The sequence below is a fragment of the Mizuhopecten yessoensis genome, unplaced genomic scaffold, assembly GCF_002113885.1.
Source record: "Mizuhopecten yessoensis strain PY_sf001 unplaced genomic scaffold, ASM211388v2 scaffold716329, whole genome shotgun sequence".
Taxonomy (NCBI): Eukaryota; Metazoa; Mollusca; class Bivalvia; order Pectinida; family Pectinidae; genus Mizuhopecten; species Mizuhopecten yessoensis.
Window position 1 is genome coordinate 782044 of NW_018480062.1, and position 109034 is coordinate 891077.

General features: G+C 35.7%; 5 protein-coding genes across 8 annotated transcripts; 4 read left to right on the forward strand and 1 right to left on the reverse strand.

The window, feature by feature from the left end:
- Nucleotides 1-8581: 8581 nt before the first annotated feature.
- Nucleotides 8582-40505, reverse strand: LOC110443164 (peptidyl-glycine alpha-amidating monooxygenase-like). The gene is made up of 22 exons (XM_021487203.1): nt 40354-40505; nt 37517-37571; nt 34915-35008; nt 34083-34165; nt 33090-33167; nt 32122-32173; nt 31350-31417; nt 30777-30860; nt 30193-30272; nt 29603-29653; nt 29039-29091; nt 28341-28600; nt 26581-26749; nt 25896-26006; nt 25468-25540; nt 23566-23705; nt 23013-23095; nt 22576-22773; nt 21243-21358; nt 19780-19930; nt 18881-19075; nt 8582-14780 (listed from the first exon to the last, which is right to left on the reverse strand). Exons 1-22 carry the CDS (start codon nt 40480-40482, stop codon nt 14608-14610), a joined length of 2496 nt encoding a protein of 831 aa, XP_021342878.1. The 5' UTR covers nt 40483-40505; the 3' UTR covers nt 8582-14607.
- Nucleotides 35567-62492, forward strand: LOC110443165 (N(4)-(Beta-N-acetylglucosaminyl)-L-asparaginase-like). 4 transcript variants are annotated; one of them, XM_021487208.1, is made up of 9 exons: nt 35567-36937; nt 46891-47024; nt 55338-55482; nt 58618-58759; nt 59065-59137; nt 59433-59513; nt 60083-60174; nt 61631-61732; nt 62226-62492. In XM_021487208.1, exons 2-9 carry the CDS (start codon nt 46910-46912, stop codon nt 62370-62372), a joined length of 897 nt encoding a protein of 298 aa, XP_021342883.1. In that variant the 5' UTR covers nt 35567-36937; nt 46891-46909; the 3' UTR covers nt 62373-62492. The 4 variants fall into 4 exon arrangements, with proteins under 4 accessions (XP_021342883.1, XP_021342882.1, XP_021342880.1 ...); XM_021487207.1 differs by lacking the exon at nt 35567-36937 and adding an exon at nt 40633-40719; XM_021487205.1 differs by lacking the exon at nt 35567-36937 and adding an exon at nt 45508-45569.
- A 3395-nt stretch (nt 62493-65887) lies between these two features.
- Nucleotides 65888-70138, forward strand: LOC110443168. The gene is made up of 2 exons (XM_021487211.1): nt 65888-66023; nt 67358-70138. The coding sequence occupies exon 2, from the start codon at nt 67391-67393 to the stop codon at nt 69731-69733; it is 2343 nt and encodes a 780-aa protein (XP_021342886.1). The 5' UTR covers nt 65888-66023; nt 67358-67390; the 3' UTR covers nt 69734-70138.
- A 13135-nt stretch (nt 70139-83273) lies between these two features.
- On the forward strand, nt 83274-84697 carry LOC110443158 (zinc transporter ZIP1-like). Its single transcript, XM_021487195.1, has one exon. The coding sequence runs from the start codon at nt 83365-83367 to the stop codon at nt 84463-84465; it is 1101 nt and encodes a 366-aa protein (XP_021342870.1). The 5' UTR covers nt 83274-83364; the 3' UTR covers nt 84466-84697.
- A 13588-nt stretch (nt 84698-98285) lies between these two features.
- On the forward strand, nt 98286-99364 carry LOC110443171 (zinc transporter ZIP1-like). Its single transcript, XM_021487215.1, has 2 exons — nt 98286-98448; nt 98593-99364. Exons 1-2 carry the CDS (start codon nt 98286-98288, stop codon nt 99288-99290), a joined length of 861 nt encoding a protein of 286 aa, XP_021342890.1. The 3' UTR covers nt 99291-99364.
- The last annotated feature ends 9670 nt before the right edge of the window (nt 99365-109034 follow it).

Consider the following 109034-nt stretch of genomic DNA (forward strand, 5'->3'; position numbering starts at 1 on the left):
GTTTTTTCTATCATAGAAACCAAAGATAAAAGATTCTTTATTAAAAGCAAATGGAATTAATAACACATCTAGCAATGATTCAAAATCTGTTAAAAACACTTGTACTTCTTTACATTCCCATAATGCATGAACTATAGTTTCTGTGTCAGTTTTACAATGAAAACAATATGGACTATTAACAAGACCTATTTTATAAAGATATGAATTAGTAGTTAAAATCTGTTGATTGATTCTAAATTGAAGCCACTGTAGTTTTGTGTTTTTACTAATTTTGAAGGGAATGGTATAGATTTTCTTCCATATCTCTGTGTTAAATTCAAATATTTCCTCCCACTTCTTTCTACCGGTAGATATTGTATTATTTTGGCATAGAACATGGTAAAAGTCTTTAGTTCCTTTTTTGTGTTTAAGAAAAATTTCCAAATTAATTGGGATATATGGATAATCTACATTCAAATTAGAAACATCCTCATGTGAAATGGATTTCTTTATGGAATTAATGACACCTTGATAAGTGAGAAAATTTGTATGAATATCAAATTTCTCTGAAAACTCTTGATGGCTGTAAAACAATTTATTTCTTCTTTCTTTAATTAAGTCATAAACTATTGTTACCCCTTTCCTATACCATTCCCTATAAAATATACTCTTGTTTTGTATTTTTATTGATTTATTATACCAAATGGGTGATTTGAGAATATTTACCTTTTTGTTTCCAAAATTTACAACTTTTTCAGCTAGCTTGCACCAACTTAATAGCACATCTTTCCAAAATAAATTTTTACAAAATTATTATTAATTAAAATTGCAATCCCTCTTGAATTTGATCTAAATGAGCTGAAATGACAGGAATATCCCCATTCTGACCTTATGATATATTTTGCATTTCAACAGTAAAATGTGTGTCCTGAATACAGTATATGTTATAATTCTTATTTCTTAAATATGAAAATACATCTTTACGTTTTCCCTTATCACACAGGCCCTGGCAGTTTGCTGTTAGTATCTTAATTTCTTCCATGATATGTAATTAAAAAAAATCAAATTTGTATATGTCACCTTGTCAGTCCTATGACACCATAGAGACACAAAGAAGAAGAAAGTGAAAGGAAAGAACAGATTGAGTGATAGGAAGAAGATAATATAAACATACATTAATATAAAGTGGTGTTAACTTGTCTCCTCACAAAAGTCGACATACGACGATCGATACAATGGTACACACACTTCATATATAGCTCATATAGCGATGACGCCGATTGAAAGCTGTGGGCTTCTTATGGCGCGTTTGAATATATGTTAAAATACTTGTTAAAAAACTAAGCGAGTTAAATCTATTCCTTTGAAAACAAAACGTCTTATCCCCTACATTGTGAATGATAATTCCGGGAAAGTCGGAAGATTAGGAAGTGTCCGTTTCCTTGGAATGAACTAATGTAATTTCATAACGTGAACAAGCTAATTAATACTGTGCATTATTCGCGCGGAAGATTATATGCACACTTTTATTTTGTAACACGCAATGTAAAAATTTAGAAAACGTAACATATATACACAGCTGACAGAGTACAACAAGCAGCCGATCATTTTTTTGACAAGCTATTTGACATCCCCTGTAACCATGGCCACGAGTGTTCGACATTGACCACATGACCCTGTCAATTTTGGGTTGTATTAAACATGTATGGCAGCAAGTGGTTTGTCTATGAAACAACCTAACACATGTAAATTCAGTGGCGGATCCAGAGACCTATCTAAGGGGGGTTCCAAATTTCCTGGGGGGGTTTCCTGAAGCCCAATAAACCCCTCTGGATCCGCCACTGAAATTGAAGTGAGCAAAGCCTGTCAGGACGCCATCGATATTGATAAACTGTTGTAGGAATCAGTGTGAGAGGTTGTCACATGTTTCAGCTTCCATTTTTTTTCCCCCGGCTCATAACTACATACAAAACGGAGAGTACAGAATATCCGGATCTGAGTTAATTATAATTTTGAGATGGACTGGACAATATATCCGGAATTTTACATTATTGTAAGAATGTAATTTTATTTAAATGTAATTGATTCAGATTAAGCTATTAATGCATTTTCCATGTCAGATAACAAGAATACAACACTGTATAGTGCATATATATATTCAGGGTTTTCTTCTGAGGAGAAAGAATACTCTATGATGTAGTTGTTTCTTTACATAATTCAGCGCCCCCTTCCCCTGTCCCAACGTCACCTCTCCTCCGCCGCTACCTCCATGTCTGTTGGAACTTGATGTACGTATACATACGATGTTCAAGTACAATGTACAATGCATATTTTGGCAGTTATAATACCGGCCAAGGCTGTCTGGTCTGGAAACAAAAAAAGACGATCGTCAAACGCTGATGGGAGACAATGTAAATCTAGGTCAGGCTGTTTTCCTAAGTGGAGAGATGGGCAAGATAAAATGCGCTGCATATATATATAAGCACCGATCCAAACAAAGAACTATATTGATCTGAGCCATTTATATTAACACCTTTTCTTCAAGCACATGATAGCTAAAACGATCAGGGAACAATGTTGACTTAAAGAAGATGTTTGATTAACATAAAAAATACAGCTATCTCTGGCCTGTTCCTCTAGCCTACACGAGCACACCTGCACATGTTCTTAGTTCTGTGCCAAGAAGTTAAGGACAGGGGAAGGAACAGATGGTTGAATATGACAGAGTGTATTATTCCCTTAATCTTTCTTTTGGGGATATTACATAACAGTGCATATGGGTCAAAGTAAAACTAAAGCCTCCCACAAGAAAGCTGCCAAAGGCAATATGTAAAGTATTATACATCATAATAACAACATATTTCATAACAAGACACTCAAAGGGACTTCAGACATTCAACTGAATTATGTTGCCTTTCTCTTGAAAGATTGCGACTCTCTTCGTCAACAAATTGTACAGAACCCCATTATGATAGTGTATTTAAAAATGGATCCTTGTTATACCGGTCAAGATCGAGTTCGTTTGCAAACTTTGAAGCACTCACTTCCAGTTAGCTTCTGGCCAATACTGCAGACTCGGTAGAAGTTGTTCATAAGAGAGTGTACATACAAATTAAACCTGTGAGGCACTTAATGCCAGCAAGTTACTGGTTTGATGTCATGACCTAGGCCTTTCAGTAGTTTAGAAGAAATAGTTCGAGTGTTTTGATGAAAAATGTACCCCGACCTGACCTTGGATATAGGCCAAGGCAATTTAATATAGCAAAGTTTGTAGCCTCCATGTCAGTAGGGGACAAGAGAAGTATTTTCGCTCTACGCCTTCTGGATTTTCAGTAAAAGTCGTTCGAGTGAGTTAAGAAATTTGACCCATGTGACCTTAAATATAGGTCAAAGTCACTTTGTCTTTGTTTTCGTTATTCAGAAGTTGTTTGATTGTCCTGACAACTTTGATCCATAGCCTTGAATACAAATCAAGATTGTTTCTTTTCGCAACCATTGGAGCACTCCAGGTAGAGAGTTACGGGCAAAATGTCATGACCTTCTCAAGTTTTTACAGTTATAAAAGAAGTCCCTTGGGTGTTTTGACTAGTCCGAATTATTCTGACGTTTTATCAACTTTTTTCATATCGGTTTGTCGTGGTAACCGACGACAGACCGATATGAAAAAAGTTGATAAAACGTCAGAATAATTCGGACTTATATGACCCCTGTGACTTTGATTACACACGTACAGTTTTAGAACTTGTCAAATATCATGACTCTAGACCCACTTTAAAAGAAGAAGTCTGTTTAAGTGTTTTAACGAATTTGGCCCCTGTGATATATTTTGGTGTATGATTCAAGGTATTTTTTCCCCCTACAAACTTTGTATTGGCCAAACCATGGATCTCTCCGTGATACTGACAAGTTTGGGTCCGCTTGACCTTGAAAATATAACACTTCATGTCTGTCAGTTACAAATATTACGACTCTAGGCCTTCTGCATGAACAAATGTGATCGTTGAGTATTTAAAAGGTGCACATATTGTACACGTGTTGTAGTGTCCTCAAAGTCCCCATTTATACACAGATTTGGTCTCCCTTCGAAAAGTAAGTAGACCATGCACTAATGGTGTTATAAAACAAGTACCAAAACAATCTGTCTGCTGGTTTGTTAGCAGAAGACTTGTTATATGCCAAAACATTTACTCCCTTTTGCCCCTTATCGACTCTTGAAAAGACCAGTCCCTTTCCCCTCTGATTCCCTATCATCTAGGAGGGAATGCTCCTGCAAATCTGTTCGATGTTATTATGAAGAAGTCGTTCATGGCAACGGATCAAAATAGCTTGCTTGGCCGCCGTTCGAGGCAGGTGAGATTATATCTAGGGGAAAACATTATTTGGAGGCTTTACAGTGTTAGTAGAAATACAATACACAAACGACATTATTGTGTAGGTATTCTCTGATCATTATTAGTACGACTTGTGCCAAATCACCTCAGACAAAACAACGACAATGGGTACACCATCATTTGGCCGTTCTCCAACAGACCGCGCCAGACATACCGCCATTAACCTTGTACCTTATCGACCGTTTAATGGTTGCTTAATCTATTTTGGTCCGCAGGACAATCTTCTCATATTTTATTTTTTGTGTGTGGATTTTTGTATGAGTGAAAATACAGGCCTATACGATTTACACTTCACAAGAAATTAGTTAACACAACACTTACATCTTCATTCCTCTTACATTTCAACAGTTTCCGGTTGGAAATGCGCATTTATGAATAGACAACTTACATAAGTATATCATCTATACAGCTACAGGGTTGAAGGAGAGGTCAATGAGAGAGATTTGGCAGCTTCTGATCTGTGCCAGAATGTGCAAAGTGGGTTAAACAGACTATTAGTTTTCTCTAGTTTTGTTTTGGTACGCAACCACCAAACAGACTTAAAGTTAAGATATCGAAACAACGCTTTCGTTTGATAAATCTAGTAGAAATTGAAAAGTTTTTGAAATTAGTGCACGGAGTCTTTTCATTTGATATCATCCCCGAAATCAGATCTTTTCAACGCGCAATTGCACAAAACAACAACAACCCGAAGAGAAAACCAAATTGTGTACAAAACTGTAATGCAAGCTCGAAATCGATAATATTAGGGCAAATCATGTACAAAGGGAATCTTTACATGGATACCCTTGAAAGAGTACAATAAACATAAGACCAGGTGATCCGGAAGGGTTAACGTGTTAACGGCATATTTTTACGAGTTGGTAAGAACGGAATGCGGGGTTGCTTTTCAGTAGTTTCCAATAAGCCCCGTGAAATATATGTCAAATGTTTTTTTCCCGTCTTATCTGCTTATTCTGAAGTACTATGTGCTTATACTAAGTAAGTGAATGAATGGTTTCAGCAATTATATGCGGGGGTGGCGAGGTTCTGGCACGCGCTCTCTTTACTTTGATAACCGAGTCTGACAACCAATAAAGTCCTGCATTCTCTTGCGCTGATTGATCTATACAGTATGTGTACTTACTTCATACTGTTTACTGTTACACAAACGACAGTATTGTGTAGGTATTCTCTGATCATTATTAGTACGACTTGTGCCAAATCACCTCAAACAGTATAACTGGAATCGCATGGACTGAGGCGGTATTACAGGGTCGTCTGTGACATCGACAATACCTCTGTAGCTATCTCGGCTTGCTATTATTAGTCTAGCATGTTAAATGGAAATAGCACACACTCATCATGACAGCAAAACCTCAGTCATCGGTGATTTATTGATAAAAAAAACATCATACTGAAAACAACGGTAGTCCTGATCACCGTATACTTGTAGTATTTAAAGTTGAGATCATATGTCATGACATTAAGCTATGGTCAATGTAATTAGTGGTGTTATCAGCCATTGCAATCAGTGGTGACATCAGACATTGTAATCAGTGGTGACATCAGCCATTGTAATCAGTGGTGACATCAGACATTATTATCAGTGGTGACATCAGACATTGTAATCAGTGGTGACATCAGACATTGTAATCAGTGGTGACATCAGCCATCGTAATTTGTCAAACATAGTATGAAATGTGTACATTTGACCAAGGTCAAGGTAGACTTTGTAATTAAGGGTTGACATTTGACCAAGGTCAAGGTAGACATTGTAATTAAGGATTGACATTTGATCAGGGTGAGGGTAGACATTGTAATAAGAGTTGACATTTAACCAATGGAAGGGAGACTTTGTAATGAGAATGGACATTTGACCAAGGTCAAAGTAGATATTGTTATTAGGGGTTAACATTTGACCAAGATAAAGGTAGACATTGCAATGAGGGTTGACATTTGACCAAGTCCAAGGTGGACATTGTAATTAGGGTTGATATTTGACCGAGGCCAATGTAGACATTGTAATAAGGGTTGACATTTAATCGAGGCGAAGGTAGACATTGTAACAAAGGGTTGGCATTTGACCAAGGACAAGGTAGACATTGTAGTGGGTTGACACTTGACCAAGGTCAAGGTAGACTTTGTAATAAAGGGTTGACAGTTGATCAAGGTGAAGGTAGACATTGTAATTAGGGTTGACATTTGACCAAGGTCAATGTAGACATTGTAACAAATGGTTGACATTTGACCAAGGTCAAGGTAGACACTGTTATAAGGGTTGAAATTTTACCAAGGTCAATGTAGACATTGTAATTAAGGAATGACATTTGATCAAGGTCAAGGTAGCCATTGTAATTAGGGTTGACATTTGACCAAGGTCAAAGTAGATATTGCTAATAAGGGTTGACATTTGACCAAGGTAAAAGTAGATATTGTTATTAAGGGTTGACATTAGACCAAGATCAAGGTAGACATTGTAATGAGGATTGACATTTGACCAAGGTAAGTAGACATTTTAATGAGGGTGGACATTTGACCAAGGTAAGTAGACATTGTACTGAGGGTAGACATTTGACCAAGGTAAGTAGACATTGTAATGAGGATAGTCATTTGACCAAGTTCAAGGTAGACATTGTAATGAGGGTTGACATTTGACCAAGTCCAAGGTGGACATTGTAATTAGGGTTGACATTTGACCAAGGTCAAGGTAGACATTGAAATGAGTGTTGACATTTGACCAAGGTCAAGGTAGACATTGTAACAAAGGGTTGACAATTGACCAAGGTAAGTAGACATTGTAATGAGGGTGGACATTTTACCAAGGTAAGTTGACATTGTCCTGAGGGTTGACATTTGACCAAGGTAAGTAGATATTGTAATGAGGTTTGACATTTGACCAAGGTCAAGAACATTGTAATGAGGGTTGACATTTGATTATGGTTAAGGTAGACATTGTAATGAGGATTGTCATTTGACAAAGGTCGAGTAGACTTTGTAATTAAGGGTTGACATTTGACCAAGGTAAGTAGACATTGTAATGAGGGTTGACATTTGACCAAGGTCGAGGTAGATTTTGTAATTAAGGGTTGGCATTTGACCAAGTTCAAGGTAGACATTGTATAATGAGTGTTGATATTTGACCACGGTAAGTACATTGTAATGAGGGTTGACATTTGAGCAAGGTCAAGGTAGACTTTGTAATTAAGGGTTGACATTTGATCAAGGTCAAGGGAGACTTTGTAATTAAGGGTTGACAATTGACCAAGGTCAAGGTAGACTTTGTAATAAGGGTTGATATTTGATCAAGGTCAAGGGAGACTTTGTAATTAAGGGTTGACATTACAGCAAGGTCAAGGTAGACTTTGTAATTAAGGGTTGACAATTGACCAAGGTCAAGGTAGCCATTGTATTTAGGGTTGACATTTGACCAAGGCCAATGTAGACATTGTAATTAGTGTTGACATTTGATCAAGGTCAAGGTAGACATGGTAACAAAGGGTTGACATTTGACCAATGACAAAGTAGACATTGTAATGAGGGTTGACATTTGACCAAGGTCAAGGTAGACATTGTAATTAGGGTTGACATTTGACAAAGGTCAATGTAGACATTGTAACAAATGGTTGACATTTGAGCAAGGTCAAGGTAGACATTGTAATTAAGGATTTACATTTGATCAAGGTGAAGGTAGACATTGTAATTAAAGGTTGACATTTGACCAAGGTCAAGGTAGACACTGTAATGAGGGTTGACATTTGACCAAGGTCAAGGTAGACATTGTAAGTAAGGATTTACATTTGATCAAGGTGAAGGTAGACATTGTAATTAAAGGTTGACATTTGACCAAGGTCAATGTAGACATTGTAATGAGGATTGTCATTTGACCAAGATCAATGTTGACATTGTAATGAGGGTTGACAATTGACCTTGGTCAAGGTAGACATTGCAATGAGTGTTGATATTATCTAAAGGTCAAGGTAAACATAATTAGAGATGCAATTAGATCAAGGTCAGATTAGACATTGTAATTAGGAGTGACATTAAACCCAAGTCAAGGTAGAAATTGGATAAGGGTGACATTATCTCAATACCAAGGTAGACACTGTTATAAGGGGTGACATTTTACCAAGGTCAAGGATGACTTAATAAACAGTCGATAGACCACACCCATATACATAAGCAGGAACATTTTCTAGTGTCAATGTAAGAAATAAGACTTCCAACAAATATTTCACATTTACATTTTTTTATTTATCAATAAAATAACACATGTGATCCAGCACATCATGTCACATGACTTAATAGAGCATTGTAAATCATGTCACATGACTTATGACTTTGTGTTCCAAGTAACAGAGACCTGGGAAGAATAATACTGACAGGGACTCACTGTTATGATGCTACAAGGCTCAGATAGATCATTTGAACGTAGTATTAGGATCTTTTATTTAATTGTCATTATTATTTAATTAGACAGATTTTTATGCCATTTTATATTCTAAATTTTCATTTTTAATTCCAAAACCTCTGATTTCCTCATATAATAGCTGTATTTTATGAATGGTCTCAAGTTTTCCCCTAACAATACTTCTGTATTTACATGTACCAGGAAAAATCCATTTATTGGTATGTGTCATAAAACAGATTGCTTTTTTGCTAAAAATAAAATAAAATCACAAGCTCAATTTTTTGGGCCAAAACTGTAATTTTGTGATCTCTAAGACAACCCTTAACAAATAGGGCCCTTTTCAGTTTGCAATTTGATGAAAATACATACATTAATTTATCACCTATGGTATTTTCAACCTCTGTATATTAATTAGATTGGCAAGTTTGTTACTTAATTGTAGACCAGATAAACAGTTCTGTACTGTAACATTATACCTAACAACTCTTACTGAAAAATCATAACATGTTGAGGTTTATTATTTTGAGACTGATCAGACTAATTTCTCACTTAATTTGATCTATCATGGATTACTGTGGACTGAATTTCATATAATTTAAGATTTTTTCTGAGCCCCATATTGTTCAGTGTTAACATCAGTGATGTTCAGACTTGTAACAACTATAACTGTACGTTACACTGACATAACAGCTTCAGAAAAGATACGACAGAAACCTGTTTTGACACAGAAAATTGAAAGATTTAAGATTTTGATATCTACATGAAGATATAACAGAAACTAGTTTTAACATGGTAAATTGAAAGATTTTGATATCTGTGAGAGAAAAAAAATAGTCATGGACATTTTATCTAGGTTACAGTATAGGTACAACCTTCAATGCATAATTGACGGCATTAACCCATTCACCCCTAAAGTCACATTTGAACCTTACCAAATAAAAGACTTGGTAAGTCCAGTTTAAATGTGTAGGGGTGAATGAGTTAAACCGTTTACATAAATGAACAGCATTATAATTATAAAATTCTTGTTCCTGCAGCAAGTTCAGTAAGCAAAATGTTTTAGAATGTCACAGACTATTTATTGTTCATAACAAAAAAAGAATTTCAGATACTAGTGACATCAACTTATTGTGACACTGACTGTAAATCCAATTAAACATATACTGGATAAGAAAACTTCCCATCTCAATAATGACAAAAAGGATGTAACATTTTGGACTAAGTTTACATTGAAAACATTCTACCACATTTTCCGTCCTGAACGTAGCCCAGTTTATGATTATACGGATCATTGTGACTAGTTGTGTTATGTTGGACTAGTGCAAGGCTATGACATGGTGATAATGAGGTATATTGTGATGTGACATATGACGACAATACAACTAGCTACATCACGGACTACCACCACACGGGGCTGTAAATATGCAGTGTACAATTTTTCATTTCCCAGGCTTTTAAAACTTTATAAAGATAAATGACTGATTTAAACAATATCCGCCAGCAAATAGATGTGGATTTCTACAGCAAATTGTGTGGTACATTTACTAGAATGTGGGAGAAAACAATAACTTCTGAAATTACTGTGTTAGAACATTAAGTATAGATAACCGTGTGTACCTAATTTTGTTCAAGTCCTTCTTTTCTCTGCTTGGAAAATATAAAGTGACACAGGTTTACAGTAATTTTTTCCCTTTAAGAACTTGTTACAACAATAAATCATGTAGCTTGATGGTTACCTGTAAATCTCTTTAGGCGGACAGGGAAAACGTGACTTGTACCGAAACCCTAGGCATACTCTCCAGACCCGCCTTTTTTGAAAGACAATTTAGTTTCGAGATATGATTGACTGCAAGAAATTCAAATTTTTTAAATCAGGACTATTATCAGGATTTTCGGGTTTTTGATTAATCTATCATGTACAGATTTAAATCTGAACAATTATATAGTACTTAAATAAAATAGCAGATATTTCCTGTAAAATTGATGTCATATTATTGTTTATAAAGTTTTTAAATTTCTGGCTGGTTTACCTGGAAGATAATGAAATGCAGCTTCAGTGTTTGCATTTTAATCAAACAAGGCGATTTCCAATCTCCTTCCTCAAAATACAATGTTTTATGCTCTTAAAGGGAGGCCACCCTGATAATTAGTGGCATAGTCAGAGAATGTGAACTGAGAGACACTTCGCACCGTCTCATCAATAACACAATATCAAAGGTATAAACACTATAATTTCATGCTTTTAAGAAAAATATCTTCATCAAAACCACTGAAACAGTTTACAATTAAATAGACAGAGTACTATACATGCTTTAATTTATGATATTCATTAATTTAATGGTATTTAGGATAACTTCTAGGAGAGTCTATCTTACACAGCAGGTAGATAACTTAATGATAATATTGTCCTGGTAAACATTGGACATACTGTAAACATATCTATTTGAGGGTTGACTTATTTTAGCAGTTATTGAGCTGCTTTGTAATTTAATTCAAACACAGAAGTTTAAATTAAGAAATTATAACATTTATGCAGTTACATTCAAAGATAATGTATAAGTGATAATGTATACAGGGCTACACAATACACAGCTGGCAAGGAAAACACCCATGGACACCTGACTTGGTGTCTTTTTAATTTATTTGAGACAGAATATTGTAGGCAAGCAGCTGACAGAATCACAAAAGTTGTAAATTTCACAATTTCCAAAATCAGACTTAAGAGTTTTTGATCAAATATGACACGGAATAGTGAAATATTCATGTATTTTAGAAGAAAAATGCTCAACAACATCACCTCTTGACTTGAAAAAGTTATGATCACGTTAAGAACATCTAAGTGTTCAGAAATTTAGCAATATTGTGGCCAAAAGTTTTTAAAATAGTATTAAAGTTTTAAGTATAACATGATATTGTAAAATAAAATATGTTGTATACAATATTGGATAGTAACATTTTATATGCCCAAAAAATACAATGACCAGCTAATTAATAATAAGGTTGGTATAGGGTTGTGACTTTGGATCGTAAAATGTTTCCTATACAGTAATAGGTGTAAAAAGTGACCTGCGATAGTGATATATTGTGACCTTATTGACCAGATATTTTTACTGTATGTATAGTTAACAAAGACATCCTGATATTAAACAATCAACAGACAATAGAGTTATGGAATGGAAAAATATTATGCAATAGAATTTAAAATGCAAAATGAAAGGTCAACAAAATTATGGAAAATAACATATATCATGAATTTGTTATTTACAAGTATTCTGTTTCTTGAACAGAAAGAAAAGTGGACAAAAATATGCCTGGTAGTCATTAAACATGTGCTAAAGTTAATATTAATCTAAGTAGTGATACTTCGAATAAATAAAGGAAAACTAAATCTGATATTCAATGATGTCAGAAGATATTTGTTCATTCATGCAGAAAAAGATCTCCTTCAGGATATGATGTTTTTGTTAAGATATAAATTTGAGCACTTTTAATTGACAAAATGAACAATTTTTCGTCAATAAATAAAATCTGAATGAATTCTGTAAAAAAAAAAATCCGATACAAATGCATCAAAAAAGACGAAGTTATTGGAACTAATAAAGTGTCAAATATAGGACTTATTTTGTGCTGTGTATAGTGAAAAATTTACAGATCAGACATTTCGTTTTTCCGTAACATATAAACTCTATATAACAGAAATATAGTTTTTGTGTACAGTGGAACATCAATAGACTGAATACAAGTAATTTGGTTTGTGTAGCATAGAACCTCTACAGACCAAATGTTATGTTTTGTAAAAGTGATCAACAACATCTAATTAAGACTTCTTGACAATGTAAACTTACCAATAAGCAAAATTTTGCAGAAATCAGAGAGTTTTGAGCAAAACCCACTCTAGTATACTGACCAGAACAGTAAACTAGTAGAATCAAACAAGCGACTAGCTCTTAAACTGTTCAACATGAATACAGGTAACAGTAAAGGATACAAATGAGGTATACAATACAAATACACGTTCTATATTGAACACGGAATGAAATTTTACAAGATGAAAGACAATGTACTACATTAAATTATATATAAGACCATCCGGTTTCTGTCAAACACAGGGGACACTCAGATCATTCCAGTGGACAATCACAATCTCTCTTCTACCCATGAGAGTAAAATCTCCTGGTATCGGATGGTCCCTTGGCGTGACAGAAGGGGAGGGTACTATACTACAAAGGGACTACGAGGCACAAACTGATTATGCTGCGTATAACGTCCCCATTTACTCACACTTCCTCACGAAAAAATAGATCACAAATCTTAATGTTATTAGCATATCATCACATCAATGTATATATATACACATGTAGATATTCACTCACCATATCAGTATATCATTCAACAAGTTACAATGGTAATGTGACAGGGTCATTTAATCACTATGGTCATGTGACAGGGTCATTAGTTTACCATGGTAACATGACAGGGTCATTAAGTTACCCATGGTAATGTGACAGGGTCATTAGGCTACCATGGTAACATGACAGGGTCATTAGGGTAACCATGGTAACATGACAGGCCCAGTATGTCAACATGTTAAGGTGACAGACATTATGACAGGGTTAGTAGGTCACCATGGTAATGACACAGGGTCAGTAGGTCACCATGGCAATGTCACAAGGTCAGTTGGTCACCATACTATGGGTCAATTCATCAGCAGAATTAACAAACATTTATTTACTTTCAGGATCATCAAATGATACAATTAACAATGAATGAACAGTTAGTCTGTTAACCCTGTGTTATTACATATATATAAACCATGTGTGACAAAGAGATTATAAAATATAGAAGTTATCTTAAATATAAACAATTTTTTAATACCTGTACTAATGTACTAGTAACTCAAATACATTACGCTCGAGCTTCCTCTGAAATATGTCTAAAATCTAAGTCTGATCTTAGGACTTTTCATGTAATAACTCTCTCCAGATAAATAAAACAATAATAACAGTCATAACAGCTAACAATAATTTTTCTTATGTTATAAACAAGTCATCAAGATACATGTACATGTATCAACACTTGTCTCTCTGATATTGTACACAACATTACTAACTAATTCTTAAATACAACAGTTTGTATTTTCTTTCTGAGGCATACAACTATTCTAATCATAGATAAATAAACATTTCACTAAAATTGATATCAGCAATAACAATATATTAAATAAATAATCTTGTATGTTACTCTATGTTAAGAACGCCACTAAATTAATGTCAAATAAGGATATATATCACCCTTCAAACCTTCATGGATTTCAAGACCAAATTATGCCAATGCTCCAACAGATTTATGGTAATGATACAAAAGATTTTGTTTACCTCTTACATGAGTAATGCTTCATGAATTGTTATTTGTGTCAACTGAATAGCACGTCCCAATTTTGTAAACCTAGAACCTTTTTCGAATTCAACCTAATCAAACATCAAATTTCATTCAACGAATAAGTAAACATTTTGGAGCATTATTAATTTTTTTCGGAAACGGTACAGCTTTTTCAAAATTTCCTAGCTGAGTACAATTTCAGAATCAACACTTTTCAAGATTTATCAAGTTATCAGTCAATTTTATAAACCGAGGCATCAATAGGGTTACATACATATACAAAATGACACACAGAATTGTTTGTTATTTAAAATTCACCCAATTAACAGTCTAATCAGTGACGCATATATGGTCAATCATACACACATTATAAAAGTCTTTGCGAAATGACCATCAGAGTTACCTCCCCTGATGGTAAGGTATACTGTGGAGATTGATTTGTGTGTTGCTATGACAACCAACTTGTTATCACGCTTTCTGGGTAATGCTGTACTCCTCTTGATCGGAGTCACTTAGGTCAATCTCATTGTCACTTTCGTCCGTATTCAATCGGTTGAATCCTCGGTGTGGGCTGAGGAGGTCACCAAGGTTAAACTTTTTGCTGGGGTATGATCGATGTCGTCCGCAACAATCGTATTTGCCTGCAAAAGAAAATGAAAATTATGAGAATTTCCGGAATTGATAACAGATGTTCAAACAAGAATTTTACAAAAATGCATTTTGTATCTATGATTGCAGCTTCTTGTATCATGCAACGTGAATATAAAACTTATATTATAGAGAAATAATGTGTCTTATTAAACTGAACATGGCGCTTCTGAAGTAAAATCTCAAAAAACCTTCACTCTAAAGATAACATTTAAGGTGCACTTACTAATGACCTGTAAATTGAAGCATACACAGTTAAATTTTTACTACACAAAACATAATTGGTAACAAATCCTTATACGCCCAGTGTTAGTTTTGTCATTTAGATTGTAAGGTAACCACATGTTGTAAGTCAAACTTCAATGTTTCAAACTGTGCTGGGCCATCAGAAAAAGAACAATTGAGACTGCAACTCATGAATATTGAACTTTGAACATCTTTGAGATCTTGTATATACTGCAAGGGACTAATTAATTGTAAAATGAAGGAACATAAAGCAAGAAATTTAATTTTGAATGAAGACATATTGGATTTAATATAAAAGTATGTTTACATGTATTTATATGCTGAAGTTTGCATGTTTAGATATTTAAATCACCATGGGACATTTCAATATTCATGTACAGGTAATTGTTTTAATTCAATTCATTACTTGTAATTTTCAATGATTTCCTAACAGTCAGAAAATTGACTCATAAGTAGTGTTATACTGTATAAGGAAACAAATCTGGTCTTAAGTTCGACACATAGAGAAATTGGAATCTTCCAAGTTTGAGTTATGGAGGTTTGACTGTACAAAATAATATTCACCATCACGATAAAATTGACTTCATTTACCAGGAGTCAAGGAAGAATGTTAAACAACAGGAAACACTGTTGGTATCCCGCATTTCTGACCATGTAACTCACCAGTACCAAACATTCTAACAACCAAGACGACACCAGGAACACAAACTAAGATGGTTGCCAAAGCAACACAATTTTACCATACTTACAATTAATCAAACTTATACCAGTAACTTATCCATCAATCTTACCTTTGGTCATTATCAACAATCATATCGGCCAACTCTTAATTACTTTATGTTATAGCGTATCCAGAGGGTTTTTTTGGGCTTCAAGAAACCCCCCCACTCTGAGAATTTTCTTGTAAAATCCTGTATTTTCACCTTTTTCCTCAATTTTCTCCACATGGAACCCCCACCTGGAAGTTATGACCCCCCCCCCCTCCCGATTAGTCTCTAGATACACCAAGCTGGGCTTTTCAATTAAGTGTTAGTGATATATACAGCATGCACATATTAGAATTTTCAATTTCCCATTCACACTACAATAAAAAAAATCTCATAAAATTTGTCAGTACTAAATCAAACTTATCAACTTAGCCAATCAATGATCATATTACAATGACCAATCAAGTATTACTGCACTGAATGTAATGTTTTAATAGACAGTTTGATTCAATTTCGTACATCCTACTGCTGTTTACTTACTTGACAGTTATTTTTTAATGTGCGTTCATATTAAGCATTTAATTCAAGTACCACAAGAACACATTTTTAACATAATAGAAGGCATACAGCAGGGTGAAATCCAACAGGAAATTTATGTCTTCGAAAATAAAATGTTTCGATATATAGGTAACCTACAATATTAATCCAATCACAGGAAAACTGTAACATTCTTACTATTTGTTCAGTAATCCTCTAAAACTTGGCCATCCCCCTTTTTTTTTTTTTTTTTAAGTGGGTTTTGTTGAATGAAAGCTCGACATTTTACATTTATACGCAGAGGAAAACTTTTATTTCACAATATCTAACTGAAATAATCTCTGTTCCAAAGGAGTCCTGACAAGTTAATGATAATTTTGACTAGTACATGTACATTTGATCAATGAAACTAGAGGCTTTATCTGACCTAACGATTGTGAACCAGTTCAAGGGAGATAATTCTAGCACAAAACACAAAATGTTTAAGCTGGTATATACCCTTAAGTACAAATTCACACAATAAGTAAGGAGAAAAATATGTTAGTACATTTATTAATCCCTCTCCACATCCACATTCAACAACCACAATTTTTGAGAATCAATTTTCCACAACACCCCATCATGAGAACACGCTGTGTGTAGTATACCTCTATACAGTCGGCTGGATTCACATTGTGTCTCCGTGTCTTCTGGCCTGTTTTACAGTGGCAGGGGGAAGCACAAATATATTAGTCACAATACAACAAACAAAACACATTAGCTCACCACACAGCAACACTGCGTCCAGTTACATATAGCCGTAAGCAGGCTGGTGTTGACAAATGTACCCACTCAGTTTCCACAGTGCAATCCAGTTATATATAAAGTGACATACTGTAAGTCTTCATATTACATTACTTTTCCATTGGGTCTACCAGTATGTCAGTTTAAAAAAATGTTTTTATCCATTTAATTTGGTATAAAATAATGGGAAATTAATGGTAATCTCACTGATATTTTTAATGGGTCAATTAATGGCATTTTCATGGTCAATGCATGCAGTAGTGAGTAACAAGCCATTTTTTTTCAAAATTTTTCATTTAGTTGAAACTATGAAGGATCTTTGTGATAACCAAGTAGGTTCAAATGTATACAGGTACAATATATAGGTTGCAGACAGTATTATAGCGATAATATATCGAAGTAACTGTGTTCTCTTCACCAAGCAGTACAGTACAAACATTTTATAGATATGGAATATATATATAGGGTTACACAAAAGATTACATTTAAATATCAATAAGTATAAGAAATTATGAAGATATACTATATTTAGAGGTTAGACAGAGGATAAGCTCAAGTATAGCAATAAATACTATGATGGCTAAAGTTGAGATAAAAGAGGACACTACAAAGACAGAGGATGTCTAGGTAAGGTAGAGTACAGATCAACCCTGTCTGATTGTTGTAAAGTACACAGCTTCTTAACAAAAACATTTTGGATCAAACAAAGCTAGTCATACTTTATAAGACACTTAACTCTGACATGTACTTCTCTTGGGTAACACAATCATTTATCAGTTCATAATCTTTGAAAGATTTTTTTCTATCTAGGAACTTCAAGTAGCTTTTCAAAGAAAACCATCAACATGACTTATATATTAAACCAAGACTAGTTTTACAGGTTGTTTCATTGCTTCAAATAAGGTAAATTAACTGCATCCTGACAGTACAGCTCCTGTTAGATTGTCACTGTTTGCCAAAATGAGTTTTAATATTTGTTCAGAAGCTGTGAACGAAAAGATGCGAGAAAGCACATGCCTGTTAAAACAACACAATGTAGGAACATAACAAGAACAAATTATCAAAAAACAACATAAAATTAACATAAACAGGTAATAGCCTACTAGGGAAAGCAAGGTGAAGCACAGATAATACAGAAAACAGGTGTATTGTTACAGTCGAGAAACAAGGGGGGACAAAACTCATTAAAATCAAATATTAAACTCTCGTACTAAAATTATTCTGTTCTGATTTGACAACAGCCTAAATTCGGTAATAATGAATGTATCTAATTTTGTTATTGTCCCTGAGATTAAATACTAATGTACGAGAGCTCCTGATGTCCGTGACATTAAATACTAATGTACGAGAGCTCCTGATGTCCGTGACATTAAATACTAATGTACGAGAGCTCCTGATGTCCGTGACATTAAATACTAATGTACGAGAGCTCCTGATGTCCGTGACATTAAATCCTAATGAACGAGAGCTTCTGATGTCCGTGACATTAAATACTAATGTACGAGAGCTTCTGATGTCCGTGAAATTAAATACTAATGTACGTACGAGAGCTCCAGATGTCCGTGACATTAAATACTGATGTAAGAGAGCTCCTGATGTCCGTGACATTAAATACTAATGAATGAGAGCTCCTGATGTCCATGACATTAAATACTAATGTACGTACGAGAGCTCCAGATGTCCGTGACATTAAATACTGATGTAAGAGAGCTCCTGATGTCCGTGACATTAAATACTAATGTACGAGAGCTCCTGATGTGATTATAATGAGAAATTTTGATGCAACAATTAACAGACGAACGGTTATAAAACTTATTTACCATTTTTGTAGACCCTGACGACAATAACGACGATGACAATGATGACAACAGGGATGACGAGAAGGACACCTATGATAACTGCTGGTAAAACAGTGTCATCCTCATTAAGCGTTCCCTTGGCTACGATCGGCTCTGACGAGTCGGTTGTGGCATCGGATACTCCGCTCGGTGAAGTTGTGCCTGTGATTCCTGAAGCTGCAACAGGATTTAAGTGCATGAAGACAAAATTGATAGATTAGGCTGATAAACATAGATAACATTGTTTTGATGTATGCTTGTATATTAACCCTTTCACCACTGTAGACCATAATGGAATAATCCTGATCAATGCATGGGAGAGTCTACTAAAGTTGCATAGGGGTGAAAGGGTTAAAGCTGTTCAAACCAAAACATGGTCTTTATAGCAAAATTCTTAAAACTCGAAAACATAATGAATGCTCACCTTTTTTCTGAAGTCCATAAATGGATTACAATGAATCAGTTGACAAAATAGCAAATGCACATCTATAAATAGCAATAGTGACCTTGGCAGTAACCTTAAAACCTTGAAATAGACACTCATACAAAATATTTCATTCTTGAACTTTGTATAAACTTAAAGAAAAATCTGTTAAGAAATAATGTTGTTGGAGTCACGACAATATATGAAACGTAATGGGTGGACATTGTAGTAACTCTAAATGACTCCGCCATTTTTATTGGCGTGGAGAGCATACAAACAAGTCAAAATATACATAGCAAATATTACTATGTATATGACAGTAAACAACATTTGGGCGCTTCAAATGAACATTATTATTAATTGATACTACAAGTAAGGGTAATCCACTTTACAGATCTCATTTCTGATGCAACATATGTCACGCCTACAGATATTTAAAACTGGACAGGTGACCTACCTGTGGTAGATTTTGGCCCATTGCCATTAGTGACGATAGATCCACTCTCCCCCATCATGTCAAACCGCCAAACCTTGTTAGGGTTTAGCTCGCCTACGTACACTCGCAGATTGTGGGGGTCCACTGCCACGTCATGGGGATTCTTCAGGCCCTGCAACCAACAATGCAGATGGAAAACCTATACAGAATGTTCATAAATCTCTCTTGTCTTTTACAGAATTCCTTAAGATTGCTATCTTACTGTGGCATACTGTCTTGCCAAGAGAGTAATCTTCCCTAGAGAAATCTGTGAGATATCTTTATTAACTGGTAATTTTGGCTTTGTTTTACACACTTGAAATGTACATAAGATTTATTAAACAATAATATAAGATACTTCTATTGCAAATAAACAAAAGGGGAGATAACAAATCAAAGGTATAATGTATAACCTAGCATATAGCTTTAATACAATCAACAGACATAATGTGTAAGGAAACATATATGTATAACCTTAGTTCTAACTCAAATTACATACATGTAGGTATGATATGTAAGGTAGCATATACCCTTAACTCTAACAAAAATTACAGGAATAAAGATTAAGGTAATCTTAATTCTAATACAAATTACATACATTGGTATAATACGTAAGGCAGCCTATACCCTTAACTATAACAAAAATTACAGGGAATAAGTTTAATGTAGCATATTAACTTAACAGCTAAATCAAAAGCATAATGTGCATTAAGTTAGCATGTAACATTTCAATTTTTATTTCCATATCACAGAATTTGCATATATAGAAGTCTTACATTCTCACCTGTTTTCTTGGTACTGTTGAACGTGTTATTGATTTTGACGCATCAAACAAAAGATAAAAGGTGCTCTATATATGCCTATATAGATACATTGATAACCTGCCTGTCTAGTCTGTGATGTTATCTTGGACTACATAAACACGGTGCTGTGTAGCCAGACAGTAAATATTGCCCTTTTTCTGTTTAAAAATACACAGGTAGCTTTATTTTTATGGCTTATGACTCATCTTTATGTCTGAAATTATTACTCTTGACTGATAACAGTAGGTAGGTTTTGGTGATGATTGAGGTAATGTTTGTGCTGTACAGATCTTTAGATATAAAATACATATATACAGCCCTACATTTACATTTACACTGCAAGTTCCCCTATAAACATTACCAGGAGGAATTGTGTTCATAGAGCTATGAACGCAATTTCATAAACGGCAATTTGAAGCTTCTCCAGGAATCCTATTTTTAATGACGACAGACACTAGTACTTCAGTATCAAAAATATAAGGGAATTTTTATATTCAGGTCAATAATAACTCAATATCTAGAATGTAAATATAAGGACTTAGCAGCATTTTTTAAATGTTCATGCGGGTATAAACGTTCATATCTGCATGAAATTGATTTGTTTTTGTTGTCAGACACCGTACACAACAAACTACTACATACATCTTGTGTATTCCAGGTTTCAGACAGTGTGCCAGTATTAATGTCTATGATGAAACCTCGGACAGTTGTCTGGCTGTTATCCAGAGGTGGACCGTTGACCGCAAACAGCAAACCATCTGCAAATATATATCAAGCCTAATTACAAACATTGTCCCTGTGAAGTATACCATGGGTCAGTAGTGAATCTAGTGATGTTTTGATTTGGTTTTATTTTTGAATCTGACTTTAATTTTATTTTTTCCTCATGATGATAACTATGATGTATGAAAATACTAAACATGGAGTACACCCATGTTCTGCATGTTTTGTGTGACTTTGTTTGGCTGGGTGTGACTGTGGTGTGACTTTGTTTGGCTGGGTGTGACTGTGGTGTGACTGTTTGGCTGGGTGTGACTGTGGTGTGACTTAGTTTGGCTGGGTGTGACTGGTGTGATTTTGTTTGGCTGGGTGTGACTGGGGGGGGACTTTGTTTGGCTGGGTGTGACTGTTGTGTGACTGTTTGGCTGGGTGTGACTGTGGGGTGACTTAGTTTGGCTGGGTGTGACTGGTGTGTTTTTGTTTTGCTGGGTGTGACTGTGGTGTGACTTAGTTTGGCTGGGTGTGACTGGGGTGATTTTGTTTGGCTGGGTGTGACTGTGGGGTGACTTAGTTTGGCTGGGTGTGACTGGGGTGATTTTGTTTGGCTGGGTGTGACTGTAGTGTGTTGGTTTGGCTGGGTATGACTTTGTTTGGCTGGGTGCGACGTTGTTTGGCTGGGTGTGACTGTGGTCTGACTTTGTTTGTCTGGGTGTGACTGTAGTGTGACTTTGTTTGGCTGGGTGTGACTGTGGTGTGACTTTGTTTGGCAGGGTGTGACTGTGGTGTGACTTTGTGTGGTGATTTTGTGTGTTTTATGTGTGTCTTTAACTCAGGTAGCGTGTCAAGTGTTCTACACAAGATCTGTCAAGTAAATCTGAAACCAATTGATTAGCTTGAAATAGAAAAATCTTTATAAAATTTCCACAAAACATGGAAATTATAAAAAAAAAAAAAAAGTGATTACATTAAATTATTGTTCCATCAATCAAGTCTGGGTATACCATGGTAACACAACACATATTTTGGGATTCATTGCATAAAAATTTTCTTTGCAACAGAATGGCTAACCTGTTTTATGCTGTATAACGTCAATGTACCTGACTGCTCTATCACTGTTATATCAGTGTGGTATGTAAAACAATACCAAATTCAAAGGGAAACTAAGAAAATGTTTTAAATTGAATCAATACTTCACAATTGATAATATAGATTACAAAACAGGATTTGGAAACTGCGTAGTCTGTATACTACCTACCATGGAGTGGACAGTACTCAATAGCAAACAGTCTCGGCCCAAACTCTGCAGGGTGGATTTGTTTCTGAAAATTTCCATTGAAATCGAAGCACTGAATTCTGCCGTTTTCTCGGTCAGCCACGCACAACAGGCCTTTGTCCTCTGCAACTGTTAGACTGTGGGGGATGTCAAAACTGCCCTCAGGAGGAAAACCATCAGCTGTCGATAGATTAAAATCATCCATGTACAATTTAACTTGTAGTAATTTTATTGACCTGTCAATGTTTATTATATCCGAATGAATAATTATCCTTTCCAAATTTAGCAAACTATCAAGGGAGATAATTCGTGATACCCCTGAACATATATAACGTCCACTGAAATGGATTATTTATACATGTCTGTACATATGATACATATAGATATGGCAGGTGGCTACATGTGTAGCTTTGACTTACCTTGTATTGTCATCAAACCATTGCCAAATGATTTTATGAATGTTCCATCCTTTGAAAACTTCATTATTCTGGAGTTACAATATCTGGAAAGATAAAATATTTCATTATTATTACATTTATCATCAAGTAACATTTCCTTCGTTGCACTACATAATTTTGAAGGAAATTTATTCTGAAGGCATTTAACTCATTCACCCCTGAAATTTTATAATGAACTTTTCCAACCTCTGAATTGGAAGAGTTCAAAGGTGTCTTCAGTGGTGAATGAGTTAACATTCAAAGGATAGGAGAGATATTATCAATGCAAATAGTAGGAAAAGGGAGCATCCTTACTCAAACACACCTTACCACATGATCCGAATAAGTACCATTGGTACTAATTGGGATCATGTGGTTAGGTGTGTTTGAGTCCACAATAAGTGCCATTCGACCACCTTTCTGTATATTGGTGCTATAGCTCTAGATAAGCAGATAAATTTAGACTACATATTTATATACATCAGGAGCAAATGTATCTAATTGTCTTGTTAAAAAATATAGTCGAGAAATTTACCCATCTGCGACAAAAAATTCTCCTGTGGATAAAACAGCAACGTCTGTTGGTTTACAGAAATGACTGTTGTCACTTCCTGGCTGGAACTTCACCCCTAAGGTCAAGTTTGGCTGGTCACTTCCTGCCGGGAACATCATTACCTAAACACATAAGTTTAATCCATTAGTATCTTACAATCGTCATTCCAATAAATAGATATCAATTTACCTTTTTCATGAGTCCTTGAGGTGGGTAGACTTTATACTAGAATAGCCCTATCATATAATAAAGATATAAAGATAACAATTATTGCCAGAGTCTGCTTCTAGCAGAGTTTGACCTTATGAGATGTGTCGTGAGGTTATGTCATACATATATGATAGGAAGTTAAGCTTTTCATCAGCTTGCAATTTTTATTATAATGAGGCCTGATCTCTACTCCAAACCACTTATCAACTGGTTCTTAATAGTAGGAATGTTTCAAAACATATTAAATATGAAGTCCTTTCATTAAGGGTTGAAGTTAAATCAAAACAGTCAAGACAGAGTGATTTCCCTTGAACCCTATTCAATTTAAAACATTAAAGCTGACAGTGCAAGTTAAAAAGCTTCAATTGAGGTTAAATGGTGTGTTTTTTCAAAACATTTATTTTCTGGTTTGGAGATCTGCCCCATATCTTCCAACTATCGTTTCTAAGGGAGTGTCGACATTTTTTCCTCGCTTGGTAACGAGTATGGGTCTAACTGGGTATAAAAAGTGCATTACCTGTCAAACTGGTTAGCATTCTACAACTGATTGTTTTGCGATTCAATGCACCGCACACCCTGATCAGCAACCGATATCAAAAATCAAACACACTCACCTGGATACTTTGAAACACTGCCAATTCAAGCTGGTTGTTACTCATGGCACATTCTTGAAAATTGTGTATCCAAAATATAAAGTATCTTACTGAACACACTTCTATAAATCCCATATATAACATCAGTGTTTCTCGTGCATAGAACTGCACCAACACACAAAAACTTTATCATGAACTCTTAGTCTTCATCATGTAGACGCTTTACTAGCAGGTGTAGTCAACAACAATTGTAGTCAACAATATGATATTTGATAATTGAACCTTTCTCATTGAAATGATTGGAATTAGTATTGTTTTCACACAGGAGGTTATCACTATTTGAATATCTAAAAGGCAGGCATTAGCGTTTGTCGTACGTTTGTTTCTTTCAGGGCTGTTGTTATTTTTTTGGGGGGGGGGGGCAGGGATTGTGCATTAGATATTTTAATTGGTTGTATTTTACTACTATTTCCACTTTTCTTAGGTAAATAATATCATTGATGTGTACCATTCCAATTTTGTTCCACTGATCTGATACAAGTTGGTAAAAAATTGTGCGTGAAAGTGTTCTATATATATAGGAAGGTAGTGTCACCTTGTGCACACATTGAACAAATGATAACCGGTTTGACAGATAATGCGCTTTTTATACCCAGCGTGGCCCATACTCGTTACTGTACCAAGCAAGGACAAACTAAAATGTCGGCACTTCCTTAGAAACGGTAAAAGGAAGAGATGCAGAAGATCTCTAAAACAGAAAAACATCAACTTTTTTTTTTTAAATCTCAATTAAAAGCTTTTTAACTTGCACTGTCAGCTTTAAAGCAGGATAATTTTTATTTGTTGCACTCGAAAAAGTTTGATGACTTGGAAAAGAATTATTTATTCTTGACTTGGAAAAGAATTATTTATTCTTATCAGATTGGGAACAAATTATTGGTAAAATCAGATTTTATGGCAATTGTTGACGAAAACCTTCAACTTTTAAAACATTAAAATTTTAACACAAACCAGGTTTTTATGACCAGTTGAAGGTTATACATGATTATTTGTGGCAATGCAGGGTTAAAGAGATACGTACCTGATGCAGACCTACGTCGGTGACCCAGATATTGTAGTTTTGGTCTACTGTTATACCGTGGGGCATGTAAAATCTGTAACACAGACAACCCCCACTTTACTTCTCCGTAGACTATTTTTACCTGAGGTGTTCTTTTAACTTGTACTCTGGCTATCACTCTGAATTAATGCTCAAAAACATTTTCTCTGTACCACTGTACAAAATCACCACAAGCCATTTAAAAATAAGCTAATTATCTTTCTCATGATACTACTTTAAGAGTTAAAACCGAAATGTATTTTTTATTACCATAAACATGATCGTTTTATAGAAGAAATTCTTTTAATGCGAATGTTTTACATATATTAAGATTATAACAATCGATCAGTTACAACATTAGGTTTCTCTGACACATGAAAAACAAAATATAATTGAAATCAATGTCTTACATGTTTTTGCCAAACTTGCGGAGGATATGGCTATCTTTGTCATAGGTGATGATAGTCTCCTGTTCAATAGGACTGGTTTGTTGTTGGAAAACATTCTGGAAGTTAAATGAGCTGAAAAATACAAATATAAAAAATAAAAATAAAATAAAACCTTACTTCAACCCCTGATGCTAATTACTGTAGATGACAGTGGTGGTGTACATTTTTTTTATTTTCCAAGTGCCTGCAAGCATATTTTGCAAAATCTTACTAGCCTGAACTATATTCTATCATATAAAATAAAATCTGATATCCCCAGGTATCAGGTAAATGAAATTTTACACCCCTCTGTCTAATATTTTTTATTCACCGATATATTATACCTGTATAGTCCTCGAATAATAAAGTATCAATCTTTTTTGTACCAGAACTTTAGGAACAGGGTTATGTTCAGTTCCAGTACGAGGTAAAATTTGTTCTTTTTCAGAATCAACGTTGCCTGAAATGTGTATGGAGTTTCTTATTAGATGACAAAATTTGAAATTAAAAAGTATCAAAATTATCAATTACTGAACGTTTAGAAGAAAAGAAGGATTTTTTTTTTACATATATTTAGTAATGCAACAATTGATGAAGTATGGTCATCTATGTACAACATGCAGCTTACGGCAATCAGGTCAAAAAGTACACAAAACTTTGTATATACCTGCCATCCCAGACTCGGTTGCCACGGTGAAACACGTAGACTCCTCCTTTGTTGTCGGTGGCAACCCCTCCCACCTGTCCAATTGGATAATCAAGGCCACTCACAGAAGAACTACTCATGGCTTTGTCGGACATGAAATCTGACTGGAAGTTTACGTAGTGTTGAAGACCTGTAAAAACCGTTATATTTTATTACATAAGGAGATCCTTTAGTTATACAATCACAGAAACTCAATTACACATTTTTCTATAATCTAAATGATAACGAAGAAAAAAATATTCATAATCATATCAAATACAATTTTCAATGATTTATGAGTCAGCCAAGAAGTAAGTACCAACTGACCAGTGACACTTGAGTTTGTTGTGATTTAAACTTCCATTCTTTTGATTGATCTATTTGTTAATGTAGAAACAGATGTCACGTAAATACGATTTAGTTAAATACTAGAGTCTATATATCTCCTGTCTGTATTAAACTCATGCATTCCTATTTGGTTTGATAATTACTTCACTCCAGCACCATCAAACTGGTAATTAGTTGTAACAACTCTAAATCATAGATTAAAATTTACCACAATCAATATAAATCCATCTGAATTATAATATGCAAATCTTTACAATCTAATTAAAATTAGATCTTTACATTGTGTAAGAAATCAAGGGTTGTCTTGGTTTTCATTAGCTTGTTAGAAATATGATTATTTATAGAGGTTGAATGTGACATGGCCCTTAATTATATGTTATCAGATTTTTGATGGGATATATCTATAAATAGAAGTAATGTGAAGATCTAAATTTCATTGGATTGCAAATTATTTTTATTAGATTACAAATATATACAGGGTTACAGTAGTATTTTACAATGACATTTACGACTGACAAAGAAAAATGTTGATGAAACTGAACGTGATAGGATGAAGATGATTCACATGACAACAACAGGAACTATAAATAGATACACTCACAATACTAAAGTCTGACAAAAACAAACAACAACTGGATAACAGCCCTCAAAAACAACAAAAAACACATCCAAAATTAATAATAAGCAATATCTGGAAGCTGTGTCTAAAACTTCTTTCTTAGCAACTTCATTTAAAATTCTTTAACTAACAACTGCAAGGTCATTCAAATTCATGAATTTAACTGCATCCAGCTATGAAGCAAATAAATCAATGGTAACAGCGCTCACGTTTTAAATCAGGCATATTTTAAAAGGCAACAAGAGTTTCATGACAATCAGCAGAAAGTCAGGGTAAATTTAACACAACAAAGGGATTATGGGTAACAGCCATGCTGTGTACTTACTACCCCCGACCTTGACCTTCTTCACTGGGGCGGGCATGGTTCTTGTACCATGAGCTAGTCCAAACTCAGATTCCCCAAACTTTTTACGAGGATCATGAAAATTACGACCCTGGGTTTCTGGTTGAATTCCATTAAACCTATTGTCAGCTACGGTGTCTCGACTTGTTTCACCATAATGTCGGCTCAGACTGTCAAACACCTTATTCCTATTCCGATTTTTCATTTGAATGTCAGGCGATGCCATATCATCTGCAGTGCCCATGTATGGAAGTCTATTCATCGCTTCACCATAGTAATCAAAACTTTGATGTGGCCGTTTTCTGCCACGTTGCGATTCTACATCAGAGTAATAGTCGTCCAGTTGATAATCAGGAACATATTCCCTGGGGTAGACATTTTGTTTAAAGCGGGATGGTAAATATTCACTGTACAGAATGTTGTTCAAATTACCTGGCTTACTGCCGTCTGTTGGTTTGTCGATTGTGTTGGGCGCGACGTCCGAGTCTTCGTGACCTTGCATGTGACTTCTGTGACCATGTGCCGCAGCCTCTAGAGTGGCGTTGTATGGGAGCTGTACATCTGAGCCTGGAGGAAGGTTCGTGATCAGACTTGGCACATTGTTGCCAACGCACTGTGGGAAGGGGATCTGTGTGCTGACCTCCTTGTAGTACATGATATAAAAGTTACACATCTCATCCCCTGCTGTGGGCCTGAAAATTATACACACATCATCATGTAAAAATTATACATTTTGTCAGATACACACAGATCAGGTCATTGTACTACCAAGACGACAATTGTTCATTATTTTGGTACCGCCATTGACAATTGAGATAAGTATTATATGCATTTGAAGAAAAGCTGAGAACATTTGAACCTTTAGTTATATAACTTTCTTAAGAATTCCTTTAAACATTTCTCTCAAATAATCGCCAAACACCTTTATAACAAATAAATTTATATATATTTAGATAAGTATTATATGCATTTGAAGAAAAGCTGAGAACATTTGAACATTTAGTTATATAACTTTCTTAAGAATTCCTTTACACATTTCTCTCAAATAATCGCCAAACACCTTTATAACGCCATTTTTTTTCTGGACAGATTGGTGAATTTAAATCCAATCCCTGTACAATCATATTTACCCTATAACTGTAGTTTTCATCCTCCCTGTAGAATTGTATGTGCATCGTCCCACCTGTAAACATAAATGAACACCATATCAAACGGGCACCTCATGCTACGCCTATGCGAAGTACAAGGAAAAAACAAAGCACGATACAGCTGTAACCCAAGTACATTCGGTTTAATCTTAACATCATGACATGATGACACCAATCTTTCTGTTCAGGTCTGATCAACCTTCAGATAATGCATGATCAGTTTAATTATGTAACAGAAGACAGAGAAATGCAACGGCCAGACTTGGATTCGAACCAGGGGACCCTTCGAAGTCGAGAAGGATGCTCTACCAACGGAGCTACCTGGTCGCCGACGTTCGACTCAGCCCAGTTCCCGCCGACGATCGACTCAGCCCAGTTCCCGCCGACGATCGACTCAGCCCAGTTCCCGCCGACGATCGACTCAGCCCAGTTCCACTTCACAAGCTTGATGTCTGGCTTATATCGGTTTACATAGTATGAAGGGTTCTGGGTAAGGAAGGAGTTCTGTAATCCATATGTAAGGTATGATAAGTGTTAAGGTCTTACCAGTTTATCTCCTGGCTTGATAACAACTTTGTTGGACACTGGATAAAATGACTGTAATAAAAAAAAAAAAAAATGTTTACAAAATCATTGGAAAACAATGAGAAGTACAAAAAAGTAGTTGTAATACTGCAAGAAACTTTGATGATTTGAATTTATTAGTTACTTGGCTAAAATGTTCTGTGCTGCACCACTAGGCAGTAAATATAGAATATAGTTGTACATGCAAGGGGCATAAAACCTAGTATCTAATTATTAAATCTCATAACTCAGAAATAGACATATTATCTGATTCTTTACGTATAGTGAAGATCAAATTTTTAATTGCACTGAAAACTCAGCAGATGGCCATTACAACCTTAATCTCAGGTTTGATTATTATTTGTATTGCAAAAATGTATCTCAACAATCATTAGATCGGATGTGCAATACCAATAATTGGAAAACTGGGATTGGAAGATATCAAGAAAGGAATGTGCTATATTCTAAATAACATTCTATCAAATTAACCTACAATTTGTTATTATTTCTGACATTCTGATTTACAATGGTTGCCATTGTGACGAGTTACCTCCCCTTAACACAACACCTACCTGCGGCCATTGTGGATTGCCCTTGCCAATCATTTTGTACTGGCCTGCCTTGTTGACATGGTAACCAGTGATGACTCTTCCTAAAAGACAACAGCAAGTTAGGTTATAGTGATATTTAACCACTGTTAATGGCTAATTATTGATGGAATTTCAAAAATTTGTCTGCATGACAAAATCTACAAATGAGAATCATCTAAAAACTAAGATACCAAACATAAATGCTATTGTTTATAAATCCACAAAGCTTTAAAATAAGAAGGATGATCGTCATTTCAGTCGTGTTGTTCACAATATAGCAACACAGAAATCTAACAAATTAGAAAAAAGGTATCAAGTTAACAGATTAAACTCCAGCATTACTTTATTAATACACATATACAGTACATTTGTATACTAGGACACATATGCTTAAGTTTATTGTCCATCTTTATGCTCTTCCTAATGAGGCCAAATTTGTCATGACACCAAACACTATATAGTTAATATGTGTGAAAAGCAAAATTAACACTGGGTGAATACAGATTTTCACAGTGAAAGTGAATATTAAACTTGGTTCAACTTTCCTGCTATACAGTATAACTTACCCAAACTGTGAGCATGTGCTCTGAATCCAAACGGATATATATTCCCCGAGGCTGTAAATCCACAAGAGATATCGGCACTGACTTCTGAAAATAAGAGAATTCAGAAAATTAATGTACCATGGTTGATATAGGCTTACTTCCTCATAAGAAATATTTCAATATTCTTCAAAATTAAATTTAGTGTGGCTTTTATTAATCACAGTACATTGCTTTCCTCTAAAAAGTGAAATACATATATGCATGTCATAAAAGATACTTTTTTTTCTGTAAAAATAAAAAGGTTTTCAGTTAAAGGGTATGTATAGGTATGTCAGTAAAAATAAGATTTCTGCAAACAAATGTATATTACTGTTTTGTTATATCATATTATAACACAGCATTGTCAATGAACAGACTTTCTGATTTCTTTTTAAAGTCGAACACTAAACCTTGGTGTGAATATAAGCTTAACTCATTCACCCCTGAAGACACATTTGAACACTTCAAACTCAAAGGTTGGAATAGCACATTATGAAATTTCAGGGGTGAAGGAGTCTCTTAATTGGTTGTTACAAATTTAAGTCAGATACATACTTTTTGTGTTAGGCGGAATGGTGAGAGAGTAAGCAAGCAGAAGAAATATTCCAGCTTCATATCTTTGTCTACAAAACAACAAATCCAACAGAAGATGTTATAGAATTATAATATAAGGATAATAGACACTGAAAGTAAACAATGCAAGATTTCAGACATTTTGTTATAAAAACCCACTGAAATTGTCTAAAAGGGGAGAAACAGCAGTTATATCTTATTTGAAAGTGTAGTCAAGACATTCACAGCTTTTGTACATGTGTTTACAGAGCTTGTCTTAACATTTAATTAAGATTTAACGACCACAGATAATTTGCTATTGATAATGTTGGAAGGTTAGAAAAGGGTTTTAGCTGACTGTGTTAGAGTTTTAGTACATATGTAGTAAGACATATTTGGAAATAATCCTAGGGGCCAATATATCAAGATACATACAATGTTCAGAATGTGTATGAAAGTTATATACACAAGATACAACTTGTTTCCACGAAACGCAATGTAAAATAAAGAAAATGTTCTCATGCATTAAGAAAACCTATGGACAAAAGTCTATGTTCAACACAAGGGAAGTAACTCCACTGACCTTGTACCATCAATATTAAAATACAGACCTGCAAGGTAGCCTATTTGTTATCCCTTTTTTATAAAAGAATTTACCAAACACTATAATTTATTCATTTCATACAACATTAACATTATTGGGTAAACTTTCAAATTTCAGCATATTTTCACAGTATTTTCAAAGAGGATTAAAATTTCCCTAAATGATACAGACCGTTGTTGAGTCAGATGAAGTCGGATTCCTGACTGGTCAGTTGGTCGAAATGCTGTAACAGATATAGAAATATATATAATTTGAATAAAAATTTAAATGACTTTGATATTTGTGAAAAGAGATAAACATTAATTTGTGTTCAGAGACTGGACTGTTTTAAGAGATCTCATGAAGCCATACCATTGTCAGTATGATGAGGTCGTAATCAGACTGTCAGACTACAATCGATTTTACATATTGGCAGAGTGGAATTACACTAATACCGTTATAACATAATACCAGTGTAATTACATACACTACACTGATTAAGTTGGTTGGTTGCTTGTATAGGGTTTAACATCCTATCAACAGCTAAGGTCATTAAAGGATGTTATATACATGATGAATGAACATAATACCAAGAACTACAAGATCATGTACTAAATAGCAGGTGAGAATACAGGTCCATAGACACCATTCAATGACCAACAAAGGATGAATTTTCACTTGATGAAAAAGACAGCTTAAAATACATAGGTATATACAGCTAAATTTGCAGTTGTTATGGGGTTTGCACATTGCTTTTTTTAAAAAGAAAATTAAGGAGGCTCATAGTCCTTAAAGGCTACCAGGGTATAACTGCATCAGCCAAACGGAGCAAAACTTGCTAACTGTAACTTTATATTCCTGCTATTTTCTGGCCAAATATCACGACCCAAGTCTTTGAGGTTCTATCTTGTGAAGACTTTGTTTAAAAATTATAGCATATCTAATCCTTGTGGTCAAGGTCATTTTTCTAACAACTTTGATAGCTACAGGCCAGATGTCGTCAGGAACCTTGGCCTTATTGTCAATGAAATGAAGTCTTTAAAGATTTAGACATATTTGACCCTGTGATTCTGAATGAAATACGAGTGAAAATTGGTGTTATCATAGCAAGAAGCTTCGCAAACTCCATGAGGATGTGCTAATGAAGCCAGTATACTTACACGGCAGTGCTTTGGCGTAGTGTATCTGTACTACGATATGCTTGACTTTCGAAGCTCCTCCCACCTTGAATCCGACATCTGTAGAATACAACAAAACAGAATACACCTAAATATCAAAGTGAAAAATTCACATTTCTATCCTCGATCTGAAAAAAACATTTAACATGCACCTCAGGTCATTGAGCTGGTATAACTTGTATTATTTTCAGTTTACAACTAGTTACAAAATGTACATGAATTTATGCTTTTAACCCAAATAACTGTTAAAATAAAACACAACTACCAATTGAAATTCAAATGAATTTATACACATTGTAGTTTTAGGATCCCTGTCCCACTGCACTGCCATTTTTCCTATACACAGTAACCTCCCCTTAATATCTGTTTGGAAGTACACTTCTGTTGACCAGATAGCCGAATTGGTTTCAGTCAAACTATAGCAAACTGAAGTCCAGGGTTCAAATCCCAGTCTAGCCCCACTTAATTTTTTTATACTCAGAACAGTGTTGTTTATTATATTTTGTTTGTTGAAACCAGTCTAGCCCCACTTTTTTTTTTTTTTTTTTTTTTTTATACCAGAACAGTGTTGTTTATCATATTTTGTTTGTTGAAACCAGTCTAGCCCCACTTTTTTTATACTCAGAACAGTGTTGTTTATTATATTTCGTTTGTTCATATTCATTTATTTTCAAAAAAGTTCCCTGAAGGTATGGTTTTCTTTTCAGAAATGTTTTATCAAGGCTATTAGGCATTCTAGAAAAAACGGTTTCTGAAACATAGTAACAGTTATAAAAATATGCATAGTCATACACATGTAGCTTATGGAATTCTGAAATTTTGAAACAGTAGTAAAGCATCAAGAAAATTAAATTCTAAAATTTCTTTTATTTTTTTTTATCTCTCATAGATTAAGAATATAAACAAAATCAGCTATACATATATATCTGGACACATGTTTTGACATTTGACTGACAGCTCTAGTGAAGTACTGACCTGGGGGAAGAACCAGCTCTGGGGCGTTCCTGGCCCAGGCAAAGAGAATCTGCTCCTCGCCGCGACAGATCATACGACAGCTCCTGTGGGCACAGCACAGGTATTAGGTTATACAAGTGTCAGATTAATTAGGAACATGAATGCTGTGATTATTGACCCTAACTGTTACTAATCCATCTGTCATTTAGTGAGGCATTGTCCGTGACAGCTTATCATTGTAGCCAATAAAACTGAACACCTTCTGGTGGTCAAGACTCACCACACACACAACTGACCAAAGTTTTCCTGAATTATAACCTGTTCCACCATGTTGTCCAATTTTCACCAGAACTTATAGAGTAATAAACCATTTCAATAACCTAAATTTTGACCCTTTTTTGATCCCTATAAACCAAATTTGGTTGAAAAACTGAATATCCTTTTGGGTCACACAGAACATCAACAATGAAATAAGAACATTCTTTAAGTCACAAAAAAGTGTACATCCCTAATGTCACAAACAAATGTGTTTGTACCAAGCTAATAGCTCTTTTACTAAGTCATATGCTATCTTAAAGGACAAACTAGAATGTCGGTTCTTCCTTAGAAATGATAGCCAGAAGATCAGATAGTCACTGAAGAAGATCTCAAAACCAGAAAAAAAAATTATTTTTAAAAATCTCAATTGATAGCTTTTTTACTTGCACTGTACATGTCAGCTTTAAACGTGAATTTAGTATAAAATGTGATGATACACATAAAAATACCCTAGATGTACCTGAAATTAACACATGTTACAATGTGAATACATTAATATTACACATAGCCAACCAAGACCTGAATCTGTACTTACCATGCTCCCTCCTCCTGTGTGTTGAAAGGCTCTGAACACCCAAACAACAGTATATGGTGAGCTGTGTTGGCATTAGCAAGGGGCTCAAACTGGACTGTAGGGATAATAATAAAAAAAAACTACTTGAATATCTTATTCCAATCTCATTGTAATTGAAGAATTTGAACGCAAAACTTGCTGGGTGCTCAAAGTCTGCAATTGATCTTATCAGGAGATTGAAAAGAGTTTGGACCACATTCTTCCTCAAACAGGATATAGTTTCTGCTTTTCAAATTCCTTGATATATATCTTATTATTTACATGTTGCAGGAACTAAAATTCTGATAAAGAGAACTCTACAATGGTCTGAAATGGAAGTGTTTGTGATCTCATTAACAATTTAGACTGAGAATTACCTAATGTCACACATGTAGGCGCAGGTGGAGGCCTTTATAATTAGTATTATTAGTCAATAACAATATTGGAGAAGAGGTTAGGCCAAACAAAATCTGATATCTGTTTGGGGTTTTATTAATTCTGAAAGAAACAAGGACCACTTTCGTTTATTGCGATCCAAACGGTTGAACCAGTTGGCCTAGAGGTGATTGTTAATGAAATAAGGTCGGACCCAGTAAACTGATGCTATTTTCAGGTGAGCTTTAATAAAGCCTTTCAAGGTCTGCAAAAACATTTTGCAAGGATTTCTACCCGAAAATGTTGCATTTAAAAAAGAGACAAACACAAAAATGAACAGGACGAAGAAGGTTTCAATCCATAGTACCCTCCCTTTAGATAATACTTTAGTATAGAAAATGAACAAAGTGTCATAACTCTGTAATTAGAAGGGAATGAGACCTGATTTCAGTTCCATGGCTGTCGGCCATTTCGACAGGCACTCATGTTAAAAAAATTGGCAATTGAAGGTGACAGTATATGAAATATGGCACAGAAAAATAAAAGTGCTGCACTGACTGACATTCTGACCGACGGACTGACCAATGGAGTAAAAATTAAACATGTAGTTTCTCTTGTTAGTACCAGTCGGTGATGAATAAAAGTATATAAGCTAGGTAGGCCGTCAAATGGTTTTCTTTTAATTTTTTTTTTTAACTCTGAGCAAATATCCTGACCTCTGTAGTACCTGTACTTGTCTTAGAATGGGCATAACATTGTAGGGTTGGCATTCAATATTAGGACAGACATTCATATTTATAGAGTAACCCAAATCAGACATTATAACACTTTGTTTTACTTATCAATTGACCATTCTCTGATCAAAATCATTTATTACATTGTTTCACTTATAAAATGACCACTCTCTGATCAAAATCATTTATTACATTGTTTTACTTATCAATTGACCATTCTCTGATCAAAGTCATTTGTTACACAGTAAACTGAGGTGAGAACAGTGACATGGCATGCTGGTCATATATGTCCAGCTTTTTATTTGTACAAAGTGGGTACAAAACTTGTTAATGATAGATAACTGTCTTGTAAAACATGGCCACACTAATCATGCTTATTTCAAATTCTTGATCGTAACATAGACAAATAGCCAGGTGTCCCTATACAAGAACTCCTCTAAGGAACATATACGTTCTTATATATATGTCCTCTGATGCAGAATGGGAACACTATTTATATAATTGTGTGTCATATGGTCTAAATCGTTGTATAAATTACAATATAGCACTCCTGTAATCCTGGCAATGTAGACAGACTAGTTGTCAAATGTTGAGAGGTAACTGTTCATTTTCGAAAAAAACCACCCTTCTTCATGCTCATTGTATAGATTTAGATATACACAAAGATCTATATAACTACAGGTGCAGGTGTGAGCTATTTTTGAGATGTTATAGACTTCCTGTTACACTGTTAATTCACTGTGGGTGTTTTAGTGTCCAAACATGTAAACATTGCAACACAGACGTCATCTAGCCACACGTTTGTCAGACATACATGTATATATACATATATCTATACATTCCTGAATGCCCGATGATCATGGCTCGTAATACCAAAGTTTGGGATGAGGTTGAAGGTAAAGTCAACAGGAAGTTTTCTAAATCACATGCTCTAGGCTATGTAAGTGTGGCGTCTGAAACCCTGAGGTTATGCTGAAGCCATACTACCTCAGGGTTTATGCTCAAGCCAAATTCAGGAATATGATTATATACACATGAACAGCACACAACACGACGAATTCTTGCATGCTATAATTAAGTATAAGGAAACTGTATTGTGTGCGGTGAAATATACCTACATTTGATTATACTTACAATGTTATTATACACCAGAAATCATATGTTATGATTATACACAAATGTTTAGAATGTAGCATCTTGCATAAATAAATCCTGGGAAGACCATTCAGCTGTCACCTCTCAAAATCCATTAGTTCAGTCTACCTTCGATTTATTTAAAAAAAAAATACTCTCAAAAAAGAAAACAGTAGAATATTAATTGATTCCTTGAACTGTACTCTTTTAACAATGATAGCTCTTCTGGATATTTAGCTACAAGAAATTTGTTTGTGTTCCAATAGATGTCAGAACTGTAGGTAGTAGGTCAATTTTCGTTTTTATTTAGGATATTTTGGACTGAGCTGATTGAATCTTACCAATATAGGACTCGTTGACTGGCATTCTGTAACTGGTACAAATATACTGGTCATCCTGAAATATAAAGAAATTAGAAATATAACATTATATATCAATACATGTGTACTTTGGTGATAAAGTAAGAAATTTTATATCTTTTTAGTGAGCATGAGAAAGCTTTAAGTTAAGTACTCTATTAAATGTTTGGAGTTAATTAAGATTTTTCTCCCTTCTCATTCTAGGCATTTAACAAATGTTAGAACATGGAACTGTATTGTTTGATCATCACACAGTGATTTGCACCATTAAAATAAAAATAATTTTTTTGCCTTGACTGATTCCAATATTATGTTTTAAAAGTGCAATTTTCAACTTGATTTGTTAAATATCACTTATTACATACTGTTAATTGCATAATATGTATATTTCAAGTTATGTCTGAAAAATGTCTACAGAAGCACAAACAAATTAAACATGTTTATGAAGGAAATGCAGTGGTGCCTCACATAAAACAATGGAGGAATTTCATTTCAAGTTAACACGAATGGCTATTTTATCTGGACTATATCCAGACTGAGATTCGCATGGCTGCCAACCAGAGTGATATTATATGCTACTGGTGACCCCTTTTCTTGTGTTAAGACGGAGTATCAATACTTACAGGATTATAGCTCTATATAACAATGTCCATTGAATATGTATATGATAGCTACATACAGGTATCACAAAAATACATGTGTATACTATGGTAGTACATATAATAACAAAAGAGAATACAATTTATTTTAAGAAACTCGGCTCAGAAAATTTCTCACAGATTAAACCACAATTTCTTTGGGCAAGTTGCACATACTGTTAGATCTGACAGTCGTTTGTTAGAACCATTTCTCAAACAATTTCATATTTGCCAACTCTCTGTATTTTGAAGGGAGACTTCCAAATTTGAACCCTAAAATTGAGCATTTTCAACCCGTGAATTTGCTTAAATATTCCTACTTTCTAAGATCTGATGATTTCTGACAGAACAGCTCAAAAGATGTAATTTAAAAGCGGTTTTTTTCCCCTAGGGTGTACTTTATTTATGTTTTAATTCGGAGTATACGAAACGTCCCCCATGGAAAATTAAAAAAAAGTTGTCAAGTATATGATATGATATTTATAAAGTGAGGAAAATAATTGTCAATCATGGAAATTAAGTAAACAATTAAGGAAAAGATTTTTGAGACTACCCTTGAGGAGGGATTTTTTTGCATTTAAAGGAAATATTGTCAATACCATTGCCAATTTCACAAACAATATCAAGACAATTTTAATACCATACATAAATAGCTCCGTGACAAATTCTTTTGATTTGATCCCGTAACAATAATTTCTTTGTTTCAAATCACGTCAGTTTTAAAAGTAGGTAAGGTAAAAAGTCATGCTAGTAGTCAGTCATCTATGCTTACATGTGTATAAGTTTTAACAGGGATATTGGTTTATAGCCATTGACATATATGTAATTTTGAAAACAAGGGGCAAAAACTTGACACAGATTTTTTATTTTTACATATCATTACAGTGTACATAGACTTAAACTACTCTCTCAGACAAGCTGAACATTAATTATAGGGGGCAGTACAGGTACAGTGATGTCTGATAGGTAATTATATATCTTATATAATATGCAGACCTTCTCACTGTTACCGGTATAATGAACAACTGTCTGTATGGAAGGACAGTAATTAGTGTACATACATGTACATTATTAATCACACATCACACTCCGACTTATATATTTCACAACTATAACATCAGATCCAGTACAAAACACTACACTACACTTGGCTGGTCGGCTTGTATTTCAGGGATTTCCATTATACTTGTTGACACTAGTACTGTACACGTATTTGTATCAGTTGTGTATATATACCGGTAGAAATTTATTTTTCAAATATAATTTCTTAATTAGATTCAATCTAGTGATTTCTTAGATGAATGAAAAATACATTATCAAAATTTGGAGGACCTACCCTATATGGACTCAAGGCAGGATTTGTAAATTTATAACTTAACAATGGAAGAAATTGGTATGCTATAAACTTTTACTAGTCCTTCTACCCAAGGTAAATTTGTTTGAAGGTTTCGATTTACATTTTAAATAGTTCAGTTTCTGATTTAACTACCAGGATTGAAAGCCAGTGAGTATGCCCTGAAGTCAAAATCAGTCATCTATATAATATAAAGTGTTAATTACATATCATGTAAAAGTCCTCACGGCAAAAGACTTGCATACAACAGTAAATTTACATACATAAATACTAAGTTATTATATATGCAAAACATCTGGTCTAACGTGATCTGTCAAATAATTCTACCTTTTAGTTTCTGACATTGATTTTTTTCCTACTTAATGTACCTATATATACAAGCTGTTACATTGTTAATTTACTGTCATTGTGTATCATAAATAGAACAAGGTCATGTACCTCACCATGCCAAAAATATGTCCCTACTCAAATCCAACATCTGCACATATACATACAATGCATTTGTAATATGTTTTGATTCCCCAAAAGGGGTAATGACTCCTGACTTTGACCAGACATATTTAGATCTTGTTTGTTTTTGTCCCTCCGAATTTCAGGAACAATGTTATGACTTCTGAAATTGCTTAATGTCAAGGGTCAATTGAAAGCCTGCAAATGTAGAGCGAGATAATTATAAGACTGTATCAATGCAAGCTTCAAGGTATGTTGATAACCTACAGGTAATCTAAAGGTGTACAAATGCAAGTATGCTTAGTATGATAAAAAGCTACTTTAATGAATGGATCAAGAACTTGTTTTATCTGGTTCCACATACATCAGCCACTTACCTTATTGACGGAGACATTTTTCATCCGTAAGTCCATCATTGAGTCTACTTTGGAGGGAGCTATGCTCTGAGCTGTAGCGAAAGTCACCAGAGAAAGTACTACCAACATCACACTAGGTAGAGCTGACATGGCGAGGTCCTTTGGTTTATGTATTTTATAAAATTCCACTTCCAAAATATAAACGTGGATTATGAATAAGTTTGAGCACGTTTACGTGTATTACATAACCTACGCTGCTACATTTAGCTTTTCCCTACAGTCATGTGGTGAAGTGGTGCTGTCACACATACACAGGCTAGGGGACACCTACAAATTCTTGTGTCTCCGGGAGCCGTGCCTGAAACGATACAAAATATGGAAATACAGGTAAAGGAATCACACACATTTATATATATATAGTACATATAATTGGGAACAGGTAAAAACTGGGTGTTTATAAATGGCTTGGGTGTTTATAAATGGCTTGGGTGTTTATAAATGGCTAACAGCCTGCACAAGTTAAGTAACCAATCCAGGTAGAAAGAGTATTGTTAAACAAATCAAATTGTGGTCAATTATAACAAATAATATAATCATTTTCACAACCATTTTTTTTTCTTAATACATAACTAGGTGGCTATTAAGATATACAAAAATGTAGAAATACACAATTGAAATTACCATTTCCTATTTCCATGAGCACCACTTAGACAGAAACAGTTATTATTGGTACAAATTTGAAGTGACATTGATTTATGAAGACATCTGGTAATACACATCCGACATACAATTTAATTTCAAGATCCCAAATTACGGAAACAATAATTTGAATTTTCAACCACTGGCTTTTTATGCAACCAGGGCCTAATGTTAGCCATATGGCAAAGTCCAACTAGAGTCATATATCTCAAGTAAATTAAAAGGAGATAAGTCAAGATAGAAAAAACTATAGTGAACTTCTCTAGCATTTCGTCAGCAGTTTGGACAGGGATCCTTATCTATATTAATATTAGAAAGATGCAATGCCTAATAAATTATCACTCCTTACATTTATGTTATCTGTTCCTAAAATTAGAAATATTTTCCAGCTCCTCATATACATGTAAATAACACTGCAGTATTCCTTAAATTTATGAATTTGTTATTATTTTTACTTGCTGTTGTTAGAAATGTTTTGCTATGACCAGTCCATACAGATTTTTCAGTTCAGTCTGAAAATGAAAACAGTACAGACAAACCCCATTGACATAAAAATCAGTGTTCCTATACAATCAATATCTAAGCATTTTCACTTCTTTTCTAAATTGTTTCAAAGCACCTCAATTATCATCACGTAAAAAAACATGAACAATTTAGCTGGTCGTTGTCGGTGATGCTGATCATTACAAGTACAGAACTTTATTAATAAGGACAGATTGCTATACAATTTAAGCTTATATTATTGTACATCTATCCTTATCAATTATATACATAATATATAGCCTGGGATGTATATGTTAGATGGTAGGTGATAATCAAAATCAATTCATGCCAAGCTATACTTTTTTCCTGCAAAAACAAATGAGTATACGTAGGCTGGTGTAAAGCAGATCTAACATCTTCGTGACTCATGCTCAGCTAGGGTAATAAGCGTATATACTGTAATCCCTAATGACCAACTTCTATATATGGTCATTGTCCCCAGCTTAACATGTTCTGTATGGTGTCAAGCTCATATCATATCTTGGGATCAATACCAGTCAAGGTCAAATGATCTCCAAGGATCCATACCAGTCAAGGTCACATGATCTCCAATGATCCATACATGTCCAGGTCATATTATCTCCAAGGATCCATACATGTCAAGGTCACACTATCTCGAGGGATCCATATATGTCAAGGTTACATTATCTCCAAGAATCCATGCATGTCAAGGTCACATGATCACTAAGGATCCATACATGTCAAGGTCACATGATTTCTAGGAGTTGAGTAACGTTACTGAGGTCAAAATAACTGAAATATATTTCTTGTTCCCCATTTGAAAGCATAACATAATTTATACGTATATATAATGTAGTATGACACATCTGTTCACCTTTTTATTTGCACAATTATGATCTGTTTACTATATATATCTACACATAAATCAAATATATATACATGTGTTGATACAAAAAAAGATTGTCATTTTAGTATGTATGCTTTCCTGGAGCTTTATAGCCATATAAAGGTTTTTCACATTAAAATGATCACCAGACCCTTTCAGATGTATATCACATGAATTTACCATGTATTTATAGTATACCGGGGGTATACTGTATATATAATAAACTGGTGTAAAATAAAGTCAGATAAATATTGTACTGTTTTAGACTCATATTAACTTATTGATTTCTATTTTTTTTACAGTGGCATTACTAATCTGATATAAATACCTGTTAAACCATGCAAGTGCTTGTTGCCTGATGACATACAAGATAATGGGATCAAAGGCAAACATATATACAATTATGTATGTCGATAATAAATGTATATTATCAGCTTTTACTATATATGATGTTTGAATATGAAACTCATACATATATTTTGTATAATATAGAAAAGGCTTGTTTTTTTGTCCATCGTTAGACACTTTTTTCTATACTTACCTAACGTTTAATGGGTTTTTTTAATTATTTTTGAATAATGTCACACAGCTGAATAAATATTTAACATTTCATGACATTACTTAACACCTATGGATTGTATCCATCAATTTCATGTTTAAAGATAGACTCCCACTGATTTTGAAATAAATTTCAGTATTTGAAAGCATGTTTTATATAGTTTAAGTAGTACCACAGAACACATAAATAGTGAAGTCATGCACTTTCACCTTAGCTGTCAGGCAATTCAATTTATAAATATTATATATATATCAACAATAATATACATTTATAATAAGATGACACACATGAAATCCTGTTTGTCTGTCCCTGATGTTTTTGTGTATGATGTTGGTGACTATATGTCATATTTGTCTCAAAAAGAGCAGGATGCTCTGAAATTTGACAAGTATGTGTCTGCCCCTACACCTTCTGATTAATGTCTTGTACAATTTTTATAACCATGTAAAAATATAGTTACATGACGCATACAAGGTACATGTTTCAGCATCTACAGTGTACATCTACCAGATTAGTCGTTACTTATGTGCAATTTCAAATATATGAATATTTTTGCAATCATATGCAGATTTCTATATTTTTTATACATGTTCATGTATATCTTTAATTTATAAAAAATATGCATACTGTAGGAAGAAATTTGTATTTTTTTGATAAGCTGGTGAATGTTGTTATAGGTCTCTAATGCTTGGTCGAGGAGTTTCACCCGACATGTAACAGCTGCAGTGAATTACTCAATTTTCATTAAAACCTATTCTACATGGTTATATAAATATATTCTGTTGGTTTTAAACTCTTATTATAGAATTATGTATATCATATAATTGTTCTCAGTAGCTGAATTAGTATTAACCTCTTGCTCATTATTCAGTAATATTTTACTGTACTGGAAAGATAAAACGTTCATGTGTATTTTCCCAAAGTATCAGAGAAGAAAGAATAGAAACCTGCATGTGATCAAGTTTTCAAAACTTTTCAAAAAATTAAAATGATCCTAATATAAATGTTGACTCTAAAATTCTGAATCGAAAAAAAACACCAAAAAAAACCATTGTAAATAAATAAAAAGACTACGCAATATACAAATATAAAGATAGTACTAATATTAATACCCGGCCCCCTCTGCCCTGACTGGGTATTAAATATATCTCATGCCTTGTCATGGAGCAAGCCCTGTGAGAATCGACACACCCGCCACGCGATTTTAGAATTAATTGACAGCCCATTGGTTTGCATTTATAAACAAGAATGTAGTATGAACTATTCTGTTGATATCCTGTATAACTTGAAGTTAACTCTGCCTTATATGTCGTTAAATTATCAAGTTAACGTAGCAAGCGCAATCAATATCTGAATGTCGAAAAGTTTGTCTCTCTCAAATATACAATGTAGGTCGCACAGCTATATATATATGGGTGTCATGATCATGACCCAATATGGAAATTGCAGTAAACATGGCGACATCAGTAGTAATACTATATTTGGCCATGAAGGCCATATATATAAAAAGGATAATTGAGATAACATCATGTGTGATCTGTCATGGCAATCGTTTCTTTTTTTCCCCCAAGAAGGACTTGGCTAATGAAAGAGTTTTTTTCATTGGTAAGGTTTTGTTTTTTTCAACAATTATGCAATATTTTGATAACATTATACTCAAATGCGGCATGAATTATATGTAATCTTACAGATAAGCACTTTTGATTTTGCTCTATTAGTTGGCACAGGACCGCTTCATAAATCTGACAACACAATATATATAAAAACAATATCTCGCCTTCAGAAAGCTACGTTATCGCAGCTAGTGTGTGTACTAACTTGTTCAATGTTACATTTGCATTTGTATATAAAAGAGAGCAACTCATACTCACATAGCTTGAATTGCACCTTGTCTGTAATTCAGCCTCATTATATTATATATATCAACCCTGTTACTATCAGACTATTACAGCTTTAGTATAAAATTACATGGCATACCATGATGCCTTATGCAACTCAAATTGTAGATGACTGTATAACAAAAATATGAATCAATTGACACCATCATAGTGACTATAAGAGGAGGTTGTAAAAAATGGGGATCACCTATTGTTATCAATTGCAATAATACCCATGACAAATACAGTACAACTCCTAACAATAATGCAATTGAAATTTTTCAATAAATATATATTGAAATCAAAATCCTGTAGTAATCAATCTGGTGTAATCAGTCATTAATTGGGGCAATGATAATAATGTTAAAGTGTGTCTTGTTGACCTGTTGCTCATCATTGGCCTTGTTGAGATCAATTTGTTTTTATAAAAGCAACTTATGATGCCAACACTAAGCACTTGCATTGGTTAATGTAATCTTTATAGTAATTACAGATACATATATTCCATTCCCTACAACTTAGATGGCACCTCGACCATATCTGTGGCGCGATCCAGATGAACTAAGATACATGTTTATGTTACCACGCGCCTGAATTACGTGACAATGAGAATGTAGACCAATCTTATAATCAGATTTTATCTAAAAGTTAAACCAACCAGCTGGCCCTTCGCACACGTTTTCTTAAAGGATTGACGACCATAAAGTGTAATGTAAGTGTTACTGCTGTATTTACCCAGAACAAGGAAAGCAGCGATCCATTTCTTTCTAACCACGGTACAGTCTGTACATAGATTACATTTCTTCCATGGTCTTAATCTTGTCGTCAATTGTCAATAATCAACTTCGTTTCCGGTTACTGTCGATTTCTGATAAGGGAGATAACTCTAACCCGGAAGTGAGAAACGAGGTTGCATTAAAATGTTTACGGCGTGTTAAAAAGTGAGTGAGCTAGATCAACGTTTCTTGGTAGATTCATGCCATGGCATTTATATAAAGATAACAAGCAATATGGTTTCATAATATAGCCACAATAACAGTAACTATACAGTTTGTTCCTTACTTAGCGTGGTATGGAACTGCATTAGTTAGTTTCACTCGGTGACACATTATTGAGTCCTCTGGTTAGTGTATATTGAACGAATATGTTACCAGCGATTTTGATTTGCTGTAATCATAAATGAAGATGACATCCATGGCAAAGTTACAGAAAACTTGAATAGCTAGCTACTATAGTCTATACTAAAGACAGAAACATCTGAAGACAATGCGTTAGAAAGAATAAACCAATGAATATTTATATTTCATCTTCCCTCGTGTCTTGCAACGGATGTATATAAGGTCTGTTTCTGTAGTATCTGTATAAATCCTCCAGGAGGCAAATAGCTGTAGAACTTGATCCAATATATGAAAGAAGCAGATATTTCTAAATGTCTGTACTTTTGACTATTTTGTACTTAGGGAGGAGAATTTTTTTTTGAAAAAAAGTATTTCAGTTGCTCGATCGTTAAAATGCACAACGGGTTTTTGTTTGTATGTAATGCGCATCAGTAAATACATGTCAGTACGTGTTATCTGAAGTTCGTCATATGAACTTTGAAGTACTTAACTGGTGCGTTACAAAATGGCAATACTTGAGTTTCTTACATAGGTAATAATCACATAATAAAATATTTATCCTACATGTACCACCTTTTTAAATGGGAAACATAATAATTGAGCTGTTTTTCAACCCGAAAATACATCACGATGCATACATTCAAGTGTTCTGTCTTTAAATTTTCCCTTTATTGGATAATATTTTAGTTTTGTTATAGATGTCTAAACGTTCCGAAATTAAAAATTTCCGTTTGACTCATAAAGTCTTCATCGAGATATTGCCGAATGGTACTGATGTTATGAAAATTATCAAAAGTGAACCTTGATGTTAATTGTATGAATTATTCTTAAAATCTTGAGTACACTCTGCACGTTTATAGCGTAAGGAAACTTCAGTTATCGCCATTTCTAGCCGAGAAATGATTTGTTTTTTAGTCGTTGACGTAGCCTAGTGATGCCTTATCTAGTCGTCGGGACCTGGACCTTTTCCAAGGCTGCTGTTGCTACAGCCGCACACTGTTTACAACAGAACCTGTCTTGTACGGATGCTATTGAGAAGGGGATCAACCGTTCGTATACGTATTTCTTAGATTGAACATATCTTTCTTTTTTTAAATCATATGAAATACTCCGATGTAAGTGATTCTATTGTTGTTTTGTTTGTAAACGCAGTATTATTTACTTGCCTTACCTATCAACAGTAAGTTAATTACCACGATAATGAGACATAGATTGTAAGAATTGGTGAAAATTTGGTTATTTAAAAAAACGGTCGTGTAACGTTTGGTAGACTATACGTACATGGCAACAGAAATATTCTATAAACTCACATAGAACCTTGCATTAAGGGAGACTTACCTTTACAAGGAAAATGAACTTATTCCCAATAAAGCACTCGTAGATTTTAGAATTGCGCGACACAATATAATTTTCTAAAATTGTTTTCCTCACGGTGTATATTTCTGTACGTTTTCCAAAGTTTCCGTAATGAATAAATCACAAAACTTCCAGTTCAAAAGTTCTCCGGACAATGGGTCATTCGTTCTTCCTTGTGCACGTAAGATATGGTATGGTCCCCGTGGCTAAACTGTCGGTACACAGTGTGGGGAAACCGGATAAATAAATCGAACGCGTCACTAATCGATGACTGATCGGTTCTGTTGTAACAGCTCCGGGCTGACAACTGTAAACCTGACCTATGTACGTGTATATGTACGCCGGAACCGTCACAGGTTCGCCGGGTCTGTCACTGTCCACCCTTCCCGGTCCGAGTGTCCGCGTGTACCCCATCCATCAAACTGACCAGTGGGGTAAATCTTAGTGAGGAGACCTAATAGACCACGACTCTAAACATGATAGAGAGAGTAGTATCGACATCCGACGGGGCTGTTTGATTGCTGATACATCTCTAGATCTCCACGTCAATATTTGTCGCACCTGTTGAAGAACGTCATGAAAATGTTACACAGATGTAGTGGCGGGTACATATATATATATGGGGCGCTGTTAACTGTTTATTCCATATTTTCTAATATAAAAAACGTATAAAACAAAATCGATTTTCTGAGATCACAAAGGTGGTAGGGTCAATTTCTATGGAGATTTAACATTAGCGTCGGCCCCCGCTTGGAATTTCAAAATAAGTTAACTCCAAAAAGGTTTGGGTATATGAAGCTCATATCAGGAACAGTTAGTTTCAGAATTCATTTTATGATAAATGGGACTTCATTGACTTATGTGTTTAAGGTGCGGTAATACAATTCCTCCTAGAGCATTTAAATGACACAATTACTATAAAATTATATCAACATCGTGTGCAACATATTCCAACTATTATTTTGATACCGAATATTACACTTTTTCAAGAAAGAATTGTTCTTTTTATTGAAGATTTAAGCAGAAAAGTAAGTGAAATTTCATTTGTAATGAAAAACAATCCTTTTCTTACACGTTAATTTACATAGTTCTAAAACGAGTCTATGTTTCATACTTGCTTAAAATTTGGCTACTAATGATATCTATCAGGAATTTCAAAAAAAAATGACAACCGGTAAATTTGTCATTAAGAACTTTTGTTTCAAAAAAAGAAAAACATTGCTTTTTTTTTCCACTTTTCCTTTAACTTTTGTTTCTTTCACGACCAAAGGTCCTTGGATCTTGATATTTGTCAAGTAGGTTGTTCATGCGAATGGATTTAAGATTTGTAAACCTTGATGACCTTTGACCTTCGTTCAGGGTCACAAAAATCAATATATTTTTTTGTATGGGGAGTCATACAAGGATACCTTGCTTTATTTGTTTAGAGTTCACGATATAAAATAATGTAATATTCCTTCATATTTTGTTTAATGAATAGGCAATAGACAAAACAAAATAATAACTAGAACTGTAAGACAAAGGCTAACTAATACCCCCTCTCCTATATAAACCAGAACTGTAAGCTAATTGGCTAACTAAGGCAAAGCATTACAAAGCAATTCATACTGTAATCTCCCACCAGTAATTATTTAGAATACATTTTACTGATATACTTCCTCCATGTCAAAACATACTTGTATACCAAATCTTGCTAGCCCAGATGAACCAGTTTTGCTGAAATCGTCCTAGTAGTTAAGGAAGAGTTGTCAAGACAAATATTTTTAACAAAGGGACATAACTCCTTAAAAAGGGTCTAAATGAAAAACATACCATCCTTATGACGGCATCAGTGGGTTATTACCACATCTGTAAACTTTCATTGAAATCGGCCAAGTACATGTAGTTTATGGGGCAGACAAAGTTTTTTTCACGAAAAGCCATAACTCCTTTTTAAAGAATCAGAATGAAAACATACTACTTGGATGCACAATTTCAGGGGTCGGTTACCATATCAATAAACGTTCGCTGAAATTGACCCCTTAGTTTTGGAGGACATGTCCAGACAAGGATTTTCAACAAAGGGCCATAACTTTGTAAAAACAAATGGCAGAATGAAACAATAATAACTGCATGCACAATTTCAGGTGGTAGCTAGTGTTACTACCATATCTGGAAGCTTTCGTTGAAATTGGTCCATTTCTTCAGAAGGAGTGGTCCGGACAAACTCAGGGCAAGCTGATTCCAGTATACCCCCCAAACGAAGTGGGTTTTTTCGGGGGGCGGGTATAATAAAGTGTATACTAGTTTTACTATTAAGATTATTTTATTGTTTTTTATTAAATTGCATATCTTTGTCTATAACACAATCTCAGCCTTAAGTATTTCTCCAGAGGAAAGATTACTTTGGCAGAATACATATAAAAAGATAATATGTGTCGGTATTTACCACAATAAACATTGATAATCAAATCTATATGATTGTGTGAAATTGGGCATTAATTAGGCATGCTAAAAATTAAAGTACTATATATATTCATACGGTTCTAATATATCATAATATTGATTCTGTAGACAGAATATTAATATGGAAAGTTTTTAAAGAAGTTTAAAATATAGACTACCATTGTAACTATATATAGGCAAGTTGACAATGTTGGTTATATTATACATCTTGTGAACATTTTGCATGTTTTTCTATTTAAAAGTATCACTACGCTTACTTTATGAACACCAATATGACATATTTAGTATCAAAATAACAGTAATTTTATACACTATATATAATAAATAATGATAATAATAATTGGAGGTTCTTATATACCGCTTTATCACAACCTAGTTCGTAGGTCGTCTCAAAGCGGTTCACAACTTATTAGCCGTGGTTATATGGCCTTTGCAACCAGCCAACATCTTTCTCAACTCCCTGGAGGGCATACAGCCGGTGCTGCCATTTCGGCGCTCACATGTAACATTCGACAATTCTAGCACTACCCAACCACGTACTCATTTACAGCTGAGTAGACTGGAACAAGCGGAGTAAAGTATATTGCTCAAAGATACAACACAGTGCCGTGCCGTGGCTCGAACCCGCAACCCTTTGGTCCACATTCGCCTGTGACATTTATCTGTCATTTTGTTAGGATACCCCCGTCACTCAACCTGGTGTTATGCAAGGTGGTCCACTACGGTTATCAGTAGTAATTATGGATAATCATTTATGCAGCCGTTGATCATTTTTATGTATTTACATATCGCAAAATAATAAAAGAAATCGAAGTGGGGGCCAAATGTTGACCCCACCTTTCGATTTTATGGTATCAAAAAAATCACTTATTTTCTGATATCAAAAAATGGGTTGTCAATGTTTGATAATCATATAAAAAATAAATCTGATATTAGAACATCTTTAGGAATATACAGTAAAACAGCACCCAAAGGTTCAGGGTTGTTAGGATGCTAAGTCTTCTTGGAGTTCAGGAACGCGAATCAAACCAAACCCAATATTCCCTAGCTATGTTATTCCCCGAGTAACAGCCCCCTTCACCCCACCTCCATCCATACACACATTCCCCAAGCTGAAGTGAAACGAGCAAAGGAAGTTCAGTTATCTTGAACATTCGATAAGCGATGGAGTGGATACCAATATTTGAGATGTTATTGCTACACCTATAAGGATTACTTAGAGGGCCTCCTGCAGTGTTGTACTAGATGGCATGGATGACCCATTCCAGAGTAATCAATTACATTAGCTATGGCTGACCACGTGAACGTACATATGTACTTACTTTTGTCACATTGGTCAAAGTGGTCAGTATAGGGAGTGGAAGGTGACCTCACCTCCAAGTTATTTATTTTTGCCACATATGACCAGGTCAATCAACCATGCGATCGTTATGCACATGATTGGCACTCTGAATTGCATGTCGGTATGTACATGTTCCCATGGTAAACAAACACCTGTACTAGTTCTCCCCACGTAAACACCTGTACGAGTTCTCCCCACGTAAACACCTGTACGAGTTCTCCCCACGTAAACACCTGTACTAGCTCTCCCTACGTAAACACCTGGCGTATAGGTCTCGCCACGTAAACACGGTCGATGTTAACTTCTTACCCTGAGGTTAACTAGTATAATTATGCTTGAGTGGTTTTACGTCCTGTTTACTAAACACCTGTACTAGTTCTTCCCACCTAAACACCTGTACTAGTTCTCCCCACTTAAACACCTGTAGTATAGTTCTTACCACGTAAACACCTGTACTAGCCCTCCTAACGTTAACCCCTGTAGTATAGTTCTTCCCACGTAAACACCTGGACTAGTTCTCCCCACGTAAACACCTATATTAGTTCTCCCCTCGTAAACTCCTGTAGTATAGTTCTCTCCATGTAAACACCTGTACTAGCCCTCCTAACGTAAACAACCGTAGTATAGTTCTCCCCACGTAAACACCTGGACTAGTTCTCCCCACGTAAACACCTGGAGTATAGTTCTCCCCACGTAAACACCTTTACTAGCCCTCCTAACGTAAACACCTTTAGTATAGTTCTCGCCACGTAAACACGTTCGATGTTAACTTCTTACCCTGAGGTTAACTAGTATAATTATGCTTGAGTGGTTTTACGTCCTGTTTACTAAACACCTGTACTAGTTCTTCCCACCTAAACACCTGTACTAGTTCTCCCCACGTAAGCACCTGTAGTATAGTTCTCCCCAATAGGGAGTGGAAGGTGACCTCACCTCCAAGTTATTTATTTTGGCCACATATGACCAGGTCAATCAACCATGCGATCGTTATGCACCTGATTGGCACTCTGAATTGCATGTCGGTATGTACATGTTCCCATGGTAAACAACCACCTGTACTAGTTCTCCCCACGTAAACACGTCCGATGTTAACTTCTTACCCTGAGGTTAACTAGTATAATTATGCTTGAGTGGTTTTACGTCCTGTTTACTAAACACCTGTACTAGTTCTTCCCACGTAAACACCTGTACTAGTTCTTCCCACGTAAACACCTGTACTAGCATATGACCAGGTCAATCAACCATGCGATCGTTATGCACCTGATTGGCACTCTGAATTGCATGTCGGTATGTACATGTTCCCATGGTAAACAAACACCTGTACTAGCCCTCCTAACGTTAACCCCTGTAGTATAGTTCTTCCCACGTAAACACATGTACTAGCCCTCCTAACGAAAACACCTGTAGTATAGTTCTCCCCCCGTAAACACCTGTAGTATAGTTCTCTCCATGTAAACACCTGTACTAGCCCTCCTAACGTTAACACCTGTAGTATAGTTCTCCCCAATAGGGAGTGGAAGGTGACCTCACCTCCAAGTTATTTATTTTGGCCACATAGGACCAGGTCAATCAACCATGCGATCGTTATGCACATGATTGGCCCTCTGAATTGCATGTCGGTATGTACATGTTCCCATGGTAAACAAACACCTGTACTAGTTCTCCCCACATAAACACCTGTACTAGTTCTCCCCACTTAAACACCTGTAGTATAGTTCTTACCACGTAAACACCTGTACTAGCCCTCCACACGTAAACACCTGTAGTATAGTTCTGCCCACTCGGGAGTGGAAGGTGACCTCACCTCCAAGTTATTTATTTTGGCCACATATGACCAGGTCAATCAACCATGCGATCGTTATGCACCTGATTGGCACTCTGAATTGCATGTCGGTATGTACATGTTCCCATGGTAAACAACCACCTGTACTAGTTCTCCCCACGTAACCACCTGTAGTATAGTTCTCCCCACGTAAACACCTTTACTAGCCCTCCTAACGTAAACACCTGTAGGATAGTTCTCGCCACGTAAACACCTGTACTAGCCCTCCCAACGTAAACACCTGTAGTATAGTTCGTCCCACGTAAACACCTGTACTAGTTCTTCCCACGTAAACACCTGTACTAGCCCTCCACACGTAAACACCTGTAGTATAGTTCTCGCCACGTAAACATGTAGTATAGTTCTCCCCACGTAAACACATGTAGTATAGTTCTCCCCACGTAAACACATGTACTAGCTCTCCCCACGTAAACACCTGTACTAGTTCTCCCCACTTAAACACCTGTAGTATAGTTCTTACCACGTAAACACCTGTACTAGCCCTCCTAACGTTAACACCTGTAGTATAGTTCTCCCCACGTAAACACCTGTAGTATAGTTCTCCTCATGTCAACACCTGTACTAGCCCTCCTAACGTAAACACCTGTAGTATAGTTCTCGCCACGTAAACACCTGTACTAGCTCTCCACACGTAAACACCTGTAGTATAGTTCTCGCCACGTAAACACCTGTACTAGCTCTCCACACGTAAACCCCTGTAGTATAGTTCTCGCCACGTAAACACCTGTACTAGCTCTCCCTACGTAAACACCTGTAGTATAGTTCTCGCCACGTAAACACGTTCGATGTTAACTTCTTACCCTGAGGTTAACTAGTATAATTATGCTTGAGTGGTTTTACGTCCTGTTTACTACAGAGAAATTCGGTTATCCCGCAGGCTAAGACTAGATTTGTGTAGTGTTCTATACTTCGCAGCATAAACATGATAAACCTAATTGAGCCTACATAAACAGCTGTTGGATAATAAAATATAGTGTCATCTATGTCGGCTGGTTAAGGTCACTTTTGCCTTTTGTCTTTGTCTATTTTCTTAAACAGTACTTTGTCGCCTAAACAAAGCGAAAAAGCACCGTTCTGTTTTTCTTAAAAAGTGTTTTGTCGCCATAACAAAGCAAAATGACGCCGTTTTATTTTATTAAATAGTACTTTGTCACAGTAACAAAGCGAAAACGAACATATCAAGCGCCATTTTGGAAAATAGAAACGGCGACAAAGCAAAAAGGCGAAACAATAAATGTTGCCCTACTCGCCCACCATGCATAGCTATCTCACTACCGGTTCCCACCATTGACACGGTAAAATATGACATCTCACCTAGTGCGTTATCACATTATTATCTCGTTATTTAATGTCAAGACGCGGATTCATGATTGATTGAAGTGTTTTGATGGCAATACCCTGTAGCCGAGGGCATGCAATCGCCCGTTTCGTCAAAGAGCGCAATATTTGTCGCCTGTTATGACAATACAACAACGTTTGTTGCTAAAAAGCAAAACATGCTGTTGTTGACCTGTAATCGGAAGGCTTGCACGTTCATTAAGGAGTCCTGAAGAACAGACGAAAGGCAATCCACCCATCCCACTGGGGCTTACCTATGAGCCATGACGACACGTGATAATTAAAACGGCACGACAATTATTGAAAATAACGTATATAAATCACCCAATTGGGATAGTTGGGATATCTCTTTTCCGATCTATCTATATTTGTATTTCTATTCTTGATATTTATACTTCGTAACGCCCTCCTTGGCATTATTTCACTTCCGGCTCTTCATCTTCATACAGCTGATGTCCTCCATTAAATGCTGATGATTATGATAATGGTTGTTTTGAGTGAGGACTGTGTAACATGTCAGTGACTGAGCCGATGTAATGTTATTGTTGTTGACGTAATGTGTTACTCTAAGTTTGGTCTTATACTGGACTTTTATGTGTGCTAGTTTGCTCACGTACATGGGTAAGGCACTACAATTGGTTCCATCCCAAGTCCTGGAACCTACCAAAGCCCTACAAGTGGCCGTTGTTATTCCCTGCTTAATACGCAGCATTTGGGATAAGTGCAACGTATGTTTTCCTGTTGTCAGTACAATGTCATACAAAGTGGAATGCCGTGCTAAATGCCTGCGGATGGTATTTCAATGAGGTAGCACTCTAAAGTCGGCATCAGATCTGCGCCATCGTAAGGAGGCAAATTAACTAACGCATCGCCTCCAGCACTTACAAGCAAGCACGCATACAATTTACACGAGGAGGTCAAAAGTACGCTTAAACATATAAACCAAAAACCGAATCAAACACTTAATTTTTCGATTGTTACGCATTGTCATCAACATTTCATAACACTTTTGGTCACAACATTTTCGAACAATTGCAGAAATTGAAGAGGACGAGAGTTATGGCCCCTGTGTTGTGGGAGTGGGCGGATACAGGAATGCGGCTGGTTTTCTGGAACTGGATGCTGCTTTGATGGAGGGGCGGGGACTGCGCATGCGTTTTGGGGCTGTGACCGCGTTACAAGGGTAACTATTTTTTTCTGTGTCTATTCAAGCATTATGTGGTTGTATTGACAGATATAACACTGTACATGTGTTGATACAGATGGCAACATTGTAATCTAGCGATTTTAACTGATTGGCTTACATTTTTGAAGTTTATGAGCATATAATATATTGTTGTACTTTCCGAATATGTAAAACATTTTTGAAATTTATGAGCATGTAATAAAACATTGATGAAATTTACGAATATGTGAAACATTGTTAAAATTTACGGATAGTCGAAACATTGTTGAAATATACCATTTGTTGCAAAATTTGTGAGTGCATAATACATTGTTGAAATTAATGGTATATTATACATTCTTGAAATATTTGAGAATAAAAGTTAAACATCAATGAAGGTTGACGGTATACAATGCCATGTTGACTCGTGTGTCGTTATACTGCATTGCTACCATTTGTCGATACTAACATTGTACTCCGAAGATGGGACCGGTATAACAAACCAATTTGTATCTGGAGTTTAACGAATCAGTTTGTTTGCCTGTTTGCCGAGACTAAGATAACCCGATCTTGCACAGTTACATTTTTTTTTTATCTCGCACTTTTTAGTTAGAAAAAAACTATTCAATTTTGCTAAAAACTACAAGTATCCCGCCTTGGGCCTCAAATGACAATGACCTCTTCACTACTTAAGCTACATTTGAACGCTTCCGGATAAAAATGTAGTCTGTCCTTATATAGATGACAACGTATTTCAAAGTGTAGATTATATTTTATCTACAGCATCAAATATCAAACAACACCAAAACTATACATATAACGACTAAACAGAACATTTATAATGCAAATTGTCAATTTCAAGCAGTTAACGCGCGGATGAATACATTGCAGTGTAAAAACTCCGCAAAATGTCTCGTAAAGGTACAAGACAGATCGGACGAGATAGAAAAATCTAGCATGGGATATGACGTGGGATATCTCTGTCTGAGGTGCGAGCAAATTTGTATCTGGGGTATAACGAATCAGTTTGTTTGTCTGGAGGTGTTATGACGAGCCTACCAAATCATTTTGTTTGTCTGGAGGTGTTATGACGAATATAACGAATCAGTGTGTTTGTCTGGAGGTGTTATGACGAATATAACGAATCAGTTTGTTTGTCTGGAGGTGTTATGACGAGCCTAACAAATCAGTTTGTTTGTCTGGAGGTGTTATGACGAATATAACGAATCAGTGTGTTTGTCTGGAGGTGTTATGACCAATATAACGAATCAGTTTGTTTGTCCGGAGGAGTTATGACAAATATAACGAATCAGTTTGTTTGTCCGGAGTTGTTATGACGAGCCTAACAAATCATTTTGTTTGTCTGGAAGTGTTATGACGAATATAACGAATCATTGTGTTTGTCTGGAGGTGTTATGACGAAGATAACGAATCAGTTTGTTTGTCTGGAGGTGTTATGACGAGCCTAACGAATCAGTTTGTTTGTCTGGAGGAGTTATGACAAATATAACGAATCAGTTTGTTTGTCCGGAGTTGTTATGACTAGAAAAACGAACCAGTTTGTGTTATAATGAGTTCCAGAGTTGTTATGACGAAAAAACACACCAGTTTGTGTCAGTTTGTATATCTGGAATTGTTATCACGTGCACACAGTACATACGTAACACTCCAGGTTGCGTTAGACTCCCTATCTAGAGCTGTTATCAAAAGTATAACAGACGAGTTTTTGTCAGACAGCGGAGTTGTAAATTTGTTTGTATTATGGCCGTAAAAATGGAACTTAAACATACAATATTACACAAGTAACAACACACATCTACAGGTATCTGTAAAAATACATCCTCGATATCCAGGGGTTACGCTCACGTTCGCTCTCTACACCCCTGGAATATGTCATAGCACACAATTGAAGGCACGAAGATAGCTGTTTAATTGGTCTCAGGTAAAAACAACTGACCAATCGCTAGACTGTGAAAGTGAGCGTAACCCTTGGATATCGAGGATGGTAAAAGTACAACTGACTGGTATGTCAGAAAACGATTAAACAATCTCCTAAGACATTAACAACAAGCTAAGCAATGGATACGACTAATATAGTCTTGTGTTCTCGTCACCGATTTTGTCCCCTCTGTCGTCGTCCCAAAGGAATGGTACCGCTCTGTCTCGAAATACAACGACTGCTTACATATATATGCGACATAGACAATATGTCATGCCATTAGTCTTTTTTTCTAAGGACACGTTCAATGTATTATTTACGTTCACCCTACCGTACATATATGAGATACTACTATATACCACATAATATCATGTCATCGACTTTTATTTACAATAATAACATGAATCTTGGGTAATTTAAAAACACCAAATATGTAATGATTATTTCTGCTGTTTATCCTCAATTGTTTGTTACTCCCTCATTTCGGGCGTCCATGTCTGTTGTGTATGGACTATGCTTTACGGCAAGTTCATTTAACATTTCATGTCCCAAAAAGGGTCACACAAATATTAGCAATATCTTAAAATGAAATACGGATATCTTTACATATGTAATTAAATAGAACTAATAAAACTGGAGATATCTTTAAAGAAACAGATATATCTCTAAACGGATATTTCTCTTACTGAATGTAAAGGAAATATTTCATACAAATAATATGTACAATAAGTAGTTTATTAGATATCTTCTGAATTATATGCATGATACATCGAATATACTTTTAGGTATTAAGTGGTTGCATTACCCCCTAACGAAGTGGAGGACATGCTGTTTTTGCTACGGTTTTTATTCTTCTTTAATCTTTTTCTGCTTCTTATTATTTTTCTTCCGCTAAACGGACATTTTTAAAGAAACTACTCACGGGCAGTTGCCTCTTAAACTTCACACGGGCATTGGTTGTTTTATTTGCCGATAGGTTATCAAACTTGGTCGCGTTGGCCTCTTATCGATAAGCACATTTATAGGTGTTCGCCAAGGTGATGCCCCTGGTCCCACTCTTTAACTGATTTTGCTCAAACTTCGCATACAAATGCATTATGGCATTGCAAATTCTTTCCAATGCATGCTTTGCGACTACAGGGGCAGTTTGGGGGACTTTTGTAACAGTCCTCATTTTTATGACATTGTTTTACCAAAAGACAATCTTTCTGTAGGGTTCCACGTGCTGTCTCAGTGGCGAGAGCTGTAATGGAAAACTGTTCTCACAACATGCTTACCGGAAGTGGTGCCACTGCGTTTGCGAAGGAACAAGGCTTCACCATAGACGAAAAGCTACTGACTGCCAAGACGAACTACGTATGTTTCAAGAGATATTACACAAGCTATTAACGGCTGAAATCAAATTCATTTGCAATTACATATGCATTTCGTGCAATATTTACCGACATGAAGCAAATATGAAAAACATGCACTTTCCTAGTATCAGAAAAAAATATGGCAACGCATGTGTGTTTTGGCATCAGTTTCACGGTTTCACCGAAGAACTTTTCCTGTTTCACGTACCAAAACTACACTTACTGCTTCACGTACCAATCTCAATATACTGGGTTATATACAGACTAAACTTTTAAAGTTAAAAAGTTTACGTAATTCGGTTTCAGGTGGAACCGCTTACTCCTGGTCACGACACACTTGGTGTAATAGCATTAGACGACCAGGGTAACATCTGTACAGGCAAGTAGAGTTTACTAATTCCTTTTAGAATTTTTATTTATTTAAAGGTGGACATACTGTTCAATGCTAGATAACATTTCAAAAAGATGTGAAATAGGTTATTATTTATATACAAATGATGGTGCTGTGTTAACAACGTGAGCTTATATATATTTTCAACCTCAGATCAAGACACTGAATGTGCATTAAATGGTCCCTAGCAACACTGTTGTATAATCTGAAGAAATACATAATGTTTTATTCCATGTGTCAGTGTGCATGTTAGGTAATGGTACGGCATTCTGCTACATTCCAGGGGTTTCAACAAGTGGAAGCGGAAACAAACATTCCGGAAGAGTGGGAGACAGTGCACTTCCTGGAAACGGACTATATACAGGTAAAGTAATATATATATACCATTCTGGGAATAGGCTTGAAACAGGTACAGTGTGATATTGTATTCTGCGATAATCTTTACTTTATGGAAAAGGACTATAACAGTTAGTTTACTGTGGTATAGAGAGATAATTCTTCTCTAATATACAGCTGTAGTTACACACAATGTTAGGGGTACAATATTTTCACAATTAGTTTTAGAAATAATTTATTTCGAATATCCTTTCGCCCAATATTCTTCTGACGTATAAACAGTACCACAATTCTATTTTAATTTGAAAAATACACCATACAGGACCACATATGGGAACACCTGTAGAGCTTATTTCATAGGATGACAGACATATCATTTACAATGAAAAATATTTTGTAGCACAAATGTTTTGATGCATCTAATGAATTTAAAAATAATTGTAAAAAAAAAAGAAAACATTTGGGAAAAGAATACCGCGCAATTTACTTTTTGTGTCACGGTAAATATTTTTTTCACCATTCATTTGATAAATACATATTAAAATATGTGTATTTTAATTGACAAAGTAAAATATTGCTTGTGATCCTCTTTGACAGACCCTGAGGTCGGGGCGGCTTGCTGTAGTGGTGACGGGGACCAGATCATGTTGTTCTGTCCCGGTTTCAGGGTTGTTCACCTTATGAAAGAGGTCGGTATATAGAATGTGAACATTTCATAAATCATTCATTAGAGGGAAAGTGCTATTTAAAATAAAAATGATCAAGTGCTAATTGTAATGGCGCCGTTACACCAATCCCCCAAATTGTCCAGTATTCACAAATGATGCATTGGAAAGAATTTGAAATGCCATAATACTCTGACATACTAAGATGGAACCTCAGACAAAGAGAGAGACCGTTGGCATCTCCTTGGCGTATATCTGTATTTGTTTTCAATCAGTCATAGGCCACTGCGGGAATGTTTTTCAAAACGCGTTACTACATATGTCCAACAGTCTTCCAGTGGTTTTCGTGAAAAAGTTGGGAAACAGTTTGGCGGAAAAAAAGAAGAGAATACTGATAGCAAAAGAAAGAAAAAAACCCGTTTCACTTTGGAAACTTAATTACTGACATTTTGGTTTATATTCAAGTAAATCTGCAATTGAAAATCAAACTTATTTCGACCAAAACATTTCACAGAACGGGATATATCGTTCATTGTCGTTATAAAAAGTTCAAAATAAGCCCGGGTTCTCAACTGTTTAGGCTGACAGCATCTTTGTTTTGTTGAAACCACAATGTCATGGATAGTTTAAAAGTAAAATAAAGTTACTCTATTTCAATATTAAGTCTTGAAACAATATATCTTTCGAGCTGAATTTCTATATTTTAAAAATAAAATAAAACGAATACTTTCAACACAAGATGGCTTATTAAATCCATGCTAATTGTTCATTGATATTTCAATTTTATGATTCCTATGCAACTCTTTGATAAGCCGAAGATTGGAATTTGATTGGTATTGCTGTACTTTGTTTCGTGCATTTTTTTATAGAGCGCCTGGACTATTAACGCTGTTCAAGCAGTGGAGATTTTTTTACACGTGTACACTAAATATTTTAAAGTTTCTCTCTGTATTTGATTATAACACCAGTACTGCAAACTGAGCCAGCATAACGTCTACATGAAATACCACAACATGACGTCAAAATATGACGGATCAGGAAATGGGCCAAGTGTTTGAACTCTTCGTTTTTCGAAATCATCCCTTCCTGTATTGCATGAAAAATTCACAAAGACGGAGTTGTTTGTTATTTCTTTTTAAAGGAAACTGCACCATGCTGAACCGACTAAGATACATTGAAAGTATTTAACTCTAAAAATCAGTTATTGAAATGAGATTTTTTTCTAATTTTTCCCCGTTTCATATTCTAGAAAGATTTCTCAAAACGGATGAAATGCATCAGCGCTCAGCCCATTAAACCATACGCATTTGGTTAAATACCCATTATTTCATATAGTATACTTGATCCAGCGTTTCGCTCGTTTTAAACGAGAACGTCACTCAGTCTCCAAAACGAATGACTGTTGTTATACATTACCTGAAATGTTCTGCCTTCAATACAGACACGTATATGATTCATCTCGTTCCCTTTCTGTTTCAAGGGAAAACAACCACAAACCGCATGTGAGGAAGTGATAAGTGACATCCGCCGGAAGTGTGATGGGCAGCTATTTGAAGTGGCCATAGTGGCGATTAATATGAAGGCAAGTCAACGAAACATTGATATTACGTCTTATTTTTCTGATACATTTGGTTGATTAGTATACAATGCACGTACATGAAATTACAGTAACGACGATAACATTAGTTTTAAGAAACTACAGCATGATAAAATACATTTATGTATAACGCGATTGTGAACAATCCTTTTTACCTTTTACAAAACATTTCATTTATATATTGATCTATGGGACTAATACCCTGTCCTTTTCACTACATGTAGTTGCTTAAAATAATTATTAATTTCTATACTAAAGCTGTGATTCGACTAATGTTTGTCACAATGACGCTTTGCCAATGATTATGTAACTTGATTTCAACAAGATTAAATCTTAAAATGACAAGAGGATGATCAAAACTTAATGTAATTGCCATTTGTGACTCTTTCAACTCCCCTGATTTTGAGAAGATCCGATATTTCATGTGACTCTTTCCGCAATTTTATTATTCATCCTTTTCCTCTGTTTCACTGTACAGCACGAGTATGGGGCGGCGTCGACACTGCAGACGTGGAGGGATCCACTAACTGGTCAGGACATCAAAGGATTTCCTTATGTGGTCTGCACTGACGGCATGTCGGAACCGGAAATAAGAATTTCTAAGACTAACTTAAAAGCTTCATGAAGACTCTTGTTACAAGAAATTGGATGAATGGATTTAACCAGATTGTTTTATATGGTTCTCGCATAAACATATCACAATTTCATTTTTTTTTGTTGCAATGAAATTATAAAATGGTTTTCTGTCTGTTGCATTTTTTATTGTTTTCCATTGTTCATTTTTACAATTTCATATCCTGACTGAAGTCTGAAAAATGAAGTTAATGAGAATATAATGGGAAAATAGAACAGAACAAAAAAATAACATAAAGACCGGTATACTTTTTTGGTGATGGTGGCTAGTATTTTGTTTATATGGCGAGATATTGGTTACGACTAAATCATACGAGTTGTTTCCCTTAGAATAACTAGCTGGTATCTTTCTCCACTGTATACATTGTGAAGACGAGAAGCCTTGTCCTAAGTTTCAGTGTACGTCGTTATCCTGTAGACACTCTTCAAATAAAAAGACTCACTGTTAAAAAAAACCCAGCATCTACTAAAACTTCAGCATAAAATTGATCTGATCAAAGTGAACCGATCGGTGCTACACTAGCAAAGATTGTTAACTGTGTGTATATTTACATGGTAAACTTCCGCTTGTATTTATATGTACTTTATCATTATGGAAGACAGTCATCAGTTTTAAAAATCTCAATAAACACAACCTGGAAGCATGAGACAAATTGTACGTCACTTCCGGTACCGCCGCTCCAGTACCATGCATCATAAATCACTTGTTTAAACTTAAGATATAATTTGACCTTTGGCATTAATTGCTAACATTGGCTATATCAATGCATACAAGCTGCCTCTGCCTTTTTATCACTAGCAGATTCACAACCATCTCCGAAGGAAACGCCTCAACTGAGTTCATGTAAACGAGTCTCATTCCAGATGTGGTTGAATACTAAAATGATATCATGTCCCATGAACTGTGCCGCTATTTCTGCCTTTTGACGCATTCTGCTCATAACAGGAGGACGTCCTGTCCTTTGTCATAATGCTATTCATTCCTCTGCCACATCACTTGTGATGTTATTTCAGCCTCTTGACATACTCCGTCGAACAGCAAGGCGTCCGGTTCTTTGTCATAATGTTATTCATTCCTATGCCACATCAATTGTGATGTTATTTCAGCCTCTTGACATACTCCGTCGAACAGCAAGGCGTCCGATTCTTTGTCATGATGCTATCTTTGACGTCAGTCAGCACTAGGTGTCGGGCATGTCTCTTCCAAAGTATTTTCTAAGATGACCGACCTTCTTTTGCACCACACGCCAGTTTTTAGTTGTCATTTTACTCACAATGTCACCGAATCTAGACGGTGCTGCCTTCACAGCTTATCTGCTGTCCACTCCCTCACTATTAAGATTTTCCCTTGTCCCTCTTTTCTTGTCATACTTGATGTCCCACTACATGATACCGAACTTGACTTTTGTGTCACTGTACATTCCTAGACATGTACTGGTTTCCAGTGGAAGGTTTACATGTAGTTTGATGATTGTGTTCTAAAACCCGGCACTGCTAATTGAACTCGGGACACCCAATCGTAGAGTTGACTGCTGATAATCCTCTCACAATACCTCAACGGCCATCAAAGGGACCTCCTGCAATTCTAAATAAACAACATCTCGTATATCACATCATATCAGAGAATTCTCTGAGAAATGCATTCACAAAAAAAAATAAAAAAAATATACCAAAGTTTAGGAAACATCTTAGTTTATAATGTATAAAACATCCTTCTAAAATGAATAGTGTGTTGCTAATATAGTTGATAAAATGTCATATGCAATAGAGATATCTTCTGAGATTAATATTCTGTGAAAAAGTTGAGTGTAACAATATACATGTCATGTGTATGTACATATCATTTGTTAGAGTAGGTGCAAGGGTAGATCTACTACGTTAGGTAAACATTGTACGGGTGTGGATACGAATGCTTCAATCCTGATATCACTTCAATAATAACAGTAATGAAAATGAAATGTGTTATGCACAATAAAAGAAAACAAAACAAAAAAGGAACATTTCGTACGAGTAGAGGCCATAAAAACACGGGTATTCCGTCTTTGCGTATTGCAAAGTTATCTGCTCTTGGGAGCAGGTATTGATTGTTACGTCATTTGTTTGTGAGAGTAAAGTCATCAATCTTTGAGAAAACGACGTAATTTTATCACACAAACCAATGACGTAACAATCAATACCTGCTCATAAGAGAAGATAACTCTGCAATACGCAAGGACGGAATAACAACTTAATCGACATGTCGATATGACTTCGTATTCCTTTGATGTCCACCACCTTCGTTCGTCCGCTACTCTGTCTGATTCTTCATCACGCGGTGCTGTTATTGCCATTCGCCTAGCTCTTCATACCATTGTTCTGCTTATTGAGCTCTCCGGCATTATAATAAAACACGTGCATTCCAAGCTCGTCAGAGATGTCGCAATGTGTTTCAGCAGCCGATTTCGGAATGAAAACAAATATAAACGTCACACGACAACGGTCTATCAATCACAGTGAACGAGACCAAACTAATTGCCGGATATCGTTGCATGGAATGATATGGACATGATCATGTCAATTCAATCCGATCTAACAATTAGAAATATCATATTTCCAGTTCTGCACAATTACAATTAGTGACAAACCTATGGCCGGACATACCTTGACTGGTAGAAACACACATTCGACATGAAGGAGGAAATACATTTCGGCGCCACGTGTGTATAAATCTGAAAATTCTGTCGGATGTAATAAATAAATAAATAATCAATTCACTAATTCAAAAACTATTTATTCAAATATTGTTTTTCTGTTTCCTAGATATATTTTAAAGAAATAGCTTTAGAAGGTATTTCATTTATAGGATGAAAGCAAACTTTCATTGAAAGGATTGGACCATATCCAAAACCGTCAATGTTGGAATGTAAACAACGTTTGGTTCATCATCAATTGCATTCATACAGACGTAAGTGTCATTCACAGTTGTAAAGGAAACACGTTGTACTTCATTAAATATCATTTTATCCCGGCAAAGATACTTTTCTAAATTTTTGATATCTAAAAGAAAGACCGCCTTTTTGTAAGGAAATAGTTTAGTTTCAGCTTAGTTGAAAAAGAATTTTATTCGTTATCAAGCATATTAATTACAACATACGTATGATTGTAGAATGATAGGAAACAAGTTTAGAGCTGATATTTATTCCTCTCCCAAAAACATTGGCCAGTGATCTTTCATTATAACACACTAACACCCTTCAAATACTTTAAGGAAAGAATAAAGAAAACAAGAAAGAATAAAGAAACCAAGAAAGAATAAAGAAACCATGAAAAAATAAAGAAACCAAGAAAATATACCAAAAGAACATTAACAAGACGAGACACTTTCCGTGTAACCTGTCCTATAGTTTTATAGTTAATTATGGCAATGTAATTAGACTTAAGATGTGCATGAGGAGGATCGTCTTTATTAGAATCAGTAGGAGTTACCGCCCCACTGTTTGACTTTATGAACATGTAGTAGAGGTCGCTTTTGCTATCAGTTTCCAAAAAGGTTTGCCAAGCCCACATCCAACATGTCGAATGTGGAACAGATGTGCCGACTGGCGAACTCGGTTCCTTAGATATCGAACACACGTGTCTCGGATTCCATGTACAGCTCGTAAACGTGAGTTGTCTACACACATAAGCTACTGTATGATTCCACATATCTGTAGACACAAACAATTCGGGAATCATTCAAGTGAGACCACGGCCGGGTAGGCTATATATAGAATATATCATTTCTGCGCTATAAAGCCTACATATATGATATGCACAATACTTATCACTACTGGTATAGTAATATATATATATATGTTATTGTAATACAAAAACATGCAATACAAAACGCCTGTGTACCTATCTAATTATGATGCACCAGACGGTATGTGTCGCTACGCATACAATCGATATAATGGTGTATGGTGTTACATAGCTAGTTTTAAAGTGCACTAGATTTTTTTTTACCACAATGTCAACACAGGGAGAAATTTATAACTAAAGGTTCAAAAACACAAACAGACAACAGCAAGAAATAGGAAGCTTTAAATATAAAAGAGACGGCAGAATGACATGTTATTTATAGCTCTAATGTTTTTGGGGTTTAAAACGGGTTTACAAATCTTTGAGCTTACCTAGCTGTATGTCGAGTGTGCAATATCAGAGAAAAACTTCTTCGATATTTTATTAAGTGAATATTAAAGATTGAGGAAGGTTAGATTTCCTACTTTTCCTGTAAAGTTGATATACTTCACTTATTTAATTTAGTGAAATAGAGATATTTCAACAAGACAATTATGACATCATATATATATCCCCCCAAATACGTTATTGCATTTAAAACGTAAATGTAGAATCTATAATCTTTCCAATGATAAACCATTTGCGTTGGAAATGAATCAAATAACTCTCCGTAATTGTTAATGTTGAAATGTAATAAGTTTTAAAAAGTAATATAATTGTGACGTCACAGAGACAATAACTATGCACTACTTATTTTAAAGAACAAGTGTTATACTTTCTATATATTGCAATTGGGTGAGTAATGAATAAACACACACCAGATATTGCAATTAAATGTGCCCCTACCCTTTAGAATATTTTCACCGCTTTTGTCTTACCTTCAGTGTGCGATGTTCCACAAAGTGCCCCGCTGCCTACTTTCTAACAACTGGCTATTCACTCACTCTATGACAGGCAGGCTTTTGGGAAGTTATGGTATACCTCCCCGGTAGACTACTCTCTAGCTCAATAGCTACATTATGATATTCTTTGTAATTGTGAACACCACACGAAGACCGTCCTAATTGTTTACAAATAGCAATAACGATAACATATACGGTTATTCACGATTTTGTAAATAAGCCATTCAGTTTCACTTTTAATAATGTGGAGTAACAATACTAAAACTATGGTAGATTTTTGTTGTACTTTTTTGTTAGACCTTTTATCTATTTTCAGAGAACGCATTCTACAAAAATAACGACCAGAATCATGCTTTTCCAAAACGTCAATGACAACGAGAAAGGGAGTATCAACTACTTTGAAGCGTTGTTGGATATCGGCAAGAAAAATGCGACAATTTCGAAGGAAAACTTTGTTCTAAATTTGATACTGCCGATATTGCCGGTAGCAGAATCTGTTAAAGAATCAGAAGAAATGTTGAAAGAAGAACAGTCATTTTTGTTTTATGGCAGAAAAATCAGTTGTGACATGCAGCTGCTAGTTGGAAGTAGCACCGATGGTCTGGCACTCCCGGAAATCACACACATCCACAGATCCAGATCATACAATGAAGTTCAAGACGAGGACATCCTTTATATGTTTCCTTTCCTCAAGATCGATCCTTATCATCGTCGCGCCTTTGCTAGACCTGTACCCATAAGTGGTCGCCATGGTTACGTCAGGTTGAAATTCAACTCAGACTGGTTGAATCAAAGAAAACTTTATTACGATCATTACTATATGATCAACCGCTCAAAAAGTAGTTTTGAAAACGGAACAGAGTTCGTAGATAGCGAAGGATTTGTCCTGCGAAGAAATCTTACAAGAAAATTGAGAAAAGAAATGAGATTAGAAATCCACGATAAAAACAACGAAGCAGAATTTATCCGAATCAATGAAGGGAGAAATGTCTCTGTGGAATATTCACACCACGGCCCAGCACTGACCGCCAATGTTTGTGAGGAAACTTACAATTTCCATCGTTCAAAGGACTATGTGATGGCGCTCCCTCATCCAAGCTGGCCTGTAGAGGCAGCGGAATGGCAATACAGAACTCGCACATGGCCTCCTGTTGCAGTGATTAATGCAGCCATGAAAGGTGGCTGTCATGTCGTCCCCAAATGTCACAAGAACAGTAAGGATCCACGTGAGTTTATTCTGTCCTTCGGTTTAGCATCAAGAACCGTTGCACATGCCTTGAGCATTTCACAATTCCGCTGCTACAAATTGTTCAAGTACTTATTTCGCTTTCACATCGATAAAGTCAAACGTGGTTTGTCAACGTTTCACTGCAAGCAGACTATGTTCTGGTTATGCGAAAAGTGTAACCAAGACGAATGGACGGAATATAATCCTTTTGAATGTGTACAAGAGCTTCTCCGCCAATTGGAAGCCTTCCTTAGATCTCACAATCTGCCAGATTACTTTATCCGCGAAAACAATACGATAGCTCATATCAGTGCTGCGTCCGTGATCGCCACGACGCGTGAAGTTACGAAGGTTCGCGAGAAATGTTTGACGATCATCTTGGGGTTGACCGAGACGAAACGGTTCCGTTGGCTGTCTAGAGATATATCCCTAGCGTCATTGCTGTCACCATGCCTATCTGCAGACAGGCTAACAAAGCAAACCATAGCTGTGACCCTTTTGGAGTATGTGTCCGAACTGCTTGACAAAAGTGAAATATCCATGGTTTTTTACCTACTGGGGATTGACATGCATCATGAAATGAGGATGGAACAATTCATTGAACTCGTAATTAAGCGACTGGAACAGGTTCTTATGCTTGGGCTCGACATGAATATCACATGCTGCGTATATGGCTTGTTAGCGTCACTGTACCATCAACAAGCCATTTCAGTTCAACACAAACCTGGAGTCGGTTACACTCTGATCGACAAAAGTCAACATTTATTTGATAAGATTCTTTCACACGTCGATAGACATATCTGGATTTATGGAGAGTATTACAATCTTTTGTCGACGACAAAACAACATCAATTGATTCTTGAACATTTTGCCGCTCAACTTCTTTCGCATACGTCGTCGAGAAAAGTGATGTTGTACCAGGGAGGTATTTACTCCTCCATATATTTCCACAATCGTCTCACCATGGACTTGTGTGTCCAGCAGGCCATCGTTGACTGTCGTGTACCGAGCACAGCTTTCTTGTTTTTCAAAATCATACACACATTGATCGTCCTAAACACGAATCAACCCGGTAGCCATCCGTCCTATCATGATACGGCAATGAAAGCCTTGAAGCGGTTTGATGTTTGGACCAAATCAAAAGCTCTACGGTTCCCTGAGCTATGTGATGAACACGTGCAAGTATTGCTGGCCTACAGTTACGATTGTGTCGGAAGTCCCGTTGGCGCGGACAGGTATTTCGAGAAGGCCGCCAGTTTTGGACTGGATTACAAAGACGAAGATGAATCTGACGACCTCTTGATCAGCACTCCCGTTATCATACGTCTACGCCGGATCGCTAAAGAACAGCGGACGATAGACAACAAACCTTATAGCAGGCCCGTCAAACAAAGAAAAGGTCGAAGTGCAAATACTTCATTGCGATTTGGGGAAGTACAGATCAACCCTTTCGTGCATGGCTAGGCTACCTGCGCATCAAAGAAGAGGCAATTATATAAACTGACCACAGTTCAATACTTATATTTACGTTTCCTCTGACTCTTATGTTCTTTTTTAACTTACTATTCATATTTAAAATTTAAAATTCCCGCCTTATCGAAAGTCCACACAAATTCGTTCAATGGTTGAAACAGCGTGTTGCCGCGTGCTGATTGGCAAACAAAGTAGTATTTGAAATTTTAACAAACAAAATTGCGTATGATATGTCGATAGGGTGATTTAAGTTTATCAATAGAACTCTGTGCTGAAAGATAGATTTGAAATTGTTTCAATTTTCCTCGGAACACATTTCGCGCTTGGATAAATACAGTGAACACCGTAAATCCGACCTTGCCCTCCACGAGGGAGTTATTTTTGGAAGTTAGATGAGCAAAGAGAAAAGTTCGAATTTGTGAAGAATCCAGACGTGAATTTATTTGCTGTTTCTATGGGAATCTGACAACAGTCGGTAGATTCTATAACATCCTCGTTATTTGACATGTCGTCAGAAACTGAGGAAACCGTGGCTGTGATACCCGTGAAACTGATTGCGTTTGAAGCGAGTAATCTTGCGACGGAGCACAGGGGTTCGTTACAAATGTCTGAAATGTTTATGTGTGCTGTGACTCATATCAGTAGGTCTGTTACATATGTGTCAGTTGGTCTATAGAAAATGTGTATTTCAGGCATTTGTAACGAACCCCTGTTGATCAGTGCAGTGTAACAGACGATATTTCTGATAAATTGCATGAGAGTTTTTTTTTTTTTTTTTTTATATTTTCTTTTTTCTTTTGCACATAAATTTACAATTACATTGTCAAGTCTCACAATGCCCAGCGATATTTCAACAGACGTCGTGTTTATTTACATAGGATATTGTAGTTCCGGTCAGTGTTGTATTAATACGCTAAGAATTGTGTCTCGTGCTGCATGGTAATTAAAGTCGCATCAACGACACCGCTTTCAAAGAGGCTATATAGTGACAATGTCATGCAAATGATAATATAACACTGTTAATACCTGTTTAAAGTTAGTGTACAAAGACGCTTTCATTGAGCTTGATGTTCTTAGAGAGAAATGTTTTTAATGTCAGTTTTTTTTTCTGGTTATTTATTTGGACCCACTGCCGATATTTAGGGACAGGCTACTTATATTTAGGTAACACCACGAAATAAAATCGATGGATTTGTTGACACCATTACTTCTGGTTATTTATTTGGACCCACTGTCGATATTTAGGGACAGGCTACTTATATTTAGGTAACACCACGAAATAAAATCGATGGATTTGTTGACACCATTACACTACGTGGGCTTTCTGTTGTGTCCTTTCTCTAACGTTTTGTTTCTTTGGCGTCCTTCAACCATTGCAGCCCGATAGTCTGTAGTTTCGCCAAAAAGGAGAGAAATAATCAAAATAATGTTCCTATAAGTAAAAAGTCAGATTCAGAATTCAATAAACCAAATGAAATAAACTCGATTGGACTTAGATCTAGGGTTCATGCAGCTAGTAATGGTTGGAAGAAATTTACTCTGCGGAACTATTCTGAAAAGAAAATAACTCATTTATTTATTTTCATTTCTGTTTTGTTGTTGTAAGCGATTAACTACATAAAGCATCATAATGTGTTGATCAGATAACTAAACAGTTGTTTCATGCCCTCTCAATCTGTTGGATTAGCCCAATGCAAGGTTTCCCGTTGCCGACAGTTTACTTTCAATATGCTGAACGGACCTCGTGAAATCGGCCACTTGTGCTTGTAATTCAAAATCGTGCTTTGTGGGTGTTACAAGGACAATGATTGGCTTATCTTATGAATTGCAAAAGGCAGCGTTTACATTACGGAAAACTACCCTAACGTATTCTCTAAACTGTAATAAGGACTCGCACAACTAAATCAACAAGTGTTTCATATGTTTGTAGTTCCTATCTAAAATCAGTTCCGGCTAATTACAGGGCCAATGAGGAAGTTTTATAAGGAACTGATGACAGATTTTTAGATAAATGAAATGTTCAGGTATTAAACTTTTTAAAAATGTATACTTTTGATATATTTACATGTCTTTGTGTTGATTTGCACAGGGGCAAAATGTCTGGGGGCGTTTTTGTTTTGGTCACCAGTTTTGCTTGTAAACTTCCGGTTGACAACTTCTTGGCGCTGTGACACTCCCATATGCCACTAAACGTACTAAAAAGTCATTTTGTAGCCTTTGCAAGGTATGTATTTATGAATCGAGACCGTTGTCACTGGTGTTGAACTTCAAATATTAGAGTTATTAGCTAAAATGTTTGGTAATTACATACAGTAAATGATTTAGTTTTGCGAATCCTTTAAAGATATCCATTTTAAAATCAGTTTTCGCTATTGTTCATGTTTGTGAAATATTTGCAGCTGCTGATCAATCTTAAAAAGAACATAAATGGTTAATTTTGGGTGTTGGATTGAGAAACAATGTCATTTCAACTTAAGACGCACTTGATGACACCTTAATATCTTAATTCACATCCTGATAGTCTGTTATCAAAAGAACCCGGACGTTTTATTATAACCTATCTGTATTGTCCCAGATCAATGTCATTCTATCGAATTCAACTGGAGTACATGCTATATTAGATTACGTAGTTAGGACCTGACGAAAAACACGCAAATTCTGTCGGTAATTTTCTATAGGCAATTTTTCAGACAAATTACGAGAGTCTTTTCGGTTAAATTTACTAAAACCATAAAACTGGCGTGCAGATGGGTACTTCATAAGATACGAATCATAGAACATGGAAAATTCCAATTAACCTGAACTATAGTGTACAGTAATGTGTGTTGGTTTGGTACGCAAAGTACTTTTTATCAGGCGTTTACAGAGGCTAATCTCAGCATGGTAACCATTTCAAAACGCACAGCTTACAACTCTCTGGTGTGCGAATTAAAATAAACCTTAGTGTTCTCATTTTTGAAAAAAACACCCATTTAGTGTCCTCTTTTTTATCTGTCTGCTTTTTCGTGATATTGTATAATCAGTCAAGGTGACATTTTATTAATGTTTAATACTAGTACAAAAGCTGCTTTAGTAGTAACTACCATGTAGTAAAGTGGGTTTTTGTTCAAATATTATTTTTTACTTACAGTGTATGTGTTCGACAAATTTAGCATGTCATTGCATATTTTGCTGTTTTAAAGTATAGAGCACATGTAAGGCTAGAGTGTTGATGATACAGCTAAACTGTCTGGACATCATGTTATCTATTGCACTTAAGTACTTTATTAAAATGTTTTGAAAACTTTTGTTTTTGTGACAGGAAAACTACACAATTAATCTAGCAATAAGGTTTTTGTTTTGCGATTTAGATAAGACATCGCATTGTCTCATGAAAAGTATGATAACATGTTTATGTAAAATGCAAATATAAACGATATCTATTACACCCTTTCAAAAATCGTCTAAAGTATAATTCAGTCTCACTTGGTACGTATCCATTTTGTCATATCTGTACTATGACAGACTTAATCTATGTTTTGGTAAGTTCGTTATCAGTACAGTAAACCTACCGGATTGTAATCAATAGCGTAAACAAACGCCGACATCTAGGTCCGTATTTCCGAGCACCTGACCTGTTTATCAGGGTTGTACCTTTTGACCTCAAATGTGTAAATAAGCGCCATATTCGTTTCGCTCAACCCTTTCAAGTCCCGTCCTTGATCAAATCGGATTCGGCAACTGTAGTTAGTACGGTTTGTTAACGTATAAGAATAATCCGCCAAGCACCGTCAGACACCGATGCTCAGCTATACTTGGTAATACTGATAAGAGTCAATAAACTAAGTCCTATTTAAGATTGTCAAGTGCAGTTTGTATATTTCAGTGATGCAATGTTTAAAATTGTGAAAAAAATCTGCAGAGATCGTATGCAGTTTTCTTTTATTTCATAACAGTGTCGAAAAATCGTATTACTGCCATAAATGTAGCTAAAAGATTGGGCACAAGTTACTCCAACATTATTAAGCCCTCTTCAAAAATTGTAACAAACAAATAAAATGACAAACAAAGAAGATGCACAAAACGTATTCAAGTTTGCTTTAAGGTTGTTCTTCGTTTTGTTTTGGATAGGTTAACGTTTACAAGGTTTACTACTTAGAAGCTATCGCTGGTTTTATATGAAATATCCATCCGCTTGACAAGTTAGGGGCATTCTCACCTCTGCCTTAAGTGGACGTCCTCCGACAAGATATAAGGCCTCTACATCCATTCTTTAATACTAAAATCTATGTGTAACGAAATGTCCATCAACTCGACAATAAACGTTCTTTTCTATATCATGATTGCCTTACTTTTCCTGTGCTGGCATATATATTGGTTTGAAGACTGTTGTATTCGCAAATCTAATTGCCATGTGCATGCTATATCCATATATCTATCGGCTTTAGAACTGCGTGTATTTGTCGTTTTATTTGCATGAGGACTGTTGTGATTACCTATATATTGGTATGGGAATTGCTGTATTGGCCTATCCATTGGTGTATGGAGGACTGCTGTATTGGCCTATTCATTGGTCCCCGGAGAACTGCCGTATTGGCCTATTCATTTGCCCCTTGAGGACTTATGTAACGGCCTATTCATTGGTCTATGGAGGACTGACTGTTGTATTTGCTTATTCATTTGCCCCTGGAATACTGCTATGTTGGCCCCTTCATTGGTCCACGGGGGACTACTGTATAGGCCTATTCTTGGTCCAAGGCGGACTGCAGTATTGTCGTATTCATTGGTCATACACAGACTGCTGTATTGACCTATTTATTAATCTCAATCGGCCTGCTGTATTGACTTTATCATTGGTCTTAGTCGGCCTGCTGTATTGACCTTATCATTGGTCTTAGTCGGCCTGCTGTACTGACTTCATCATTGGTCTCAGTCGGCCTGCTGTATTGACCTTATCATTGTTCTAAGTCGGCCTGCTGTATTGACTTAACATTGGTATCAGCCGGCCTGCTGTATTGACCTTATCATTGGTCTTATTTGGCCTGCTGTATTAACCTTATCATTGGTCTCAGTCGGCCTGCTGTAATGACCTTATCATTGGTCTTAGTCGGCCTGCTGTATTGACCTTATCATTGGTGATAGTCGGCCTGCTGTATTGACATATTTATTAGTCTCAATCAGACTACTGTAACAGCCCGTCATTGGTCCCAGGAGGACCGCGGTATTGGCCTTTTCATTTACCCTTGTGTGACTACTGTAATGATCTGCTCATTGGTCCCAGGAGGACCGCTATATTGGCCCTTTTATTTACCCCTGTGTGACTCCTGTAATGATCTGTTCTTTGGTCCCAGGAGGACCGCTGTATTGGCCTTTTCATTTACCCCTGTGTGACAACTGTAATGATCTGTTCATTGGCACCAGGAGGACCAATGTATTGGCCTTTTCATTTACCCCTGTGGGACTACTGTAATGATCTGTTCATTGGTCTCACGAGGACTACTGTATTGACCCAGATAATGATTCAAAAGGACTGCTGCACTGACCTATGCATTTGTGTGAAAGGACTGTTTTATTGACCAATGTATTGGACCCAAGAGAGCTGCTGTATTGGAACTTAGCACTCGTTACAATGTTTATAACAATATGCAATTGAATGGGGTTAAGCCAAACATAACGTAGTTAATGCGATAAGTAATGACGAGACGCTCATTCGGAGTATTGCTACATACCTGGATAAATTGTAATTGTCAGCTAAAGTTGGGTAAAGCAATGTTGTTTCAAAGATAAATTTTTCGCGCAAAACTTGAGATTCATTTGAGATATGAATTATCGTTGCCGATCATAGGTCAAACGTTTATCAAGTGTAGATTACAGTTGTGTAAACGATTAGTAAAAAACATCATGTATGTATTCAATTGTTTGTCATGGCCTACATTAAACTGTATCTCAAGATCAATATCATTGTGTCGTTCTGATACGGAGAGGGCTCATTGATGATCTCTTTTTTTTGGTAAGAAGTAGACTGTACCTGTTTACAGACAGACACTTTATGGCAGACCCACTGAATCACAGACTGCTATGTATCATTAATATTGGGGGCGTTGTTGAGGAGAGATTGTTAGAATAACCAATACATTGAAAACTTAATATATATCGGCAGTCTGATCTGGTAGATTCCTAGTTCTTTTAAACCGAGCCAGACTAGCACGTCAACGCACGCGGTTGTTTCGGCCTACACCTATGTCGAAATGCAGATTTTTAAAACTTCTTTTATAATATAATTTAACATAGATAAGGGTAATGTGAGATGTGTTTAAAAATTAAAAAAAATAATGAATGATTAATACTTGATAATATATATATAAACTAACTTGTTTTAAACAAATATGAAACAAGGTTTTACAACTTTTACACTATTGTTGGCCCGTATTTTAGCGCGCGGGGAGTCTTATTGTGTGAGGAAAACGGAGTACCCGGAGAAAACCGACGTGATCGAGCAGGGGAGCCCATACCTTATTACGACCGATCGGAGAGAATCGAACCCCGGCCGCCTTGGTGAGAGGCAAGTGCGCTATCCACTGCGCCACCCGATCACTCGTTTATACATAAGTATTTGTTATCTCTACGGCTACATCTGACATAACCACTTACATGTATATACTATTTTATAGACATATAAATATCTCATTATATAAGGCAATATCGTTGTGAGCAGTCCTGATTGTCAACTTTCTACTTTGCTAACAGAAATAGAGATTTTGGCTTTTCAATATTTTTCAGTTATAGCAGGACAAGTTTTGTCTTGCCTTGTTTTGACTGATAAATCACCACGTTCAAAAATACCAAACTGAATTTCGATTTGTTGAAAACCAAGAGAATCTATGCGGGTTTGATTACTGAACATATTTAATATTTAATCTTTCCCTATCGAAGCAAAACTAATATTTGACGATTTCAGTTAGATTACTCAGACTTTTGGAGACAACGTTCCATAGTTATAATGTCAATCCACGAAATAGAGTGAACAAAGGTGTATGTCAGCTCTCTCTTAAATATGCTGCATGCTCTTTTTCATCGATTGCCTAATTATTGGCCCTTTTTGTTACAGCTTCATTCACCAGGAAGAAGAAATCAATCTTTTGAATGAGGAAGCAATCGACAAATATCGGCTGAATCCGATACCTTTCTTTACGGAATATGCCGAATTGTGAGGAGTGATTAGAAAGTAGGTAATTCTGAATCTGACTAAATATACTATAAGGTAGCCAGTCTTCTTGTATACAGAACCAGTAACTATAAGTAGACCTGAAATATAGAACAGTAGCATTCCTGGCAAATTGGAAAATTTAACCGTGTCAACTATACGTCTAAACCAATTAACTGTTTTAACTAAGAAGGTAAGAAATGCAGCACCCAAATACTTTTTATACAAGGTTTAAAATAGTTGTTATGCGTCATATTTGGTAGTAGTTTTATTGTAGTAGTAAGATACCAAGTCCTCCAATAGGGCTCTTAAAGTACCGGTCCTCTTCTGATGGACGGATGAACCGAAAGGATAAAAGAAATGAAGAACTGGACTGAACTGAGCTTCTAAGTCTCTTAACTACTCCTTCGGTTGTATTTATATATCTTTTTTTCTTCTTCTAAGTCATTTTATTTGTATTTTGAGAATACATTCAGTAATATCTACAGCCCTCCGTCATACGGTTAAACTGCTATTTACGTCACTATCTGTTTGGTGTTTCGTTATTCGCCCTACAGTATCTATTACATAGTTACAAAGGTGCTATCACATGTGTGTGTATTGTGCTCATCTTTTGAACAGATACACAATATTTATAAATGGGTAAGTACTGGGTCTTCAAAACGGCTATATAACTTCTGAATATTTACGCGAGGTATTTATTGTAATTTTAAACATCGTCATTTGTTAAAATTGCACTTCACGAAGGGACGAAGCTGTAAAATACACAATATCCTAAGCGAAATTTATGTTGCTGCACGCATAAAAACGTTAAATGACGTTGATACATATCATATATCAGCTTAAGTCCAAGGGGTTCCCAGGGAGGCCGGACTAGGGGACTGCTACTCATCTGCCAAAACAATTGGGCATACTGAGACTCGAGGAGGTCTGGAGTCTCCTCCTCTGTGCCCCAGCCCTTTATTCTCAAAAATAATTTGTTTTGTAACATCCTATTCGAATAAATGAATAAATGAATAAAAACTAAATAAATAGAAAACGTCTTTACGATAACAGCTTCGTCACCTCGTCATGTGCAGTACTTTAATGCTATGTTTAAATAACAGAACGGGGGCTACATGTACGTATATAAATGGTATCTAGAAATTTTCCTTAAAATAACAAACCAATCATTAATTACAAGTTGCAGCTATTTTCATAAGAATAATAATTATATCAGAATTATATTAGCCCTGGTCATGACATTATGGCATGAATAGTCGTTTCTCTTCCTTTCATTAATTCTGTCGATCATCCCCTCCCGCTGTCATTTAACTATCATTAGCTGAATTATATACAGATATATGTATGTTTTCTTCGGCTCACAAACACTTTTTAAAAATTGTTACAGGCGTCGGTATTTTCCATACCACAATGTCAAATGTTGTTAAAATATGGGACCGATTTCAAAAGCAATAACGTCTGGACCTGTGTTCATGAAACCGTTCTCACGCTCAAGCATGGATTCTGTGCTCAAACCAGCATTCTAGTTACTCACTTCAATCATGTTAAGCGATCGAAACCTCAATTGTAAACACTGAAAACAGTAATGGGCTAAGTCCCTATAGCTTTTTTCAAAACCATTGACATAATAAGATTTCATTTTCATTTCATAACCGAAACATGAAATTAGGCCTCAGCACAAAATCTATGCTTGAGGACGAGTACGGTTTCATGAATACAGGCCCTGTTTTAGGCCAACCGTGTCATAATGAATTCATTTTATTTTGAGGAAACTGGAATAGTCGGCTAAAAATGATATCATTATTTTAATTTGGAGGAAGTTGACTTCCCGATAATATAGTCGGCTTAAAATCTAGTCATGGTATTTGAAGGAAGGTGTGTGGGATATTTTGGCTTCAATGAACGCGCCTATATGACTTAAACCTCTGTATAATTGACTACATAATGTAATCGTACAGGCAATCATTCATCTGAACGTGTGAAGCAGACGTCCCACCACATACCATCATGTCCAAGTACTGATTCACGAATAACGAAAGTAGGCCATGTGAATCATGCGTGTATTCGACAGCTAAATGTTATCATGTCGACCTCAGTGAACCCGGATAAATATCAATACAAAAGCACGACGTGACGTGAAGTAGAAAAGAAAACAAATTACATTGTCAACACACCAGAATAAAAGCCGGGACATAAAGTCGGTACATACAAGTAAAATTGTGACTGGGAACGTTTCAGAAGTACCCAAAAATACCCCTGCCGTAGCAAGTGATTAATTGGGAAGAATGCGCATTGCCATAATACCCTTGTTTACTACGCTTGGCATCACCTCGGCGTACACTCATAAATGTCAATCGAGTATAGGCCAAGGCGGCCATGTTGGATAACCGATTAGAAAGTTCGTCGGACGAGCCTAAATATGCCACATTGTCAATTCACACGGACATAGCAGGAATTCAAAATAACATGAAAAGATAGCAACAATAACTTAGAGGAAGGGGCTTAATTATAAAAAAAACAATTATAAACTGAAGCAGTCGAGAAAATACTGTATGCCTGAACGCGGACATAACGATACACATTTGTAGCAACTAATTGTGTAAGAGTATTACAAAGGTGGGATTAATTTATGGCCCCCCACTTTGATTTTACATAAAAATGATCAATAACTGCATAAATGATTATTCATATTTACTACTGATAACCGTAGTGGACCTCCTTGCATAACACCAGGCTGAGTGACGGGGATATCCAAACAAAATGACAGATACATGTCACAGGTGAATGTTATTTTGAAAATGAAATATGAAAGTGTAAAATGTAAAAAAATACTGTTATTAATGTCATATTGGTATACACATAATAAACGTAGTGATACTTTTTATCAGAAAAACATGCAAAAATTTCACAAAATTAAAAATATAACCGTCATTGTCAATTTGGCTATATATAGTTACAATACAAGTGTGTATTTTATACTTCTTTATAAACGTACCATACATATATTCTGTCTACAGAATCATTTTCATGAAATATTAAAGCCGGTAAAGTACTTTTTAGCACGCCAAACGTGTTCAGTGCCTTATTGCACATTCTAATGGAGATTTGATTAATGTTTGTTATGGTAACTACCGATACATGTTCTGTTTTTGTTTCATAGCAAACACTTTATTCTATTGCGCATTTCTTAAAGTTATGTGCAGCAGTTATAACTCATGGATATGTATTCTGCCAAAGTATTCTTTCCTCTGCAGAACTACTTAAGGTTGAGATTGTATTATAGACAAAGATAATTGTCTGTCCATAGAAAAGGTTTGTCAGGACAGCTCCTTCTGAAGCAATAGACCAATTTCAACGAGAGTTTCTAGATATGATTACTAACACCCGAAGTTTTGCATCAAGGTATTATTTTTTGTTCATTCCGAAACTTCTTTTTACCGCAGTTATGGCGCTTTGTTGAAAAATAATGGTCCAGGCAACTCCTCCAAAACTATGGGGACAATTTCAACGGAAGTTTATAGATATGGTAACTGCCCCCTGACAGTGTGCATCCCAGTAGTATGTTGTCATTCAGACCCTTTAAAAAGGAGTTATGGCGATGCGTTGCCTTAGGTTAGCCTTTAGCTTGCAGTTCTGGTTTATAAAGGAGCGGGGGATATTAGTTAGCATTTGGCTTACAGCTGTAGTTATTATCTTAATTTTGCCTATTGCCCATTCACCAAACAAAACATGAAGGAATATATTATTTTATATCGTTAACTCTAAACAAATAAAGCAAGGAAGATGTCCATGTCTGGCTTCCCATACAAAGAAATATTTTAGCACATTTATGTTTACTTTTGTGACCTTAAACGAAGGTCAAGGTCATCAACGTTTACACAACTTAAAACCATTCACATAAACAATCTACTTGCCAGCTATCAAGACTTAATAAGCTTTGGTCATGAGAACACAAACTAATGGAAAAGTGGAAAGAAATCTATGGTTTTCTTTTTTTGAATCAAAAGTGTTTTATGACATATTTGGCGAATACGATATTTTCTAGTAAAGTGCGATTTGACTGGTCGAAAGTTTTCCCGTTTACAGCAGCCCGGTTAAGTTTTAACCCTTTGGTTTTGCTGCTGTATATGACCTGAATGGTGTATGTAGACTCGACCTCTCACGAATGTTTTCACCCTCATAAGTGCATACTACCCACGTTGTTCAGTACATATACATAGTGTACCTGGTGGGGTTAAGGTGCTTCATGTTGTGAAATGTTCGCTGCAGTTAAATTTGTGTCGTCCTTCGTGATGAGGGCGAAATAATCATTACTGCTAATATGAGTCAACAACATAATATCCATAGTAATGAAATATGAAGGGCGAAAATGGATTTTATCGGCGAAGGGCGAAAGTTTGACTGGGCAAAAAATTCGCGGTTGTGACCTCACCTGGGTGTTGAATGTGGAGGCAATTTGCTTTGATAGGAGTACCAATAAATCAACAGTACAGCTACAGGTTAAACACTTACTAATTTCGAGAATGAATGAATAAAATAAATATGTAAACATAGTAATTATTCACGAATATTGTAGATAATTTTAATTTATTAAGTATAATTATCAAATCAATATCCATCAGCACAGATTACTGATTAGCTCCAAAGTCTATCAAGCAATAATATACTACAGGAAAAACAAAATCAACTGCACACGGCTGCTTTAATAATTATGGTTCTCACTGATTTTGGTACAACAGCACGGATCAGTTTCAGGACTGGTGTGGGTTTTTTTGCGGTATAAGACATGTTTTACCTTTTTCTTTCTTTAATATCGTTCAATGTTTTACCGTTCTGTTTCATGTAGACGCGGTTGAAGGAAAGTGGATACTTTCTGAAGTAAAGTCGCAGTCTGACGTTTGTACTTACCGTCTCACGTCTATGAACACCTCAGACCGCAATTTCCTACTCATTGATGTCTTGCTTGTAAAGTTCTGTACATTGACGTCATTGTGTGTCAATATCAGCATATTTAACCATATTTATCTTACAGTTTCCTAGGATATTTACAAAAACAACCCGACTACGAAATCCTGCTGTTCCTGTGGGGAATGATATTTCTCCTGTAGATAGGACCAGTGGTGGGATTAGAGCAAGATAGTTTTCAAATAGCAACCCTATAGCCCTGTCATTGGACGGATCAGTATGCTGTTATTTAAACATCGGCTCAAATTTACGGTGGTTAAGCCCTCACTGTTAAACACAATGCAGTCATAAACATGTATAAATTTACATAAAACGTGTCACTGAAAATGTGGCGTTCTATGTATATATATGTGTAGCTATAATTAACTGCATTATCTTCGGCATGTAATCTTGGTAAGGTTGGTATTTGGATGTTTCCTTTCCTATCAACACAAACTTTAGACTGTTGTAAGCCACAGCATTTCTGTGTTCCTCGAACCCTCTGGATCAAAATACTTTATTGGAAAAGGATATTCCATATTAGTGAGAATCCTATAGCGAATGATGTTTTGCTGCTACCTGAAAAATGAAAAATCAGAATAAAGTACGTACTTGTATAATATCATGTTAAAACTGGCTAACTAAAATCAAGAAAACAGTAATGAAAATTGCATGTACCTGTTTCCCAAAGTTTCGATTAATCGTCGATTGTCCCTCGTACCGATTCATCTGGTATCTCAAGATCCTAAAATATCTTTTACTTACTACCGTGTGCAATCAAGCGTGAGCTTCAGACATGAATTTCGGTTCGATCCCCAGAGGTGGCAGAAATGTGGCGTTAGGCCTAATACACGAAAGCCACATTAGTTTTCCCCCATGGGCTTTTACTCAACCACGAAGTTCTTCAGATGTTACTGTATATGTTTGTTATTTACAATGTTTACGACGCTAAATAAGAAGAAGATTACATGTATTAATAATACGACATGTAGATATCGTGTACGACCGGCGTTAGGTTTATGTTTTTGGCGTTAAGTCAGTAACATTTTATTTTGGTAATGTAATTCAAATTTATAAACACTTCTAATTGTAATTGTTATTTGACGTCTAACAAAACACAGATTATGATAAAGCGAAGTTATTTAAACCGTTATATTTGTACATATCCTACTGGCGTAATTAATACGAGTGATGATAGATGTACCTGTATTTGACACTACGCTTCATTAAACGTAAAGTCCAACAGTGGGAGGCCGCTCTACTTTGTGACCGGATACGTTATCGGGATACCAACTCTCGACCGGTAACATCCACATACATTGGTCTCGAGATGACCAACCAATGGATTGTTCACAGATGCTTGCCTTAGAATAATAAGTGGACTAAATAACTCACAACACTTGGATTTTCCACCCATCAGCAAATGACATTGTACCAGTCGGTTCATTATAGGCATGCGGACTTGTGGAGTTTTGTCTGACACGACATCATCATGGTAGACACAAACAAAATCATTGCTATTTTCGTTGTGTTTGGGATAACATTTTTCTTTGGTATAACACCGATATGGCTTCTAAAGTTATTGTCAAACAAAATGAAAAACTTATCCCGGCTCCGTTACATCATCAGTTTGACGAACTGTTTCGCCGGGGGTGTCTTCCTCGGCACGGCCATCCTCCATCTTATGCAGGAGTCAATGGAGACAGTCGCTGAGGCCATACCGGACGTAGACTTCCCATTGTCAGGAGTGCTTATTGGCGCGGGATTCTTCTTAGTTCTAGCAATAGAACACACCATAGGACTTGTCAGTAAAGATGACGACAGTCCTTTTCTAGGCCATGGTCATGAACACGGTCCCACCAGTCATGACACGCACGGCCATCACACTCGCGAGTCGCAGGTCGCTTCACTAGAGGAATCTTCTTCCGGTAAAACCAATCCATCGTTGGCTGCAACAGAAGAGAGCGGGGACATAATTGATGGCGTCCGTCCAGTAGTTTACCGCACCATAGGGGAGACAACTTTTTCTAACGATAATACATCGCAGTCACCGGCACCAATAGTTCACGTTGAAGATCGAAAGAAGAAAACAACAATCATAGATGTTTCCGGAGATGGACGTTCTAGAACAACAAAACGGATCCGGACCGTAATTCTTGTAATCGCTTTATCCATCCATATGATATTCGAAGGAATGGCGATAGGATTGCAGGATACAGTCTCTAATACATGGACATTGGTAGCCGCCATATCTGTACACAAAGCTGTGATTGTGTTTAGTGTTGGGATGAAGATGAAGGAAGTAGTCGAGGGAAATATTAAGATTATCTTATACATCCTGTATCTCTCGTTAGTGTCTCCAGTAGGGATAGCAGTCGGTTTGGTGGTGACTAATACCGGTGTCGGGGACGAGTCAATACAGGAGAAAAGTTCCGGAATATTACAGAGCCTTGCATCAGGAACCTTCCTATATGTTACATTCTTCGAAATTCTCCAAAAAGAATTATCAAACGGATACAGTTTGCAAAAAGTGTTTTTCTGTATGTTGGGTTTTGCTGCCATGGCTGGCCTGAAGGTACTGGACACTGACTAACCCGTACTTATTACAATATTATGTTAAATTTATCTTAATTACTCTCTAACGCTGCATTAATGAACTGGCTATTAAGTTTTTCTTTTCAAATTGTGTTAAAGTAACTGTAAAATATCAAACCTGTTTCAATGATTCGAATTTTAAATATTTTACTTGCTGGTTGCCTTATTCTTGTTTTGGCGTAATTTTCAAACCGTGGACAAAAATCTAAAAATAAAAATAAAACTTCAAATCATTTTACGGTTGGATAATTTATTGTGTATTTTGTGTTTCTTATTTAAATCTCATACTAAGATGCAGAGAATGATTTAGAACATTGGATTGACATGCTTTACACAGACAAAGTGTCGATATATTTTTTTTATTTTTCATTAAACTTGTGCTTTAGGTGCTATACTGACAAGTGTGACACTGTCAAGTCAAGCTTTAATCAATAACTGCTGGAGCCTCCCGCATTAGCCGCCTCTAACAACATCTTACATCATGCAGTTGAATAGAGCAGGTCCTGCACAGGTGTTTAACCGTACCAATCCAATCATAAATGTACAGTTATAGATGTCGGATGTGTCGTGATGTTAGAGGCTATGTCGTTTGATTGACCGAAGCAATGGAGTCATACAGTAATTGTTACAAAAACTAGTTTAGCTTCAGCGTGTATTTTTTCACAGAATGTTAGCTTAACATATCGTTATTCTTCAACCTTTCTGTACAGTCATGAAATGTCTGCAGTGTTAGTTAAGAAAAAATGCTTATATCATATAACTTTCTTACTGTTATGCTTTTAAATCTAATGTATAATTTGATCATGTCTTTTTAACTTCCAGAACAATACTCAGTAGGGTAATTCTGGAAAATATATATAGGTACCTACTGCTACAAAAATGTAGCGAGTTAAATAAAATTGACAAATTACCCCCTACCCCTCAATGTGATGCATCGGGTTATTACACAAATATTATCCGTCTTGTGATAACCTCACCTCTGGACACACATTTCATATGTATGTGTGTTGGACGATATATTGACACAGCCACAATTTACGCGCAGTCGATAGGCTGTACATTTTGTCGTTGTGACCTGCTCTCAGCGATGATAAATGTCCATGAATTGGAAGTTTTGTGCGTATACCACATCGCTCTACGTGATGTTGATACAGTTGTTTCTTTCAACTGTGAGCTGCCAACGTTATTTATTTTTTATTTTTTATAAAATATCTAACAGTATGAAATATGAAAAATAAAAAGCATTTCATTTTGATACTGACTTTGTTTTCTTTTTGACATTGATATATCTCGCTTTGGTAATGAGAGTTTGAAAAAGACAAACGTGTTTTTGCATGTACTGCACATTTTGTTTTAATTCAGTGTTTTTGTTTACATTAGCGGGCTAGCTCATCGCCACGCCCCCTAACCCATAAAAGGCGATTGCCACATCCGGGTTCTTAGATCAGAGGTCAAAGCTCATTGGTCAATTTAACTTGGCAGCTAAACATTTAGAAGAAATTTTTTTCAGAAGATCGCCATCTTTATTTCTACAGTCGCAGCAATTTATTTGAATTTTCAACATCTTGTACTTGTTAGTTTGTCGTTTATGCATCAGTTTGCTTACGAACGACTGGTTGGTAATTTTGATCGAACATTTTGTTATCTCCGCGAAGAAATTTCGATCGGTTCATCAAAACTGTGAGCCTGCAACAGGATCAACAAAAAACATGGCGGCGGTACGCACTCTACAGGAACCGTTCCCCCAATGACGGCTGTGGAAGAAGCAAACAGACAGGGAAAGTAGATTTTTTGCTTTAATTGTCCCTTGTATGTTCGATTTGGCGATGGCGAATAAAACTGTGTTGGTTTGGGGGCATAGCCTCATACGACGTATGCCGTATGGGACAATATTGTGACGAACAAACTTCCACCACCAATCTTGGTTTTCGCAAGGATTCGCACAGTATACAGATGGTTGGCTACTCAGGCGGTACCATTGACACATTACGACGATATATGGGCGACATTCATTTCTATCGACCCGACGTGATCTGTCTATAAATAGCGGGGAATGACCTGAGCCGTCCAGAACTTACCCCCGACGTTGTTTTTAAAAACTTTACTTCTTTGATAGAACAGTTGTTCGCTGCCCCATTTGTGCAATATGTGGTAGTGTTTGAACTTTTCGCGCGTCTGAGAACTCGTTCTAATAGAGGTGATGTAGACATTCATGTGTATAACCAGAGAGTAAAAGAGTTAAACAGCAGGCTTTGTTTCGCCCTTGACGGGAGTGTTTTTTTGTAAATTTTGGCGACATGACCGCATGGCAGATTTAACCCGACTGTATGACTCGGATGGGGTTCATTTTAAACGACAATACCCATATTTCAAGTCTGTCCGAGGTGTTGTTTTATTTGGACTGAAAGCGAGTGATATGGCCCCACAATTCTAGATAGACCGAGTAACGTTACAATGACTTCTTCGAGTTACCTCCCTTACAGCAGCAGACTTCAAGTCATATCATAAGAGACACTGTATTTGTTACATTTTAGTGTTGTTGTTGTTTTATTTCCTTAAATATTGTTGCATATGATCAGTTTTAAGCAATTAGTACCAATGAACATTTTGTAAGTTTGGATATTTTGTAAAACCTTGCCACATAATTTTAATCAATTCATATCAGTAATGTACTACACTTTTATACAGCATTAATCAAATTTATCATGATTTTATATCTGGTAAATTTAGATATTGTAATGGCATCAATGCCAGTAAAATTATTTTCTTTAAAAAATAAATAAATAATAGTATTGGCCCATGTGGGTTCATGATCAATAGAAAATCAGAAGGAATATATATATATTACTGGCCTTTGGTTGTCAAAAATCTTCATCATTCAGATTTGTCACTGGCCCGTAGTGGTTTCAGTTCAAAAGGCTTCAGTTGTGTTACTGGCCCATGTTGGTTTCAGTATTTTTCCAATTTTTCATTTTGTTATGCATGCATTGTACAGCAGCGTGGCTCATACCGGTGCTTACAGCAATGTACTCACTATTGCCAATACTTCATACTTGTAGGTAGTCGGTATACATGGTATGTTCTCCCTGTCTGTCATGCTGGTTTTAATGGAGTCAAAAAAAATATTATTATTTACTATTATACAAATTTACAGTGTTGATAACATTTTTACATCTTTGAGTACATTGGTATATAATCCAACTGCTATAACATTAATATTTCCTTCAATATTTTATATGTGGCTATACTACTAGAGCTATAATCTTATTTACACGTCACAATATACTGCAACAAATGTTATGTCAAAATGTCTGCACATATATCCTGTCATGCACTTCAGACACCAGACAGTATGCGTCCGAGACGGAAGGCGGTAGCCAATCATTCGACAATCCCCAAAAGGTTCGGTTGGCTGAGAGTCAAGTTGATACAGCTACCTCTGCCCAAACAGGTGCCCAAACCAGAGAAGTACCAGGTACAGCAGAAGTACAAGAAAACAGTGTCGCTTCTGGGCGAATGATACCCGAGGCGGACGTTGAACAAATTGTCCAGAGGGCTGTACAGCAAGGTGTGGAAAAAGCCTGTAGACAGTTTTTTTCCCAAATTAACTTTAATGCAGCGGGGGCCGGTGCTGTCTCAATATCCTCACTGACTGCCTCAACATCCTCAAGTTCATCAGCCATTGCTGAGCCGCCTATCTTAACAGGTTTTTCTCCTATAGACAACACCGTTGGTGAGGATCACAATACACCAATATTCAACTCAGTGTTACATAGTGCTATAGATGTGGCAGCAACTGTTTCACAGGTGGCCCCAGACGATGAGTCAAATCTACAGCCATTTATTTCAACAGCCATTCCCCTGCCAGCAATGGTTTCTCAGCCTATGAAAGAAACAATTTGGGCGGGGGAATAAATTGATATGTCCCTCATTGATAAGAAGGATAATGAGGCCTTTGAACAGGCATCAAGTACATGGCTGGGATTCCTGTGGTTCAGTGGGTACCTAAACATAAAACCAAATACCTGTCCATAGACCAGTGGACCAACAGTTTCCACATGTATGCCAGCATACATTGTGAGAAAAAACCACAAGTGTTTGGGGCCCTCTTGAAATACATGTCAATCATACGCAAACTAGCCACTAAAGGGGCTGATTGGCAGTTTTACGATACTTGATTAAGGCAGTTGCAGGCAAAAAACGGGGAGCAGGGCTGGGACCCTGTAGAGTGGGAACTTTGGCACGAGGCTATCATACGAAAAGCTGGGCAAACCTCACAACAGACAAAACAGTCGTTCACTCTCACACACCCAAAAGGTTTTTGTTTTAAATTTCTTGAGAGTAGAAATTGCCCTGGAGCGGAGGGGGGCTGTAGGCATTTTCATGGCTGTCCATCATGTCACGGCTCTCACCACCCCAGTAATTGCACTGCTTCCTCAGTAGCACCGCGGCCCCATGCGGGGTCCATACCTACTTTTCGTCCCCAACGCAACCAAAATCCATACACTCCACACCGCTTTCAACCATATGCCCCAAGACCACGTGGTTTCCGCAGAAATCGTTACCCCTATTATCGCAGATAGGCTCGCAGAGATGTTAGCAGGTTATGATAAAGACAAAACCCACTTTGTACAAGGTTTTACAGAAGGCTTTCGTATTCATTATGATGGGGGATTTCAAACAAACATGTCAGAACCTTAAGTCTGCAAAAGATTTTCGCCATATTATTCAAGACAAACTTCAGAAGGAATTACAGGCAGGGCGTATTGCTGGCCCCTTTACTTCTCCCCCCTACAATGAATTTCAAGTCAGCCCCATCGGTGTGGTCCCTAAGAAAGATCCTGGTAAATATCGAATGATTCACCACCTTAGTCACCCAAAAGGTCTATCGATTAATGATGGAATCAGCACAGAGTCGTCAACGATGCAGTACGTCACAATATCGGATGCAATTAAGCACATTAAACAGCTAGGCCAAGGTAGTTTTTTTAGCTAAGACTGACATCGAATTATACCCATATATCCGGACGACCGCAGGTTGTTAGGCTTACAGTGGAATGGGAAAATATATTTCGACAGATGTTTACCTATGGGTTTATCAGGAAGTTGTAAAATCTTCGAAGAACTCAGTACTGCACTAGAATGGGTAGCTTATACCACACTGAACGCCCCAGCAGTTGTTCATGTATTAGATGATTTTCTTTTTGTTGCCCAAACTGAAACAGAATGCAAAGCTATTCTTCATTCCTTTCAAGAGATGTGTGAATATATGGGTATCCCATTAGCCCCCGAAAACACTTTTGGACCTGAACAGGTATTGCCATTCCTTGGTATCACTTTGGACACCAGAACAATGGAAGCTAGACTTCCTCAAGATAAGTTGGTTAAATGCAAAGAACTTATCACCTCATTTAAAACCCGCAAGAAAGTAACCTTAAAAGATCTACAATCCCTTATTGGTACATTACATTTTGCCACTACTGTTGTCTTACCGGGACGGGCCTTCTTGCGAAGACTTATTGATTTAACTATTGGAGTTTACAAGCCATTCCACCTTATTCGTCTTACAAAGGCGGCCAAGGCCGACCTTGTCATGTGGAAAGAATTTCTACAAGACTTTAATGGTTCCCAGTTCTTCTTAGACGAAAAATGGTTGTTCAGTGATAATATCAAATTTTTCACAGACTCATCTTCTATAGGCTATGGGGGAATATTTCAGAACCAGTGGTTTTATGGTACTGGGGTCCCAAAAATACGACAGAAAGGCATTAACATAGCCATACTGGAGTTATATCCAATTGCATTAGCTATTTTAGCTTGGGGTGAACACCTTCAACATAAATGCATCTGGTTTTTCACCGACAACCAGGCTCTGATCCCAGTAATTAACAAACAATCATCGCGAGATCCAGTTATCATGCGGCTAATACGCAAGTTAGTATTGTTATGCCTGAAGTACATTATTCTTTTTCGATGTGTCCATATCAAAGGTCATGACAACACACTAGCAGATTTGTACCGCACATTTTGTTTTTATTCAGTGTTTTTGTTTACATTAGCGGGCTAGCTCATCGCCACGCCCCCTAACTCATAAAAGGCGATTGCCACATCTGGGTTCATAGATCAGAGGTCAAAGCTCATTGGTCAGTTTAACTTGGCAGCTAAGCATTTAGAAGAAAAAAAAATCAGAAGATCGCCATCTTTATGTATACAGTCGCAGCAATTTATTTGAATTTTCAACATCTTGTGCTTGCCCTCCCATCCCTCCCTGTTTTTTGTTTGTATTTACTTTGTTAAATTTATCAAATGATATGAATGTACATTTTCAAAGATCAGTGACTAGAGTCTTTGACAGACACTGCATATATGTATACTATTGTCATTGCATATATGTATACTATTCTCATTTTGGCGGATGTTTTTTTCTTCCGCTCACCTTTGCTTATATTTTATAGACATTTTAATTTGTTTGAAGAAATAATTGGACTTTTTCGAAATTATGTGTTACTCAGATCAAGAATTAGTAAAAGAAGTTTTTATCCAAGTTTTTCAGAATATGAATAAAAAATTGCGACCACTTCCTAAAAAGTGAGCCAATTTTTCGCCAATCACAAATGTTTTGGTGTTATTTTGTTGGAGAATGATGAGACATTAAGCAAACAGAGCTTCACAGCATGGAGATAGTTTAATCACTTGACAGATACATGTATAACTATATAGAAGGTATTGGGAGGTCAAGAGACAGCACATGAACTTTTAAGATCGTCAGCACAATATTTAGGTTTTGCAGTAAAAGCAAAAAGTTTAATATTATTACAATTTTTGTAACATTGCAAAAAGAAGAACATGGGTAAAAGAAACAGGGATTGAATGAACTTGTGGACTCCGTCTTATCACTAATGATTGTTTTAGTTCATAAGCCACAGGAAGCCAGAACTTAAAGTGTCAGAGATCGCGCTAGAACACCCGTTATTCTGTTGAGGTATATTGATGTCAGAAAACACCCGTTATTCTGTTAAGGTATATTGATGTCAGAGAACACCCGTTATTCTGTTAAGGTATATTAATGTCAGAGATCACCCGTTATTCTGTTAAGGTATATTGATGTCGGAGAACACCCGTTATTCTGTTAAGGTATATTGATGTCGGAGAACACCCGTTATTCTGTTAAGGTATATTGATGTCAGAGAACACCCGTTATTCTGTTAAGGTATATTGATGTCAGAAAACACCCGTTAGTCTGTTGAGGTATATTGATGTCAGAGAACACCCGTTATTCTTTAAAGGTATATTGATGCATCTTTTATATGACATTTCTTCATTCATGATTTTTTTAGTTTCTTTTGTATCATAATGAAACACGCATTATACTTTCATTATACTTAAAGCACTTTTAGCTTTCAGATAATACATTCTAAAATTGATACATGTATTATACGATACATTATATTATGTATGAAATAAAATAACGATATGTGCCATAGTTATTATATATATTGTCTCTGCACTTCGCACACTATACATGTAGTTGCTGTAAATAGCAATATTTCATCATACTCAGTATAAATTTTGTACAAGGGTGTTTTAATGCAAACGTCATACGAATTATCATCTTACTGTCACTACCGAATTTAGATTTTACTTTCAAGGTATTCACAGTCTACCTGTAAAACACCTCTCAAAAGCCGTTACTATGGACGAGTTTATAATAACAAGATATGAGGTATAACGTACAAATGTATTTCCCAATAGTTATAGTTAAACCAAAGTTACAATGTGTTAAAATATTTAATTTTTAAATAAAACTACACAACCATCCTGTGAATGGAGTGTCCTATGTGTTTTTTGTAGTAATCTCCTAAATTAGGCACGTTGGAGCAGAAAGAAAAGCATACACAAGTGATAAAAAAAAGAATATCTCTATTTTACCAAAACATGTGTTCATGTAATGAACATGAAATTAAGGAAGTATATACATTGACTGCTTTGGCTAGTGCAATATTGACCAGCTATCAATCATCTAGCATCATCCTCTTACAATACATCAAAATCCGTATAGGTTCATTCATAAATAAATTTATCTGATCAACACTTTGTTCGCTTTCCTCGTTCATGACAGCGTAACACTGTAGCGCACGGAGTTGCAGTGTATACAAAGTTGCAAAATAAACCGCNTCCGTAAAGGTTCATTCATAAATAAATTTATCTGATCAACACTTTGTTCGCTTTCCTCGTTTATGACAGCGTAACACTGTAGCGCACGGAGTTGCAGTATATACAAAGTTGTAAAATAAACCGCCATTTGTTGGAGGGCTTCCGACAATAATATGTAAACTACTATTGCTTATCAATCATTTTACAATAAAACTGTATTTCATCACCAACTCTTTTATGTATTGTATCAATTAATATGAATCTAAACCTACTGTTGATTTGAGCTTCTTGTTTACCTAAACCTAGTTTTAATCTAAGCTACTGTTAAACTAAACCTACTGTTGATCTAGGCCTCTTTTTGATCTTCATATAATATTTATCTTAACCTTCTGTATATATATGAGAAACTTCGCCTGTTGACCTTAGCCTCTAGTTGATCTTAACCTTGTACCAACTATTGATCCACGCCTAGTACCCTCTATTGATCTAGGCCTAGTACTACATGTATACCTCCTTTTGATCTTAAACTACTATTTATCTGAACTTGCTGTACATATTACCCTGATAACTTAAGCCTCCTGTTGATCTTAGCCTTCTCCCTGCTGTTGATCTAGGCCCCCTTTTGATCTAAATATACCTTTTCTCTAAACCTAGTATAAATCTTAGCCTGTTGACCTAAGCCTCCTGTTGATGTAAACCTAGTACTAATCTAAACTACAATTGATCTAAACTAACTGTTGATATAAGCCTCTTTTTGACTGTTGATGTAAGCCTCTTTTTGACTGTTGATGTAAACCTACTGTTAATCACATAGGCAGCAGTATTACAGTATTTCAACTTTCCAATCATTAATGTACGCCAGCGTTACATGTGTGAGTGAACTGTATACATCAATTTCATTCGATGCTGCACGTAGCTATACGTTTCATTGATGGCACCAGATACATTACATGTGACATCTTCATCTAATATTGCCTCTCAATATACATACAAATGATATTTTCCTGTAAAATTGGTAATACTGAGAACAGATATGATGAAATGATGTAACAAAATGTATAAACATATAGTAACTTTACAAGAAAGAACTACTAAGGAAGAAAATATCGTGCGGTCCTTTTTCGTTTTCATTTTATTAGTTTACTTCACTTTGCCAATATTCAACATCATCATTAATAAAAGGATGTGATTGTTAAAACGTCAAAAGATAAAGCTGATCAAATGACTGTTGTATACTGTGTACAGTCAGAACATGGAGGATTAAGATATTTGCAATGTGTCAAAAACTGAAAATTTATAAGGTTTATTTTCGATTAAGTAATATGGAACTGAGTTGCTGATACGAATCGACTATGGCAAACTGTTTTGACAAAATAATATTTCAAATAACAGAAAATAATAATAATAAAAAATGGGAATTGAGTTTTCATGAAGAGAAAATAGTTATTTTTAACGAAAGAAATATTTCGAAAAACGAAATGATGTTTGGAAAAAAACTTATCTATAGCAGAGGTCTCCAAAAATACTTTGCTCTGACTAAAATTTCAATCTGTCGCCTTTAAAAATGATTTTTTGAATTATCATATACCGATTACTATTTTTATGCAATGAAACAATAGACAATCAAAACTTGGATAAACGTGAATAGGATCTAAAATAAGGCTTCATATCATAGGCGGTGTGAAACGACTCTCTGAAAGGTTTTCCACGTTAGAGGACAGTGCTAGCGGTATGTATGACTATAAACTACACAGTTACTAGGTGTAAATGGAATTTGATTTCACTGTTAAAATATTTAAGCCTTTACAAAAGTATATATGAGATTGACAATACGGATTCTGAATCGTTATTTTTTCATTTCTTATATGTTTAAAAACAAAACTCCTTAAAAGCACAACACTACCTTTTGGACTTTGCTTTAAAAATGTAATTTTCCTTTATTGATTTAACCCTTAGTGGCGGACTCCTCTCCCTTTTTACTTCGTGCACACACACCTAACGCTTGGTAACTGTTTATTAACGTCAGACTGTTATAAATGCACGTGTAGCCTTATTGAACAGCTATTTTGGACAGTCAGTTCTATCATTGTCATTAGAGTGATGCACCACTTTATTAGTTATTTTGAAAACCTTAATTAAGTATTTTTGGTGAATGTCTCTAATGATTTTTGGAAAATCCGCAGAAATAAGCCTTTGTTTACTTCAACAAAGGTTCAACAACTTATAGTGAACTTGGTTTGAGAAATAAATAAAGGGCTTGTAATCAACTATGAATTAAAATGTCGTGATGATTTACATTGGTTAATGGACTTTTATTAACATCAAAATTCTCAAACGTAATGTTATTAGAGTATAAATACATAACGTGGTCGGGTGGCGCAGTGAAAAGCGCACTCGCCTTTCACCTAGACGATCGGGGTTCGATTCCCTGATCGGACGTGAAAATGTATGGGATCTCCTGCCTGACTACTGTACTAGGTTTTCTTCGGGTACTCTGGTTTTATCCCACATTACGATCCCCTGCGCGCTACCATCCAGGCCAACAAGAAATATTTAAACAAGTTGATAGAACGCAATGGTTGTAAACGAAATAGAATTGGACTGTTTATATTCGGTATAGATACAAAATTCCTTAGAATTTAAATTTATCTGAAATGCATTTTTTGTGAAATACGTGTATTCTTAGCATTATTATAAAGTTTTTGTCTTGCCAGTTCATTTTAGAAAATACAAAGCTGAAAAACCGTGAAACAGATCATATGGCTTGACATATACGTATGCAAATAGTTTCATGATAATTCAAACCAAAACAAAGCATGGCATAAGATAGATCTTAAATATTTTTACTGAAAATATGTCACAAAAGAATTCACATCAGGTTTGCAAATTCTTTAGATTTGTTTATATATAAATTATAAGCAAGGTCATTCCTATCAAAACGGAATGTTTCAAGATTTACTTTCCTGTTGATCATACTCTTTGTGACTATCAATAAACGAATATATCTCATGTATCATAACAATGTGGAAGAATATACAATTGAGTTTAGAATATTTGTTATGAGGCATTTGTTAGGGTAACAGTTTAAGCCATAACTAATAATACGTGCATCATACTCTTGTGAAGTGACATCAAATTCGTTATCCGGCCTTGACATATTTACCAAACAGTCAGGCCAAATCCTATAGAGATTAAATAACCACACAACCAAGGCACTTACTTTACTGCATCCCGTATGTACTATGTGTAGACTGCTGACGGAATCAGCTACAAAACTGCTTTTATCTGTTGACATATATCTGCCCTTGTCAACATATCTACGATCTTTCACGTGAATGGAAATACGTTAGAACAAGGAACAATGAACATACATGTACGAGGCATGTGGGCAAAATCTCTCATAAAAAAAGTTTAGAATTAGTTTGCCCACTGAAAATAAATCCTGCACGCATGCCTCGTACTGTACATGTATGCTCATTGTTCCTTTTTCTAACGTCTAGAATTTATTATTCAGCTCCGATCATAAGTCCACCAGTCGTGTAAAGCAAAGATCAGCAACATATACATACCAAACTCGCGCGACTTCAAGATGCATGTACCTACTTTTTGTCAAAATTATCAAATCGTACAGAGCATTTTACAAGTTGTTAGAATGAAGCGAATTCCGAGTTAACATGCTGTCCAATGATATAAGTGGTATCAAAGTACCACGGAATACTGTCTGGGAATACTAGGCAAATTAAATATTTATGTCAACCAAACTTTGCCTTTTTACAGATTCGATTAATCTCTCAAGATATGTTGAAGTCTAAGTACTGAAATTGTAATACTCTCAGGCAAACAAAAGCTAAATGCGTATCTAAACAAGTGATTAAATAATCTCGATTGTCAACAAATCCCTCATTCGAACTGAGAATCGATAAAACCAGGCAACATATGAATGAAGTACAGGTTTACATGGACACCCTTGAGACAGTACAAGAAGACTGATACTAGGTGTTTCGTAAAGGTCATCGTCTGCTGCTTCTTCGCCGAAAAGTAAGAGAACGGTACTGAGCCGTTATAATAGTGTATTTAGCTATTTGTAAACTGCAACATGGTGAATGATGCATGTTGGAATATATGGTCAGCCAGTCGCTACATCCACTTAGTTAAAGATTCATAACAAAAAAATACAAACAGCAAATTACACTGTAGACTTGGAGAATTTCTGGCCGCAGTTACGATTCACGAAATACTACAAATTCACAGATTATATAAAGGACCCCCCAACCCCCCCCCCCCCCTCCATTTTTTAAATTGTTCAACAGGCTTCGAGCAGCAACATCCGAGATAGAGATATGCATGGGCATGGATACGCTCAAATTCACATGCGCAAATAAAGCTTCTAGCTGATGTTGACCGAAGAGGAAAGACTTGCACAAGACCAAAATGTCAAACACCTAAACTCATTCAGGATTATCACTTTAACTAAACTGGTGTTATCATACAATTGATAAACCTTATTAGTGGTAGCTAATGATATCGCTAGAAATGCTACATTTAGTGGACGCACTTTGTTAATTAACATAGAACTAATTAATCATACGATTACACTTTGGCATATACAAAATTGAATGAATAATGATTAGCTATGCTTAATACATAATCGAGTGAGTTTGTAAATTACGAGCTATTTAAAGAAGAATTTACTTCAGCACAAACCTTTTGATGGTCATGTTATTGAAAGGCAAATTTTCCAAATTACACTCCGTAAATAATCTGGCATTCCGAATTAACTTAAAAGAAATTATGATCTGCCAACAACGCCATTCCGGAAAACGTGTAAAGGTACATTCAAGTTGCATACACTATCGCGATATTTCGACGTTTCATAACATTCAGCTTTGGTTCTTATTAGTCTTCAGATTTTGGTCGCTTCAAATACTTAACTGATGTCGCGATGTCCCATACACTTCCTATTGATTAAGTCAGGCATTGAAATGTTTGCCTTCGAGGATCGACGGCTTTAGTTTGGACGGGGATGAAACTTAATGTCTCTCCGTGTTTTGTTTTATAATTTCCTCCACTTTGTTTATCCTGTCTTTAAAAGTATACAAATCGTATCTAAAGTTCTAAAATTGAAAAAATGTAGTCAATCATGATTTAAAAAAATAATCTTTCGACTGGCGAATTACATAACCAATTATCACAAACATGAGATCTGGTTTCTTACAGATGGCTCGGATAGAATTATAACGTCACAAATTGAACGTCGCAACGCATTATAACTTAAAAGTGTAAGATAGGTCTAATGCAAACATTGGCACGTGGCCTGAGAGTCTTCAAATATGTGCTTTAGTTATATAAGATAAATAACCTCAGCTACAGTACCATGTTGTTATCCACAGTGCTTAACGATGGATGCATGTGACCCAAATATGTGTCACAATGATATATAATTGGCTCCAGTTGTCCAACCAAATACATCCCCAACTTTACACACTAACAGAGTTTAGACGAACTGTAGTTTTACCTTTAACTGTCAGGCAATACGATCAAAATAATTTACCAAGTGTAACCATGGTTGCTGTGGCTAAGATAGTTTCAATGTTCCTTTTACTAGGACTAACATTTGGTTTTGGAATTACACCACTATGGCTTTTAAAAGTGATGTCAAACAAAATGAAAAACCTATCCCGCCTCCAGCACTTTGTGAGTTTGATGAACTGCTTCGCCGGAGGTGTCTTCCTTGGTACATCCATCCTCCATCTTATACAGGAGTCCATGGAGACGGTTGCTGAGGCAATACCGGAAGTGGACTTTCCATTGTCAGGGGTGCTCATCGGTGCGGGATGATATTTCATTGTTCTAGGACTGGAGCATATCATTGGACTGGCCAGTAAAGGTGACGACAGTCCCTTCCTTGACCACGGACACAATCACGGTACGAAGGGAAAAGTTTCACGTGATTATGCTCTCAATGTACCAGAAGGGGATATCCTAGCCCGTACAGATCCCGAGTCCATCGGGGAAATAAATTCAACCTTTCAATCGGATGAAAAGAAAAATGGAGAGTTACGTACTGAAGCTTTCTGTACACATGGAGAGACCTCTTTCAGTAAGGATGAAACAAACGCAGCAACAACACAAACAGTGACACACGCCATTGACGACACAAAACAGAAATCAGCCGTTATGGACATATCCGGTGATGGTCGTTCTAAAACTACCAAACGAATCCGGACCATTATTCTTGTAATCGCGCTTTCTATTCATATGATATTCGAGGGGATGGCGATAGGTCTGCAGGACAGCGAAGTCAGTACGTGGACACTCATGGTGGCAATTTCCATCCATAAGATAATTGTTGTTTTTAGCGTCTGCCTGAAGATGAGAGAAATTATCGAAAGTAATATTCAAATCATAATATACATCCTTTACCTGGCGTCAGTTTCTCCGGTTGGAATTGCCGTTGGTCTGGCTATTTCTAGTTCCGGTTCCGCAGGGTCTGCCCAGGAGATCAGTTCCGGTGTTCTACAGAGTCTTGCGGCTGGAACATTTCTTTATGTTACCTTCTTTGAGATTCTCCAGAAGGAACTGTCCAACGGTTACAGTTTGTTTAAAGTGTTTCTGACGCTGCTTGGATTCGCAGTAATGGCTGGCCTCAAAGTTTTAGACAAAGACTGAACTGTGTAGTTTAGTCTCCATTGAAACCCTGAATTAATTGTTACATTTTTCACAAAGTGAAACGATAATCTTACTTGAAGAAAAGTTTTGGTAAGAAAAAAATCTATTTTATGTTATATATGATGAGATTTTGATTAATTTTAAGATTATAGAACAAGAAAAGAGGGGTTGCACCGATTGTAAGATATGATCCGTAGGGATTGCCCTTAAATATAGTATTTGTCTATAAAGCGTTTTCCTATTATATCGGGAAATAATCTGAATCAATTATCCTCATTTTATAATTTTAGTAACTCATTCAGTAGCTTTAAATGTGTGACAAGATTATAAACTATTAGCTTGACAGTAATAGATGATGTCTCAAAAATATTATAACTTTATGTTTTTGTTTTTAATAAATTAATTTAATCTTACAAATAGTAATTGGCAAAAATATGTACCACATCGTTACATTATTTTAGAATGTATCATAACGATGACCCCCAGACAGCTACTGTCTATATATAATGCTTCTAAGCCTCCTGCAACTCGATACATTGATGCAGAATACCCTATATTGTTCGTTGACCCCATGTAGTGAATTATAAACTCTATACGTACCTTTTTAAAGAAGAATATCAAAAATAAGTTTTGATTCCGAATTCGTAGTTGAATGACCAATTATTACGCAAATTCAATTATGATGAATTTTTGAAGTTCTGAGGTATATTTATGATAAGCTTTGATTTACAAATAAAAATTAACCTTTTTTACAGGTATTTAACAGCATAAAAACAAGACATTTCTACGTGCCTTTTCGCGACAATAGGAACAAGTAAAAGAAAAATCAAATATATTGTATATGAATAAAATGTTTGATTTAATAAGTTTACGCATAGAAATACGATATTTCAATATTATTTTTTCCCTAGAATGTTTTTATTTTTATAAATTTGTTTATCAAAGATATCGATCACCAAAATAAATCAAAACGATTAATGAGCCATCGAGCAAATCATCTTTTAATTGTTTTTTAAATTAAGAAAATTACAATACTATTAAAAAATCACTTTAAAATGCTTTACACTTAAATGTATTTCGATCGACAAAATTGTTTAGCAAAAGCATGGAAGGGTCTCTAATTAAAAATAAAAATGTTATTCCAAGGAAGGCATCTGTTTGTATACACTGCTTTGAGGAAACATTCAGAATATGGCTAATATTCCTTCTTCTGTTCCTTTGTTGTAGAATAATAGTAAATATGCGTTGAAACAACATACACGTACGATGATTGTATGACTTTAAGTACTGTTATGTTTATTTGTATACGGCCAGTATGAGGGTTTGGAGTACTGTATAACTGTGATGCGTTTAGAAGGCAAATGGTACTATAAAATTGCATTATTTGTGTAAAATGATAAGTTTTGTATAAATTATTAATCATGATTTGTTTTTTAATTCCAAAGATTTTGAAAAACATCTTTCATTATTTCGATCAAGTTTGAAATTTGATACATGCGCTTGTGCTTTGTTGTTAATAGCTGCCAAAAGATGATTTTTGATGTTGTGTTCCGTATCATTTATCTTTTTGTTTATTTCTTATTTTTGTGCTTGTTTTTTGTTATCGTTTTTCATTTTCATAATTGCATTTAGCTTGCGTTTTGCCGAAGCGACAGAGGGAATGTGATAAGAGGAGGCATGATTTGTGACATATTGTCAAATATTCATCGTAAAATCTCAAGCATGACGTTTACATTGAATCAAATCTTGTGATTGTTCTCTCGCGAGAATGTCGATATAATTCTAATGTCGACAGATAAACGTCGATAAGTAATNGGAACAGTACCGTTTATCTCGTGTATCTAACTTAATGGGGGTTTTTAAGTGAGAACTATGGTTGTTGTTTTATTGAGAAATGTAAACTGTTTTTCGGTACTGTACTTTAAGAGGTCAAAACTGGCGTTTCGTTACATTGATAGTGAGAGCATGACTTTATCCTGTGTCTGGAACAAATACTTGGGTTTCAAGGCGGACCAGTAGACAACGTAAATAATGGCTGTGATAAACTAATAACCGACTCGGATCTTCTCAGAAAGGTCGGGAGCGGATTGGTTCTTTTTGTTGAATAACATGTTTGTGTTTATGTGTTGGTATTGGTTGCCTATGATGCATTGCAGCTCTCTGCACGGTTACCACGGTAAGTGTCAAGGTCTTAACCATTTGTGACGTCATTTTGTGTCTGTTACAATGTACTGAAAACAAACAATTAACAACAGTTATCGTATAAACGCGATAAGCTTCACTTAACGTGCTTTGTTACAATTGTAAGGATCTAGAGGTGCTACATTGTAGTTGTGCTTTCTTTCCACCGGACACGGGTCAGCATTATAATAAAATTGATATTTGGACCACAATCAAACTGTTTTACACAAAAAAACATGGATGTTATCAATGTGTCCGAATTTAAGTTCAGCTGATACTAAACAAATACATGTCACGTGACTATGATGTCTACAGGTAGATGATAATCTGTAACGGATTTGCCAATCACGTGAATGAGTGACGTGTGTATCAATCATAGGTACACATGGATAAGCATTAAACATTCAGAAACATGAAAGAATACATAAGATAAGATAAGATAAGGACAGATCAGCATTAAGATCAGTCAACTCTTTTGAAATGTGCAGTTAACATTACATAATACCTTTTTGACAGTCTGAATTTGATTTTGCTTTCTTTTACAATTCCTGTGATATACAGGTTCTGACATCGTGAAACGTTTAAAGAGTCTACTAAACGTAGCTGACTAATAATCGTTTTAGGCTTTAGCCGAAATGGTAGGTGCTTCCTCCGAACTGTATCCAGATTTAGAATAGATTTCACTTTACTGTAGGAGCTGATTGCTATGTATAACATATTTCAGTACCAATAGAAAACGTTCTATCTCATATTTTTGCCTGGGCGGTTGGTTTCTTCTTGTTCATCATACAAATAAAACAAACTATTTCAACAAATGTCCGAACGGTCTGTTCAAGGACCAACAAGGTGGTGTTTTATTGTCACCGTTTACATAAGAGGACAAACGCCAATCTGTTTGGAACGAAACTGAACGGTTCATCTTAAAAAGAATCATTTCAATTACAGATGAACTTCCTTGAGTGCCCTTGGAGGTTGTTTTTGTACCTTTAAACACCCGTACCAAAGTTCATAACGACAGGCTATTCAAGGGCGCTATATTTTAGCATGCAGAGATCGTACTCAAATTGCTGAAGTTTTACTATAAGGCCTACATGTACTATCCAGAGTTATCCTATTTCAGGCACACTATAAGTGATGATATTTTGGAACTACAAAAATCCATGGATAGGCAAAATATATTGATATTTTAAGGTTGATTTGATAATTTTGCCTATTCGACGAGGGATATGCTGATTGTCCCCTCACATGCTCGGACATTGGAACTGTTTTGTCGTGCGCAAGAACATTGACAATACTTGTAAATTGTTTCCTTTTTGTCTAGTTGTCAAATAATTATGGGCTGTATAACTAATTTTCATTTCCATTGGTACGTTGGACTCTCGGTGTGCACCTTAATCACAAACTTCTTTTGTTTGCCACAATCATTTACATTTATGTATTTTTCATCCTGAAGCATGTAGGAACGTTTATATTTTCAAACATGTTAATAAAAGCAAAATAATAGAATATACAAATGTATCAAGTTTAAATTTAAAGGTATAATCTCCATTTTTTTTAAGATCTGCTCTATAACAATAGAATGCAATTTTGAACTATAAATTTTTTTATTTGTCTTGGATAGGATTAAAAAACAGATTTTAACCTACATAGTTACAGTAGATAAGGTAAACAAACTCCATTGAACCCCTTAAGGATCATTGTTCCTCTTTAGGCAAACACTAAAGAATTCCTTGGTATAACTCCGTTTAAAATATAACTGACGAGCGATTGGCAGAGAGAGCTACAACTTAGCATAGAGCTCTTTTGTTTATAACAACTGTATTGGGATCGGAGGTCCAGTGTTCGAATCCCAAAGTGATCCCATTGCACTGCAGCATGGCACCGTTTTCGTGTTCTTTTTTTTTAAATTAAAAATTTATAATTTTTATTAAAGGGTCATAATGATTTTTTCCAAAAATTATCTTTTAAAGTTTGTGTTATCCTTGTAAAAGTTCTATAATGTATGGATTTTCTTTTAGAAATTATCTATTAAAGCTATTTTCAACCCTGTAAAAGAGTTAATAACTCATAGTAAGATTTTGGCAGTGGTGTTTGGATTTTAAATTCAACAAGCATTACAGTATCCCATGTAAAACGTTGACTCAGCGCTACCTGATAACAGTGTAGATACTATCTGATCTTTAATGACCAAGTATCCGAGATAAAACCTTGATTTATTTATCAACAGCAAAGTTGTCGCCTTTTTTATAGGGATTCGTCCCCGCTTAAATATGTCCATAATCTATTACATGTACCATTATACCTGGATATATTTGGTGCATTGGGTTTGGCGTACTGCCAACAGCTAAGTTCATTCAGTGTGTGTAGTGTATATGTCTGGTGGCGTATGCTTGTGTAGTTGTCTCATTTGAAAGCGCGGATAGGATCTATACTGTAGAGTGCTACCTCGCTGAAATACCATGCCGAAGAAACCCATCTAAAAGCTGAGCGTCTAGCAAATTGCGGCAAGTAACAAATTTGATGTGTCTCAAATATGGAGACAGAACCATACCCTTTCTTATTTTGGCGATTGCTCAACACTAGACCAAAATCAAAATCGCGGTATTACCACCTGGGTTGACGCTTACCTGCAACGGGTATGGACAGTACTGATATTTGTGTCATTTCTGTACGATTAAATACCATATGTTACTGTATTATAAATAAATGAGTATTCATTATACACCATTGTGGTAAAAGCAACCCCCATTTGTCTAGATTTATTAGAAGTTTTATCACATAATCGGCCTGTTATCCAGTCAGAAATCGATTGTGACGTCATAATATGGACGATGACGTGACGTAATAAATTTTGAATGGCACAAAAAAATGTATGTCTCCTTTTGATTAAGCCCTCTACATTTTGGCTTTAAAACCTGTCAAAATATAAGTTTTCTGAGTTATATGATAAAAAGTATTTGTTTTCATTTCATACATGTATGAGCTTTTATGAAACTCGTCTCGAAGTTTTAATTTATTTTCTACTCGCCAAGGCTCGCAAAAATAAAAATAAACTCCTAAGACTCGTTTCATAAAATCTCCTATATATATATCATTTAATGCATTTTCATGATAGCCCACAAATGAAACACAATTTTACTCGCCGAAATAAACGATTTGCAATATATTCCCCATTCTTTATACATCTGTGTAGACTGTTTTTTGTGGTTTGTCATTTTTTTCCCTTTTCTTTTTTGTCAAGGAAAATTAACCTGCAAAAGAAATATTTTGATTTTAATGGAATCTTCGGATTTGGTTTGTTTTCATCTAAATCACAAACTTCATTTGTTTCCAACTTTTAAAGACAGGAATTTTTTATGAAGCCAGTATCAACGTATTCGTTTCAAATTATGTTGCGCATGTGAAATATTTCAATTTTTCGATTTATAAAATGTTCTCCAAATTTTATCAGTGTTACATCTAAGACGGCTGACTAAACCCACATATATACTTGGGCAAAATAAACACGAACAAGCTAAACATCGTAGATTGAGAATACATACCAATTTTGATTTAAATAGTTAGAGTAGATGAGGTAAACTAGCAAATACAAAATCGCCTATCAAGACAAAACTCACCATTACATTATACAAGACATTTCATTTGCTTGTCAAACATGTTCTTAGGCAGATACGAACGTTTTGGATTCAAAACGTATTTCGCATGTATCTTAATTTCATAAAAACATCTCCATTTTCCGACCTACATTACATCTAAGATGGCTAACCACACAAAAGGTAATCTCAAACTAAGTGTACAGTAGGTGATTCAGGTACACAACCTACACAGATCACCGCCATTACATAATCAATACAGTATCTCGTAACAACCCCCGACTCGCCTCTGCATGATACCAATCCTGATGATATTTGACTTTTGACGATCTCAAACTATTACAGATAAAACAGCGACGTATTGGTCAATATCAAAGTTCAGCCGTTATTTTGTAGGAATTCGTACTAGATAAAGTACATACATATTATATAACATGTACCTGGTGTGTAGCACGTTGTCAACATGCACTTTTATTTTTTATCATCGAATGCTTCTCTGGTTAATTGCATAACGATTGAAACAAAATTTCATGTACTGAAATATAAGAATTTGCATATTTTACCCAAACCATTTTCATCAATGAAACATGTAACTTAATTTGATGTTCATGTATTTGTCACATGTCGGGTGTGCCACTAAACCACAAACTTCATTTGTTTGCCACAAAAAATACGGATTTTATTTTTATATTATAGCGCAATACCCCATAATGTGAACATAAAACAATGAACCCCATAATGTTAACATGCAACAGGGCACCCCTTAATGTTAACATACAACAATGACTCCCATAATGTTTACATACAACAATGACCCCGATATTGTTAACATACAACTATGAACCCCATTATGTTAACATACAATAACGAACCCCATTATGTTAACATACAACAATGAACCCCATAATGTTAACATACAACAATGAACCCCATAATGTTAACATACAACAGTGCACCCCTTAATGTTAACATACAACAATGCACCCCATAATGTTGGCATACAACAATGAACCCCATATTGTTAACATACAACAATGAACCCCAAAATGTTGGCATACAACAATGAACCCCATATTGTTAACATACAACAATGAACCCCAAAATGTTGGCATACAACAATGAACCCCATTATGTTAACATACAACAATGAACCCCATTATGTTAACATACAACAATGAACCCAATAATGTTAACATACAACAATGAACCCCATAATGTTAACATACAATGTTCTACAACGGACCCCATAATGTTAACATACAACAATGAACCCCATAATGTTAACACACAACAATGAACCCAATAATGTTAGCATACAACAATGAACCCCATAATTTTAACACACAACAATGAACCCCCATTATGTTAACACACAACAATTAACCCAATAATGTTAACATACAACAATGAACCCCATAATGTTAACATACAACAATGAACCCCCATAATGTTAACATACAACAATTAACCCCATAATGTTAACATACAACAATGAACCCCAAAAGGTTGGCATACAACAATGAACCCCATAATGTTAACATACAACAATGAACCCCATTATGTTAACATACAACAATGAACCCCATAATGTTAACATACAACAATCAACCCCATAATATTAACATACAACAATGAACCCCATAATGTTAACATACAACAATGAACCCCATAATGTTAACACACAACAATGAACCCAATCATGTTAGCATACAATAATGAACCCCATAATTTTAACACACAATAATGAACCCCCATTATGTTAACATACAACAATTAACCCCATTATGTTAACATACAACAATGAACCCCATAATGTTGGCATACAACAATGAACCCCATAATGTTAACATACAACATTGAACCCCATAATGTTAACACACAACAATGAACCCCCATAATGTTAACATACAACAATGAACCCCATAATGTTAACATACAACAATGAACCCCATAATGTTAACACACAACAAGGAACCCCATAATGTTGGCATACAACAATGAACCCCATTATGTTTACATACAACAATTAACCCCATAATGTTAACACACAACAAGGAACCCATAATGTTAACATACAACAATGAACCCCATTATGTTTACATACAGCAATGAACCCCATAATGTTAACACACAACAAGGAACCCATAATGTTAACATACAATGAAATAATGAACAAATCTGGGTCGATAGCAAATAGTTTTGGCACGATGCTGTGACTCAACCAGTGGAAGTTCAGTATCATCTCAACGTTGTTGGTTTTTTCATTATCAGGGTATATCATTTTATGGTGTAAGAAAAGTAATTCTGGAACATTTCTTTTCTTCTGGATGTGCCTAAGGAAATACCTTGGCATTGAACCATTCGATATATGGATGCACATAAGTAATGGATGTACTTTTAGGCCTATGTGTGATTATATTTGTTTATTCATTTTGAAAACCTTACTTTAGTTCGTGAAGGAAATCGTACGAATGACTATAACAAGCTCTTGTTCTCACGTATAAATTCAAAAAAAATATCATTTATCCGAGATATTTAGGATCTTTCATAAATTTCCATGACTTATGAGATTTATGAATCGAGTTTAAGATTTCTTTTCAACTAAGCAAGCCTCTGGCGAGCTAAAATTAAAAATTCGTGACGAATTTCATCAATCCTTTTTATCACATAATCAAGATTTGTGGCATTTATTAATGTAAAACGACAATTTTCATGCAACTTTGAATTGTTAAAAGCCGCCATTTTAACTACAGTGCGTAAGTCTGTGACGTCATGTACTTGTCCTAGGCGTGACTTCACAATTGAAACAATTGAAGCTTACAACCAATCACACGGCTGATAGGTCATATTACATGAGTTAATACGCAACAAATATATATATATATATATGACATGTAGCCCCCCTGCTGTGACTGTTAAATCCACTGCAGAATTGAGAGGCGACTAATGAGGACATTCCGTAAGAAATTGAGATTTTTCACATTTACCGGGCCAGATTCCCACATGCACATGTTCCACGTTTTTGATATCTCGTCCCTTCTTTCTGGTGCTTATCTCTCGTTGACTCACTTTATGTGATAGTGCATCTTGCGCACGAATAGGTCCTCTACATCAGCGTTCCTTGTCCGCGATGCTCTCAGCTTAATTGCTGCCATCGGCTGTCTTTAGCCGAGGGGACTATTGGTTTTATATAATAGCTATATTTTCAATTATAGTATATCAGTTCTATCTTTTTGTAATATGATTATATGTACATGTAAATTTTCTGTTTCACTGTGTCTTGATAAAGGAGCGGATCGCTCCGAAAATTTGACAACCTAAACTTGTCCACACTGTTGGAATTACTTCTTTGTTCCATATATATATGACAAGGGTAAATTTACATGATAACACAGTACATTATGTGATAAATTAATATATAATGCGATTGAATTGATTTTTTTTTTTTCATTTTGAAGATGTTCTTGATAGGACCGTTTTCTTATCAAAACCAGACGACCGCTTTTAAATACATACAGTGTCTTAAATAATTAGGCTTCAACATACATGTAGGTGAATTTCCTCTGACGCTTTCGGTTACAAACCTGTCTACAGCGTCAGTTTTCGAGGTCAGATATGTTTGTACAGTCAGTAGACTTTTACTTTCCCTTTAAATTTGTTTGCTACCTAGCAATCTCTTCATTTATTTTAAATGGACGTCCACGGGTATCTGAAAGTTGCATGTTATATATCTATGTATAGGGTTAACCCTTTTGTACCATTACACATGTACCACGTTGTCAAGGGTTCAGAAAACACTGAAAACGCAAACAACAATGACGACGACGATGATGACGACGGCTTCACTTGAAAGAATATATTTGTATTCGGAGAAACGTTTGCACTCAAAATATGTTTACAATTTAAGTACATTTAAGTTCAAGCGTCTATACAACACTGATTCATACTTCGTGATAAACATAAAAGAAAT

Coding starts and splice junctions, on each gene's coding strand:
- LOC110443171 (XM_021487215.1), top strand. CDS start 98,286: ATGAAAAACCTATCCCGCCTCCAGCACTTTGTGAGTTTGATGAACTGC. Junction 98,449..98,592: donor ATTGTCAGGGGTGCTCATCG/GTGCGGGATGAT, acceptor TCAATGTACCAG/AAGGGGATATCCTAGCCCGT.
- LOC110443168 (XM_021487211.1), top strand. CDS start 67,391: ATGCTTTTCCAAAACGTCAATGACAACGAGAAAGGGAGTATCAACTAC.
- LOC110443158 (XM_021487195.1), top strand. CDS start 83,365: ATGGTAGACACAAACAAAATCATTGCTATTTTCGTTGTGTTTGGGATA.
- LOC110443164 (XM_021487203.1), bottom strand. CDS start 40,482: ATGTCAGCTCTACCTAGTGTGATGTTGGTAGTACTTTCTCTGGTGACT. Junction 37,572..40,353: donor AAAATGTCTCCGTCAATAAG/GTAAGTGGCTGA, acceptor TTTATATTTCAG/GATGACCAGTATATTTGTAC. Junction 28,601..29,038: donor ATGAAAACTACAGTTATAGG/GTAAATATGATT, acceptor TATAATTTTCAG/GCCCACAGCAGGGGATGAGA.
- LOC110443165 (XM_021487208.1), top strand. CDS start 46,910: ATGCCTTATCTAGTCGTCGGGACCTGGACCTTTTCCAAGGCTGCTGTT. Junction 55,483..58,617: donor GCTGTGACCGCGTTACAAGG/GTAACTATTTTT, acceptor ATCTTTCTGTAG/GGTTCCACGTGCTGTCTCAG. Junction 59,514..60,082: donor TGGAAACGGACTATATACAG/GTAAAGTAATAT, acceptor CCTCTTTGACAG/ACCCTGAGGTCGGGGCGGCT.